The sequence below is a fragment of the Budorcas taxicolor genome, chromosome 13 (assembly GCF_023091745.1).
Source record: "Budorcas taxicolor isolate Tak-1 chromosome 13, Takin1.1, whole genome shotgun sequence".
NCBI lineage: Eukaryota > Metazoa > Chordata > Mammalia > Artiodactyla > Bovidae > Budorcas > Budorcas taxicolor.
The window spans coordinates 56404098-56506703 of record NC_068922.1 but is presented as its reverse complement, the minus strand read 5'-3'; the positions used below and the strand labels follow the sequence as shown (position 1 = coordinate 56506703).

The following is a 102606-nucleotide window of genomic DNA, read 5'->3' as shown; positions in this document are numbered from 1 at the left end:
AGAGTATTATTAATTTCATATTTGCAAACATTAGTAAAGCCTTTGTTGTGAGAGACAAAGGTTTAGATTGAGTGGAGCTCTAAGAGGATATTCATCCCAGCACAAAGGTAAAAGGTAATCTTGGCACAAAGAGGGGAAAGTAAGTTAAATAAGAATAAACATTCCCTGGAATAAATTTTTACTATCATTGCAAAAATGAGCCTGCCCTTCTGGTCCACTGAGTCCAGGAGCACAGTGCTTCCATCACACCGTTGGGATCTTGCAGAACCTGTGCCCAGATCCCAGCTCTGCAACACTCAGCAAGGTGTTTATTTCCTCTGCAGGAAGCTCTCCCATCTGCTCCCCACCTGACCCTGCCCCAGTCTCTCTCACACACACATACAACAATTGGAATCTCTAACTGAGAAAAAGGAGGGGAAGTGTATGTGTGAAGTACCAGCGAAGTGCCCAGTCCCTCATGTGGGTGTGGTTGCCAGGTAGCTGTGGAGCAGCTGAATGTCCTCTGTGACTTCTCACCACACAAGCTACCTCACTACTTCCCATGACCTTTCTTGTGCTGCTCTGTGGCTGCAGTGGGTCAGGAGCCCACTGCTCAACCCTTGTGGCAGCACTGTCTTAAGGGATTTGTGATCAATCCTAGATGCAAGCAAACATACTGTTAGTTTGTCAAACTGGAGTCTTTTTATAAGAAACCAGTGTATGGTACAAAAATTCTAGCTCTGCCTCTTCATGCTGTGTAACCTGTGAATCGCTTGACTTCGCTAAGCCTCAATTTCTGTGTCTATGGAATGATACCTAAATCTTTTCTAACTAGAAGCCAATCTCTTGATTTTATAAGCATTTATGTGTGTGTGTGTATATATATATTTTTTATATTTATGTATGTATATTTTATATGTAAGCTGTTATTTGTGGCCAGTCAACCCTCTAAATACTTAATTTCTATTTTAAACTACATAGTAGCAGCTTCCTATTTTATATTTTATTCAATTTAAAAAATTGGAACCAACCTATGTAAAAATAAGATTTCAATCTTCATCACATAGAAATATCCATATAATTGCTTTACTATGAAGCAAAAAATAAAAAAAGTTTCCTTATTTAGAAACCATTCTGGCCCCCAAAGCAAAAAGGATCACTGCTGAGAATATATCTAAACTGTAGCTATAATTAGAGACAATCTGATAGATGGGACACAAATTCAGGGTTTTTGCCCAACTAATAGATAAATAAAATTAAAGATTTATGATAAAGTACAAGATACCCAAAGCAGACTTTGGTTTGGTCTAGACTCAAGGGTTCCAAAATATAAAACTGGAAGACATTTTTGTTGTAATCAAAATATTTGCAAAGGTAAATAACTTCTACTACTGTATTTGTATTAATCATAAACTATTACCCTAAATTATATTTCCATATTTCATGTTCTTAGCAGTATTTTAGAGGTTGAGATAACCTAAAACTGTGAATCAAGTATATATGTTTACTCGGCACCTAAGTGTGTGTAATCCTGCACTAAGTATATGACATGGCATCTCCAGTCTCTCATCCTAGTTAGCTGGAGGAACAGAAATAAAAAGCAATTCATTTATCACATGATACTGGTGATATACATGCATATGGATATAAATTTAAATTTACATATATTGCGTAAATTTGAAGAGAAAGTTTATATACTTAGGAGCTGAAGACTTAGAAAAAACAATTCTTATTCAATAACAATTAGATACAGTATCTGAATTATCAGACTATTACTATTAAGTAAGTAAGTAAGTGAAGTCGCTCAGTCGTGTCCTACTCTTTGCGACCCCGTGGACTGTAGCCTACCAGGCTCCTCTGTCCATGGGATTTTCCAGGCAATAGTACTGGAGTGGATTGCCATTTCCTTCTCCAGCGGATATTCCCAACCCAGAGATAGAACCCGGGTCTCCGGCATTGTAGACAGACGCTTTACCATCTGAGCCACCAGGGAAGTCCTAACTATTACTATTAGTAGTCATTAATAAGGGGATGACCGAGGATGAGATGGCTGGATGGCATCACGGACTCGATGGAGGTGAGTCTGAGTGAACTCCGGGAGATGGTGATGGACAGGGAGGCCTGGCGTGCTGCGATTCATGGGGTCGCAGAGTCAGACACGACTGAGCGACTGAACTGAACTGAATAAGGTTCTTGTGCATTGACTTGACAATTTTATTTTAACAGAATAAAATGACTATTAATGTAACAATATTAAGTCATTAAAGAAATTATTTTTAAAGAGTTTAAAAAAATTTTTAAACTTAATTGGTAATTTTGTGACAAGAAACTGAATCACAGCCAGAAGCATTAAGTTTTAAGCCAATATGATAGGAAGAATAGTACATCCTATGACTTAGTAAAAAGTACATATAAAAAATTTTAAAGGGGCTGTGAAACGGTATTACATAATTTTGGACAACTGAAATGGATTTAAAAAACACCTGACATAGAGGGTCCACCTTGTGGAAACACAAGGTAATTACAAGTCTAAAGGGTATCCTATTGTATAGTCGAAGTGTGAAAGTCAGATTTTAGCTATATATCCACAGTTCAATAGCAAAGTCAAGTTCAGAAATGCAAAATTCTAATTATACTGTTAAAATTACTAGTTCAACATTATTCCAATATCTACCCATTTTTTTTTCAGAATTTTTTTTTTAGAGTTCTTAATGGGAAAGAAACATCTCATAAGATGCTCATAAACAACTGAAAATACAGAAAATCAACAGGTCCAACAGGAAGGACCTAAGAGCTTGCTCCAATTTTTACAATACTAAGGATCATTTCTTTTTTTTTTTTTAATGGCCACTCTTCACAACCTGTGGATATTACTCCCCTGACCTGGGATTGAAGGCCGGGCCCTCAGCGGTGAAAGCTTGGAGCCATAACCACTGGGCCTCCCGGGAAGCCCCAACAGTGCTTAGAATTCTATTTTAAGTGTTTGTTCATGGCGCTTATGATTCGCCCATGCTTACTGACATTTTAATCAATGGTAATGAACCTATACATAACTGTGACTTGGTTAGTTATTATGTGGTGGTTGATGGGATGGCTAAAGAACCACCTCTAGCAGCTGTAGAGAGCTTCACCCTAGGCCCTGAGGCCATAGAAAGCAGCATTCATCACCCTAGACCAATGTTTTAAGAAGGAATTAAATGCTAGATAAAAACCACACAGTCTACTGCCCACACTAGGATGTGCTGGGCATCTATGGTGTCAGGAACATATGGCTTTTAAGTCTCTGCAATAATGTCTATAGAACTTAGTATTAAGTTTCTGCCTGGCTGTACTAATGCTGCAAAATTTTTCTCTCTTCTATGTCCTTTCCAACGCCTTCTGGAACAATTTGACCACAGTGTGGTAAGCCTGCACCAACGTGCTGGTAAACTGTGATCCAGGTAAGACATAGAAGTCATTAGTTACAATGCTTATTTATTTTTTAATATGTCTGAAATGAGAAAATCAAGAAGTGTTAGCTATATTAACATAATCATTAATCTCTGCTAATGCAAAATTGCTTTAACTCACTATAGTAAATTAAGGAATAAATTTTGTAATAACAGAGACATCTGACCTTCAAATGTTTCTTCTAAATGAGGGGTCTTGCAAACTATAGCTCAGACCAGATCTGCATTTTTGTTTTTTTTTAATGGTCTGCAAAGTAAGAATGGTCCTTACATTTTAAAATAGTTACATTTGGCAAGTTTATACAAGTACATACATGATATCATTAAATTTACCTTTTGGCCCTTAAACTTTTTTTACTGTATAACCCCTTTAAAAGACAGTTTGCCTGCTGCTCTAAAATCTTTTTTTTTTTTTAAGAAAATAAATAATAGAAGATGCTGAGTTACACAGAACAGTTAAGTTTGTGTCTAAGCTTAAAAATTTTAACATCAAGTTTGTTACAAATTTCAAACTTATTATAAGCTCACACTGACAATAGTACTTTGACATGCATAAAATGCACATCAAGTTGGGCAAATAACAAAGGCTCTATTGATATCAAGGGCATATGTTTCATTAGTATGACCACTCTGTGTTCCAACTTCCTTTTATTTAAAACTGTTATCAAAGCTTAAACCAAAACTATGTTATCTACAGTTCAAGGCAGTACAACACACAGATCTCATTCAACAATCTGTACTCCTGAAGAAAAAAAATATTGAATTATTTCCCTCTAGATGGTGGCGCTAGTGGTAAAGAACCCACCTGCCAATGCAGGAGACTTAAGAGATGTTGGTTCAATCCCTGGGTCAGGAAGATCCCCTGGAAAAGGAAATGCAAATCCATTCCAGTATTCTTGCCTGGAGAATCTCATGGACAGAGGAGCCTGGTGGGCTACAGTCTATAGGGTTGCAAAGAGTTGGACAGGACTGAAGCGACTTAGCATCACATGGCAAATGTTGTTTTCGAGTATTTCTATTGGCCTTTGTGACCCAATGTATGTTTTTAAAAACAAAAACTAACCATTACAAGTTTAATATCTTCTTTGGTAATGCAGCCTGTGAATATCTGATTTGCCTACACAACTTGTCAAAGGTGCCAATAAAATAGAAATTCCTATGATTTTACATGACTTTAAAAAATACATAGATTCTATTTTTAAGTACAAGGAAACAGTTCATTCCTTAGAGCTGAGTACAGGCATGTCATATAATAGATGCTCATATGACTGGCTAATACTTTGTTATCAATTTTAATAGAAATATGAACACTATACAGGATTTGAGGAACTGAAAGTTTTAGAAAGCACACTTGCCCTCCAGGAACATACTACATCTGCTCACTCACTTATTCACTTTGTGCAAGCCTATGTCTCCAAGCACTGTTTTAGGGTCTAGAAATAAATATATAAAAGTTGGCTTTTAGGGCACAGGAAACCTCTGAAAAGGTTCTTTGTTGTTTTGCTGTTATTTTTAACATTCAGGTGAAATGCAGATAACATAAAACTGACCATATTGAATAATAAATGATATTCAACACACTTACAAATTCATACAGCCACCACTTCTGTCTGGTTCTAGAACATTTTCATCATACCTGAAGAAGATCCCATGCCTAATTTGCTGTTTCTATGAATTTATACATTCTGGATATTACAGTAAATTGAATCATGCAACATGTGACCTTTTGTGTCTATTTTCTTTCACTTAACATGTTTTTGAGATTCATCCACTGTCAGGTTAAACAATACTTCTTTCCCCTTATAGCTGAAAAATATTTCATTACATAGATATACTACATGCTTACTTATTTGATTGCCATTTGGGCTGTTTCCGCCTTTTGGCTATTGTGAATAGTGTGCTATTTTGAATATTCCTGTATCTATTTTCAGTTCTTTTGGGTATATAACTTAAAAGAGTGGAATTGCTGAGTCACATGGTAATTGTTTAAGGAACCACCAAACTGTTTTCCATGGAAGCTGCATTATTTTACATTTCCCTGCCCCGACCCTCTGCCAAAAATAAAACACCTGCCCATCCTTGCCAAACTTGCTTTCTGGTTTATGACTCTGTCATAGTGGGTATAAAGTTGGGATCTAACTATGGTTTTGATTTCCATTTCCCTAATGACGCTCAGTGTATGTTTGTGTGTTTGCTAGACATTTGTGTGTCTTCTCAGGAGAAATGGTGGTTCAAGCCCTTTGCTCATATTTTAATTAGGTTTTTTGGCATTTTGTTTTCAACCTATAAGAATTGTTTGTATAATCTGGCTACTAGACCCTAATGAGATGTGATTTGTAAATATTTTCTCCCATTCTGTAATTTTTTTTTCCTTTTATGAAAGTATTCTTTGCATGAAAATCCTTTAAAAAAAATTTCTTGAAGTCCAAATTGCTTTTTCCTGTTGTTGGTGTTTTTGGTGTCATATCTAAAAATCCATTGCCAAATCCTATGTCATGAATCTATTCTTACGTTTTTTTCCGATAGGTTTTGTATTGTTAGCTCTTACTTATAGGTTTTTGATCCATTTAACTTTTCTATATGGTGTAAGAGGGTCCGATTTTTGCATGTGGCTATCCGGTTCTCCCAAAACCAGTGGTTGAAGAGACTATTATTTTTCTATCAAATGGTCTAGGCACCCCTGATGAAACTCAACTGGACTAAAAATGAACAGGTTTATTGCTAGACTCTCAAATCTATTTCATTGGTCTGTATGTCTGTCCTTATGTAGGTACCACATTCTTTTAATTTAGCTTTGTAATAGTATGGAATGGGGAACTGTGAGTCCTCCAACTTTTTTTTTTTTTTTTCAAGATTATTTTGCTATGTTGGACCTCTTCCATTTCCATGTATTTTTCAGGAATGGACTTTTCATTTCTGCAGAAAGGACTTGGGACTTTGATAGGGACTGCATTAAATCCGTAGATTGTTGCTATTCAACAATATTAAGTCTTAGAATCAGAGGGGATGACCATGGGATGTCTTTCCACTTAGTGTTCTTTCAACAGTGTTTTGTAATTTTTATTTTTCAGATCTTTCAACTCTGCTTTTAGAAATTTTAGTCTCTATTACTTAGGCTAAGAAATGGCTTATCAATTTTCTTGATCTTTTCAAAGAATCAACTTTTGGTTTGATTTTCTGTTCTTTTAAAAAAAACTAAAATATCTATTGTTTCCTTCCTTCTGATAGTTTTGGGTATATTCACTCATTTTCTAGTTTTTTAAAGTTGGGTTATGACCTTGAGATCTTTCTTCACTTCTTAAATATATATACATATATAAAGGTAACATTATAAATTTCTGAGCACTGCTTGGAGTATGCTGCATTTTCATTTGCCTCGTGGTATTTTCTAATTTCTCTTGTGATTTCTTCTTTGACCCATTGGTTATTTAAGAATGTATTGTCACTGGAAAGTTACATACGTAAGTCATAAGCATAGTATGATTTATGAATTCAATTCAGTTCAGTCGCTCAGTCATGTCCAACTCTTTGCGACCCCATGAACTGCAGCATGCCAGGCCTCCCTGTCCATCACCAACACCCGGAGTTCACTCAGACTCACGTCCATCGAGTCAGTGATGCCATCCAGCCATCTCATCCTCTGTCGTCCCCCTTCTCCTCCTGCCCCCAATCCCTCCCAGCATTAGAGTCTTTTGCAATGAGTCAACTCTTCGGATGAGGTGGCCAAAGTACTGGAGTTTCAGCTTTAGCATCATTCCCTTTAAAGAAATCCCAGGGCAGATCTCCTTCAGAATGGACTGGCTGGATCTCCTTGCAGTCCAAGGGACTCTCAAGAGTCTTCTCCAACACCACAGTTCAAAAGCATCAATTCTTTGGCGCTCAGCTTTCTTCACAGTCCAACTCTCACATCCATACATGATCACTGGAAAAACCATAGCCTTGACTAGATGGACCTTTGTTGGCAAAGTAATATCTCTGCTTTTCAATATGCTGTCTAGGTTGGTCATATCTTTTCTTCCAAGGAGTAAGCGTCTTTTAATTTCATGGCTGCAATCACCATCTGCAGTGATTTTGGAGCCCAAAAAAATAAAGTCTGACACTGTTTCCACTGTTTCCCCATCTATTTCCCATGAAGTGATGGGACCAGATGCCATGATCTTCGGGTTTTCCGAATGTTGAACTTTAAGCCAACTTTTTCACTCTCCTCTTTCACTTTCATCAAGAGGCTTTTTAGTTCCTCTTCACTTTCTGCCATAAGGGTGGTGTCATCTGCATATCTGAGGTTATTGATATTTCTGCTGGCAATCTTGATTCCAGCTGTGCTTCTTCCAGCCCAGCGTTTCTCATGATGGACTCTGCATATAAGTTAAATAAGCAGGGTGACAATATACATCCTTGATGTACTCCTTTTCCTATTTGGAACCAGTCTTTTGTTCCATGTCCAGTTCTAACTGTTGCTCCCTGACCTGCATATAGGTTTCTCAAGAGTCAGGTCAGGTGGTCTGGTATTCCCATCTCTTTCAGAATTTTCCACAGTTTATTGTGATCCACACAGTCAAAGGCTTTGGCATAGTCAATAAAGCAGAAATAGATGTTTTTCTGGAACTCTCTTGCTTTCTCGATGATCCAGCAGATGTTGGCAATTTGATCTCTGGTTCCTCTGCCTTTTCTAAAACCAGCTTGAACATCTGGAAGTTCATAGTTTCACGTGAATTATGATTTATGAATTAGCAATATATTGGCTGCTAAGTAAATAGGCTGTAAATTACAAGGCAAGTATGAATGCTGGGAAGCTATTTAGGAGGCTGTTGAAATTGTCCATATGAGAAATGATGCTGAGACTGTCAAAGGTAGTGACAGTGGAAGTAACAAAGTATTTATATTTGTAGAACATCTTTTGGTAGTAAAATCTACAGGACTTGTTGATCAATTAACCGGCCAAACAAAAAGAGGCAATCAGGAATTACTTCTAGGTTTTGACTCGTCTAGTTAGGTGGATAAAAGTGACATTTACTGATATGGAATAACAGGTTTATCTTTTTTTTCCCCCTTTGTTGGTGAGCGAGAATGCCGAGAAAGCAAGAGTTGGAGAATTGAGATGTTTATTAAAACTGTCAGTAAAACAGTATATGATGTTTAGTTGCCCAGTCATGTCCAACTCTTTGAGACACTATGGACTGCAGCCCACCAGGCTCCTCTGTCTGTGGAATTTTTAGGCAAGAATACTGGAATGAGTTGCCATTTCCTCCTCCAGGGGATCTTCCTGACCCAGGGATTGAACTCACATCTCCTGCATTAGCAGGCAGATTCTTTACTGCTGAACCACCACGTAAGCCCTAAAGCAATGTATGTAACACACTAGTGTCCAAAGTAAAGCTCAGAATGTTTCTACATTTGGAAGTTATTAATATAGAAATGGTTATTATTTGGTACCAGATGAAAACACCTAAGGAGAAAGTTTATAGACTGAAGAAAAGTAATAATATGGAGCTCATTCCTAGTCTTAAGAGGTAAAAGGGAAGTTAGGAATAAGGTAAGAAAGAGTGGAAAATCTGTATCAGCCAAGGGTTTTTAACTACGGAATGGCACTGAGAAGCTAAGATGACAGGGGTAAGGTTTGGTAAAATTACTGGTGATTTTGATAAAAGCTGTTTCAGTGAAATTATAGAGATAGAAGCTGGACTTTATGAGGGGTGGTAAGGATCAAGTAAGAAGTATGAATTGAGATAGTAACTAGAGAAAACTCTCTTGCTATGCTCTGTGTAAAGCTAGGTTGAGAATTACATATGAAGGGCAGCAGTTAAAAAGGAACTTGATGTTAAAAGTCCTTTTTTTTTTTCTTTACTGTTTTTAAAAAATAAGCGTGGGCTATACACACCAATACTGCTAAGTCACTTCAGTCGTGTCTGACTCTGTGCGACCCCATAGACGGCAGCCCACCGGCTCCCCCGTCCCTGGGATTCTCCAAGCAAGAACACTAGAGTGAAAAATAAAAATAAAAAAAGAACACTGGAGTGGGCTGCCATTTCCTTCTCCTATGTATGAAAGTGAAAAGTGAAAGTGAAGTCACTCAGTCATGTCCAACTCTTGGCAACTCCATGGACTACAGCCTACCAGGCTCCTCTGTCCATGGGATTTTCCAGGCAAGAGTACTGGAGTGGGGTGCCACTGCCTTCTCCAATACACACCAACAGGAAGAAGTCAAAGACAACAGGATTCAGAGTATCTCCAGGGGATTAGACTGTCCTGAAATAATGAGGCTTATCTGCTGTTGAAAAGTGTGAGAAATCAGAAATGCCAGTATTGATGCAGGTAACATACTAGATTTTAGGGAGAAGAGATGAGAAAAGTATGAGGTAAGGCCATACCCTAAAAGGTAAAGAATTAAGGAAAAACGTACTGATATACAATAATGCTCTGGAAATGTGGTAAAGGCAATTAAATAGGGCAGGATAAGGATTGCTGAGGAATGGAATATAGCCATTTAAATATGTGGTCATAAATTTAAACCTTAATTATATTTGTTTTTCTCAAGTGATGTTCAAGTTGTGGAATGAGGGTATGAACTAGTGGATAAAAAGCTGAGGAAAGGTGAGAGGGTGAGAGTACTGTCTAGGACTAAGGACTCTAACATTGGTAAGGCAAGGAAGGAAGGACTAGAGGGTTCACAAACATAGCAAAGAGTAGTGGAGTAAACAGCCTGGGACTACTCTAGGAAGCAGGGTGGGATGCTTAACATCTGAAGTGAGATTCAGGGCACAACTACTAATAATGACAACGTCAAAGCTGAATGGTTTAAAGAGGTGGGAGAAAGCAAGCACCTGGGTTGGATTACACATGAAACACAGTATGGGAATCAGCATGGGTTTAGAGGTCTTGGAAGTCTGGCCAAGTGGGGGAGATAAAAAAGGATGTGTGTCATAATGGATTAATTTTGAAGTCTCATGGGGGAACACAAGAGTTACAACTCCTGAATTGTTTTTTTATTATAGCAGACTTGTCACTGTTTCCTGAAGTAGAATTTCTGCTCAGTTCAGTTCAGTCACTCAGTTGTGTCCGACTCTTTGCGACCCCATGAATCGCAGCACGCCAGGCCTCCCTGTCCATCACCAACTCCCGGAGTTCACTCAGATTCACGTCCATCGAGTCAGTGATGCCATCCAACCATCTCATCCTCTTTCATCCCCTTCTCCTGCCCCCAATCCCTCCCAGCATCAGCGTCTTTTCCAATGAGTCAACTCTTCGCATGAGGTGGCCAAAGTACTGGAGTTTCAGCTTCAGCATCATTCCTTCCAAGGAAATCCCAGGGCAGATCTCCTTCAGAATGGACTGGTTGGATCTCCTTGCAGTCCAAGGGACTCTCAAGAGTCTTCTCCAACACCACAGTTCAAAAGCATCAATTCTTCGGCACTCAGCCTTCTTCACAGTCCAACTCTCACATCCATACATGATTACTGGAAAAACCATAGCCTTGACTAGACGAATTTCTGATACGCTATCAATAAATCTTAGCTGATGCTAACAGTGGAATAAGGCTATGATGCGAACGTTTTTTTGCTTATTTAGACTAAGAAGCCACTTTTACCACTGTACTTAAATACTGGTAAAGTGAGATGGTGTGATGGTATACTTCAGATGTCTGAGTGGAGGATACTCAAACAAAATGATTTATAGAATAACTGTATAACATCCAAGTGACAGCATTTACTTCAACTTTATTACACAATTAAAGCAAACTAAATATGTATTCTTTTTCATATATTAATCTAGCAAAATATTACAGTGAACCCTCGGGCTTAAAAAGTACTTGTCAAAACAGCCTGCTTGAGTTAATAGTATGTCTACTTAGAATTAAAATGGTAACTCTGTTAGGCTATTTAGTGCATTCTAATACAATGGAGCCACAGCTGAATAAATACACTCTCCAACAGTATGCTGAAAGTACTGCTTTACACTCAGGTAAGCATTTTAAATCAGAGTTCGTCTCCTTCTATACATCACTAAATTTTATTATTTGAACCATGTTCTAAACTAGTAAATTTTAACAGTACTTTATATATTTAGTTCAAACTGTACATTTAAAATATATTTTATATGATAGATTTTAATAACTAGTTGTATAAGTATAGTTAACTTGGTAATATTTGTCTCATGTAAATATTACTATAAAAGTAAGCCAATTCTTCTACTGATTGGTTTCCCAAAGCTTTCTGAAAAAAGCATTGCACAGACAAAAGGCTTTACAGCTAAGTCATGTTATGGTGATTACAGGTTCTTTCTTATCCAGCAGAGGACAGACAGTTCTTTGAATTTAGAGGGTTCCACAGAGGTACTCTTGCTTGGGTAACATGTCTTTTCTTTATAGAGCTACTCTGATATTTCCTAAGCTAAACAGGAATAATTGGATAAAACTTGTTGAGAACAACTAGACATCAAATACTGTTTCTCTCATGAGCCATGAATAATGACCTCAGTCCTCTGCGTACAGTGAGAAGCTCCTCTTCTTGCTGTGGCCAAGAAAAAAAAATCACTTTGAACAGTGATTCACTGTAAAACTATCATCCTATCCAATCCCCTAAGGGCTGTTTCTAGGTATTTACAGAATTATATGCTTATTACTGATATTTTAGATATATATTTAGATGATCAACTGACAGATCACTTTTAAACCCCAAATCAATGAAAGATTTTACTTCCTTTAAATATTAAATCCAGTCTAGAAAAGAACTTCAACAAGGATCAGTCTAGTTAGTTAGCTTATGTGCTTCCAGCTAAACTGGTTTAGTAACAACTATCGTCTTAGCCTCTACTATCAGCATACTGAGGTTCTATTAAAATTTAATCAAAGTATATTAAAATATCCTATAGTATACACAGAAATGCCTCTATCTCTGAGGAAACGCCAAAGGCATGTTTCCCTGGACAGCACCTTTAAACACCTTCCCTGTTCCCCACCCTGGTGAGCTCTTCCCCCAGAATCCAGCTGCAAGTCTACTAGACCTCTGCAAAATCAGCTAATTTTATCCTCAAATCTACATAAATGAAAATTCTTTCTTGCTCTGCATGACACCCCTTCTCCTTCAGAAGACACAGTAAGACTGCTGTGGTGCACCTTGCTTAGATACATACAAAGAAATAATTATTCTAGCTTACTTTTAAATTGCTCTTTCTTTTAAGGAGATACTCATTATTTAAAATCACTCCTATTTTCTACTATAAATTTGCTCCCATTTTAAAGAACTAAAAGAACCCCAGTGGTTTCAATCCAAAAAGAAAGACCTGTGGAAGAATTTCTCATACACACATAAAAGCATGACTGATCATTCCATTTGAAAAACCCAAATGAGATACTGATTTACCATTTCCTTAAGAAGTCTGTCTTGCAGCATTTTCATGTTTTCTTTCATCAAACACATCTGTGAATAAATAATTTCTTCCATGAAATTTACTTAGTTTCACAGCAAAAAGTTGGACTAACCAATATTGAGGGATTACATACAAAAATATAGAATTTATACCTGAGATGTAACAATATTTTCTTCACAATCAGTGCTGTAGAAGACATTCTTGTCCAATGAAGCTTTTAAAAGGTGAAGTCTAAAATAATGAAAGTTACCTGTGCATTTACTTTGGTATTTTTAACAAATTGAATTACTATAATATAGTATATATAATTTTAATTTTTTGACCAGAAAGTCTTGTTATATATTCTAATAATTAAGAATGTCATACTGACCTCTGCTGTTCACGTTTTTGATAGGCACTGAACTGCTGAAATACCTTTTCCCGAAAGTCCTAAATTTAAAAGTACAAAACTAGCTATACTGTAGTTATGACTAAAAATTAAAACTAAACAGAACTAATTTAAAAAACAACCTGGCTATATGCTAATATTGTAGATGTCATATACTCTTTCAGATTAAAAAAAAACTGAAAGCAAACTCTTTCAGACTTTCTCCCTGTAAAAAGGTAGTCACAAACTTTATATATATGTATTTACTGAAGTACAGTTGATTTACAATGTTTCAGATATATATATATATATATAGCAAAGTGATTTAGTTACACATGAATACATGTAGTTTTTCAGATTCTTTTCCATTTTAAGTTATTTCAAGATATTGAATATACTTGGCTGTATAGGTCTTTGTTATTTTACCATTTTATATATAGTAGTATGTATGTTAATCCCTGTTGATCATAAACTTAAGTCTGTATCTTCAGTGTATGTACATGAAACTAACTAAAAATCTAGGATAAAACTAAATTATGTCCTAAAAAACAAAAACCTTTATGGGATAGTCTAAAAGTAGAAGGTTAATAGAAGTTTTCCTGAGTGGAGCTCTTTAAAAATGAGGTTTTACAATTATTTTTAAACTCTTATAAGCACAAACCACAAATTCCTTCTCCAAATCTTTTAAATACTGTGAATCTTTTTCAAAATTCTCCAGCTCCTCTATGATGATGAATTGGAACTTGTCAAGTTTTTTGATCCTATTAAACAAAGAAAATGAGATTTTTTAAAAAATGATAGCACTGAGAATACAAAGCACTTAGGATATTTCAGAAGGGATTTTTAGCACAGACCTGTACTCCTGAATCTTCTGGTTGATTGCTTTTATATGTTGTTGAATTGTTTTCCAAGTCTGTTTAGTAAAATAATCCATCATTTTGTGGCGGATCTGAAAAACACTCATTTTTTAACTTGAAAAATCTTTACAAAATAATCTAACCAAGACTATATTAAGACCAAAGCCTTTTCCATGAAATATAAATGACTAAGAACTTAGAACAGTGAAAAATTAAAAACTCAAGTGATTTAAACTGAAGTGTTAATGAGTAAGCTCAGTCCCACCAGGTAGGCTCTGACTGAGGGTTGGAATTGCTAGCTATTTTCATAAGTACGTCACATTTACCAAAATGCTCTTGATTATAATTCTTTTCAGGAACACAGCCCAGGAGTCACACTCAAAATTACTACCATTTTTCATAAAACATATCCACATCTAGTCACAGATATGCAGAATGTACGAATCAGGGCTTCTCTGTTTAGATGAGGGTGACCTTGGATAAATCAACTCAAAAGAAATCTACAGAATCTTAAATAATTTCAGAGTCTACCCATGAAGAAAAGAAAAAAGCAAAGAAAGAGAGCTGATAACCTGTGCAGGAAAATGTCTTAACAGGAGGGCAAAAAGAACTGTCTAAATACAGGCATGTGAGAAAAAGAGATGAGTGGAGAAAACAACAGTAATTTAGAATTACTGTATTTTAGGAAGTTTTTTTTGCAAATATCACCTCACTAGAACCACAATAACTAAGGAGCTTAAGTACAGAACTGGTGAAACAAAATGAAATGGGTTTCTGACTGAGGCTGTTCATCCTCTATATATTATATAGTACCCTCACAAGCAGTTACTGCTGTGAGATTTTAAAAAATGTATTAAAGACTAGGCACAAAAAGAAAATTGTTCAGAAAAAAGAAAAATCACAGAAGGCTCAAAATGTTAAACTGAAAAGGAAAATAGGACAAAGAGAACCCATAGGTAAAGAATATGGGTAATATAAAATTTTAGAAAAGAAACTTGGCTCATGAATCATTACAGCTTTTAACCAGTGCATGAGGAAAGCTGAGTTCATGAATGGGTGTTTTGTTGCCGAAGGGTTAACTGAACTGACAGACCAGTAGAAAGTGTGGCATATTATCATAATTTAAAGGATGACAACTCACATTAACTTTCCTCTGAAATTCTGTATTGAGCTGCTCGCACATCATCATCCCTACATCTGAAATTTCAGTTTCCCAGTTCTCCAAAGGAATAGAAAAGTCATTTGCTGATAACGGAGATATGCTTTCGGACACTAAGAAAATGAAGACAATCAGCTAAAATTAAGACATGCATTGTTAAAAATTTTACCTTCTTTGTCATGAGACTAAGAACAATGTCTTATTTTCAGATTCTATATGTAATCTAAGGATTACAAATCATAGGCATATTTTTCATTTAAAATACTCTGACTTATAAAAACCTTTCAGCATGGGAATTAAGGCAGAAACAGTTAACATTAAAATGGAACATATTTGGATTGATTTTTTAAAAAACTAGTTCTTTACTACTTGCACACTAATAACCCAACTATTTAGTGATATGCTAATCTATCAGTACGTTAATACTGTAGTAAAGCCTGTATATGGTAATTAGTGATGAGGAAGATTTATGAGTAAAATCATGCTTACCATAACAGTAAAATAAAGTGAACTTTGTGATAAAGCTTCCTCCTTCTTGGATTTACCCAAAGTTATCTTTACAAAGGAGTTTGTTTTATGAAAGAAGTCACTCAAAATTGAAGAAACCACTTTCCAAATTAATTGCATTTGACATAGGCATCTGATCTACCTACCTTTGTAGGTGTGATGATCTGCATCTTCGCTTTTACCGAGTTTTTTTGGAAGCGAGTTTGCTCTTTCTTCTTCCACTTCACCAGAATTATTTAGACTATCTTCTGTGTACATTCGTTTGCGACTAAGATGTTGTATACAGCCTTAGAAACAGTAAATAACAGTGCTACAATCTTAATTAAAAATACCTAATATATGATTGCTTTTATTTAAAAAAGCCCTTGTTTCCGCTTGTATAGTTTTAGACAACTGCATTAAATCCTATATAATTTTGACATTAAATTGAATAATGGTATAATTATAAAAACATAATTTCTTTAGGTGAAATTTCACAGTAGTATTTCAGTAATTAATGTTTTTTTTAAAAAGCAAGTCTTTGACCACAAACCTGACATATGTGTGGAGTCACTGGGCATGCCGTACCATGTTTTCTCTCTTTCTTCACTAGACGTGGATAATGGAGATGCTGAATGACTTTTCTAAGATAAGTATCAGAAATTGGAAAAACATTCTGTGTTACTCCTGGATTCACCTTTGACCATCTCTCTCAAGCTCTATAGACAATAAGTTGCAAATGCTATCAATTTGGTTTTTTCATCAGATTGTTTCTATCCCTTTTTCTCTCTCACACTGCTATGCATTTTCCTAAATTCTTATGTTAACCTCAATCTTAAATTACAGCAATAGTTTTGAGCTGCTTTTTTAAACTAATCCTATTTTTCAATTCTTCCTTATTAGGAGTTTGATTTCTTTGAGTCAGGAGGGAAGCCAAAGAAAAGTCTAAACTACTTCCTTCAAATTATATCTTTAAGCCACATGTTTGTCCTCTAACCTTATGTCTTACTGATTCAAATACAAATGTTAGCCAAATCAGTCTTTTTCCTGTTTTATGAAAATCTGTGTCCATATCCAGTTACCCTTCTATACTTAAGTTAATGACGTTTCTCTACTCAGTCTATAGATACCAACCTGTCCTACGTGGAGGTTGGTATAGCCCAAAACCCAGCCCACACCAAGCTATAATTCTGTCTTAACATTCTGTATTTTATAGGTTATTAAATATTAATATTTTTCTTGGTTGACTTTTATAGTGGAAAAACTCAACCAAATTCCTATATAATCATGAAACCACTAAGTCTTTTATAGATATGTAAGTCAGTGGTTTAAAGTGATAGCCTATTTAAGACTTTCTCATTGTAAGTATTTCAACTTTTTTTCTATGATCAAACCATCCTACATATTTTAAACATCACACTTTCAGATAACAACAGGTGAAAAATATTAAATTATTATAACTATTACTAAAGGCCTGTAATCTGATGCTTATTAAGAACTATTTTAGTTTAAGGAAAACTTACTGGCTGTACTACCATATGACTTTCATATTTGGAGGTTCAATTTCCATAAGTTTTTCCTGAAGTATAACTGTTTAAATCTGAATAGCTGTTGCAATTTGGGCTTCCCTGGCGGCTCAGATGGTAAAGAATCTGCCTGCAATGCAGGAGACCTGGGTTCGATCCCTGCTTTGGGAAGATCCCCTGGAGGAAGGCATGGTAACCCGCTACAGTCCATGGGGTTGAAAAGAGTCGAACAAGAGTGTGCAGCTAAGCACAGTGTAAGTACATTCTTCCCTCAGTAGCTGCGGGGGATAGGAGGGACTGGTTCCAGGCAAATACCAAAATCCACTGATGCTCATGTCCTACATATGAAGTACTGATTCACAGTTGGTTGAGTCCATGGTTGGCTGACAAAGATGTGGACCTATAGATATAGAGGGTCAACTGTACCACAACTGTATCACTTCTATTCTCAACAGTATTATATTTAACTGTGCTATGAATGAATGAGACAAACAGAAACCCAAAGGAAGTTAAAAAACTAAAGTAAGAAAAATACAAAGACATTAAACTAAAACTACTTAAATTCTGAGGGAATAACTAGTTCACTGCTAAAACTCGACACCCATTCATAAGTGAAATAAGGTATTTAAACAATTAGAACATTAATTTGATAACAAGTATCTATTAAAAATTATCAATAAGCATACATACTAGTATGATATCTATTTAACATTGCTCCACATGTCATAGTCACCTTGAAAATACCATGTATGTAAGGATTGGAAGAGAAAATGTGAAAATTACCATAAAAACAGTTTGATTACCTATTTTCAAAATTCAAGAGAATTTAAGCAGGTAATTATGATAGAATTTGCCAAGGACGTGGGAGATATAAAAATCAACAGTGTTTCTATACAAAAGCAAAAAGTTAAAAACGCAGAAAACAATTTAAGCTTTTTTCTTTAATACAGTAAGGTAAAAAGCCAATAAAGCACTGCAGAAGTACAACTTTCTTTGTGGAAAATTTTGCACAACTTTGTTGGAAATACGACCAAACTGTAGAGAGAAAAATGAACTATATGGATGAGAAATCTCAGTATTGGTAAAAAGCAATTCTTCCCTTAAACAAACTAATTCTAAACTATACAGGCCAAGTACAGGGCTTATAATTTGGAAGTATATTATAATTTGGAAGTATAATGAGAGGAGGGTCAAGATGGGGGTAGTGAAACCACTGTATGCATAAAACTATTAATATACAGACTGAAGTAATGCTGTGTTAGCATAGAGACAGAGAGGTACTATCCTATACTTTACTGGGCAAATAGCTGACCCATGAGCTTGCCAAGGCAGTGACCCAAGTGTCATCAGATATGATGGAGAAAGGAGCGATAATCCAATGTATGACATTGCACTAACTCACTATCCATATGCAAAAAGAGGAAGCCTAGAAAAACAGAAAACCTCAAATTTAGAATATTTGTAGAGAAAATATTTTTATGACAATAACTGAGGGAAGGATTTCTTGAACAAAAGATTGGTAGATTTCATATTTTAATTAAGTGAAAAGACAAAGCTACATTCTAGAAAAAGAATGTTTGCATTGGATATAACCAATAACTAATATCCAACATATAGTAAGAACTCCTCCAAATTTATAGGAAAAATCAAACAATACAGTTTTAAAAATTAAAAAAAATAGGCAATTTACAAAATGGCCAAAAAATATGAAAATACTCACTGATGCAGTTAATCTGAAAAATGCAGTTAATCTGAAAAATGCAAATTAAAGTCAGACACATTTAAAATTCATCAGATTGCCAAAAAAGAAAAAACTAAAAAACAGTAGAAAAATGGGCAATATCACATAGCACTGTTGGAGAGTGTAAGCTGGTACAACAAATTTACATAGCAAATTTCCAATACCTAATGAAGAGTCGGGCTTCCCCTGTGGCTCAGCTGGTAGAGAATCCGCCTGCAATGTGGGAGACCTGGATTCAATCCCTGGCTTGGGAAGCTCCCTTGGAGAAGGGAAAGCCTACCCACTCCAGTATTCTGGCCTAGAGAATTCCATGGACTCTATATAGTCCATGGGGTTGCAAAGAGTTGTACATGACTGAGAGACTTAGAATGAAGAGTCAATAGTAAATTGGAAAATCAGTGTCTCCTGTAAATGTCCAGCCAATAAACATGTAACAAAATTTCATCTAGCAAACAGCATCAAAGTAGGTGAGTGGGGATGACTTAGGTGCTGAGATTTGCAAGATGGGATACTAACAGGAGAAAGGATTCAGGGAAAGGAAGGATGATGAAGCAATACCAAGAAAGGATCATGGGATGACTGTCTAATCAATCACAAATGGTTTTAAAGTGTGGTCTGTAGAAATTAAGAGTCTTGCAAAGGTGCCTTTGGGGGATTATCAGAGAGGGAAGGTATGTAGGTCAGGGTTCAGATCTATCTGCTTTAAACAGTATAGCTGCATTTTTACATTTGGCACACTGAAAGTTTCATATAAAATTTTGTTTGAAAAATATGCTTTGTGAAAACTACTGGTTAAACAGGATAAAAGGGTCATAAAACACTGTAGGAGTAAAAACAGTTCACTAACAATGAAAATCAGAAAAAGAAATTAAGGAATCAATCTCATTCACCATTGCAACAAAAAGAATAAAATATCTAGGAATAAATCTACCTAAGGAGACAAAAGAATAGTATACAGAAAATTATAAGACACTGATGAAAGAAATCAAAGATGACATAAACAGATGGAGAGATATATTCCATGTTCCTGGGTAGGAAGAATCAATATTGTGAAAATGACTATACTACCAAATGCAATTTACAGATTCAATGCAATCACTATCAAATTACCAATGGCATATTTTACAGAACTAGAACAAAAAATTTCACAATTCATATGGAAACACAAAAGACCATGAATAGCCAAAGGGGTTGTAAGAAGAATGAAGCTAGAGGAATCAACCTTCCTGACTTCAGATTATACTACATAGCTACAGTCATCAAGACAGTATGGTACTGGCACAAAAACAGAAATATAAACCAATGGAACAAGATAGAAAGCCCAAAAATAAACCCACGCACATATGGGTACTTTATTTTTGACAAATGAGCCAAGAATATACAATGGGGCAAAGACAGCCTCTTCAGTAAGTGGTGCTGGGAAAACTGAACAGCTACATGTGAAAGAATGAAATCAGAACACTTCCTAACACCATACACAAAGACAAACTCAAAATGGATTAAAGACCTAAATGTAAGACCAGAAACTAAAACTCCTAAAGGAAAACCATAGGCAGAACACTCAATGACATAAAGCAATATCCTCTATGACCCACCTCCTAGAGTAATGGAAACAAAACCAAAAGTAAACAAGTGAACCTAATTAAAAGTTTTTGAACAGCAAAGCAAACTATAAACAAGGTGAAAAGACAACACTTAGAATGGGAGAAAATAATAGCAAATGAAACAACTGACAAAGGATTAATTTCCAAAATACACATGCAGCTCATGTAACTCAATACCAGAAAAGAAACCCAATTAGAAAGTGGAAAAAAGACCTAAACAGACATTTCTCCAAAGCAGACATACAGATGGCTAACAAACACATGAAGACACTCAACATCCCTCATTATTACAGAAATGCAAATCAAAACTACAATGAGATATCACCTCACACCAGTCAGAATGGCCACCAGAAAGGTTACGCACGAGAAATGCTGGCAAAGGTGTGGGAATGTAAATTGATACAGCTACTATGGAAGATGGTATGGAGACTCCTTAAAAAACTGGGAATAAAACCACCATATGACCCAGCAATCTTACTCCTAGGAATATACACTGAGGAAACCAAAACTGAAAAAGACATGTATCCCAATGTTCACTGCAGCACTATTTGCAATAGCTAGAACACGGAAGCAACCTAGATGTCCATCGACAGATAAATAGGCAAATTTTTGGTACATATACACAATGGAATATTACTCAGCCATAAAAAGGAACACATTTGAGTCAGTTCTAATGAGGTGGATGAACCTAGAGCCTAGAAATAAGTCAGAAAGAGAAAGATAAATATTGTATACTAATGCATATATATGGAATCTAGAAAGATGGTACTAAAGAATTTATTTTCAGGGCAGCAATGGAGACCCAAACAGAGAACAGACTTATGGACACAGGGAGAGGGGAGAAGAGGGTGAGATGTATGGAGAGAGTATCATGGAAACTTACATTACCATATGAAAAATAGATAGCTAATGCAAATTTGCTCTATGTCTCAGGAAACTCAACCAGGGGTTCTGTATCAACCTAGAGGGGTGGGATGAGGAAGGAGATGGGAGGGAGGTTCAAGAGGGAGGGGACATGTGTATACCTATGGCTGATTTATGTTGAGGTTTGATAGAAAACAAAATTCTATAAAGCAATTATCCTTTAGTTAAAAAATTAAAAAAAAAACCAGACACTTGACTTAAAATCATGGGACAGAAAGCTGGCTGGCTTTTTCAGAGATTTTAGATTGTGGCTATAGGTGTGCTGAACTTCCTTAATTCCATTTTTGTATACAGAGATTAGCACATATCAGGAAAATAATATATTTGAGTATTTACTATGTATCAGGTAATGCTTACATAATCAGTCTATTTACTTTTTCATAGCCCTGTTTTACAGATGAGAAAATTGAGGTGCAGAGGGATTCATTAGCTTATAAAATGTTTCACAGCTAGCTAACGGCGGACTCAGGATTTAATATAATTCTAATTCAGAACTTTCAGCTAGACTCAGTTATAATGAACTACATTATCTTGGCAATCAGTTCTGTAACTTTATTACTACTTCAAAATTCTCCAAATCAAGCCATCTATAAAACCTAAGCCAAAAAAAGGGCTGGAGGTGGTGCGGGGTACATTGTAAACTGACACTGAAGTACAAACAACTTAAAAAAGAATTCAAACTATGAACTACTACTTGTAGACATTATATATTTAGCTACCCTCACTTTGACCCGTATTTGATCCCTATATCTAATGTCTTTTTAAAAGACTTGAATATATGTACATATTTAATCAATAAGAAATGGTACAAATAACAATATCAGTGGCAGGATAATGAATTTTTCAATATACCATTAAGTTAATAGTCATACTATTTAAAACTAATAGGTAAAGTTCCTCTATAAATCTTTAAAGCAAATGCTATCTATGGTCATACTGTTTCAACTACATTCTTTGTCAATTTGTGATTTAGTTAAGTAAAAGTTTACAGATTTTGAGTTTTGGTAAAACCTGAAAGAAGTGCCTGTGCTGCAGGAAGAAGCCTATTCCAGTCTAGGAAATGCAGTTCTGACGTGTAGACAAACAAGTCATACCTCTTTGGAAGGGACTGTTTCTATTACAGAATTCTTATCAGTACTCCATAGTTCTCATATCACTGCACTGTCCTCCTGAATATATCAGTCTATCAGTTCACTGAGGCTATTTTACTTATTGGTAAGTTTGTCTCTCCCCAAGACCAAACTCAGAACCTTAAGTAGACAAGCACTGCGTATTTGATTAAGATTAGAGGAAAATGATTCACTTCCTTCAGGTATATCTGATAAAAAAATATATATATACACACATTTTTTTTTCTTACCAAGAAGAATGATTGTGCAACTGATGAACTTTCTTTTGTACACAATAAAGTTTTATCACTATTTTTGGGTGACTTTATTGGACCTCCAACTCCACTGTTTAACGATTCAGGTGATGAAGTTTTTGGATCAGGTGATACTGATTCTGCTATACAGTCACAATCCTGAGTAAAGTCTCCTTCTGTTATTTTCTCTACACCTATATTGCCTCACAAAATACAAACAAAAGAGATGACAGTTGACATCTTCAGAAATAGTATTAATTTCTAAAAATATAATAATTTGGTAAATTCCTAAATTTTAGCTATATTTAGAAAAGATAAACTTTTAATATATCAAGATAAAATTACATGTAAAATATTTTATAAGACTTTTAAAAATTATTGCTCAATTTAAAACATAATTGTAACAATAAGAACTTTCAAAACATTTTCAAACAAAAATATCTATAGTATGGGCTGTACTATAATGATCAACCTAATTATTATCTTGACTAGTCTAACACCATAGGCAGTACTGAGATATTAAAGTCACAGAATTTTATGGTTAGAAATGGCTTGGGAAATCATCTCATCTAAATCTTTTATATGTGGATGAGAAAATTCATGACTGAAGTAAGTCTTGGTGTAAAGAATTCTGAGAAAGATAGTTTTCAGATCAAATCAGGGCATGTGCAACTGTCTTCTGAATGTGTGCTTGTCTGAGATGACAGTGGTCCTGAGCATTATGAAAACATTTTAGAAAAGAACAAAATAACTACTTTAGAGGAAATGTACATTAACTGGTATAAACCTTCCATTTTAGCTAAAATGACACTTAGAAATGCTTTAAAATATCCATAAACCGAAAAGATATTAAAACTAGATACTTATTTTTATAGTTTCTATACTGAAAATAATATACCTATGTCAGAGCTCCAAAGAAAACTTTTTTCTTTGCCAGTTATTTTTAAATAAAAGCAAAGCCTCAATTGTTTATGAAGATAATCCACTGTGAGTCTACAGAATCAACATGATATTCCTTGGGGACTTTTGTCAATGAAATGTAAAAATGAGAAAACAGAAAGCCCCATCATTATTTCCATTTTATCTGGAAAAAGTATTTGGTCTTTAACTTTCTAACTTCAGTGTCACAGTAATATTGTTGCCAACTAGCCTTAGCAAGACCAAGTTACTTACTAGTTAACTAACATAAAAATGAAGTTTTGACTACTAAAAATCTTAAATATACCCCTCAAAATTAGTCTTCAAATTTGTTTTCACATAGAGATATAATATAGAAATGGCTTGGGAAATCATCTAAATATTCAACTAGAAGAAAAAAATGATACTGACATCTCATTACTTCTATAGATGATGGACTCCCAGATAAAGACATAGAAGATGGGTCAAGACTATTATCTCTTCCAGCATCTTTCAGGAGAGATGAGATTTTCCATTCTTTTGATACATCCTTTTGTGTTTTGGCAGTGAAGGAATTCTGCTGTTTCTTTGGCAGTTTCATGGTTTTGCTTCTGGAATGAATCTTCTCCTAAAAATATTGATAACTTTCAAATTATTCATGAATGATTTATACTTGGACACAAAAACAGTTTAAATTACATTGAAATATTTATAAAATGCCTTATTTCACTACATACAGGTATAACAGGGGCCTCAACATGAGTAGTGAAGACTTTCTAATATACTAGAAAGCATATGACAAATTCACAGGAGAGACTATAAGAGACCATAAATATCCTAACAGATACGCTAAAATAGTTCAAAGAAAATGATTTCCAGTTTAGGGAAATCAGAGTTCCCATATTTCACTTACAATTTTAGAATTCAAAATTGTTTACAATTGTTATCAATTTATGTTTTCTCACATAGGTTAAATCTTAAAAAGAAGCGAGAAGATAAATCTGACATTCTTACAAAAATACATAGTTAATATTTTAAAAGGGTCTTAGAAGCTACTAATTTGAATTGTATCTATTTACCTGTACTAGAACTTTTTCTTTAAATGAACATGAAAATTCTTGTTCACCCTCTGATTCTGAATTTGAGAGGTCTTTATAATTTTTTTTGGTTTTTGCTGCTCTTCGTGGAAGTCTGGTTCTCCCATATGCAACTGTCTCATCTACCTTTTTGGTAATGATTTTGTTGGATGTCTTTAGAAGAAAAATTCCTGAGTATATTAGATCAATATTTTGAGATACAAGCTATTTGCTATAAAATTGACACTATGACAAAATCTATATGAATATTTATAGGAATAAAAAGATTCTTGATTAATACTTTTAAAATGACTGGATTTTCTCTTTTCATTTAAAATATATTCTTTATCAACTTTTTATCTGAATAATTAAAGTTCTGTGAGGTCTGATATATATTATGTAACTTAAAAGAGAAAGGAAAAGCTGTCAAAAATATCTATAACCACAGAGTAAAACAGACTTAAAACAACATGATTCAAAAAGGCAGAAGAAAGTGTGCAAAGCTTGGAACAATTAAAGGAAACAAGGAACAGATACCAAGGATGTTCAAACACAGATTTCCTGGTTTTACCATTTTAGATCTTGGTTGTGCCCTTTCCAAAGATGGTCCTGCAATTCAAGAAAATAAGGTTAAATTTTTCAAATAGACAAGAATTGACATTAAAAATTGTTAGAATACGTCTGCAAATAAGTTAAAATCGTAAAAATAAGAATGTACCTTCAAATGCATTGAAAAATTTAAATATAATTTGGTACAATATGAATTACCAACTTCCCTTCTCCTTTATATTATGAATTTTTAAAGAAACAAAAGAATATGTAACATACCCTATAAAGTCAATACCCATGAATTTACTGTTCCATTTAGGAACTAGATTATGAATAATACTGAATCTACTTTGTGTACTACCTTATAAGACCCTGTATAGCCTATAGCCCTTCTGCCAAAAGGCCATCACTATCCTTAAATCTGTTTCTTAGTCACTTGACCTTACAGTTTTACTTCACAGATATATATCCCTAAACAATACAAAATAGTCATGTCATGTAATATAATATGATTTGCTTTATTTTTCACCCATCATTATGTTTCTAAGATTTACCCATATTACTGAGAATTGCCTCAGTCCCTATTCCCTTTTTTGATTTCTAGCACAAGTTCAACTTTCTAAATATTCACTGAAGCCTTAAGAATTGGGATAATCCAAGCCAAGGAAATAATGAAATTCTGGAAGAAAGGTCCTCCAATCCTGGCAACAAGCCAGCTTGTACATACTGGCTTGTCATTCAGGTACATAAACAAAACAACTCACTCAGAAGTGTTCAATTTTAAGAGTATTTACTGATTACAATATTCTAACCTTTAATAACTCCCCAAGATTTCTAGTCTATGTTATAAATATTTTTACTTACACATCTTCTGACAGACAATAGCTCCTGACTGTATTATCTTACCATGTTTCTCCTTGGCTTGTAACACACTGCTTCTTAGTCCACACACTGTGACTAGAGCCAGCAGCATTTTTCAATATTTTCCCACAACTCTGACCTACATTTCAACTACTCTGACACTGCACTTTCTGCGAACACTGTACTATTTCATACTGTCTCGTAAAGGTGATAATTTTATTGCTTCTCAACCTTATGAATATGATTGAACTTTCATCTCTTTTCTAAATTCAGCACATTTCTAAATATATGCCAAAGTTCATTCCTATTTCCTCTATTTTTACTTCTTTGTAAGCCATCATTCCCTCCCTCAACTCCCACAGGTCACTAACAATTATTTTTATCCTAAACTTAAAACTGATTCCCTTAAAATAAATATAAACTTAAAAGCTTAGTTATACTACCTTCTTTTAAAAATGGAATATATGAAGTCTTTGTGGTTTAGAAAATAGTGAAATAGATGTTAAGCTACGAAAATGGACATTATGTCTAGCCAAAAACGTATACCTCAAACACTTATTCAACTACTTCAAGAGATTCACTAAAAGAAATAGAAGATTTATGCCAGGAAAACATTTTGTGAAAGATTTAGACACAAAAATGTCTGCAATAAAATTATTTTCCTTTCAATAAATTTTTATTGCATCTCTATAAATTCCTAAAATGTATGTGTGTTGGATGTAGCCGGGGGTGGGGTGCTGTCCAAAGTTTGATTTTGTTTAGGGTGCTGGTCTCATGAATATTTAATACATTAAATAACTGAAGAACAGGCCATGAGTAGATGAACAATGAGAGTGTGTCATGAACCAAAGATTACAATAAGCCATATTTTGTGTCCCTAAGATCCCAATAAAAAGATTTAAATATAACCATAGTACCCCAAATCATAAAACAAGAAGAAAAATCGTTGTAGTGTTTTGGTATATCTCATTCATAAGGGTAGGCAATTATAAAAAGTGATTTCTTACTTGATTTCTTCCCATTTTTATGTTTTTTCACATTTTTATTTCTGCTGTAGTCCATCATCAGTGGTTTTGATTTTGGTTCTCTTAGCCAGCTAATATCAGTCTTGCTGTCATCACATCTATATTCTGTGTCACTATCGCTAAAGGGATTTTTCTTTTTACAATCTGATCTAATCTGTATTAAAAAAAAAACAATCCTTATAATAGATGAAGTAATCTGGCTTGTTATATGTCATACAAAGCACGTTAAGCAAAAAAACAAAACAAAACAAAAAAAACCTACCAATAAACTCAGAAAAACTAGTTCTTCATTATTTTAGCATGCTAAATAATCCATTTGGTATTAAGGACCTATCCAATACACTCTAAAATCTAGATCAGAGACTGACGTATTTTGCTGTCCATGCTGTTATTAATTAAAAGTTAAATCAAAACAGCTTACTTCCACAAAGACAAACAGAATTGTCATATTGTCTATTACTAATGATTACAAATAGCTCAGAGACCATAAGAAAAGATATAACAGGAACATGGATAATCTCTCCAAAGTAAAAAAAAAAAAAAGTGATCCTAATATTTTTGTGTTCCAGTTCTATGATAATCTTTGGCACTGAAAAATTATTAAAAACAAATACTGATTTAATAGATAATTAGGATATTAACTTACTCTTTTATCTTTTGCTTTGAGAGAAGGTTCAAGTTCATCATGATTCCTTAAAGCTACCCTTAAACAAAAATATGCATTAATTTTAATCTTAATTACTCGTTTTTTTAAGGTAGCATGTGAGTGGACAGTTATACCTCTTTTCTTAGAGTTTTCTGCCTTAACTCTTTCACTAACTCCCTATATAATTATGCCCAAGTCACTTACTCTCTGACCTCAGTTATTTACTAATTAGCAAGGTTAGATGAAAAGATTACTAAGTCCTTACAGCTTACAACTAATATTAAAAGTGTACAGACTCTGCACACTAATTTCAGAAGTAAATGCTAAAATAATAGAATCATAGTAGGACTAGTCAGGACAGTACCATGTTATTCACTCTTTTAATATATTAAAATGTCTCAGACAAACTGGAAGGAAATATTTAAGAAAAAGAACAATTGTGGAAACTGTATTTTAAACTGACCCATCTAATTATAATAAAAATACCTACAATGTTATTGAACTATCCACGCAGGCTTCTCTAGCTGTAGCTTGAAATTCTTGCATCTATATTGTGAATAAGCATTAAAATTTTTTTCTTAGTGTTAAAAGGTAAACAACAAAAGAAATTAACATAAAAATCTCATTTCTATCACTTCATATGAGACAAAATCTTACTAAAATATTTTTATATTTAAGAAGAAAGCTAATAATATAAATTATATTAAAAATAATAGTAGTAATTTTAAATCTTGCATCAGGAAGGAAAGTGACTTTCTTGTTGCCCCAATTACTCATTTCTACTTCAGTCCAAAAGGTTTGAAAGAAAATCAAAAATACTAGGTTGGTACCAAATAAATTTTAAAAAATTTAATAATATACTTTAAAGCAAATATATGTATAAGAGGATGGAAATCAGAAAACATACTCTAATAATTGTATGGTAAATATAAAATAAATACTGAATAAATACAAAATAACTTCTGATTTCTAGCTTACTCCAAGTTTAATAACAGGCTCATCAGCTCCACTCAAATTAAAATTGTAAACATCATCCCTGTAAAAATGAAGAGAAACATTAACTCCATTATACAATAAAATTTTTCTTCAAATGTGAAAACTTTTAAGATTTATGAAAAATTACTTACAATGGGCATTCTGAAGTAACATTAACAAAAGTAGTCTTCAGTTGTCTATAACTTTTTTTCTGAACCTTCTCCTAAATACAAAGAAATTAACACAAAACCATTCATACTTGCACCTTGCTTGTCAAACAGCATACACAACTAAACTTTCATGTATTATTCTAATGGTGTTTTCATCAAAATAAATTTTACATTTGTGATAGTTTCTTTAATTATCCACACTTTATATATATAATGATATATAAAAAGACAACCAACAAGCACCTGCTATATAGCAGACACAGGAACTATATTCAATATCCTGCAATAATCTATAATGGAGAACAATCTGAAAAAGAATATATATGTATGTGTGTGTGTGTGTGTGTGTGTATGCATACTACATGTAACTTTGCTGTATACCTAAAATTAACACCACGTCGTAAATTACCTATACTGCAATTACAAATGAATAAAGGGTAAAAAAGAATACCACCAACCTCAGAGTTTTACAAGAATAAAATAAATGTATATGAAAAAAAAGTTGAAGACTTAAGTACTAAGAACATAATAGAAAGTATTATAAATCAAACACAAAATTGATATTCTTATATCTTTAATATTTATTGACATTATTGTATATAGGTAAATGACCTCACTGGTATTCTGAATTCAGTAATTCTAGGATTACAAAACAAGCATGCTTCTACTCCCCTCCCACCACCACCCCACCCCCCGCCCTGAGAATCTCATTTGCTTTAACTGTTAAATAAAAAAACTTTGGGAGAGGCTAAAATTTATGCAGAATCTCAGGTGAATTAGTCAAAACTGTGTCAGCCAACTATTAATAGTATTGTTAGGGAAAAATGTATGTAAATTTACTCCTATAGCCTACTGCTCAAAGTATATTCAATATGATCAAAAAGTAAGCACAAAAGAAGTAAAATAAAATCTCAACATATTTAAGTAATTATGTTATTGACATAATTTAACTATATCACTAAATGATTGATTACTGATCAGAAATAAAGTCTAATTTAATATCTGGAAGTTGGAAATATTAAAACTAAAATACTCATTTTAGTTGTGATTCTTCAATTTTATTTATTTATTTTGGCTGTTTCATAATAATTTGCATTATTCCAAAAAGTTTATCCTTCAATACTTTACTCTTTTAATTACTTATCTAACTTAAACTTTCCAAAATGACTTTTACCAGTGTTTACATACATTTGCTCAATTCATCTTTTGCAGGTCAGTTTTTGCTAGGTATTACAGAAGATACAAAAATAAAGCAACTGTTTTAAAGAAGGTACAAATGTGAGCAAAGATCTTACTTATACAGGATACAAAAATGAGTCTAAACAGTTACATTCTAGAAGACAGAAGAGAGAAAGAAAAAACTGCCAACAGTGAATAAAATATCAAAAAAAGGGACAACAACACTGCTGCACAGATTCAGAATTCTCCCCCATTTGGATTTTGAGTCAGACTCTGAAGCAAGGTCTGCAAGGAGGAATAAAGTTCTGACGCTGAGAAAAGAGGTTAAAGAACCTGGTGACTCACTTCAAAGTTCTTTCCGAAGGGGGAAGAAAAAGAATAAACACAGGAAAGACACTTCAGGGAATCTTATTCTGTTTCAGCTAAACAAGACATGTCTAGGAAACTAATATTGTCGAGTAATTCAGACTTTTAAGAGGTCTAGGGGCCAGCTTAGGTCTCCACCTAATTCAACAAGCAACAGAGACCAAAGAAAGATTTTTGAATAAGAGAATGACATGACTGAAGCTGTGTGCTTTGGAAAGTAAAAAAGCTAGTACTGAGGGTAATGAATGGATTGGCACAGAGAAAATATTAGCGATAAAAAGAATTGCATAAAGCTGGGGATTCGAAATAAAAAAAACAAACTGGAGTTGGCATGGTCTGGAGAAGAAGATTCAAGAGGAAATTACAGAAGGAGAATCTCAAAACTTAAAATTAAGCGGAGATAACTGTGAGGAATAAATCAAAGATAACTGATATTTTAAACCTGGCTGAAGAGTAAATGCTTCTAACAAAAATATGGACTTCAGAATAATCTTATTGTCAGGAGAGATAGGATGAGCTAGGAAAAAAAAATGGTCTGAATCATGTACCAAAAAGTAAAAATATCACACATATATGTTAAAAGAAGCATTTTCTTTGAAAAGCGGAACAGAAGTTTAGGGGGCTATCTTGAATACTTGACACTAAACCTCTCAGTTGTTTAATCTGTCTTTCAATATGCTGAAAACATTAAATCTACATCCATCCTACAGTAAGGTACTTTACTGTAAAGTTAAATTATCATTGACTTTGACTATACGTTTGGTGTAATTAAATAAATGAAACTTACCTTACCGAGCTGTAGATCTGATTTGTTTGAAAAACCACTATAAAAAAGGTTTTGTCAGTTAAAAAGGCAATTAAAATGTCAGTAGAATGTATTTCATAAAAGCCATTTTATATAAGGTAAAACATATTTGGGTCACTAAGTCTATATTTAATATGCTACAAATAACTGAAATGTGACAGTACTAGTCTAATACCTTTGCAACTTCAGCCATACTTTACTAACAGTAACAATAATAGAATCTAAGCTGAATCACTCATGCAGCAGGAGGTGCCAGGCAATTTAAAATGAATGATTCTGCCATAAGACTAATTTTTTCCATGCCATATAAAGCCAAAATTAATTTAAACATGAACCAACCACCTGGAAGACTATAAAGAAATATTTTATAATAAAATAAAACTTTCAAAAAGACTGCAAACAAGGAATACATCATTTGCTATATAAAATAACTCATTTTAGCTCATTTAAGTTTGGTATTTTCTTCAGCAATATATTTAAATATATTTAGTTTTATTCATCACAGACTCAATAAATACAATTTCTAAAATGTCTATATCCTAAAGATTTCTGAAATGGTATGCTGCACCATTATTATATTCTTAAATGACTACTTCTAATTTTAGTTCCCTTTCTACATAATATAAGCAGATACTATTTATAAAAGTAAATAAGTACCTGTGTTTTCAAATGGAAAGTTACATTATCTGCAAGTATGTTTAAAACTAACCTTAAAACTATGTAAAATAATTTAGTTGTATGTGTCAGGAAAATATTCATTTCTAAAGTTTAAGAGCATACCTGTCAATCAAAGACTCCTTTGATTTTCTTGCAGACTGTATGCTGTCCTTTGGCTGGTATCGCTTATTAATTTGGTTTATCAAAGATTCTGCTGCATCAGTAAATCCTTTCCCTTTTGATTTTTCTCTCTGAAATAATTTATAAGTTACTTAAAAACTCTACCAGTTAACCTTCAAAGGAAAAAAAAAGGCTGAAAATAAAATTTAAGAAAAATCTGGTTCATTAAATAACTACAAAGAGGAATAAAAGGGGTCAGAAATTTATTGTTTTAAAAAAGAAATTATTTAATAAATTTTGGCTTTGTTAGGCACTAAAACAACCTAGGATACAGTCTTTTAACATATAGAACTGTGCAGAGTGCTTGGTAGCAGTTAAAAAAATGTTTCTATCCAGGCGGGGAAAACTGTAAAAAACTGAAAGAAACCAAGAGTTGGTTCTTTGAAATGATCAATAAAATTGATAATTGATAAGCCTCTGGCCAAATAAGGAAAAAAGAGAAAAAAGACAGAATTTACTAATATCAGAGATGAGAGGCAATCACATGGATAATAAATCACAAGGCTAATAAAAAAGTATTATGAACAACTCTATGTTAATGAATTTGATAACCCAAACTGACCAATTCCTTGAAAGATAAGCTTTACCAAAACTCACAGAGAGAAATAAATTACCTGAATAGGCCTAATCTATTAAAAAAAAGTGAATCAATAATTAATACCTGCCAAAATAGCAACAGGCCAATGGGTTCACCTTTGGGTTTTATTGAACACTTAAGGAAGAATCATAATTTTTCACAACCTTTCAGAAGGCAGAAGCAGAGGGAGTACTTCTAAGCTCCCTGTATGAAACCAATATACCCTAGTACCAAAATCAAAGAACTTACAAGAAAGGAAAACTACAGGCTAGCATCTTTTATAAACATAGGTACAAAAAGCCTCAACAAAAAGTTTAGCAAATTGAATCCAACAATGTAGAAAAAAAATTATGTACCACAACCAAGTGGACTTAATTTCAGGTATGTGATGTTGATTCAACATTTGAAAATCAACTAATATAAGCCATACTAAGTAAGAAACATAGTAAGATCATATCAATAGATGTACCAAAGCATTTGACAAAATCCAATATCCACTCACAATTCTCAGTAAACTAGGAATGGAGGGGAATGTCCTCAACTTGATAAAGAACATCTAAAAAAAATTATAGCTAGCATTACAACTTAAAGAAGAGAAACTAGATATTTTCCCACTGATAAGAGAAACAAGGAAAGATCTCTGCTGTCACCACTCCTATAAAACATCATTCTAGAAGTCTTACAAAATGCCCTAGGACAGGAAAAGGAAATATACTACACACATACTGGAAGACTTGGATTACTGTGATATTGAATGGTTTGCCTTGGAAATGAACAGAGATCATTCTGTCGTTTTTGAGATTGCATCCAAGTACTGCATTTCGGACTCTCTTGTTGACCATGATGGCTACTTCATTTCTTCTAAGGGATTCCTGCCCGCAGGAGTAGATATAATGGTCATCTGAGTTAAATTCACCCATTCCAGTCCATTTTAGTTCGCTGATTCCTAGAATGTTGATGTTCACTCTTGCCATCTCGTTTGACCACTTCCACTTTGCCTTGATTTACAGACCTGACATTCCAGGTTCCTATGCAATACTGCTCTTTATAGCATCAGACCTTGCTTCTATCACCAGTCACATCCACAACTGGGTATTGCTTTTGCTTTGGCTCCATCCCTTCATTCTTTCTGAAGTTATTTCTCGACTGATCTCCAGTAGCATATTGGGCACCTACTGACCTGGGGAGTTCCTCTTTCAGTATCCTATCATTTTTCCTTTTCATACTGTTCATGGGGTTCTCAAGGCAAGAATACGGAAGTGGTTTGCCATTCCCTTCTCCAGTGGACCACATTCTGTCAGACCTCTCCACCATGACCCACCTGTCTTGGGTGGCCCCACTGGCATGGCTTAGTTTCTTAGACAAGGCTGTGGTCCTAGTGTGATTAGATTGACTAGTTTTCTGTGAGGATGGTTTCAGTGTGTCTGCCCTCTGATGCCCTCTTGCAACACCTATCGTCTTACTTGGGTTTCTCTTACCTTGGACGTGGGCTATCTCTTCACGGCTGCTCCAGCAAAGGGCAGCTACTGCTCCTTATCTTGGACGAGGCTTATCTCCTCACCGCTGCCCTTCCTGACCTTGAACATGGAATAGCTCCTCTAGGCCCTCCTGCGCCCACACAGCCACCGCTCCTTGGATGTGGGGTAGCTCCTCCTGGCCGCCACCCCTGACCTCGGATGTGGGGTAGCTCCTCTTGGCCGTTCCTGTGCTGTTGCAGCCTGGCACTCTCGGCCGCTGCCCCTAACCTCAGCTGCCCCTGACCTCAGCTGCCCCTTGGGTATGGGGTCCTCCCAGCTTCTGCCCATCCTCTCGGCTATGTGTGCCGGTCGCAGCCACTCACGCTAATCCAAGTCTATGCCCCAACAAGTAATGCTGAAGAAGCTGAACGGTTCTCTGAAGACCTACAGGAACTTTTAGAACTAACACCCAAAAAAAGATGTCCTTTTCATTATAGGGGACTGGAATGCAAAAAGTAGGAAGTCAAGAAACACCTGGAGTAACAGGCAAATTTGGCCTTGGAATACAGAATGAAGCAGGGCAAAGACTAATAGAGTTTTGCCAAGAAAATGCACTGGTCATAGCAAACACCCTCTTCCAACAACACAAGAGAAGACTCTACACATGGACATCACCAGATGGTCAACACCGAAATCAGATTGATTATATTCTTTGCAGCCAAACATGGAGAAGCTCGATACAGTCAACAAAAACAAGACCAGGAGCTGATTGTGGCTCAGATCATGAACTCCTTATTGCCAAATTTCAGACTTAAATTGAAGAAAGTAGGAAAAACCGCTAGACCATTCAGGTATGACCTAAATTAAATCCCTTATGATTATACAGTGGAAGTGAGAAATAGATTTAAAGGACTAGATCTGAGAGATAGAGTGCCTGATGAACTATGGAATGAGGTTTGTGACACTGTACAGGAGACAGGGATCAAGACCATCCCCATGGAAAAGAAATGCAAAAAAGCAAAATGGCTGTCTGGGGAGGCCAAACAAATAGCTGTGAAAAGAAGAGAAGTGAAAAGCAAAGGAGAAAAGGAAAGATATAAGAATCTGAATGCAGAGTTCTAAAGAATAGCAAGAAGAGATAAGAAAGGCTTCCTCAGCTATCAATGCAAAGAAATAGAGGAAAACAACAAAATGGGAAAGGCTAGAGATCTCTTCAAGAAAATCAGAGATACAAAGGGAACATTTCATGCAAAGATGGGCTTGATAAAGGACAGAAATGGTATGGATGTAACAGAAGCAGGAGATAGTAAGAAGAGGTGGCAAGAATACACGGAAGCACTGTACAAAAAAGATCTTCACGACCCAGATAATCATGATGGTATAATCACTCACCTAGAGCCAGACATACTGGAATGTGAAGTCAAGTGGGCCTTAAAAAGCATCATTACAAACAAAGCTAGTGGAGGTGATGGAATTCCAGTTGAGCTATTTCAAATCCTGAAAGATGATGCTGTGAAAGTGCTGCACTCAATATGCCAGCAAACTTGGAAAACTCAGCAGTGGCCACAGGGCTGGAAAAGGTCAGTTTTCATTCTAATCCCAAAGAAAGCTCAAACTACCTTACAATTGCACTCATCTCACACGCTAGCAAAGTAATGTTCAAAACTCTACAAGCCAGGCTTCAACAGTATGTGAACCATGAACTTCCAGATGTTCAAGCTGGATTTAAAAAAGGCAGAGGAACAAGAGATCAAATTGCCAACATCTGTTTGATCATCAAAAAAGCAAAAGAGTTCCAGAAAAACATCTACTGCTTTATTGACTATGCCAAAGCCTTTGACTGTGTGGATCACAACAAACTGTGGAAAATTCTTTAAGAGATGGGAATACCAGACCACCTGACCTGCCTCTTGAGAAATCTGTATGCAGGTCAGCAAGCAACAGTTAGAACTGGACATGGAACAACGGACTGGTTCCAAATTGGGAAAGGAATACGTCAAGGCTGTATACTGTCACCCTGCTTATTTAAATTATATGCAGAGTACATCATGAGAAATGCTGGACTGGAAGAAACACAAGCTGGAATCAAGATTTCTGGGAGAAATATCAATAACCTCAGATATGCAGATGACACCACCCTTATGGCAGAAAGTGAAGATGAACTAAAGAGCCTGTTGATGAAAGTGAAAGAGGAGAGTGAAAAAGTTGTCTTAAAGCTCAACACTCAGAAAACGAAGATCATGGCATTCGGTCCCATCACTTCATGGGAAATAGACGGGGAAACAGTGAAAACAGTGACCAAATTTATTGTTTTGGCCTCCAACATCACTGCAGATGGTGACTGCAGCCATGAAACTGAAAGATGCTTGCTCCTTGAAAGAAAAGTTATGACCAACCTAGACAGCCTATTAAAGAGCAGAGACATTACCTTGCCCTCAAAGGTCTGCCTAGTCAAAGCTATAGTTTTTCCAGTAGTCACGTATGGATGTGAGAGTTGGACCATAAAGAAAGCTGAGCACTGAAGAACTGATGCTTTTGAATTGTGGTGTTGGATAAGACTCTTGAGAGTCCCTTGGACAGCAAGGAGATCCAACCAGTCAGTCCTAAAGGAAATCATCCCTGAATATTCATTGGAAGGACTGACACTGAAACTGGAACTGCAATACTTTGGCCACCCTGATGCTGGGAAAGATTTAAGGCAGGAAGAAAAGGGGACGACAGAGGATGAGATAGCATCACTCAGAGGTTGGATGGCATCAGTGACTTAATGGACATGGTTTGGGGTGGACTCCGGGAGTTGGTGATGGACAGGGAGACCTGGTGTGCTGCAATCCATGGGGTTGCAAAGAGGTGGACACAACTGAGTGACTGAACAAATATAGCATGACATAAAATATACTATTTTAATCACTTTTTAAGTTCATATGTTTTTATATATAGTAAATAATAAATTATTACTACCTCTTCTTGAGATTACCAGAATAAAGACAGGGTATACTCACCTTGATAAAAGTGTGGCAAAAACAAACCTCCCCTAAAAGAGTGTATTAAGAACTTTTACATAATTGGAGTCAATGTAGGAAATCTGTACTACTGAACTATAGATGTTTTATTTCTCTGGGCTTATCCAGTGGAAGACAGGATCAGACAGATGACTATCTTGGAGGACAGTGGCAGAAACTCTAGCATAGTAATAAAGAGAGTGCACTATGAAGGAGTGAAAAGAACTTCTGAAAACAAGTTGATTTTTAAAAAAATCAGAGCACAGCTTAGAAAAGATGATCAAGTTTTGGTGCTTCCAGGAAAAAATAATGACTAAATCGAAAAATTCTGTGGAGTGATTCTAAATTCCAATGAAAACAGTTTAAAATTGAAAGACAGATCAACACTCAGACAACAAAAACCTTACTTCCACTGTCTGAAGAAACTAAATAGCAGCTAAGACTAGGAAGAAGAACAGCATACTGATAAGAAAAAAATAATCGAAAGGATTTGGTTAAAAAAGAAGGCAGCTAAAATAGAAAACATGATTTGCAGGTTGAAAACAAAATAAAGAGTAGTCTGGTCAAGACAAATTAAATAATATCTAATTATATAAAACTGAAAAATTAGCTATTAAATATTTCACTTGTACACTAAAATGCTCCAATATATAAGCATTTTACATTGACTCTAGAATCTGGCTACCTAGTTATTAGTAATACTCTGGAAGATAAATGAAGGCCTATAGATCCTGTATCTTTTAAGGCACAGTGAAGAAACGGATTGTATTATTGCCAGTGGAAATGTATTCACATTAGAAAATTTTCTTTAATCTGCATCTTGATAGCAATGACCAAAGAAAAGATTTATGGTAACCACAACAAAAAGGAAACTTTAGTCTCAAAATATGGTGTATACTAGCTAAAACTGTTCTGGAGGTGTTCTACAGACAATGAATCTGAAGAAAAGGAGGCTCCGATGAAGACGAACAACATGTTTCCTCCACCCCATTTACATCCTTTCTTAAAAAGCCTTGTCAAACTTACAGGCAAAATCCAAGAAATGTTTCAGATGCTACTATGTGCAAAGCTGTGCTAGGCCATACAGGAAAACGAATGTTGAACAACACAGTCTCTATACTTTAGTAGGTTAAAACGGGGGAAAAAAACCACACAACCATTTACTGAAAAGGAAGATAAGCACATAAGAGAGCCATAGACAGTTCTATACCATATTCAAAAGAATCTGGGGGACAGAGTGGGGAGACCCAACAAGAGGAGACAAGGAACTTCAGGGCTCATACATGCTATACCTATTTACATGCCTGCTATGCACTAGTGGGCACACAAGTTCTATCACTATGGGACTGGGGAGAGGTCAGAAAAGAGTTCAGGAGCACTCATTCTCAGAGTCTAACCTTGAATTAAAGAACAGGGTATTACTTTCTTGGCTACCAGTGGGGAGAGGGAAGAGGAGAAGGGTAAAATAAGGGGTATGGGATTAAGAGATGCAAGCTACTAAGTATAAAATAGATGCACAACAAGGGTAAATCACATAGCACAGAGAAACACAGCTGTTGTTGTAATAACTTTAGAAAGAATATAAGCTATAAAAATATTGAATCATATTACACACCTGAAACTAATGTAATACTATATAAATCAACTACAGTTCAATTAAGAAAAGCACAGGGGAATTACAAACATTAAATTTGTAGCTGTTAATCAAGCTTCTTTCACTTTATGTTATTAAGGCGGCCTATTATAGGTATGCAGAAATAAAACACACTGAAAACTCACCGTGTTTTTTTGTTTCAGATCCCAGGAATTAAACTCAGACGTCAATCTTCTCCCTGATTTTCTATGACTTTTTGCATTTTTCTGAGGAGAAGGGCTTTGATCACAAGTATCAGTATTCACATCTTTTGACAACACGTATTTCTTCTTGTAGATCACAGATTCTTCAACTGTCTTATTTAGGAGAACTGATTTAAAAGTAGTTTCAGATTCAATACACCAATCACTCTGCTTGGCATTCTCAATACTTTTCTCCTCCGGGTGTGTAGAGTGACCTGGTTGCTGTCTGCTTCGGCGGCAGTCATCTGCTTCTGCTTTATCTGTTCTGTTATGCTGCATTATCTCCTTCCTATACTGTACCTTTCCTGCTTCCTCAGAATTATCATCAGATATTGAAGAGGATGATTTTTGTTTACTAAGTGTTTGGTTGATAACAATATCTAGTGGGAAAATGAGAAATTAATCCTTATTAAATTTATAAATTGATCATATATAAAATTTATTAAAACCAAAATATTTGTTAAGACATTTCAAGAAATGAGTATTTCCTTGAATAACTATTTTATATACAGCGAAAACTGTTTCACCTTGATTAAATGTGTCTCTTGATGAAGTACTTGCTCTTTGGTTATTACACAGCTTAATATTTGTTACAGGTGTCCAACATGCCCATTTGGAGTGCATTTTATCTCCACAGGTATTGTCTAAAACATCAGGTAACCTGAAAAATAATTCATTTGCTCATTATAAAACCTTAGCCTATCACTCTGGTATAAGGTCTTGACTTTTCCTTAGTCAATGTTTATTGATAGAAATTTGTTAAAGTATAGAAAAATTTTCAAAAGTCTTGATGAAAATTAATACTATATAATTTATTAAAGAATATTATTTTTAAAATTCCATTATTGCTTCTATTTTGTGATCTACCTAAATACATCTCAGGTATCTGACATATATCTTCATGGGTATTTAAACTTGGTTAAATTTCTTCTTATTCATGCTTTATTATTTTAAAGCTTTTATTCATTTTAAGTCTCTCAATTGGAAGAGTTATATCAGTTGATACAGAAAAAACATAGAAGCTATTCGCCACGGTACTATCATAATACTTGAAAGATGATTAGTTCTATAACCAATACTACATTCTAAGAACATAAAGGGCTTTTCCTTTAAATTTGTTTATCAGTTGCTAAGTCACGTCCGACTCTTTGCAACCCCATGGACTGCAGCATGCCAGTTTTCTCTGTCCTTCATTATCTCCCTGAGCTTGTTTAAACTCATGTCCATTGAGTTAGTGATGCCATTCAACCATCTCATCCTCTGTTGCCCCATTCTCCTCTTCCCCTCAATCTTTCTCAGAATCAGGGTCTTTTCCAATGAGTTAGCTCTTCGTGTCAGATGGCGAAAGTATCGGAGCTTCAGCTTCAGCATCAGTCCTTCCAAAGAGTACTCAGGGTTGATTTTCTTTAGGATTGACTCATTTGATCTCCTTGCTGTCCAAGGGACTCTCTAGAGTCTTCTCCAGCACCAGTTTGAAAACATCAACTCTTCGGTGTGCAGCCTTCTTTATGGTCCAACTCTCACATCCATATGTGACTACTGGAAAAACCACAGCTTTGATTATATGGATCTTTGTGGGCAAAGTGATGTCTCTGCTTTTTAATATGCTGTCTAAGTCTGTCATAGCTATTCTTTCAAGGCACAAGCGTCTTTTAATTTCATGGCTGTAGTTACCATCTGCATTGATTTTGGAGCCCAAGAAAACAAAATCTGACAGTTTGCACATTTTCCCCATCTATTTCCCATGAAGTGATAGGCCATGGTCTTTTAAATCTGTTATATGATCTTTTAAATGTTACAGTCATCTAAATAGAGAAACATTATAGGCTAAATGACTAGATGGATATTCTCATACTTACACAGGTTTATCTAGTCTTCCTGCTGCCTGTGAATCGAGAACAATTTCCTGGAGTTCACCTAAATGAAACAAAAATTATGGTATCCTCATTTTTTCATCCAGTTGGTAGGGTTAAATGAAAGCTAGTGTAGAATTTGATCAAAGTTCATATATTGGGATGGAGAGATTGATTGATCTCATTTTCCCGCTGCTGCTGCTGCTGCTGCTAAGTCACTTCAGTCGTGGCCGACTCCGTGTGACCCCATAGATGGCAGCCCACCAGGCTCGCCCATCCCTGGGATTCTCCAGGCAAGAACACTGGAGTGGGTTGCCATTTCCTTCTCCAATGCAGGAAAGTGAAAGTGAAAATGAAGTCGCTCAGTCTTGCCCGACCCTCAGCGACCCCATGGACTGTAGCCTACCAGGCTCCTCCGTCCATGGGATTTTCCAGGCAGGAGTACTGGAGTGGGGTGCCATTGCCTTCTCCCCATCTTCCCACTCCCAGACCCAAACTTCCTGGGAACAAAGGCTGTTATTATACTTCCCCATAATTTCTAAGTTCTCTGCATAGAGCTGAATGTATTCATTATAAATCTTTTTCAAATAAATGAAGCTCAGTGAAGTTAATGTATAGAAATATATATGTATGTGTATATATATGTGTGTGTGTATATATATATATATATATATATATATATATATATATATGAAAGAATGACAAAAATTGAACCAAAAAGTACTTACTAAAATTTTGGTTTGGGAATTCAGTGTCCTTATTTTCTGTCTTTTCTACAACTTTAGTAGTTTTGATAGGCTACAAACAGAAATTTTAATATAAATTTGAATTAAGGCATTATATGAAAATGACTTTTAAAAGTTGAGTATTAAAGTTTAAAACTTTAAAATTTTGCCTTATGATTAAAAGTTGAATAGTTGTTTCTTTCATAAAATTATGCCCATTCTAGAATACTCTCTTATCCTAAAACACAAGAAAGTACCTTTTATTGCAGATTAGGAGGCATTATAGCCTATAAATTTTCTGATCTCAGCCATAGCTAGAAAAATAATGTAATTTTTCTGAGAATTTCTGGAACCTCCATGCCATGTCATCTATTGCTCTTGATCTCATAGGCTGCATCTATTCTGTCTTTTCTCAATATACATATGAACTGGAGTGTCAAATGATCTTGTAAAGTTTTGGCCACTGCCCAGGTAACTTCTTGATGACAACAAGCTTCTTTCTTTCCACAGCCACATATACACACTTGTTCAGACAAAATAAAAATATGTCATCACTATCAGAAAAATATACTCCCTAGCTAAGATATTCTGCTTTATCCTATCTCCTCTAATCTAGCCAGTGGTTCTCCACACTGGGAGAAGAGCAGTATGAAACTGTACAAGTGCACAGGGTATGTTCTACCCTTATCTTTCCGCCACATAACCATTACTTTTTTTTTTACATCCACCATCTTTTTTTTCAACTGTAATACCAAGACTGCTAAACTTTACTTGAGGAAATTATACTTATTACTGAACTAATGCCATGGTAAGATTTATAGTCTTTAATGTGAACTGGGCCCTCAACACTGCCTACCACTTGTACTTATTCTTAGCCCTCTCCACTATCCCTCAGTGCTTATTCCAAATCTTCATGTGTCCCTGAGCCCTCTGCATCAAGAGAAGCTCAACATCCTCACCCTTCAGAGAAAACAAAAACTTTTGAGCTGTTCATCTATAAACTTATCTGTATCTCTTGATTACCTATTTCTCCAAGATACAACTTGCTCTTATCCATTCCCTGCTCTGTCCCATTTCTTCAACTACCTGGAAAGAATGTGCTCCTTGATATCCATCTGACTAATAACCTTTACTGACTCCAAAAATCAACTCACTCTCCATCTCCTAAAAGAACATCTCCTGATCTTTATCCTCCTCTCCAGCTCTGCGATTAGAGAGAGTTGTCTGCCCTCTGTGCTGTGCTAAGTCACTTTAGTCATGTCCAGCTGTTTGTGACCCCATGGACTGTAGCCTACCAGGCTCCTCTGTCCTTGAGATTCTTCAGGCAAGGATACTGGAGTGGGTTACCATGCCCTTCTCCAGGGGATCTTCCCAACCCAGGGATTGAACCCAGTCTCCTGCATTGCAGGCGGATGCTTTACCACTAATGCCACCTGGGAAGCCCATCTGCCTCTCCATTAGGCTTTAACTGCATCCTGTATGTATATCTGAGAACACATACAACAGAATACAAGAATGATGGCAAGTTCATTTCTCTTACTGAACATATAAACCAAGAGTTGAATAAGTATTTCTAAATTTTATTGTTAGCACAGTGAGTGATAAGACCTTACTTTTAAGGACAAAAAATGACATGTAAAAAAAATTTAAAAGCAATACTTTTTAAAAAAGTAAGACACTCACTGCTTAAGTAAGACCCAGTTTGCAAAAAAAGTTAGTTCAACAGTATTTCTACAATAGTGTGATTAAAAACTTAATATTTAAAAATGCTTTCAAAGTAAAGTTACTTTGTCTATATTATCTCCTCTCTTTTTTTCTTCAGATGGTCTAGATTTAAGTGATACAGCATAATCCACTCCTTGTTCCGATGTTTTAGAAACACTAGGTTTTTCTGTAGAACTCGTCATTTGCAGTGGTGGTTTAATTCTTCTTTTTCGTGGTGTTGCTAGAATGGAGGACAAAGGACTTATATTTGTTGGATTTTAAAACTGTATGTTGCTATCACTGAGATACTTTTTGCTGAAGAAAGTTAAAAAGGGGGGTCTTCTAGGATGGGTCCCAGGTTTCTGATTTAGATGAGTAACTCAATATGGATTCCATTTACCAAGGTAAGAAATGAAGAGAAACTGGCAGGGAGGGTGGAAAGATGAATTTATTTTGTACTTGTTAAGTCTGAGAAGTGTGTGAAACATTAATTTCCCACTAGGCAAGCAGATTTTGGGAATAGAAGGTCACTATTAAATTGTCATAAAGATTAAATAATGCTGTGTTTACAGCAACTAGTATATAGCATTATTTTTGAACTTTTATTTAGCTCTTAGTATGTACCAGGCACAGTCTAAATGTTGCACAATACTTGTTTAACAAATAATTATTTAATCCTTTAAACAATTTAATGAGGTTAGACACTTTAGTCCCATTTCATAGAAAGGAAACTGGTTCTAAACTTACCTATGGAGTACACACCTGGAAGTGGGGAAACAAGCCCAAGCAGCCTTATTAACATTTTATCCACTATGTTATGCTGAGTCCTGCTTAAATTATAATAAGCTCTTAATACCAGATATTAATATTTTGAAAAATATTTATATAGATACCCATTAAATCTTTCACACATTTGATATTTTTTGACAGAAGACATCTGTGGTTCGTATTCTATCAATTTTTCTATCACAAAATTATCCCCTAGGTAAATTAGGTCCAGAATATTCCTAAATTTTAAAAATGCCTGCTTTAAATAATACTTGTTAGAAATCTTTTAAGATTATAAAACTTACATGTATTGACTAAAAGTATTGGACTTCTCACAGTGTATCTATCTGCACCAGGAACAATCATTGATGCTTCAGACATTTTTCTTTTGCTAGGAGTAATTATCTTAAAACATGAGGAAAAAACCACAGTAAATACACATTCTCTCTTGAAATTAAATATCCTACAATTTTATTCATAACATTTTACCTTGACTACACACAAAAGATGTATTTTATAAATAATATGATATTCAAATATTTCTGCATTTAGTCTGATTTGAAGGATTTTATCCTAGTATTAATAGTCAAAATGAGGATATTGTTTTAAAGAATATCCAGACTTAAATACAGGAACTTTATATGTTTTAGCTAAAAATATTTTATTGATACTCAGTTTGCCTAGTTAACCACTGGCTCACGTCTCCTATTCTATTTTATAAGGATAATGTTTGGAACACACATTTAGGTAAACTTGTTTGTGAAAGCTTTCATAATGTTAAACATTCTTCAAAATTCTGTGAAGACTAAACTGACTTTAGAGTAAAAAGCAGTTAAAAAAACAGGAGTAAAAAAATAAATAAAATCGGAATTCAGAGTTTCAGAGGCACACAAGCTGCTGCTGCTGCTGCTAAGTCGCTTCAATCATGTCCGACTCTGTGCAACCCCACAGACGGCAGCCCATGAGGCTCCCCGGTCCCTGGGATTTTCCAGGCAAGAACACTGGAGTGGGTTGCCATTTCCTTCTCTAATGCATGAAAGTGAAGTTGCTCAGTCGTGTCTGACTCTTAGCGACACCATGGACTGCGGCCCACCAGGCTCCTCCGTCCATGGGATTTTCCAGGCAAGAGTGCTGGAGTCGGGTGCCATTGCCTTTTCCAGACACACAAACTAGTGTTCCAAAAAGGTTTGCATTTTCTAACTTTAGCCTAGAATGACTGATAAGAACAACTGAAGTAGATAAGCAGAGGTGGGACTACCAGGGACTGGCATTCCAGAGGATGCCATACAAAGGAGTACTGAAGACAAACTGGAAAGAAGCAGAAGACAGTTATTTTTAAAAAGGCATAGGAAAAAATACTGATGGAATTTTGAGTTAGGTATGTATATGGGGCATGGAGGAATGGTTTGGAAGGCTACGAGAAAAGTGAATGTTAAGACTGACCAGAAAATAAGCTACCAAACCAGCAGATTTGTCTTAAAGTAATTACAGTTCCTAGTGTTATATATAATGAATGGGATCCCAAAAGTTACTTTTTTATATAAATGCTTCAAAAGGCTAATCCTTATTGAAAACATAGCAGGTATTTAACAATAGTGCAATGTTTTTCAAACTTTAGTGTGCTTAAGATCTTTTCCAGACTTTGTGTTATGATTCAATAGGTTTAAGGTGGCGTGTCTAAGAATCTGTATTTTTAATAAGTACTCAAGTTATGATTCTGATAAAAGACCCCAAAAAAGGCTTTATAATCTAATCACCTGACGGAACTACAGTTGACAAAATGGTATTTTTAATTTAATGAAGGACACAGACAAAAGGGATAAATAGTGAGTAACAACGTATGGAGGAGCCTGTGAGAGTTACAGGCAAGATGAGAGATTAGTAAAAACAATTAATCAGTAAAAGCTCCATCAAGAAAGTAAAAATGAACAACGATTTACAAGTTTAAGTACTCTTTAGACAAGAAGAGGTGAAAACAGCATGAATGAAGGTACAGAGGCAAGAATGAGTGTGACAAAAAAGACAGAGTAAAGCAACTGACCATACTAAAGTGGAGGGTATTTTGAAAGAGTAAAATTAAATTACAGAAGGTCAAATTAAGTCAAAATTTAGATATAATGGGATAAACACAGAGATCACAAGGCTTTCTGAGCAGAATAATGCTACTAGGATATTGGTATGAGAAAAATCAGTTGTATACCTCACAGGGCAGCTCACAGGATGGACCAATAATGTCAAAGACACCACTAGGTACACTAAAATGAGTAACAGTGAAGAGAATGAGGAGGAAACCATGTGAGAAATATTATAAAAGAATATTCACTAGCACCTTGGTTCTAGGTATAGGGTGAGAGGAGGCTGGAATCAAGGACATCATCAGAAAAATTAATAGCAATCTTACTGAAGCATGGAGGCAGATGCAAATTTGAGGCAAAAGATAGAGTTTGAGGTTAGACTTTAGTTCCCTAAAGTCTGAGAAATGGTTCTATCAAACGTGGCCTAGAGATCCTTTATGGAGGAGGAGGAGGAAAAAGAACCTAATATTTTGCTTTTTCCTCATGCAAATAAATTGAACATTACATTATAAATTTGTATTCTAGATTAAAGCCAAGTGCAAAGATAGGACAGAAAGGATAAATGAAAAAAGTAGTACTTTCCTATATAACTCTAATTTGAAACTTACATGGATGTAGTATATTCTGTCCTAAAGCCCTAACCCTTTCATATAAACACCGTGTGCCGAAACACTATCTTTCGTTTGTATTTGTAAAAGGCAGGGGAAATATTCTAAAATGTTACTGACATTTGAATTCTAGATACATTTTTCTATAACAATGATTTGCCTATGCTGCTTTATAAATGATGGTTTTGACACCATATGTACCTCAGGCTGGCTATTTTTTCTATCCCCTTGATTACTGTTTTTGATATATTTTGGAGGTTTAGTAAATTCTTCTTGGAGGTTAGCTTTTTCTTTCCAACTAATATGTTCTTCTTCAACTGGTGAGATTTGACTTTCTGGGACTAGAATCTGTTGGAAAATAAGGAAAAATTGTTTAAAAGTGCAAACCATAGGAAGTCCTCAAAAATGACTAGATGTCTTCATAAAGCACTCATTCATCTCACACTCATAAAGGTTAGTTCTTTTTGTCTTATATCTATGTACTATTACAATTTTCAATCCTACAAAGTGACCCAACAAAAAGCATCCACTTTTTCAAATGTTAACAGACATAAAAGAGGCTTTGGCATTAGTGGCAGAACATATATTTCTGATTTTTAAAGTTACCAAGACTGGTATTAATGAATAACAATCTACCTTCTGTACTGAAATAAATTATTATTAATAACATGTTTACAAAGTCACATATACCTTGTTGGGGCACTGAGAGAATTTATTTATTCTCCAAAAGACAAACTTATAACTGTGCTATTATTATTTAGGGTTAAACTTAGACCAGTGATAGAAATCAAGTAAGTGAGACACATACCTGTGATCCACTTGCATCAAAAAGAATATGCACAGATGTTTTGGCAACAGATATACCTTGTTTTCTGGTAAATTCCTAAAATTAAATTAATTAAATGGGATGTCATTTTCTCCCAGTTCTTTCCATTTTTAATGCAATATTTCCTATACCTGCTTCTTTCCAAATCACCAAATTATCTTAAATCAATTTAAAATACATATAAATACTCTTCTCAGGACACTTCAAGACTCCCTAACTATAGTCTTAGCCTACAATTTTGGTAAAGGTTCCTCACAAGCATATTATCTGCTATTTTTCACCATAAATCTTTTCCATGTTATAGACTGAATGTGTTTCCTCACAACTCACACGTTGAAACCTAGTCCCCAAGAATGGTATTAGGAGGGCAGGCCTTTGGGTCATGCTTAGGTCATAAGGGCAGAACCTTTATGAATGGGATTACTGCCCTTATAAAAGAGACCTCAGAGAACTCCCTCACCATGTAAGGACACAGTGAAAAGACTGCCGTTGATAAACTAGAAAATGGACTCTCCCCATACACTGAATCTGCTGGCATGCTGATCTGACTTCTGGCCTCCAGAACTATGAGAAATAAATGTATTTAAGACACCAAACCACAGTATTTTTGTTACAGTAGCCTGAACAACGGAGAAGGCAATGGCACCCCACTCCAGTACTCTTGCCTTGAAAATCCCATGGATGGAGGAGCCTAGTAGGCTGCAGTCCATGGGGTCACGAAGAGTCGGACACAACTGAGTGACTTCACTTTCACTTTTCACTTTCCTGCATTGGAGAAGGAAATGGCAACCCACTCCAGTGTTCTTGCCTAGAGAATCCCAGGGACGGGGGAGCCTCATGGGCTGCCGTCTATGGGGTCGCACAGAGTCGGACACAACTGAAGCGACTTAGCAGCAGCAGCAGCAGCCTGAACAAACTAAGACAGGCATCACCCAAACTTGTCAACTGAACATATCCCTAAATATAACATGAATTGTTACCTTGAATCCTAAATAAATCCGACTCATTATGTTTTCCACAATCCTGGAAAACATCTTATCTAAATTTCATTAATTTCAAAGGCCATTTCAAGGTCCAACTCCATAGCCTTTCCTTCAGATCTGACTCTTAATAAGCATTCTCTTTCTTCAAATTCTATGCATCATTTTCTATACGCAGCTTACTTCTGAGACATATTCTGTAATTCTCACAATGTTTAGTATCTTAAAAACAACACGTCTCATTTCATTTTTTAAACACCTGGCAGGAATTCATCATTAAATGTTTTGAGTAGCTGCTGCTAATTTTGTCATCTGAGATTCATTCTAATAGATATCTGAAAGGGTACAGCTGATAATATGATGGTTATTCCACAACACAAATTTAAAGAACTAAAAATCTATGTTATTTAAGAATTGTAGAGGAAAAAAAAAAAAGTCACTGAAACTTACAGTCCCAAGTTCCCAGAATTATGAAAGTACTTAAAAGTTTAACTTACCTTATATTTATTTCCACCAAAAATTTTTTGTGCCACATTAGTGATTTCTAATGATGCATCGAAATACAAAAGCAATTCTTTCCCTTCTCTTTTACTAATTTTTACTGTATTTTTCAGAATTACAGTCAGTAGCTTCTTCGATTCTCTCACTGTACACAAATAAATCACACTGATTAGTTTATATTCATTTCTATGATACCACTCTATAGGTATATTATAAATAAGAAAAGCATGCAGCATACCAATTAAAATGAACTGAAACAAAATTAACTTTTAGGATTTAACAGTATTGAGTCAATTCTGGTACTAACTATTTATGGAAACAAAAATTGTCCACGAGTCTTTTATATATTCCTGTAAATTGAACAAAGGGTCTAACAACACCCTGTGGAGCTGCTACTTCACCATTCCCCTAGTCTGCAACTGTAGATATTCTTTTTCTCTAGAACCATTGCTTTCATTCCAATCCCAAAGAAGGGCAATGCCAAAGAATGTTCAAACTACCACACAATTGCACTCATTTCACATGCTAGCAAGGTAATGCTCAAAATCCTGCAAACTAGGCTTCAACAGTACGTGAACCGAGAACTTTCAGATGTCCAGCTGGATTTAGAAAAGGCAGAGGAACCAAAGATCAAATTGCCAACATCCTCTGGATCATAGGAGAAGCAAGAGAATTCCAGAAAAACATTTACTTCTGCTTCATTGACTATGCTATAACCTTTGACTGTGTGGATCACAACAAACTGTCGAAAATTCTTAAAGAGATGGGAATATCAGACCACCTTTATCTGCTTCCTGAGAAATCTGTATGCAGGTCAAGAAGCAACAGTTAGAACCAGACATGGAACTGACTGGTTCCAAATAGGAAAAGGAGTATGTCAAGGATGTACATTGTCACTCTGCTTATTTAACTTACATGCAGAGTATTATTATGCGAAGTGCTGGGCTGGATGAAGCACAAGCTGGAATCAAGATTGCTGGGAGAAATACCAATAACCTCAGATATGCAGATGACACCACCCTTATGACAGAAAGTGAAAAGGAGCTAAAGAAAGAGCCTTTTGATGAAGGTGAAAGCAGAGTGAAAAAGCTGGCTTAAAACTCATTCAAAAAACTAAGATCATGGCATCCAATCCCATCACTTCATGATAAACAGATGGGGAAACAACGGCAACAGTGACAAACTATTTTCTTGGGCTCCAAAATCACTGCTGACAGTGACTGCAGCCATGAAATTAAAAGATGCTTGCTCCTTGGGGAAAAATAAAAAATAAAAAAAAAACCATGACCAACCTAGACAGCATATTAAAAAGCAGAGACATCAGTTTGCCGACAAAGGTTTGTACAGTCAAAGCTATGGTTTTTCCAGTACTCATGTACAGATATAAGAGCTGGACCATAAAGAAGGCTGAGTACCTAAGAATTGATAATTTAGAACTGTAATGTTGGAGAAGACTCTTGAAAGTCCCTTGGACTGCAAGGAGATCCAACCAGTCAATCCTAAAGGAAATCAACCCTGAATATTCTTTGGAAGGACCAATGCTGAAGCTCCAATACCTTGGCCACCTGATGTAAAGAGCTAATTCATTGGCAAAGACCCTGATGCTGGGAAAGACTGAAGGCAGGAGAAGGGGGTGACAGAAGATGAGATGGTTGGATAGCATCACCGACTCAATGGACATGACTTTGAGTAAGCTGTGGGAGATGGTGAAGTACAGGGAAGCTTGGTGTGCTGCAGTCCATGGGGTCACAAAGAGTCAGATGTGACTGAGCAACTGAACTGAACTGAACTGACTGCTTGATATCCAGAATCCATCTGTGCCAGTTATGTAGAAACTCAGATCGTGCTTGTTCCATACAGGTAGACAACATCACCAATTTATTACAAATGACAGTTAAAAGATACAAATGAATAGTCAGATGAACAGAGAGAGTGCAAGGTCTTCAAGAGTCCTGAGCACAAGCCATACTTTCCTTGTATGTGTGCCACAAAGGGTTAGTTTAAGGATTGAAGCACGTATGTTGGTGTTTTGGTGCAATAGAGTCATGTCCGACTCTCTTGCAACCCTATGGATGGTAGCCCACCAGGCTCCTCTGTCCATGGGATTTCTTAGGCAAGAGGACTAGCATGAGTTGCCATTTCCTTCTCCAGGGGATCTTCCTGACATAGGGATCGAACCCGTGTCTCCTGCATTGGCAGGTGGATTCTTCACTGAGCCACCAGGGAAGCAGGAAACATCAGTCAGTTCAGTTCAGTTCAGTAGCTCAGTCGTGTCCGACTCTTTGCGACCCCATGAATCACAGCACGCCAGGCCTCCATGTCCATCACCAACTCCCAGAGTTCACTCATGTCCATCGAGTCAATGAGGCCATTCAGCCATCTCATCCTCTGTCGTCCCCTTCTCCTCCTGCCCCCAGTCCCTCCCACCATCAGAGTCTTTTCCAATGAGTCAACTCTTCCCATGAGGTGGCCAAAGTACCGGAGTTTCAGCCTCAGCATCATTCCCTCCAAAGAAATCCCAGGGCTGATCTCCTTCAGAATGGACTGGCTGGATCTCCTTGCAGTCCAAGGGACTCTCAAGAGTCTTCTCCAACACCACAGTTCAAAAGCATCAATTCTTTGGCGCTCAGCTTTCTTCACAGTCCAGGTCTCACATCCATACATGACCACTGGAAAAACCATAGCCTTGACTAGACAGACCTTTGTTGGCAAAGTAACGTCTCTGCTTTTCAATATGCTATCTAAGTTGGTCGTAACTTTCCCTCCAAGGAGTAAGCATCTTTTAATTTCATAGCTGCAATCACCATCTGCAGTGATTTTGGAGACCAAAAAAATAAAGTCGGACACTGTTTCCACTATTTCCCCATCTATTTCCCATGAAGTGATGGACCAGATGCCATGATCTTCGTTTTCTGAATGTTGAGCTTTAAGACAACTTTTTCACTCTCCTCTTTCACTTTTATCTTTTTAGTTCCTCTTCACTTTCTGCCATAACGGTGGTGTCATTTGCATATCTGAGGTTACTGATGTTTCTCCGGGCAATCTTGATTCCAGCTTGTGCTTCATCCAGCCCAGCATTTCTCATGATGTACTCTGCATAGAAGTTAAATAAGCAGGGTGACAATATACAGCCTTGACATACTCCTTTTCCTATTTGGAACCAGTCTGTTGTTCCATGTCCAGTTCTAACTGTTGCCTCCTGACCTGCATATAGGTTTCTCAAGAGGCAGGTCAGGTGGTCTGGTATTCCCATCTCTTTCAGAATTTTCCACAGTTTATTGTGATCCACACAGTCAAAGGCTTTGGCATAGTCAATAAAGCAGAAGGAGATGTATGGACAATGCTCCTCCGTCCATGAGATTTTCCAGGCAAGAGTACTGGAGTGGGTTGCCATTTCCTTCTCCAGAGGAGCTTCCCAACCCAGGGATCGAACCTGGGTCTCCCGCATTGAAGGCAGATGCTTTACCATCTGAGGAAACATGGACAAAAGCAAAAGTGATAAGTCACTGAGTCGTGTCCCACTCTTTGCGACCCCATGGACTGTAGCTTACCAGGCTCCTCTGTCCATGGAATTCTCTAGGCCAGAATATTGGAATGGGTAGCCATTCCCTTCTCCAGGGGATCTTGCTGACCCAAGGACCGAACCCAGGTTTCCTGGATTGCAGATAGATTTTTTACTGTCTGAGCTACCAGGGAAGTCCGTGGAAGTGCATATAATGATATTAATAAGAGTTAATTGTCATCTTGACATCTGAAATTTCAGTGGAAATGTTGGTGGAGTGGGATGTAAAACAGGATGTAGAAAAAAACAAATGAAAAGCAAGAGAAGGAAAGATTTAGTAAAAACTATTTTCTCAAAATTGGCTATGAATGGAAAAGTAATGAGACAGAAGATGACACAGGATTCAAGTAGACTTTTTTTTTAAAATACAAATTTATTTATTTTAATTGGAGGTTAATTACTTTATAATACTGTATTGGTTTTCAAGTAGACTTTTTAAGATACAGTGATGAACGTACCATAAAAAAATATGATGTTAAAACTGCAGAAGACATTATGTTAAGTGAAATAAGCCAGTCACAAAAAGACATACTGTATGATTCCACTTAAAATAGTCAATTTCATAAAAACAAAAAGTAGAATGGTGGTTACAGGGACTGAAATGGGAAAGGAGAACTGTTCAATGGCTATAGAGTTTCAACTGCTCAAGATAAGAAGAGTTCTGAAGATCTGTCTCACAATAATGTGAATGTACTTAACACTACTGAACTATATACACTTATAAATGCTTAAGATGGTAAACTTTATGTTGTGTGATTTTTACCACAATTAAAAAAATAAGAGAAACTGGCTGAGGATGTATATGGAAACTTTCTAAACTAGTTTGGAAAGTTTTTTGTAATCTAAAACTATTCTAAAACTAAGAATTTATATTTAAAAAAGACCTAAATCAAACTTTCAGAGATGAAAACTATAATGCCTTTTTATAAACATTATATAGAGTAGGATTAGACAGCTAGACACTGCAGAAAAATATTAATTAGCACAATAAAACACCACAAATTTTTCCTAAATGGAAAAGAGAGTGGAAATAAAAGCCTGGGGTTTGGAGGGAGAACCCAAACTATCAGTGAGCTGAGGGAGAACTTCATGTAGCTTAGTCTGTGTGTAGTTAGAACCTTCAAAGGAGAGGAGAAAAAGGAGCAGAAAAAAATAATGTGAAGAGCAATGGATAAAAACTTCAGAAGCAAGACAGCTCAATGAACTCAGAGAATGAACAATGTGAAGAAAATTACACTAAAACACTATAATCAGATGTTTATAACACTAATAAAGAGAAAATCTTAGAAGCAGCCAGGGGAAAAAAGACTTAACAAAAAAGAACAAACATGAGAACGACCGACCTCTCATCAGAAACAATGCAAGCCAGACACAGGAGAATAACATCTTTAAAGTAAACTGAAACAAAACAATAGGCAATCTAGAATTCTGTACAAGTATCAAAAATACTTCTCAGGACTTTCCTGGTGGTCCAGTGGTTAAGAATCTACCTGCAACTTCACAGGCGAACTCTATCAAACATTTAGAGAACAGCTAACATCTATCCTACTCAAACTGTCTGAAAAACTTCCAGAGGGAGGAAAGAAACTCCCAAATTCATTCTGTGAAGCTACCATCACCCTGATACCAAAACCAGATAAAATTATCACAAAAAATGCAAATTACAGGCCAATATCACTGATCAACACAGATGCAAAAATCCTCAAATTTCTACCAAACAGAATTCAACAACACATTAAATCCAATACACTGTGATCAAGCGGAGTTAATCCCAGGGATACAAGGATTCTTCAATAAACAAATCAATTAATGTGATATACCATATTAATAAATGGAAAGATAAAAATCACTATGATCATCTCAACAGAAGCACAGAAAGCTTCTGAGACCCATTTGTGATTAAAAAAAACAACTCTCCAGAAAATCAGCATAGAAGGAACCTACCTCAATATAATAAAGGCCATTTACAACCCATAGCAAACATTATTTTCAATGGTGAAAAACTGAAAGCATTTCCTCTAAGATCAGGAACAAGACAAGGGTGCCCAGTCCCACCACTATTATTCAATATAGCTTTGGAAGTCCCAGCCACAGCAATCAGAGAAGAAAAATAAATAGAAGGAATCTAGATTGGAAAAGAAGTAAAAGTCTGTTTATAGATGACGTACTATACAAAGAAAACCTTAAAAATGCCACCAAAAATTACTAGAGCTAATCAATGAGTTTAGTAAAGTTGCAAGATATAAAATAAATACATAGAAATCCCTTGCATCCCTATACACTAACAGTGAAAATCAGAGAAAGAAATTAAGGAAACAGACCCATTCACCATTGCAACAAATAATAAAATACCTAGGAATAAACCTACTTAAAGAGACAAAAGGCCTGTATACAGAAAACTATAAGACACCAAAGAAAGAAATCAAAGACAACACAGATGGAGAGATATACTATGTCCTTGGATTGGAAGAATCAATACTGTCAAAATGAATATACTATCCAAAGCAATCTACAGATTCAGTGCATTCCCTATCAAATTACCTATGGCATTTTTCACAGAACTAAAACAAAAAATCCACAATTTGTACTGAAATAAAAAAGACCCCAAAGAGACAGAGCTAGATTAATCAAAATCAACCTCCCTGACTTCACACTATACTACAAAGATACAGTCATCAAGACAATATGGTATTGGCACAAAAACAGAAATACAGACAAATGGAACAAGACAAAGCCCTGAAGTAAACTCATACACATATGGGCACCTCATTTTGACAAAGGAAGCAAGAATATACAATGGAGAAAGACAGTTTCTTCAATAAGCGGTGATGGGAAAACTGGACAGTTACATGTAAAAGAATGAAATTAGAACACTTTCTAGCATCATTGTTCTTGTTGTTTAGTTGCTAAGTCATGTCTGACTCTCTAGCGATTCCATGCGGGACTGCAGCCTACCAGGCTCCTCTGTCCATGGGATTTCACAAGTAAAATGGATTAAATGCAAATCCAGAAACTATTAAACTTTTAGAGGAAAACACAGGCAGTACAATCACTGACATAAATCGCAGCAAGTTTCTCTGACATCCCTCCTAGATTAATGGAAATAAAGCCAAAAATAAACAAATGGGACCTAATAAAATTTAAAAAGCTTTTGCACAGCAAAGGACACTATAAACAAAATGAAAAGACAACTCTCATATGGAGATAATAATTGCAAAAGCAGCAACTGACGAAGGATTAATCTCCAAAATATATAAGCAGCACATACAGCTCAATATCAGAAAAGCAAACAATCCAATCTAACAATGGGTAGAAGACTTAAACAGATATTTCTCCAAAGAATACACAGAGACAACCAATAAACACAGGAAAAGATGTTCAATATTGCTCATTATTAGAGAAATGCAAATCAAAACTACAATGAGGTTATCACCTCACACCAGTCAGGATGGCCATCATCAAAATTTTATAAACGATAAATGCTGGACTGTTGGTGGTGGGAATGTAAACTGATATAGCCATTACAGAGAACATTATGAGGATTCCTTAAATAACTAGAAATAAATCTACCATGAAAAAGTGAAAGTGTTAGTTGCTCACCCACGTCCAACTCTTTTCAACCCCACGGACTACAGCCTGCTAGGCTGCCTTGTCCACAGAATTCTCCAGGTAAGAATACTGGAGTGGGTAGTCATTCCCTTCTCCAGGGGATCTTCTTGACTTAGGGATCGAGCCTTGACTCCAGGTCTCCAGCACTGCAGGCAGATTCTTTACCATTTGAGCCACCTGGGAAGCCTGTATGATCCAGCAATCCCACTCCTGGGCATATACTCTCAGAAAAATCAGAATTCTGAGACACATGTACCTCAATGTTTACTGCAGCAAGGACATGGAAGCAACCTAGATGTCCATTGACAGATGATGGATAAAGAAGCTGTGGTTACATATATATAATGGAATATTACTCAGTCATAAAAAGGAATGAATTTGAGTCAGTTATAGTGAGGTGAATGAACCTAGAGTCTGTTATACAGAGTGAAGTCAGAAAGAGTCAAATATATATTGTATATTAATATATACCTATGGAATCTAGAATAAAAGGTACTGATGAACCTATCTTTATGGAAGGAATGGAGACAAAGATGGAGAGAATGGGCTTATGGACACAGCAGGGGAAGGTGAGAGTAGGATGAACTGAGAAAGTACCATTGACATATATACACTATTATGTGTAAAATAGTTAGTGGGAAGTTGCTATATAACACAGGGAGCCCAGCCTCGTGCTCTGTGATTACCTAGAGGGGTAGGATGGGGGGAGGGGAGGGAGGGTCAAGAATGAGGAAATATATGTAATTATGACTGATTCATGTTGTTTTATTTGGTAGAAACCAACACAACATTGTAATTATCCTTCAATTAAAAAAAATCTTAGAAAACAAAAAAGGACTTGCCTTTCAAACAGGGGACATAGGTTTGATTCCTGGTCTGGGAAGATTCCACATGCTATTGGGCAACTAAGCCTGTGTGCTGCAACTACTGAAGCCCTCATGGTCTAGAGCCCCTGTTATGCAAGAGAAGAAGCCACCGCAATGAGAAGCCCGCACACTGCAACTAGAGAAAGCCTGTATGCAGCAATGAAGACCCAGTGCAGCCAAAAATAATTAAAAAATTAATTACAAATAAAAGTTTAACCATGATAAATTGTAAAAATAAAATAAAAAATACTTTTTCAAAATATAAACAACAATTTTCTGACATTAAAAAAAGCTTATTTGCAGTACAAGAAATATTAGAGAAGTCACTCAGGCAGAAGGAAAATAATACCAGACAGAAATCTGCATATATTATAAATGAAAGCTGAACACTGGAAATGGTAAATATAATGCACTATTTAAACTATTTTAAAAATCTCAGGACTGGGAACTCATGTACACCCGTGGCTGATTCATGTCAATGTATGGCAAAACCAATACAGTATTGTAAAGCAAAATAAAATAAAAGTAAAAAAGTTAATTAGTTGCACAAAGAAAAATATTATTATACCATATTATGAGGTCTTTGACACATTCAAAAGCAAAAAGATTTTTAGTCCTATTGACAGTAGTGGCACAAAGGCCAGGGAAGCAAAAACAGAAGTTGACTGTTTTTATAAGAACCTACCAGGTTCCTAGGGGGTATAATATTACTTGAACATACACACTATTAAGTTAAATATGTATAAAATAAACCCTAGATCAGCCATTTAAAAAGTGAATATAAAGCCAACAAAAGAAATACAATGGAACCCCTGAAAATGAAGTAACACAAATGAAGAGAAGAAAAAGAAACATGGCAGATAGGATGGTACATAGAAAGAACAAAAGCTAGATAATAAATTTAAAGCAGATCAACAGTCACATTAAAAACCACAAAAGGCAGAAACTGTCAAATTACATTTAAAAGAACAATGCCCAGTATATGACACCTATAAGAAACCCTGTTTAAATATACAGGACATAAATTACTTAAAGATAAAGATATACCATACTATAATTAGCCAACAGAAACTTGGAGAGGGTATATTAGTATTACATAAAGTAGATGACAGAGCACAGAATATTCCCACAAGAAAAACAGTCATTTCATAATGATAAATTTATGAAAAGATGCTACCACTAAATGTTTATAAAACTAATAACAGAAATTCAAAATACCTGAAGTATAAAATAACAGAACCAAATGAATAGAAAAAAAATCACAACCATAGTGGTGACTTCAACACCTCTCTCTCAATAATTGATAGAACAGGTAGGTAGACAATGAGGGAGGGTGTATGACTTGAACAACAGATTAACCCCCACCCCTCCACCCAAGAACAACAGAAAACACATTCCTCTCAAGTGCATTCAAGTAAATCCATTTACTAAGACAGACCATATCTGGGTCATAACCTAATAGTCAACATATTGGAAAGGGTTTTCAAATCACACAAAGTATATTCTGATAACAATGAAATCAGGTTAGAAATCAGTAAAGTGCTTTTAAATAATCTGTGGGTCAAGGAAGAAACCAAAAGAGAAATTTAAAAAGAATCACATGAATGAAAATGGAAGCACAACATATTGCAATTTGTAGGATGCTGCTAAGGACATACTTAGAAGAATTTAAAGCACTAAAAGGCTGTTATTAGAAAAGAAAAAATGGTCTCAGATCAACGACTTCAGCTTCACTCCAAGACACTAAAAACAGGAAAGCAAACAAAGCAAGCAGAAGAGAAGAAACAATAGATATAAGAGCAGAGATCAATTAAACTGAAGATCAAAACACAAAAGTGAGAAAAATCAATGAAACCAAAGGCTAGTTATTTGAGAACATCAAAAAAATTGATATACCTCTCATAAGACTGATTAGGAAAAAAGATAAGCGACAACTTATCAGTATAAGCAGTGATGGGGGACCATCACACAGAATCTACAGACAGTAAAATGATAAAAAGGGACCATTATAAACCATTTTATGCCAAAAAAAATTGACAACACGGATGAAAACGATTTGAAAGACAGAAATACCAAAGTTTACTGAAGAAAAAAAATAGGTAACCTGAAAAACCCTTTATGTATTAAATAAATTGTAGTTAAGAGCCTTCACCAAAGAAAAGTAAAAGACAAGTCCAGATTGCTTCATTGGTAAATACTACCAAGTACTTAAGAAACAATACCAATTTTTCACATACTCTTAGGGGAAACTGAAGACCACACTTGCAAATTCATCCTATGAAGTTCAACAATGCCCTGATTTTGAAACTTAAAACTACAGACCTTCTAGGATACGAAATACCAAATTTCTAACTAGATGTGGCAAATGAATTCCAAAGTATCTAAAAGAATAACTACATCACAGAAGTGTAACTACTGTTACAATGTTACTTTTCCTGATATCAAACTACAAACCCAGTCACAATTCTAGCAAGTTTTCTGTAGCAATCGATAGGCCAATTTTAGAATTTACATGGAAATTCAAAAGGTCTAGAATTACCAAAACTGTCATCAAAAAAACCCCACAATATTAGAAGACTTACACACTACTGACTTTAAGACTCACTACAAATCTACAGTAGCTGAAACAATGTGGTACTGGCATAGGGACCAGATCAATGGAATGAACTACAACAGTAAGACCTACACTTAAATCAGTCATTTGATGTTCAACAAGGGAACCAAGAAATCCAGTGAGGAAAGGAAAATCTTTTCATGCATTAGTCCTGGAATAACTCTATATCCATATGGACCTAAACCCCTGTATCGAATCATAACCAAATATTAATGAGATGGATCAGAATTCTAAACATAAAACGTAAAACCATAAAGTTCTTATAGAAAAACAGAAGGAAATCTATGTCACTTGGTAGTAGGCAAAAACTTCTTAGGTCACACAAAGCAATAGCCATGTAACAAAAAATACTGATCATGTGGCCTTCAAATTTAACAACTTCTGCTCATTAAGAGAGACCACTGAGAAAATGAATAAGAAAGATAGACAGGGAGAGAATATTCATAAAGCTTATGTTTGTCAAAGGGTTCCTACCCAAGATACACAAGAACTCAAAAACCTAATAATAAAAAGATAGTCCAGTAAAGAAATGTAGTCTAGTAAAGAAGTGCACAAAATATTTAAACAGATAATTCACAAAGAAAATATATGAATGGACATTAAGCACATGAAAAAGTGCTCAACCTTCTTAAAAGTGGTTTTAGGAAAATACAAATAAGAACTATCATGAGATAGCACTACATGCCTACTGAAATAAATAATGTCTTGATATCTGAATTTGCAGTGGTGCCAGTCTGCCAAGGTAAATGATTTCTGTCCAGTACATACTGAGAAGAAAGTGACTGATCATAGGTTTTAGATTAGATAGGGAAGGAAATAAATACAAGATATTGGGGGTAACACAGGGTCAGGGAATTTGATGATAGTGAACCATCACATTTATGAATGTGAACATATGAAAATGTTGATCTGCTTTCATCAGTCTACTGAGTTTTTCCATAGAATATGCAACTTCTACTCCAACAGAAATGATAGAAAACAAGTTTAATACCTTCAATGCTGTATATCTGCACTTTTTCTTCAGGCACAGTGACTGCTTCCCACTGATGATCCTTAAATTTAAAAACACATTTTGATCATAAATAATTTAATCTTGCTTTGAAGCTCCTTTAAACACTATCTTCAAGTTATACAAATAATAAAGGTTATTTTTTTTTTTTTACTATCACTAAGTAACTGGTTGATATATCACATTTCTTGTTCCATCAATTGACTACATAATATACTTGTCACATTTAATCTATTTGCTCATTCTTAAAAGTGATAGTATTGGTTACTTTAATGGTTTTCTATTTTTAATAAAAAAAGAATGACTATCCATTCATATTAGACTATAACCTTTTTAAAAAAATATTACCAAATCCTGTCATCTCTTCCTTTGAAATGTTTTGTGAAATCATATTCATCCCCCAATTCCCACTCATTAATTGACTGTTCTTAGATTCAAACACTGAATGCATGTTAATAACCTAAAATGTTTTCCCCTTCCAAGTATTTTCACTGAAAATTTGTATAAATGAATAATGTGAATTCACACAAAAAAGTTATAGCAAAAATTAGAACCATTCCAAAAAGATGATATCCTAAAACCTTCCAGTAATCTTATGATAAAAATAGATCCAATTCATTTGCTATTTAAGGACTATGAAAATTCCACTAAATCCTCAGTCTCTTCACTAACTCCCTCCACTTAATTGCCTTAATTGAAACCAGTGTATATTCTGAGAGAACCAGTACCATTTAACTACAGCATTCTCCAGTCAAGGTGCTAATTCTCCCAGACCTTAAAACCTCAGGGTCAGGAGGAAAAGGTTGGTATCCTCCTTTTTCCTTTGAGCATCTTCCTATTTCTCTGTGTATCAGTCAGTCAGTCAGTCAGTTCAGTCGCTCAGTCGTGTCCAACTCTTTGTGACCCCATGAATCGCAGCACACCAGGCCTCCCTGTCCATCACCAACTCCCGGAGTTCACTCAGACTCACGTCCATCGAGTCAGTGATGCCATCCAGCCATCTCATCCTCTGTCGTCCCCTTCTCCTCCTGTCCCCAATCCCTCCCAGCATCAGAGTCTTTTCCAATGAGTCAACTCTCTGCATGAGGCAGATGATAATGAATAGGTGTTATCTCTGTGTATAACACCTACTCATTATCATCTGCTAACTTTAAAGTGACTCTTCCTCATATACATAGGTACTTGGTTCAAAGCTTTCCTTTTGGAAAAAAAAGTCTACATTATATAAATTTTCAAAAAGATTAAAAAAAAATAGAAATCATTATGAGTACAAAACAGGCCCTTACCCAGGTTCAACAGTTTACCAATATATTGTGCCCACCAATTTCATCTTCACCCCCTACTTTCCCTCCATTATGCTCTCTTCCTCTTGATCTCAACTTTTTTATTCATCGTTAGTCTAGCCATCAGTTTTAAAACACTCATCCTTAAAATAAAGTACCTAACAAAAACCCCTCCCTTGAATGTACATCTCACTTTAGCTTCTGCTGTGTTTTCTTCTTGTCTTTACTTCCTCTACAAATATTTCAACTTTCCAGGAATGCCGAAATCCTATGGCTTAAACAAAATGGCTCTTTCTTGGATGACCAGTTTTTATTTTATTTAACTGTGTTTTGACAGAGTTGATCATTTCCTCTCATAAAACACCCTTCCTCTGCCTTCTGTAACATGATACCCTTTTAATTTGATCTTTTCTGGCAGACTTGCCAAGTATCCTTCAGGCTAGTCTCTTCTGCCTATCCTGTATCCATCTGCCTATCCACATATCCATCTGCCTATCCACGTATCCATCTGCCTATCCACGTATCCATCTGCCTATCCATGTATACATTTCTTACATTTTGTCATCTAGACACTCACAGAATCCCATGATTTTATCTTCTGTATACAGAGAGCTTCTGAATTTCTACTTACAGCTCAGTTCTCCCATCTGAACTTCAGACCAATATATTCAACTATCTACAAGTTATCTTCAGCTGAATGCCCCACAAGCACCTCCAAATCAAAATATTCAAAGCTGAATCATCTTTCCTCTACAAAACTGATCCTCCTAAAACAGCATCCCCATCCATTCAGTTACCAAAGTTTTATTAATCCTTCCTCTTTTTACTACAAATTACCAAATCTGCTCAATTCTACCTCAAGTTTTTCTGAAACCCATCAATTTCCATCCATCCCCACCATCACTTTCCAAAACTGTGCCACCATGATTCCTCTCACCTGGATTACTGCATAAGTCTAACTGCTTCTGGTCTTGTCCCTTTTAAATCTCTTCTCCCCAGCCAGGAGAATCTTTTACATGAATGTGATGCTCAACGCCTAGTATATATCTGGCACATAGTAAGTTCTTATTAAATGTTTATTGAACTGATATTGTCTCCTACTTATAATCTTTTTTTGGCTCTACACTGCCTGCCTTCTTTACAATCTCCTTTGAATTCTATCACTAACACAGAGCATTTTTCAGTTGAGTGTTGTATTTACTCATTCTTAAATATGAGCCCTTGAACGGCTATAAATAAGAGAGGATGGGTCCCTGATTCAATAAATCTTACATTCTATGACGGGGTGGGTAGACAAAAAACAACAGATAAAAGGATTTTAAGTAGCAATAACTACTACAAAAGAAAAGGGAGGACAATGTGATATAATATGGCTGGATAGCTACTTCAGACTATCTAAATGGGATGCAAAGATCCTGAGGTTCCTAGGCAGCAAGTATAAAGACCTGAAAAGAGCATTATCTAGAGGAAAAAAAAAAAAAAAATGAATGGGGATTGAACACAGTGAGCATGGAGAAGAGTCTGAGATGCGAGGGCCCAGGTCATAAAGGCCCTCGAATACCATGTTAAAGAGACACAGGGAGGGTTTTAAGCGGCCACAATAGGGGAGAAGCTTTGAGGACAGTGAGAGAGAACATAGGGAGAATGCACTGCTGCCACAGAAATCCAGAGAGGAAAGGAGAGTCTAAATGTATCTGTGGGAAGAACTTTCTCCCAGCCTCTCTAAATCAGTGTCTGGATCACATGAGGCATTTAATACTTATAAACGCATTTTATACTATCCCTATCATGTATAATACTAAAATTACTTATTTTCTTCCCTGAATTATCCATTAGACCAAGCAAGTGAAGTCAGGAACCACTCCAATCCTATTCTATCCTCTTCTCTGAAAATGAAAGTCTACTTCCTAAAGAAAATCCAGTTAAAAATACTCCTATGAAGCCTGCAAATATAAATACACTAATGAAAACTGTCAGTGCCTCTGAGAAGTAATGCTAGGTTTTGGAACTCATTATTGAACATTTTAAGAAAGCACTCTAAAAAGAAATAAAGATATGTGGAATTCCTAAGAGGCATCTGGTTAATGTTTGTCTATAAAAAGTTTACCTGGACAAAAAGCATCATTATTACCAGCAATCACAATCAGATCAGTAAACTGGAAACCAAACTCTTACTCAGATCTCTGCTCTATAGCTTGAGCTAGAAGTACACCAATGTAGCAAATAGAAGTGGTGGCTATTTGGGAACAATGGGTCAAAAACTTTCCTCAGGTTAAAAAGGGGTCAATAGAAAACACAGGACCTGGTTGGAAAGTTTAAGCATAGCTACAATTTAGCACAGAAAAGAACTAAAATTCACTTCTAAATATGACCATAAAAATCAATTCTTCAATATTTTCAAATAGAAGATGCTATGAAAGAATAAAATAAGACCATTTGTCATTGTTTGTTAATGCTATTTTTAACTGTTTCTGTACTTGAGTAACTGTTGTCTTTTCTAGATTCAACTCACTTTGTTCATCTGAATGTTAAATTTGATTATTAACGTGTAATTTCTGAAAGGCTTATATTTAAAAACTAGTATTAAATTTTAGCTTTTTTCTGTTACTATAAAACATCAGAAATAATTTTTATTTCTAATTAGCTTGATAGGTTACCATGCTCATCAAAATTATTAGAGCTAACACTGAAATCTATTAAAAGCAAGAAAATATACAAAGAAATCTATATTTTAAAACGGAATTATTATATACATACATATACACACAACTCAAAATGATACAGAGGGAATAACACTTACATCATTGTCTCCAGCAATGTAGAATGATAGAGTCTGGCTCCCAAGATTAAAATCTATCCAAAACTCCTCAAGTTTTTCATCTGATGGTATTTGCAGCTAATAAAATAAACATATAAAACTGGAACATACTATGCTTTTAAAAGTGACAACAGAAAATTATGACATGCTATAATTATGCTATATATAAATATAAAATTATGACATATTCATGGTTGAGTTTTTTTCAAAAAAAGAAAAAAGTACAGCTGGAAGGTATAGAAAGATAAAGAGAAGGCAAGTATAACATTTAAATCAATTTAGAAACAACAAAAAAAAAGCTGCTTATTATTTTACACAGAAATTAGCCAGCTCCAGAAAATCACAAATACTCAACTACAAATAAAGGTTGAAGAAAATTTCACATTTGAATATATTCACGAATAATAAACAATAATGGGCTTGAAAAAGGAAATGTAAGATAATTTGAAGTACAGCTTTATATTTTACTTATCCTTGGCTACATGTCATTTCATAAAATATCACTTAGATCTAGAATATCAGACCAGCTGTTATTTGTGATCTAATTATGACTAATATTAAAGTTGTCAATTTATAACCTACAATTCAGTTGACCTCTACATCAAAAATCACCTAATAACTAAAAAAAAGTATTAAATTTTAAAATTTACCTCATATTTATCAAGAAATGCTGACAAACAAGGAAATGTAAAGACCCTGAAAGAAAAAGTAGTTTGAGTTAAAAAAAATTAATAAGCTTCCCCAGCATAATTTGACTTGCCATACAAATCACACCTAGGATCAAAAGGAAATTAGGTGGTAGTGACAATTTAAATAAACTCATTTCTTTCTTTATTACTCTTTAAAGTGAGAATTTAGTGGAAACGTGTTTCTGAAAGAAAGCATATTATTTTGAGGCTACTACTTAACCTACCATTTTGACTAAGGTTAACTGTACCAAATTACTTTTCATGTTATAACTGACTATGAGCAGAGATTCCCAATATAGCTTATAGTAATGTAATGGAAGTTCCTACAGGATTAGATAGGAAGAGTAGAAGTGAATAATACTGCTAATAAAAATGGCAGAATTCACTGAATACTTTCTTGGTCAATTACTATTGTAAGGACTTACATAGCTATCTCATTTAATCTTCACAACAAACATGGGATAGATATTATTGTGGGCTTCCTTGATGGCTCAGATGGTAAAGAATCTGCCTGCAATGCAGGAGATGTGGGTTTTATCCCTGGGTTGGGAAGATATTATTAGTATTCTTACTTTATAGCTATGGAAATAGAGGAAAGTGAGGTTAAACAACTTGTCCAACATTAGAACAGGAAGAGGGGAACCTATTATTCAAATTCAAATAGTATGACTCCTTGCACATAACCTTCACCGAATTGATTCATCCAGTGTGTCCTGAGCATGTATATGGTGCCAGGCACTGCACAACAAAAATATTTCCTATGTCATTGTCAAAAGTGATAAAAATTTGTATTACCTAGACCATTCTTGAAATTTAATAACCTCAGAAAGAACATCCTTACAGTGTTAATTACAAAAGAAAACGATTTATATTTGCTATACATTTTTATTGCAGTATATGGACAGAGGCAGCTCAAGTAATATTTGGACTTTTATTATTCCTTAAACACCAAATTTATGATGCATATCCAATTCTGAAATACAGTAAACCAATCTTCAGTTCAGTTCAGTTGCTCAGTCGTGTCCGATTCTTTGCGACCCCATGAATCACAGCACGCCAGGCCTCCCTGTCCATCACCAACTCCCCGAGTTCACTCAGATTCACGTCCATCGAGTCCGTGATGCCATCCAGCCATCTCATCCTCTGTCGTCCCCTTCTCCTCCTGCCCCCAATCCCTCCCAGCATCAGAGTCTTTTCCAATGAGTTAAGTGTTAGCATGAGGTGGCCTAATTCACATTAATTAAAAATGTATTTTTCCTCCAAAAAGTACAAAGTAAAATAAGACCAGTGGAGGATTATTTCAGACTAACATTGTGTGCTCCCCTCTTGAGCTCTACTTTTTATCATTAAATGGTTGTATTTTGCATTAAATTTACCTTCTCTTGTCTCCAAGCATGCCATTTACAAGGTTGAGAAATATCCTGCAATCCTAATTTTTGAAAAAAGAGAGAGCTTTTAAAAAACACAGCAATTAAAAAAACCTTGTTAATTTGTTATTTTATACTACTTACTGTTTCAAATTCAGAGTCTTTAATTCCTTTAAATGCATTAGCAATAAAATCCATTGAGAACCACTGACAAGCCAGTTCTCGTCTTTGTTTTTCTGTGGTCATTCTACATAAAGCTTCGACGATACCCGCTTGCAAGTCATAATCTTAAAAAAAAGTTAATTATTTGAAATTATGAAAATTAAAGTTTATGAAACTCTATATTTCATAAGGTGTTAGAACAAGCAAGAGAAATAAGGAACATAGTGCAATTAACTCATCTTTTGCCATTTTCTTCATATAGATTAGAAATATCCCACCATTACATGGCATGAACACAGCCCAAACAACAAGACAAGTTTGTCAACAGAAAAAAGGAATAAAACAAAAAAATTTAAGGACATTTAAAAGAAACTCTTAAATATGCAAAGATACTATCATTCCATTATTATTAGAGTTGTGAATTGCAAAATAACTGACAAGTCTATAAATCATAGGTAATCTTTGTTTTCCTTTTGTATATCATGATGTTTACAGTTATTTTAAAGTATTTGAAGCCACTGGTTTGTTCTATATGTAAATCACTACATCAAAATTTTCTCATATGAAACTTAGGAACGAAAATTTCAGTTCTTTTAATAAAGACATCATTTACAAACAAATCAATCCCAAGAATATTAAACCTAATTTCATAAAATATATTTGAGAAATTTCTTAGCAAAAGGAATTAAAATCTACTAGAAAATTAAGTTATTATTCATAAACCTACTATTAGGCACAAATTATATTTGACAACTCCTGTTATCATACTTCTTAGTTCCACAGATATTTATCCTTTATTTATTAAGGTAATTAAAAATTGCTTGATTATGCAGTTTATAATTTTTTCATATAATTTCACATTATATTATTATTTTGACTGATATATTCTATTAATAAATTTGGAATAACTTCAAATATGAACATTTTGAAAAAACATACCTCCAGCATCTAAAATCCTTTCTCCCATACTACTCCTGTGAATCAAAACAGCAGGTTATATAGTGGACAAGTATCAATTAAATAGAAAGTTCATGTTCAGGGTAAAAAACTTCACTAAAACTTATAATTCACTAGTAGTAGACTGTGGCAGAAAACATACCCATATACTATATTACAAACCTATAACAGTTGACCAATTTTAATTACTAATGCAACTTATGGTTGCCTTATTCGCCTTACAAACATCCTTTAAATTCTTGACTTAAACTACTAATTAAAGCAATATAGTACAAATTATTACATGAGAATTAACATTTGTTGGTTACAGAGTATTTTCCTGGCATCTTGAGGCATTCTGTCAAGCATCACATTCATTTTTTTTAGAGTCTAGAAAAGAAAAAAAGAGAATCCATTAACTTTATATATTCAATGAAACATTAATATGTTTTCAGAGATAAGTACATAAACTTAGAAGCCTATTTTTCTTAATCACAGCATTTTATGCAAGGAATGAAGGGTGGGGAAAGAATATAAAGCATAAAATAGTGAATACAAGAAAACATAAAACAAAGGATATCAAAAATAGAGTATACCACAATTCTTATGCTTAAAGCACTCATACTCTGCATTTGACATGTTCATTATTACTCTATCATAAGAACTAAGGAACCAAAAAACATCATATTAATATGTATTCTTATGACTATACACATGTACACATGTATTATCAATATATACTATAAATTATTTTTAGCATGTAAATACTGAGGAACTAATATCTAGATGGTACAGTTTATTTTCATATAAGCTATATTCATATACATAAATCCACATGGCTATAAACGTTCAATATATATTTACGTAATATATTCATGTCAGGCAATGAATTTCTCCTCCTGCAACCATAAGTTGTGTCCAACTCTTGTGCCCCATGGACTATAGCCTGTTAAGAATTCTCTCTCTGTGGTATTTTTCAGAGTGAGCTGCCATTTCCTTCTCCAAAGCAATGAATTAAGACCACAGAAATACACTACATAATAATTCAGTGCTGAGTTAATTATTCAATCTGATAAAACTGCTACCAAATTGACTCTACTTTCTAATTTTTAAAAGAATAAATAATGGCTTACCTCCTGCTGAATACAAATATTCACTCTTGAGTCAATAACCAGGGCACAAATTCGAGGCACGAAATTTTCGACTATTTGCCTTTTACCTGAATAAAAGTTAATTATTGAGAAATGCGTATTTTAAAGGACAACCTTTTCTTATATGAGTGAATGGAAAGGACATAGTAGTTCAGTTCAGAAGAAGGCCCGTGGACTGCCCTAGTCACCAGGAAGCATGAAATTCAATCCTGGTTCTGCCACTAATCAGCTGTGTAACTTTGAAAAAACACATGTATACCCATGGCTGATTCATGTCAACATATGGCAAAAACCACTACAGTACTGTAATTAGCCTCCAATTAAAATAAATTAAAAGAAAAAAGAAAAAAACATCATTCAACAGACGTGACTGATCCGAATTCTGGCAAGGGAATAACCCCAGATCCAGTTTCTCCTTTTTAGGCACTTAAAACAGTATTAGTGTTTTGGATAAATATAGTTCAAAACTGGAAACTTATTATTTTAAGGTTTTTATAAAAACTGGCCTCAATAATTTATAGTCATACCTTCAAAATTTCATAATGGTCATTAATACCTCCTCATGAAGGTCTAAATAACATTACCTGTTTCTAAATTTAACCCTAGTCTCTCAAAAGACAAGGCTTTACTAATACTAATTAAGAGGAATTTGCCCCATGCTAATTCACGACATAATTTTTAAGAAATAATTTTAAATGATGGCAACATAGAACAGAAAATGTACAATTTCACAGTGACTACATTAAAAGAAGAAAAAAAATCACTGAATTATCTGAAAAGATAAAATGATTTATTTTAAAAAACTAGTTGGATCACTTCATAATCATTGGTGCTTTAGGACTGTTTTCTCCCCTAAAAAGTGAAGAATTTAGATTAGATTGTTATGTTAAGTGCAAAAAACAAATGAAAATGTAGCATTAACTACTACTGAAATAAAGAGCAATCAATCTTTTAAAATGTTTTGGCTTTGAAGGCAGCAAACAGCTGTTCCTTCATTCATTAATATAAAGGATTCACCAGCCTCAATTACCAGTCCTAGGTAATTCTTCCCCAACCAACACGGAGGGAGATAAAATAACTTCAGTTTATTGTTAGGTACGAGGCACTACCAAACACAAGTTGAGATGATGAATTGTAACATGTTCTATATTCTCCTTGTCCTACTAAAAATTTCACTAGATCAAGGACAAACTATGGGCCCACAAACCAAATCCATCTCACTGTCCCTTTTTGTATGGCTGTATTCATCAGCAGGTACTCCATGGAAATATGCGAATGTATGATGTTTTACTGAATTAGTAGTCTCAGGTGAATTTCATTCATTCTCAGGAATTCAGCAATCATTAGCCACCTCTGAATGAATGGCTTTGGTAATTAGCTTGGGCTGCAGAGTTGATTAAGATTTCTTAATGAATTCAGCTCCCAAATCCAAGGAAAAACAGTGCTTATATGAGATACTTATACTTCAATAAAGTCATTTCAATGAAACAAAGGTCAACTGAATCACAACAGGCTTTCAAAAACTAAGACAAGAAATGACATCTCCATTTCCAACAGAAACATAGGTGATAAACTTTTTCCAAGCTCCAACTACAGACCCAGCAGCGTTTTGGGACACTGATATAAGTGTAAAGGAAATTTCCATATTTCAAAACTGATTTTAACTGTGCAACTGAGGAGCTTCCACCTAACCTTCAACTGAAAGTGATTAATCTGCAATGCAATGTCATTCTAAAAAGTAAACATTAAGAAAAAAGGGAGAGGGTGGGATGATTTGGGAGAATGGTATGGAAACATATATATCATATATGAAACGAATCACCAGTCCGGGTTCGATGCATGATACTGGATGCTTGGGGCTGGTGCACTGAGATGACCCAGAGGGATGGTACGATGAGGGAGGAGGGTGGGGGATTCAGGATGGGGAACACGTGTATACCTGTGGTGGATTCATGTTGATGTATGGTAAAACCAATACAATATTGTAAAGTAATTAACCTCCAATTAAAATAAATAAATTTATATTTAAAAAAAGAAAAAAGTAAGTCTTAGTTGCTCAGTTGTGTTTGACTCTTTGTGACCCCATGGACTGTAGCCCACCAGATTCCTCTGTTCACGGAATTCTCTAGGCAACAGTACTGGAATGGGTTGCCATTTCCTCCTCCAGGGGAGATCTTCTCGACCTAGGGCTTGAACCTGGGTCTCTCATATTGCAGGCAGATTCTTTACCAGATATCTGAACCACCTTGAGCATGACTTTTAATTAAGCACAGTCATCCCTTGGAAACCATTTATAGAATATTAGACTTTTTTCATGTATACACATATATATACACATAAAACACAAATATTAAGGAAAAAACCTAATTCTATAAATGTTGCCAAGTGATGACTATGCTCAATTAAAATACATGTTCACGAACTGATATCAGTATTTGGCATTATCTGCATGAGTGTGAAGAGACATTTTCTAATGTAATATACACAAAATCTCATTATAGACGAGTATGAACAAGTAAGACTTGCAATCAGTTTTTACAATAGCAAACACTAACTCTGAACCTTAATTAAGAGACACTATTACCTTCTCAGAAAAGAATGCTATTCTCCTTGTTAGTATTTTAAAATCATTATACTCTGAGTTGCATCAATAAAACATTTGTGGAAATGTGTTTTCTTTCTTGTTAAATAAGTGCCTGTGTAACAGTCTCAATTTCTTTCTTGGCCCACAAAGCCTAAAATATTTTCTAATTGTTTACAGAAAATATTTGTAGATCCCTGAATTAGGTAATGAATTACTAATGTTAGGATAACACAACAAGAGTTGGAAAATTATACCAGAATTTTAAGAGCAAATTATTGTTCCAATAGAAATAAAATGTTTATTATACCTTCATCATCGATGTCATGTATGACCTGAGAAGAAAATGAATAATATTTAAAACTTACTTATAATAAAAACCATTAAAAACAGTACTAAAATAAGTTACTTCTGAATTTACCATAAAATTATTTAACTTTTATTATTAACTAATTAATCAGGATAAATGCACTAACCAATCTGTTAGTGACTTTTGATCTCAGACCATATAGAACAATTTGTTCTTAAATGAACACATGCAAATTATTTAACTTTTATGTATTAACCAATTAATTAATCAGATAAATGCACTAACCAATCTGTTAATGACTTTTGATCTCAGGCCATATAGAACACAAATGTTTTTAAATGAACACATACATGCTTCATAACATCAGTGAATCAATATGGTTGTTACCATCAAAAGATCAAATATGTCTTCTATCATATTTATAACAGCTTCATCTTTTGAATTTCCCCGACTCAGAATAATCTCCTTGGATTTTTCAAACCAGGCAACCATGTAAAAAAAGGAAATGTATACATTAGTCACTTTGAATTCACTTAATAACTTTAAGAATATATTTATAGAAACAGTAAACCCAAAAACAAACATTACAAACAAAAATTCCAGTACCGTATCAAAATAAGTTTATGCTCTTAAACATCTTCACTGTTTCTGCTTTTTGCTAACTCACTATATGTTCCCCATTTTTTAGATGGGAATGAATGAAGTTCCAATTCCAAGGAGAAAGTCTTTATTACTCTCTTCAAATTCTTAGTTCATGAACATTCATACAATAGATAAAAAGTAAATTATCATTACACATTAGATCATTTTGTCATTGTTATTATTTGAAAAGTTTTGGCATTACTTTTTTATTATTGAACTCAGATGTTTGAGTACATGCTATGCCTTAGGGACTGTTCTTGTTGCTGGGAATATAACAAAGAATGAAAAAGACAAAAATCAATACTTTTTAAAATGGGAAATATAATAAACAATATAAAAAGAAAAATTAAAGTTAGACTAGGACTAAAATGAGCTAGAGAAAATAAAACAAGTTAAGGCTTTTTGGAGTTTTGGGACCTTACATTCACATGATCATCAAGGACCCTGTATACAGTTTCCTTGTGATCTTTAATTCTCTATATCACAGGTTATAAAAATATTTTATCTCATAGTTTTATATACATTTTCCAAATTTATTTTTTAAGAGTATGAGCCGCTTAATTAGAAAACACAGCTTTAAACATATTTCCCTCACATGAATATGTTACATATTCTATACTTATCTTTTGGACTAGTCCTTGTTTTATCATAGTTAGAAGTCCAGCTTGCCCCAATATACTGATATTTTTGCCACATCTTCCAAAAGAAACCAAAATGGTTGAAACCGTTTGGATATCTTTTTTATTAAGCTCCTAAAATGCAAATCATAGATTTAAACATTTGCAAATACAAAATAAAATGGAACTGGCATTATGCTAGGAATGTTATTAATATAATCCTCATAAATCCTGAGTGTTAGTCATTATCATAATCTCCATATCGCAAAGGACAAAAGTGTGGCTTTAAAAGGTGACTTCCTTACAGCCCCTCAGCCAGTGAACAACAAACTCAGCAAAAGAATGCAGAATTATATAATTTAAGAAACTTTATATTTATGAGGCAATGAACCAGTTACCTTCCATTCTAAAAAGCTCTATGTATTTAACTAAGGGATATAAGAAATCTTAATCTTAGATTTGTAACAATTATCAAATTCTGGTGGAGGTTGTCAATAATCACTTGCATAAAAGTATAAAAATACTTTACATATGACAAATCAAGTCCAAGATTTTAGATGATTTTTGTTTTTACTTGTTTTATTTTTACAAGCAACAAGCACTGTCCACACAACATGATTAATATGCTAATAGGTTTTCAAAAAGTAGATCACATTGTTTAAACCTCAAGTAAGTACCCTATTTTCCTCTGGTTTAAATAAAGTTAATAATGGTAACACTATGTAAACATGATTTTTGTATATACTGTTTACAAAACAACAGTCCAACATGTTACTTGGTACTCCTCAAACAAACACACACAAAAAAGGAAGTGGTGAAACAAGCAGTTATTTATACAAGTAAGCCTGCCAAAGCCTTTTTATTCATTTCTTCCAATGGAGAATCTCCTCCTAAAAAGCAGAGTGCTATCTAATAACCGTAACAATCATTCAATGAAAATGAGTATTTACCCTGCACATAAGGTCATCTAACTTGTGGAAAAACTGTTTGCTGCATTTAATCTTCACATCTTCACAAATATCAATTTGTAGAAGTGTTTTCAAAGGTTTAAAATCATTTTTCCTTAAAGCATCATCAATGCATTTTTCCAACTGCTGAAGAAATATAGAAAATACCACATATACTGAATTGAAACCAACATTAGTCACCTTATGGAATCAAGTAATTTAAGAACTGCTTTCACATTTGAAAATTCTCAAGAGCTTATAAAACAATTTATATAACTGTCCACTATTAAATTTGGAGTAACAAAATTAGAGATTAAGTTTCTTTGATAACAATATCTATATAGGAAAATATATTTTAATAATTTCTACTTCATATCTCTTATTGAAAAGTCATCATTAAGTTAAAAACAAAAACCTGTTAATGAAAGAAATAAAAATCAGCTTTATAGTAACTAATACTTAATACCATGGATAAAACCCTAACATATCTGTCAACTTCTTCATGAAGTTTAAATAATAGTAAAAAAAAAAAAATGCATAAAGAAGGTAAAAGCACTTCTTTAGGAGCTATACCAACCAAACTAACTTAAGCATTACATGCACACATAATTTATTATTATATTCTATATTTATAAGCTTTACAAACTCTGCCATTCCTGCTATAAAAGTACACCTCATTAACAAGGAATTTTCATACAGTAATATGATTGACCTAAATGTAAATACCTTACAATTTTAAACCTTGACATTAAAGTATCCAGGCATAAGTTATACATAAATCAATGTATAATTCACTTCTATGTAAAAGGTATATATAAATAATCTTTAATACTTTATATTCTTAAAGCTTCTAGAAACAAATCTATTGAAAAATAAAAGGATAATATTTTTATTTAAATTATTTAACTCTTGACCATTTCATAGGAACAAGTAAGTTTTGTCTTTTCTAAAACTATAGCATTTAATATCTATAGATAAACAAAAAGTGATTTTAGGAATTAAAATACTTCCTTTTAGCCTACACTACCTACCTGGAGATCTGGTCTTATTGGCATTTTGACTTAACTTTAGAACTTGAACAAAACACCTATAAAAGAAAACATATACTTACTGAATCTTGCAATCTATATGTTTACAGTTTAAACATCTTAAAACACATAAATAAGCACTGCTGCTTATACCAAAGGCAATAAATGTTGTCTCTTTAAGTTCCTCACTGTTTATGAAATTACTCATTTGACTCTGTCAAAGAAGTTTCTGGAGGAAGCCTCAAGATCATTGATTCAAGCCTTGTCTTTTGATAGATGACTTAAACAAATGTCGAAGTCCTGCCAAAAGGTCACAAAACTAGTCAGTGAAAGAATATAAATGTGGATCTCCCTCAAAGATTCCAACTTTGGGAACAGGAAGAAAAATAATCCTGAATTAATGTCTAAATGAAATTTAAGCTAGTAATACAATATTTAAGAAGGGAAGTATATGCAAATATATTGCCAAAGAACAGCATATACAAGAATATACAAATCTGCAATGAAAGGAGGAAAAGATAATCTAAGCACATTTTCCCTTCAAAGGAAAATGGAAACAGTAAGCAACACGCTTATAGGAAGCAACATGCTTACATTAAGCATCATCTTAACAAAAGCATCTAACATTTCCAAATTCAACTTGGAGGTTTGGAGGTTAGGAAAGGAAAAGAAATAAAAAAAATCTAGAAAAGATCTTTTCTAGACATCATGAATAGAACAACTTTAATCAGTACTATGAAGAGGTTTGTAATAGAATCACAAGAAATCCAATGTAGAGGGCAGTTAATTAATTAAACCATGAGGAATATAGTACTGTCTATCTTTAAACCACAAAAGACACTAGTCAGCCTACTTTCTAGCAGATACGCCAGGAAAGAAATTTAAGTGCCAATGAGAACATACATAATAGCCATACAAAAAGGGATGAGTGGAAAAAAAAAAAAATCTCCTGCATTTCCAAAGATTAGAGGGAAAAATTTTAAAACAAAAAAGAACAGTGGGATGGCAACAGTTGAATAATAGCTAAGAACATTCCCAAAACAAATGCAAACATCCACAAATTGTAAGATTCCATGGAATTCAAGATAAATAAGAAAAATTACGTCTAGACACATTGTAAGGACATTTCTGAATAAGAATAAAAAAGAAAATCTTAAGTCACTACAGCAAAAACAAAACACAATGCATGCAAAAGAATAAACATAACAGATTATGTTTTCACAATGCAACAAATTTAGAAATCAGCTGCAAAGGCAGCTTCAAACTTCCTATCTAAACTTAACCTAAACACATATATTTGAATAGTTCGTGGGATATTAAAAGACAGAAGTGACAAAATGTTTAAGTGACTAAGAAAACATTAACATACAAAAACCTAAAGGATACAAAGATTTATAGGATGTAACCAAATCAGTAAAGTGCAATTCATAGACTTGGATGAATTAATTAAAACGGGAAAGAACTAGCCAAAAGACAGACCCACAGGACCTCCAGACGGTAGTTATCAGAAAAGTACTTCAAAATAACCGTACTGTGTACACAATGATTATAGGCTGAGAATTGTGGCAAAGAACTGGAAATGGGTGGGAGATAAGGAAAGCCAAGGAAATCTTAACCAAAGAGCAAATAATTCTAGAAACAAAAACAGTCAATAGCAAGATTATTAAGAAAGAATAAAATGGATGGTTTTAATAGCAGATTAGACAGAGATGAAGTAAAAGTTTGAGAAATGAAGCGGTACCAGAAGAATATATCCAGAATGAAGTAGAGACAAAAATATGGCGGGGGCGGGGAAGTATCAGAAGTCAGATCAAGAACACATAAGTTATTAAGCCCCATGTATGTGTAACTATAAATCCAGGAAAGGAGATAGTGAATGTGACAGAATCAATACCTAGGATATGATGACCGACACACTCCCCAAACCAACAAAATGCATCAAACAATAGATTCAAAAAACCCCATGAATCCCAGCAAAGGAAAAAACAAAAACAAAAAACAAACCTGGGGTAACACAGAAAACTGCTGAAAAATCAAAGTTCAAAATAAAAAAACAAACTGCTGTCAGAGAGTAAAAAGGTTATTTTTAAGCAGCATCAATAAGACTAGTAGTTGATCAATAGAAACTATGAAAGCCAAGACTTAGAATAATAACTTCTTCAAAGTGCTCTAAGACTGGGCTTCAGCTTAGATAGATGGATCTAACAGATCTATATGGAATTCCTGTAGAACAGCAGGAGGACACACATTCGTCTCAAGCACACATAGGAGAGATCATATATTAGGTCATAAAACAAATTTTAATACATTTAAGAAGACTGAAATCATATCAAGCATCTTTTTGGACCACAAACTGAACAACCTAGAAAAAATGGAACCAATAAGAAATATATACAACCTGTCAAGACTGAGTTATGAAGGAACAAAATCTGAACAGATCAATTATTAGTAAAGAAACTGAATCAGTAATTGAAAACCTCCGAACAAGAGAGGTCCAGGGGGCTTCCTTGGTGACTCAGTGGTAAAGAATCCATTTGTCAAGGCAAGAGACCAGGGCTCCATCCCTAGCCTGGGAAGATCCCACATGCCACGGAGCAACAAAGCTCATGTGTCACAACTATGAAGCCTGAACTCTAGAGCCTGGGAACCACACTTATTGAGCCCTCACACTGCAACTACTGAACCTGTGTGCCCTAGAGCCCATGCTCAGCAATAAAAGACACTACCACAAGGAGAAGCCTGTGCACTGCAACTAGAGAGTAGCCCCCACTCACTGCAACTAGAGAAAAGCCCTCATAGCAAAGAAAACCCGGCACAGCCAAAAAAGAAAAAAAAAAAAAGAAAGGTCCAGGACTAGACCACTTTGCCAGTGAATTCTACCATCAAACTCTTCTAAAAAAAACACAGAAGAGAAAGGAACACTTACAAACTTATTTCATTAGCCAGGCTTATTCTAATACCAAAGCCAGACAAGAACACTATAAGGAAAGAAACTAAAAAGTTCTGAAAGAAAAACGGCAAGCTAGAATTCTATTAACAAAAGTACTATTTAAAAATAAATGGAAGAATCATCCTCTTTGCTATTAAAATATATTACAAAGTAACAATTACAAAAAAAAACCACACTAAACATAGGAAATAAACAAATGAATAAATAACCAAGAGAATCCAAATGCATATCCAAGCATATATTTGAACTTCATATATGAGTAAGAAGGTTTTGCTAATAATAAATGTAAATTAGTCAATAAATACCCCCAAATGCCAAATGACATTGGGAAAACTAACTCAAAATATAAAAAATAAAATTAGGCCCCTGCTTCCCCCATTCATCATTCACAAAATAAGCAATGAATTTACTAAAATGAAAATGTTTAAAAACCATTAGAAGGAAACTCAGGAGGATCTCTATGACTTTGAATGGTGAAAAAATTTGAAATAAAAAGCACAAAGCATAAAAAGTAATAGATTTGAACTTTTTGTATATCATTGTCTCTCTCTCTCACACACACACACACACACACACAAATTTCATTAAGGACTCTCTATTTAAGAGAGGATTAAGGATTCTTATTTACTCAGAATCCAGTACTCAGTACTGACCCAGCAAGTCCTATAACCATGAACACATTCACTCTCACAACTCATACCCTTTAAGCCCCCAAGAAACACTCCTCTTATCTATATCTTTAAAAGAAGGGGATAGGACTTCCCTGGTGGTTCAGGGTTATGAATCTGCCTGCCAATGCAGGGGATACAGGTTCAACCCCTAGTCTGGGAAGATTCCACATGCTGCAGGACAACTAAGCTCATGAGCCACAACCACTGAGTCCTCGTGCACCCTAGGGCCAGTGCTCTGCAACAGGAGAAGCCACTGCAATGAGGAGCCTGAGCACGGCAACTGGAGAAAGTCTACACAGCAACAGAAGACCTAGCGCAGACAAAAATAAACAAATATTATAAAAATTAAAGGAAGGGACTGCAGTTAATTACACTAGTCTGTTTATTCTGTATGTTCGAAATCTTACACAACAATAAGAAGTTTAAGGGACTTGGGGTGGGGGTGAGGGAGAAGCTGAAACAATGCAGAGAAGACTGCAGGTTGTGCTGATACTGACATTTTATTTTAGTCCCTGCTTCAGAAAGAAGATAAAACTTGAGCAGCCTAAGTGCTCAGGTAAGAGAAAAAGACATCAGTCAACTGTCAAATTATTTCTCTGGTAGAGCAAAACTAGTTGATTCTTGCATAAGGAAAAGCTGATTCCTAATAGTGCCAAACATCCATTTTCTTGCTTCTCTTTGTATTCTAACTCCTGGCTCTGGAAGTACTAGCAACTAAGTGCAGTGTTTGCAACAGGTGCACATGGTGCCAGAGAAACATTTTGTATTTCTAAGCAACCCATTATTGTTTGTTTCTACATAAATCTGGAAAACTGCATGGACATGATATGGACTATGCAGTTAGAGGGCAAACACAAGAATAGTGACTTTTTATAAAAATATTTAATAAGATTTATTAAAAATTTCAGTGCTATTGGAAGAAATGATAATTAATGTTCACTAATAATTTGTATTTACCTTAGTTTTAAGAAAATTTTAATATTGCACTATTTCTTACACTTACATCATGTTTTTGGTGAAAATATACTCAAATTAGCACGTTTTGAACAAAATTACATGTTGTTTTAATCCTTCAATCATACTGTCAATACAACACAGTAAAAATCTTGATTTATTGATTTTACTAAAATGAAAGTTTGTGAAATATATACTAATTCACGAATTATACAGGTCATTATACTTCTCCAAAAATTCAGTCCATCAAATATCCATGATAAATGCATTCAAGTATCTTTGACATTTTTGCCAACACTCAAAAATAAGAGCTTCATACACATTTTTCTGTTTTGTTGCAATGAAGGTATCTGTCTGAAACTAAAGACTAGAACATTTTATTTCACAATTTGAAAATGTAATTAAAAAGTTTAAATACTTAAAATATTTCAGGGGCTCTATTTGTACTTTTTCCCTACTGTCAGCAATTGTTGGGGCAGACCTGCCTATTATTTTACACTTTCCAGCATCACAACCACAACATTGTAAATTTGAATTTACATGTAATTTACAAAGTACTCTGAGACATGAAATACAACACGGAAGAATTACTTATGGCCATGAGGCACACAAAGCTAAAAAGATGGTTTAGTTCCTAGTCTACTTTTGTTCAAGAAACCACTCTAGGGGAAGGAAAATTAATTAGCATCTACACAGGAAGATTTTTTAAGTAAGGAAACTGAACTCAACAATCCAGTTAACTCCTCCCTTCCTTCCAAGGCTGAATGCAAATTGACTTTAACAGAGCCCCAAATTGGGTACTAGCCATTAAACCAGACAAACATTTGCAGCTGAGAGGAAAGGCTGAGTCTAGAGGGTAAAGCGATACACTTCTTTCTACCATCACGAGTAAACAATTTAAAATATCTTTAAATTGCTTTGAAGCTCTGTGCACTAGAACAAGGAACAACAAAACGATCTAGGAGACCTAGCACGGAATAATTTTTCAAGAGTCTGCGTGCGTGTGTGTGGGGGGGTCAACTAAGCAGATCTGGCGTTCCAGGCAAGCCTTACAGGATAAATGTGTATATGCAGGCCGATAAAAGGGTTAAGGTTTAAAAAAACACCCAACAACTTGTCAGAGGCACACATTTCCTCCCCAAAGCTGACTCAATGGAAACTACTAACAGTTTCGAACGTGAATCCGGACTCTTCCCAACACTACTCAAGTGTTAACACAAGCTATTTCACCAACAGCTGCAAAATGGCATCGCCCGTGAGCTCCAGACCCATTTCATTACCCTTCTGCTGGTACCGTGGACTTCAAGACCCCACCCCGGAAAGGAGGGGCCACGGAGAACATTCTTGCGAAGAATGGCTGCGGGACGGGGAGAGGGGAAACGTGTGTGCACCGCTGCCGCGAGCACACACACCCACAGCCACCCCTGAGCGCATTTACATCGTCCCAGAAGCTAAGCCGTCGGGGCTGGAGGGGACCAGAGTCTGGGCTTCCGCGCCGGTTCCGAAACTCTGACCCGCGTGTCCACTCTCGTCACCATCAATGTTCTGATTCTGATCAGTGCTCGCGTCCGCGGTCATCCGCGGGCCCGCGCGGCACCCCGCCCCTGAGCTCCATACCCGTCCAGGACACCAGCTACCCGAGCAAGACCAGCGCGGTCCAGGCCGCAGCCGGCCCCTCACGACCACACGCCGCGAGACTCGTTGGCGCGAGGCCCGCACCGCCCACCCGACACCCCGCCGGAGGCCGCCCCCACCCCCAGCCCTGGCTGTGCCACCGCGACCGTTTCTTCAACGGCTCCGCCTCAACGGTTAGGGGGCCGCTTGCTAGTTCCGCCGCCCCCGGAGGCCCAGCGGACGCCGCAACTCTCCCCTAACGCGCCCCACCGTCAAGGAAGCCCTCCCGGGCACCCAGCTCAATCTGTCGGCTGGAAGAGGCCTCCGGGAGGATCTCCTAGATCCGCTGCAGCCCGGCGTCGAGTCCCCGAACCTCCGTTGTCGCCTCTCCGCCTCAGGCGGCCAAGGGAGGGCGGGAAGCGCCCGTCCAATTGGCTTCGCGTGCGGTTCGGCACCACGTCCAATCAGCGCTGCCGCCGGACAGGTCCCGCCCCTCGCACCCGCGCAGGCACCTCCTAAGGCCGGAAAGAGAGGGCCGAGGTGGGCGCGGCTCGGGGCTTCAGGTAAGTGGGAGGCCGCGCGCGCGCAGGCCAGACCCCGACCCCTGACCCCGCTCGCCCAGCGGCCTCGCACGAGAGGAGGCGCCAGCGTCCTTCCTCTGCTCTCTCTTCACTCCCGCGGTGTGGACGCGCTGGAGGGGTCGACTGGGCCTGCCCTGCCCGCAGGACGTGAACCTGAAGGGCCAGAAGCGCTAGCGGCCCTAGGAGATCCCCGGGCTCCCCACAGCCACCCGGGAAGGCTGGACGGGACCGCAGAGACACTAGGACCCTAGACGAACCTGCGGGGACGCGTGGTTAGTTCCCTGAAAGAGGCCCACGTTGCGGGCCAGCAGAGGGCAGCAGAACCACTCCTGATCAGCCTCCGCTGACCACCGCGCTCCGCCCCGCTCCCCAGGCCACGCCCACCTCGCCCCGGCCCCGTCCCCAACTCAGGCCCTGCTCAGGTTTCCTAGAAGCAGGTTCTGCGAATGAGTGCTCTCACGAACTTGAATCCCAGACCCCTCGGGGACGGGGACAGAGCACTGAGGCCGTCTTGGCTTGGCACTGAGCGAATGAAGTGTTTCCCCAGGGATTTTAGAATGTTTCAATTTAAAGTACCAGTTTAAATGATAAAAGCAATGGATGATTGTGGTGTAAATTAGGGAATTCAAAATTACAGCAGACAAGCAGGTCAAAAATTAAAAACAATGACTCCTCACCTTGCCACTTTTTAGTAGAAGAAAAACGTTTAGAGCCCTTTTTATTGTTCAGAAAATCCAAGGATTATGTCGTAAACGTCACTACCACATGCAAGAAAATATTGATTTTATTTAATTTCATTTGACTTGTTTTTAAATAGGTCTTTAGATTATGTTAGATGGAAAACCTTATCAGTCATAATCCGAATGGACATTCAATTAAATTTAACAAACTCTTACTGGGAAGAGTCTTCTCACATGGTAGAGAGAAGGTGGGCTTTGCAGTGGGTTTGAATGCTAACCTTGCTACTTACCAGCGGTGGAGCTTTAGGTGAATTACTTAAATCTCTCTGAGCTTCATTCTTTTCAGCTGAGAAATGGGGCTATTATCTACCAGATAGATCCCGGAGTTGGTGATGGACAGGGAGGCCTGATTCATGGGGTCGGAAAGAGTCGGACACGACTCAGCGGCTGAGGTGAACTGATCTAACAGGTAGTGCAGTTTTCAAGATTAAGTGACATCAAATACTTACAGCACCTAGCATTGTAGGCCAGCAAATAAGAGAGAACATAAGTTGGTTTCCTTTCCCTGTGTTCAAAGCTCTGTAATTGAGTGACAGTCACCATGGTGTGTGTGTGGGGGGGGGGGTGTGTGTGTGAAGATACACAGTAGTTATTCCTACATGGGCTTCAATAAGCAATAAGATGAAGTATGTGTTTTCCTAGAGCTTTCTTCCTATGTAATACTGACCTGGCATAAAAGGATGCATCTCAGTTTCTCAAAGACACACACGACTGTGCTGCTGAAGCTCAGGTGCCATCATAAAATGCATTTATTTATATTGGCAAGATACTAAACATGACAGCATTCTAGGAAGGATAAGACATGTGAAATGTCTTAACACATTTCTAAAGCCTTGTTTCACACTAATCAGGCTACAAGAAAAACACACTTCAACCAACAACTTGTGCACATATACTTTAATAGTGAGGCTTAGGTGAAGTCATCTTAAATGGCTTGTATTAAAATATGTTTGCAGAGATAACCCAACAACTGCACAGGTCACAACAAAACTTGAATATCTAGGCTATGTCACTGTGTTTTCAGGCCTGCAAATCTTAAGCTGTCCCAAAGCTTCTTTATTAACTAGGCAGGTATATTTAAGCTTTAAAGTTTTTAAATGTTGATCTTTTTTCAAAGGCACAGGGAGGTTCTCTTAATATTGAAGATACAACATTTACTACATATTCTGTGACCAGATCTTTTTTGGCAAATGACCTTTACACAGATTATAAGATTCTCCACATGCCTTTACATAGCAATATATTTGTCAGCTCCTGCTCATATGTGAACACCCTGGACAACTGCTTTGCACACTGGGCTAGGATCCAGGGCATAGTGGCCAAGGCCCTCATGGGTTTACTGACCTAACTGGACAGTTTGTCAAACAGCAGGAAATGCGACCAGGCTTCTTTGCCTCTTGCATGTCAATGGAGTACACAGTGCTAACAGCCAGTGGTTGTTCAATTCAGTCACAATGTTTTAAATCAGAGTTCCATATTCTTAGACCAGAAGGTACCAAAGAAAGCCATCCTTGTTGCTGGAATTTTTAAAAACACTGAAGTTGCCATTATAAGAAAAGAAATTGGTTAAAAGGCAAAATGCATCCTTTGCATACTTATTTGACAAACGGTAACAAGCATTCAAATATTTAGAGTTAATTCACTGGTGACAGCTATCACAAGATTTATCACACTGGCTTCAGCTCTTGGAAACCAGCTTCCCAAGTTGGAGACCACGTCCACCTTAGCTGGGTTTTCACACCTCTGTGCTAGCACCTGCTGTCAGACCACCACTCAGCACCAAGAGAAATAGCCCCTCGCTGAGAGTTTTAAGTTGTGGCACTCTGCAGGAGACAATGGCCTTGACTTCTTGGTTGGAAAGTTAAAAAAAAAAGCATTTAACATTTAAAAATTGGAAAACAAGTCCAGACAAGGCTACAAAGTTATCTATCTGAAGGCACAAAGATTAAAGTTGGCAGGTAGTTGATAAAACCAGGCATATACAAATACAGCTTAAAACAACTAAAATGTATAAATATTTGTGTATTGTTCTCCCTCCAGTCTGGTTGTTGCTGAAAATACCTGCTAGTTCCACTTGATAATGTGACTTCTGAATGATGATTGCTGGAATCCTGGACACTTAAGACATCAAGAGAGTCACCATAATCGTCAAAAAGGTAATTGCAAAGGGCATTGTTGCCCAAATTCCACAGTTTCCTGAAAACTGAAATAACTTAAGGTGGAATTTCTTTAAATACTTAGGTAGCTCAAACCTAAACAGAGTGGCCTGATAAAGTGCAGATACACAATTATCAAACATGTAAAATAAAATACATAAAGTGCAAAGAAACACTGCAGAAGGGGCTGTTTTGCTAACTAAAAGTTCTGAATGTTTTCCTTCTTGGCAGTTGCTGATGGAGGAGACACACAGCCTAATGGGGCAGCCTGAACTCCCAGGAAGGATTGTATGATGATGGAAGAGGCATCAATTTCTTGCCTATTAATAGTTTCCCGGCTGTTAGAAGCCTACAGACATTGGCATGCAAATGTGACTTCAGGTTTTCCTTGTCCCAGGGCAGGAATGCTTCAAGGGACCATGATGGGGGTCACAGCACATACATTCTGTTTACAGTGGGCACAAACAGACAAGAATGACCTTTTTTTTTTTTAAGCTTATTGAATTAAGAATGTTCCCAAGAAGGCACCGGCTAAAGGTAAAAGGTTTCAACATCGCAGTGATGAGAAATAAGAGCTATATTCACAGAGACGCGATCAGGACACATGCAAAAGCCACAGGCTTTCCCAGTTGCAGGGCGCAGGCCTTTCCAAAACCACCTGCCTGGGCCTTCTTCATAGGGCCAACTCACTCGTGCATCTACTCACCCAGCACCCCACCCAGCACATGACAGCCCGGCCTTCTGGCATCGGAGGCCACGGTTTAGACCAACTGACCCAGACATTTCAAGTAAAAGACAGCATAGGCGGGCCACAGCGAGCACACCTTGCAGCTGCGGGAATCGAGGTCCGACAGCCCTGGCTTGGGGGTGGGGTGTGAGGCAGGGCCACCTCCCAGACGCACGAGCCCCGCCAGGAAGCTCAGATAAAGTGGATCCAGCTCTCCTCGCACTCCCCGCGCGGCATGTGCAGTGCGTGGTTGCGGCACGTGAGACTGTAGTCGCGGCCGTCGTTGTTGTCCCAGTGCTCGGCTCCGGCCACACGGTAGCGCAGCGCGAAGTGCACGCGGGAGCCGAGCTCCAGCAGGAAGGGCGGCACCGGGAAGCCGAAGGCGAAGACGTCCTCGGAGCCCCCGGAGCCTGCCGGCCCGCGCCACCGCGCTGCCACCTCGTGCGCGCTGCGCCAGTCCGAGAAGGTGTAGCGCACCGCCACCTGCTTCTCGAAGGCCACGTTGCGCACGCGCACCGTGCCGCTGATGCCCAGGTCCGAGCAGGTGACGCGCTCCAGGCACACGAGCTGGCGCCCCAGGCGCTCGCCAAAGTCCGGAGCCTCGACGGGCGGCGGGAAGTCGGGCACCAGGCACTGCAGAGTGAACTCCAGGTCCTGGCTGCTGCAGCACAGGTCCGAGTTGATGGCGAGTCGCGACAGCACGTGCAGCGGCACGGATGGGTCTTCGCCCGCATTGAACACCTTGACCTGCGCCAGCTCCAGGCCCAGCGCGTCAGCGAAGCGCACGCGGTGCTGCCGGCTGCAGCCGGGTCGGCACGCAGCACCCGGAGCGCCCGCGCCCTTCTGGCGGCGCTCGGGCGAGCTGGGCAGCGAGCGCGCCCGCCGCAGGATGATGGGCCGTAGGCTGGGGTCGCAGCCGGACGCCGCGGGCGGCGGCGGCGGCGCGCTGCCCGGACTCCCCGGGGGCCGGCAGGGCCGCGGCTCCCGGGCCGCGCCGCCGTCCAGGTCAGAGAGGCAGCTGAGGCTCCGCGGGGCGGGCTTCCGGAACCCAACGGTGGCGGGGAGGACCGCCGAGCCCGAGCCTCTGGACATGGCCCGGCCGACCGTCGAGAGATGGGGAGGCGGAACCGAAGGGCGGCCTCCCTCCCGACCCTGAGTCCGCTCCTTCGGTGTCCCGGGACGTGCTCAGCGACCCTGGGGAGGGTCCGCTGGAACCGCCGCCTGCAGAGGACGCGGTAGGCCGGCTGCGCGCTCCCCTCGTCCGCCACCTGGTCCCTCGAGTCCTCCCCCTGGTTTTCCGCTTTGGGCAGGGGGAAAAAAAAAAAGCTGGTTTCCAGGAAGAACGCTTCCTCGCGCGGACGCTCCTCGAGGCCGCAGCGGAGCGCGGGGTGGCGGCGGCCTTGGGCTTCCTCCGGGTGCGGGGAAGGCGGTGTCCGCCCAGCGGCCCCGCCCAGCGGCCCCTTCCCGGCCGCGCTTTACTCACCCGGCCGCGACTTGTCGGAGCAACTTCCCGGCGAGCCTCCGCCCCGCCCCTCGTGACGCGGCCGGCGCGGACTCCCGCGGCCCAGCGCAGCCGTCTGCCTCCCGCCCTGCCCCGCGTCACGTGTCCTCCGCGGCCGCGAAACAGGTCTGGTCAGTGTCTGTCTGCGTCCGGCCGGCCAGCGCGCCGATCGGTCCCAGATCGGCGTCTGCTCGCGCGGAGGACCCGGAGCATGCACGCTGCGGTCACCGGATTTCTGGGCTAACGCGGGCGGGGGAGGGGCGCACCACTCGGCCTGCTCAGGAGCCGGTCCCCGGCTCATTTTAAGCCTCGAGGGTAGCCAGCTCTCTGGACGTTTGCGCTGCAACACGGACCCTAGGCCAGACCGTGGGAGCCTGGCTGCGTAGACGAGAAGCGTCCTGTCCCCGCATCACCCACAATGCTTTGCTGCGGGGACCGCTGGCCTTGTCCCTGGGGGTTGGGGAGGAGGCGGCGCTGCTGCTACTGCTGTCTCCAGAGAGGCTCCAAACCGGAGAGGAAGATGGGAGAACAAGGGTTAAGACCCTGTGACAAAGGATAAGGCTGCCTTTAAGCAGTCTCTGGCTCTTGGGACACATTTTTGTAGGCAGAATCCAGACTTTTAGCTTTGTTCCCGAACCTTCAGGGAAACCAGAGCTTGCTTTCAGCATCCTTAGGGACCGTGCAGGCTGTCACCTCTTTGCTCTCAGTAACTTTGTCCAGAAAACAGCACAGCCCAGGGTGTAAAGCTTGCCAGGTGAAATGAAGTGGGGAAGATGGGAGTGCACTTTCTAGAGAGTTCTAGAGTGTTCCTGTACAATCTAGAGGGACAAGGCAGCAGGAAAACCAGACTAATGAAGGGGGTTGATGAAGAATGTTTTCTACATCTGAAACGAATCGAGCAGTTGATTATGGTCTCATTCATTGATTGTAAGGGCCCGCATGTGGTTTTCCTTCTCATCATATGTACACGGACCAAAATGGCATACGTGCTTATTTTGAAAAATAGCAGAGTTTTAGGAGGGAAATAAAAATGTATAATCCCAACTCTTCCATTTTTTCAGAGGCAGGGGATTTTATGGAAGAAAGAAGATTCACATTCAAATGGGGCACTTTTAGTAGACCACTCAAGAGGGGAGAAGCAGCCTTGGGTGGTACTAATCGACAAAATGTCACAGAGAGAGAACATTGCGTGATATGTATTACACTGATAAATTTTTCATGGACTGATGTGACAGTGAAGGCAGGAGGCCTGAAAGGGCCTTTCCAATAGAGTTCAAGCTCCATGAGAGTAGGATAGGTATCTAACCCTGCTGTTTTCTAGGCACTCTATTTGTCGAATGAATGAATGAATGAATGAATGGACACGGGAACTTTGGAGTAACAGCCAAACTTAATTAGCCCCACAGAAGTCCTCAAAAAATTATTTCCAAGGAGATTTTGTGTGTATGTGTGTGTGTGTATGGGGAGAGAGATGAAATCCATTTATAGTAGTGTGATCTTGTATCTAATACCCACTGTGAAAAACAAGCAAAATAGATTAAACCATAAATAGAAGGCAATATGCCCCCATTCAAACTTTTTATACAATTTGAATATTTATGAACAAAAAAGTGAAAAGCAACATGATAAGGGTGATAGGGTGTTTGCAGTTGGTACTTAGCGACACTGTTCTGTTGCTTCTAGTTCCAGTGGCAAGGCACCCTGCCCAAATATTAGAGGAGGAAAGAAGTCACTTCCCCTGCTGTCAGCATCTTCCAACAGATTGAGCAAGAATATTTCCAGCACTACAGAAAAGGTGATGTAAATTTAAGTAAAAATCTCATTTAGATTTGTTCTGGTTTTTCATGTTTCATGTGTGTGTGTCTTTAGGGTATTTATTAACTATATGTCTTTCTTTTTAGACAGTCTATCCAACCCTAAATGATGATCAGCCATGTGACTTTTTCAAGAAAGGGAATAGGGTGAATGAATCTTATCAGAAAACCAGGTAAATACTTTTTCATGTAATTACTTTATCTTGCAAGGGGAGCATGTTCTCCAGATTGATATGTGTGGCTGGGAGAAAAATATGTCTGTAGACAGAAGTATATACACCATATTTCTTGTCTGACAGAAATGGTTTTAAACATTACTAGTTGGTAAAAATTCTAGGTCATAATTCTTGCACTGTTAGCAGAATCCACAATTTTGGGTAATCATCTTTCTATGTTTCCTTTTCTATAAAAAGGATACTAGTAATAACTTTTATGGATGCACATAGACAGCTAGAGTAAAGGAAAGTTTTAGCAATGTCGGTTATGAGTTCTAAATCATGGCAATTACTTTATCCATTTCTTCATTTTTTTCAACATTTATTGAGCACATGTTATGCTGCTGGCAATGATTTAACCTCCTCCATGTTTATTAAGAGGTGGCACATTTTCAAGTAATCGCTTATTGTGGTAGAGACCTCCAGCAAATGAACCTCTGAGGTTTCCACGAAGCGTGTTTACCATCCCTTTTTTTTTTAAACCACACCAGACTGATGTTGCTGAGAAGTATTATTCATCTTGGTAAAGTACACTGTTGTTGGTAAATAAGTTGAAAAGAAAATATCTTCATCTCTGATATGAGATGCTGCCTCAGAAATAAATTAGAGGACGAGTCAGTTGCCGTGCTAGTAATGTGTTCAGTATTCATGAGATCTGCCTCCCCACCACTCAAGGGCAGTATTAACAAGGCCCTACTGCAGAGCATGGGGGAGCTGTGTTAAAAATTATCTTAGGATAAACCATAGTGGAAAAGAATATTTTAAAAAAAAAGAATGTATATGTATGTATAAGTGAATCACCTTGTTGTGCGCCAAAAACTAACGCAACAGTGAAAATCAACTATACTTCAATTTTTAAAAATGATAAAATTTTAAAGAAAAAAAGTAGCATTTAAGCCTTTTAAAAAATTTATATTGTGTTATAAGGCATTGTGTGATTTTATTCCTATCCCTCTAAACACTGTTTTCCCTAGTGTGTTTTCTATTTGAAGATATGCTGACACTTTGATAAGCTTTTGGCTTAAGGTGTAGGTTGTATATGCTACAGTTTTCCTTAGGATATTTGCTGGCTCAGAGTTACCACCAACCAGTGATTAAGTTCTGTAAAATGTGTATTTTACATCCAGTCAACATTTAATTTAAACTAGGTATATAAAAGAAAGGTGTGGATTTTATTTGTTTGTGTTATTAAACACTGCTCATCATTAACAACAGACTGAGTGTTCTACAAGAGATATTTTTCAAAGTACACACAATGGGTTTAAGATGGTAATATAAGTACTTTATGAAATGTTAGTGTTTTTCTTAGAAGCTAATATTTGATGCAAAATGAATCCATGCATTTACTTCTGGCACCTGCTTTATATTAATATTATTTCCTAAATAGAGTATCAAGTGGAAAACTGTCCTATAATTTGCAAGTTTAGAGGCCTCACATTTTCTAACCCGTTGTCATAGCTGAAGTGTACAACTAGAGGCTTCTTTTGATTACTTTCTTAAAATCATCAGAAGGCCAGTTTGTGTCACATGGACTAAGAATTGCAATTTTATTTCTCACAGCAATATGAATGCAGGCCCATCTCGGACTAAAGTACAACATCCCAAGAATTCCAGAAAAAGACAGAGTAAACCCCAAGTCCCCCACATTTCTTCCCAGCTGAAAAGCAGTCTCAGAGGTGTCCCCCAATTGACTGAGGATAAGCTGAAGGAAAGCATTTCCCCAGAAGGAAACCCCGAAAGGAGTCCCCTCGGCCCCAGATATCGGGGGCTCTCAGGGAACAAGCTGTTTCTGGACTTTCAGTCCATGAAAATCATCAAAGAAGATGCCGAGGAGGAGGACAGTGCCAGTGACCTCTCTGATTCAGAAAGGATTGCCATCCCCCCATCCCCCCTCACGCCTCCTGATCTTCACCTTCGAGCAGAAGAGATTGACCCGGTTCACTTCGATCTGCACCCAGGGCAGGGCCCCACCTGGCCTGAATACTGTTACCCCGACTTCCTCCCGCCCCCGTGCAACTCCTGGGACCTGCGGGACATAGCCATGCTCCTGCACTCTGAGCGCAGGACAGAGGCCGTGCCCAAAACTGGGGGACTCCTAGGCAAGTACGTCGACAGGCTTGTCCAGCTTGAGTGGCTGCAGATCCAGACCATCCAGTGCGAGAAAGGCAAGGTGGCCAAAGGGAGGCCTCCCACTGCCCCTGGAACCTCGGGGGCCCTGAAGAGCCCTGGGAGAAGCAAGCTGATGCCCAGCACTCTGTCCAGGCCTCAGCAGGAAGGGCCTCTGAAGTCGGGCCTTTCACGAAAGAAAGACACGCTCTGCAAGGAAGTCCATCCATTCTGTTACACTGGTGAGGCTTTCCCCAGACCTCTCGATGTGCTGAGCAGTAGCCGATTATGTTCTCAGAAGCAAACCCTGGAGGAGCAGAAAGAGAAGAAGAAAAAGAAATCCAACAAGAGCTCCAGGCTGCAGCCCTGCGACTTATCCGGTGGGGACAGTGGCCCCAAGATCGAGAGCAATGGGAACCTCCGTGCACCCCGGCCGCCAGCCATGATCCTGGATCCTGCGGACGGCTGCAGGGCCGCCCGGGCACCAGCACACACAGGTCTTAAGAAGAAGGGAAACGTGAGTAACTGTGCTCATGCCACGATATCCAGCGAGAAAAAGCTCAAAACGAATGGAGGAAAGCAAAATACATACAAATTCAAGAAATAACTGAGATGATGAGTTGCAAGAACCCGCAGATGACTCAGTATTAAAGCTCTTCCGAAAGTTCCCCTCCAGTGAATTGTAAGAGACTTCGGGTTTACTGACCTTGAAGGGGTGGACAGTTCTTTAGTCCACCCCCCCTCACCTCCACCCCTGCCACACAGGGTTGTTTTCAAACAAAGAAGTCTTTAGGTAATCATACTTTGTGTTGACAGTCTTAGGCAAACTTGAGGTAAACATCAGCCAAAGTCTATGCCACAGAAAAAAATAAAACCACTGCTCTCTAGCGGGACTTGAGTGAACTCCACTTCTGAAATCTCAGCCACAGCATATGTAAGCTAGTGGGTATGGCTTCAAACAGTAGAGAATCCTGAGTATCTGAGACAGGGCTCTCTGCGCCCTGGCCCTAAAGGATTCAAACAGAAGTTCTGGCTGTTTCACCCCAGGGGAAGCTTGGGCCCTTCCTCAACAGCATCTATTTTGAGCAAAGTCATTTATCACTAAGTTTCCTGCTCTTGGGAGAGAGTGGAATCTAGGGCTTCCACGCGCTTTCCGTAACATGGGTTTTGTTTTGTTTTTTAAGAAGGCCTTTTCGCGCTTTCCGTAACATGGGTTTTGTTTTGTTTTTTAAGAAGGCCTTTTAGAGGTAGTGTGAAGTCAATTTTTTGTATTCTGTCAGCATGCAGACTTCATCCCAGTGGAGGTTGGTGGGTCTCAGTGTGGTTGTTGGCAAGTGGTGGGAGGAAGAATGAAATGTTGATAACTGGAATTCCTGGCGGGTGGCGTCTCTGAAGAGATGCCACAGGTAAACCACTGTTTAGAGTTTGCAAAAGCAGGGCCTATAATCAGACAGATACACACGGAACCACTTTGAGTGGAACCCTTATTACATTCCTGATTTGGGACCTGGCCCCTCTCTGTTGTAAAATGATAATCTGTCTTCATTTGCAAGAGCAGGACTTTATAATCTTGCTTTATAATCTTGGGGGAGGGAGCATGACTAAAGTTACTGAATGAATGTCTTCACATCCTTACATGGCCCTGTGGCTTCCTGAGCTTCCTAAATGCTTCTTATTTAACTGCTGTTAAGTCACAAAGATAGAAGGCAGGAGGAGAAGGGGACAACAGAGAATGAGATGGTTGGATGGCATCACTGACTCGATGGACATGAGCTTGAGCAAGCTCCAGGAGTTGGTGATGGACTGGGAAGCCTGGCGTGCTGCAGTCCATGGGGTCAAAAAGAGTCGGACACGACTGAGCAACTGAACTGAACTGAAGTCACATCTACTTGTCCCTGTGGTTGTGTGAGGAGATTGCTCTTGATATTATTGTAAAAATCTTTAAAACCTTTGGTGGACAATTCTTGATGTACAGTATGTTTTAATGACTATAGCTGATTTTATCCCTTCAAACGATTCTTCTATTTTTCTTTATATATATGTTTCTGTTTTTCATCTTTGGGGCAAATGAAAAACTTGGCACATTTCATTTGAAAATATTTACCAACTGGCAGACTTTTCACCCAGCAATTCAGTGTCATCCAAGTCACTGTTTAAGTTACCATAAAGACAGGATGTATTTATACATAATTAAAATAATAGGCCAAAATTGAATATTAAGATGCCATATGAAAATCTGATCTTAATCGTATTAACAAAAATGTTGATGGTAGTCCTTTTCTTTTAAGACTTTATTTCCATATTCCCTCTTGTATTCTTTCTTCCTCACACTGCCCTACTGCAGAAAGCACTGGTTACGTTAAGATCTTAGGCCTTTTTATAAACGAACGAAAGATGTGTATCTGGCCAGCATCAGTTCCATGGTTCGCAATTATACTGTAACATTTGTACTCAGTATAAGTATGGTATTTTGAAAACGTAGTGTTATTCATAACTTTTCCTTCCTGTGGTTCCTGAGCAGTCCCCCACATGTCCTTCAACGGCCCTGCTTCTGTGAGCACTGATAAGTCCTGTCTACACCCCACTCATGATTTCTTTTTCTGCTAGATGTTCATTCAGCTCTGTATGAAGTTTCAGGGCCAGTCAATCTCTGTAAGCATGTTACACACACATGTATGATCCTGACATTAATCCTAATAGAAACCCAGGGTTTCTGCTGAGCTGCTGCCTCTCGCAGTAGCACATGTGTGCGGGAGATCTGGACGGTGACATGGTTCACCTGTCCTGGCCTTGTGTATGTCTGAGCTGATTAAGAAATGTTGAGGTAACACCTCGGATGTTACGTTTGTTCCTTGCTCTTTGACTTGGTTGCTTAATTCGGAAGCATATATAATGTCACATGTTAGGACAGTTTGAAAAGCCTGAAAAAGTGGCTTTGCTTGTTTACTTTTTTGCCTCTGGTTGGTAATTGTGGTTGGCTCTGACCTCCTAAGGAATATAGGTTCATTACAGAGCAGAAGCACACTTCTGTGATTTCTGATGCACACATCTTAATGCACTAAATGCTGCAAATAAAAATCGTTTTGCCACTTGAGCAGACCACATGACAGAGTTGAGTCATGAACTCATTCAGTCCATCAGATCGAAGCCATGGAATCTTGTGACGTGAGTCACTGTATTCCTTAGTAGTGCCTGTCATTTCTGTGCAGTTGTTTACATACATGTTGCATTTAAATCAATTAAAGTAACCAATAAAATGGTAGCAAAAAAAGAACTCCAAAGTTTAGAAAAAGTGCTAAGAACTGTTGCAGGTTTGGAATCAAGGGGAAAAGTTGTAAAAAACTACAAAAGTGAACTACAAAAACATATCAATATAAGCTACAATTGTTTGCTGCTGCTGCTGCTAAGTCGCTTCAGTCATGTCCGACTCTGTGCTACCCCATAGACGGCCTCCTACCAGGCTCCTCTGTCCCTGGGATTCTCCAGGCAAGAACACTGGAGTGGGTTGCTATGTCCTTCTCCAATGCATGAAAGTGAAAAGTGAAAGTGAAGTCGCTCAGTCATGTCCGACTCTTGGCAACCCCATGGACTGCAGCCCACCAGGCTCCTCCGTCCATGGGATTTTCCAGGCAAGAGTACTGGAGTGGGGTGCCATTGCCTTCTCCGTACAGTTGTTTAGGTTGGCACTATTTCTCTTTAATGACTATAAACTGACTGAAAGTTTGTAACTTAATTGGGATAGCATGGGGTTGGCAACCTATGACAAAAAAGATGGGGGGAGAGGGTATCACTGGTGTGTAGTGGTTCTTGGGCCTATTTGGTTAGTTTCCAGAGAGAAGAATTTCTACCGTTTATGTTTAAATATCACCCATTTCCTCTTTCCTTTGTGCTCATTTACAAGAGTAGTAAAAGAAAAATATAAATTTCTTGGTACTGTATTTCAAGGTAATAAAGAAGCAGTATTTATTATTTATTCATGAACATGTACAGAGCACCATTCAAAATGCAGCATATTTGTTATTTGCTATGTAATTATTGTATGCTTGGTTTTGTATATAATAAAACAATACACATAGGTTTTTGTGAATCTGGGCTTTTTCCTTCCTTGAGATCAACTGAACATCGGGAAAACACTATGTGGATTTTTCTGGTATGGTTTTGATTTGCTTTTTATGCAGTTCTAGTTTAGAGTTTGTCTTTGTTCTCCATGATTAGTTCAAAAATCTGCTGAGGGGGAAGTTCTGTCCCAATTACTTTCTTAATTCTGAGCAGCAGACATGACAACAGGCCTAGATGCATCTGAGGAAGATTCCTGGCTACACCTTTCCTGAGTCCCTCTTCTTATCCCCAAGGGTGGTTAGGGACATAGATGGAAATTCAATAAAATTAATATGTTAGAAATAAATTGCATTTTAATGTACATGTCCAGAAACGAGCCCTGTTCTTTCGAGGGAGTCCCCAGGTTAGGAAATAGCAATTGTGAGCAGCTACTGTTGTAAGCATTCTGAAAACCTTTCAGTTCCTCTTTCTAAATTCACTGTGACAATGAGGTGCCCTCTTTTGTGTCTGCCAAACAGTGGCAGTTTAAAAAGAATAATTTTGGGGGTGTTAAAAAACAAGTTCACTGAGTAAATTTAAATCCTGTTGGCTTTATCCTGTGATTAATGAATTGACAGCATCCAGCCTAGCAGACAGAAAGGAGCTGTGAGGGAGGGGCTGTACAAAATGGAACCTTTACAAGCAGAAGGGACCTGAAAAGAAAGTTATACCAGCAAGGAGAAGATTGGTTGTGGCAAGGTCACCTTCCTTCAGGGGCCAGGATGGCAAGGGGCCACCAGGCAGATGACTTGCCTGACTAGGCTATTCCTGATGGACTGGCTTACGGTTCCTCTTTAGGAGAGCCGAAATGGTAACTCTCAGTTGGCTGAAGTGGGGCTTAGCATAAGCGACTCATTTGGGGCCTGCTGTCTCGTTTTTAACAGGGGGTTTACAAATAGCTGTTTGATAGTTTGAACCTTGCTGGAGGTTTAACATCATTAGTTTGCACGTAAAATGGTAGATTATTTTTGGATGTGGCAATTTTCTTATCCACAAGGTGGCGACTAATCCTTTTCAGGCAGCATTGAATTGATTCTGTGATGCTTTCTGATCAAATGAAAGATTTTTATTGTGATCCAGAAGACAAGAAGAGGGAGGAGTAGTGTTCGATTTCAGAAACAAGAAGATTTTAAGCTTTTTTTCTTTCAAAGATTTGAGAACGCATTTGAGCAAAAATCAGTGTGTATTGGGCAGTACCAAAGGCTTAGAGGTTAGGAGCACTTCCCAGACAGGACCTGAAGGTAAGGAAAAGATGCAAAACAAGGAAACCATTTGATTGGCTGTGGCTTAAGTGGTTGCACCATTTGGGAAACCCTGACTGGCTGTTTATGATTGGGTTATTTTTCTTACTCTTGAGGCTTTTACAGGAAATACTCCACTTAGGGTTTGGTTTCATTGGTAGACAAGGAAAGGGTAAAAACCACCTCAGTCCAAAAGCCTCCTTGCATCATTACTTGGACATCATAAAACACTGTTTATAGAACAATGCTCAATGAAGGAACATAAATCATTCGTTTTATAAAAATCTTCATAGACACTCAAAAGATCCAATTCATACATCTCTGTCCTCAGCAATTTGATGTTTAAGAGATTAACTGAGATATTTCTGGAAAATATATTTGGAATTTAAAAAATGGGATAGCCAAATATATCATTGTCCCAGCTTGAGGGTATTTTAGAGAAAACTAATTCAGAAAACGAAGATCATGGCATCTGGTCCCATCACTTCATGGGAAATAGATGGGGAAACAGTGGAAACAGTGTCAGACTTAGTTTTTGGGGGCTCCAAAATCACTGCAGATGGTGACTGCAGCCATGAAATTAAAAGACGCTTACTCCTTGGAAGAAAAGTTATGACCAACCTAGATAGCATATTCAAAAGCAGAGACATTATCCTGCCAACAAAGGTCCGTTTAGTCAAGGCTATTGTTTTTCCAGTAGTCATGTATGGATGTGAGAGTTGGACTGTGAAGAAAGCTGAGCACTGAAGAATTTAAGCTTTTGAACTGTGGTGTTGGAGAAGACTCTTGAGAGTCCCTTGGACTGCAAGGAGATCCAACCAGTCCATTTTGAAGGAGATCAACCCTGGGATTTCTTTGGAGGGAATGATGCTAAAGCTGAAGCTCCAGTACTTTGGCCACCTCATGAGAAGAGTTGACTCATTGGAAAAGACTCTGATGCTGGGAGGGACTGGGGGCAGGAGGAGAAGGGGACGACAGAGGATGAGATGGCTGGATGGCATCACGGACTCGATGGACGTGAGTCTGAGTGAACTCCAGGAGATGGTGATGGACACGGAGGCCTGGCGTGGTGCGATTCATGGGGTCACAAAGAATCGGACACGACTGAGCGACTGAACTGAAGTGAACTGACTGAACAACTATACTCTCATTTTCTGTGCTTTTCCTGACAACCTCCTGTCACTCGCTCCCCCAAACCCAAACGTCCTTTTTCCTCTTGGGCTGGAGATGTTATTTCTAGCAGTTCGGTCTTTTCTGGCAGTTCTTCACTTTTCCTGAGTCTCTCCCATGTGTACAGGGGACACACAGGTTACTAAACTTCTGTTGATTTTTCTCTTGTTAATCTGTCTTTTATTACAGGGGATCTCAGCCAACACATTAAAAGGGCAGGGGAAACATGATCTTTCCTTTCCGATGAGGGTTAAGGTAAACGTTGACCTCCAGAATCAGAGGCTGCGTTTTAAGATCTCTGGAGGTTAAAGTCTGAGAAGTTCGCCTCTACATCACTTTAAGTCTATGAGGTTGAACTGGCTGCTCTCACAGCATTCCACCTGCCGGACCAGTCCCCTCTGTGCTCTGGCCACAAAGGCTTCTGCTTCTTTGCTTCTCTCTGCTTTCTCGAGGGTTTAAAGGCACCTAGCTGGCTCTTTACCTCCAGAATAGGTCTCTCGTCAGTCATCAAAACAGAAGGAAATTTTGCTGTTTGCAACCACATGGATGGACCTGAAGGGCATTGTGCTAAGGGAAATAAGTCAGATAGAGAAAGAGAAATACTGTATGATTTCAGTTATATGTGGAATCTAATATAACCAACTAGTGACTATAACAACAAAAAAAAAGAAGCAGAATCGCAGATACAGAGAGCAATCTAGTGCTTACCAGTGGGGAAAGGGGCAGTACAGGGGTGGAGGATTAAGAGGTACAAACTGTTATGTATCAAACAAGCTACAAGGATATATGTACAGCATACGGACTGCAGCCCACCAGGATCTGCTGCCCACAGCAGATCTGCTGCCTGGAATTTTCCAGGCAAGAATACTGGAGTGGGCTGCCATTATTTTCTCCAGGCCATCTTCTTGACCCAGGGATGGAGCCCAAGTCTCTTACGTCCCCTGCATTGTCAGGATTCTTTACCACTAGTGTTATCTGGGAAAGCATTTAGGGAATATAGCCAGTATTTTACAATAACTGCAAATGGAATAAAATCTTTAGAAACTGTGAATCATCTGTAACTTATTCGTATTGCACATCAATTATACTTCAATAAAAAATACAGTAGGGCACAAATCTGAAGCTTTATGGCTCTGATAACCTAGGCCACAGGTGAATATGAAGGAGTGGAGGTTTTTCAGAACATGTCCACCTTGAGTATATTTTTCTTACATCCACACTCTTCTGTTTTTAAACTTCAGGTGTGGAGAACTCACCTTGCCCTCAGCTGATTTTTTTTTTTCCCCACATACTTCATTCAATACTCCAGCCAAGTCTGGAAGGGTCATCACTGCTTTTGGAAGGGTCACCAAGGTTTTCCTCTAATCTCTCTAGAGATGTTCACCTCAATAAAGTAAAGGGAAAGAAAAGACTTGGCTTTTTTCCTGTGTTGTTCCAATTTTCTCAATACTGCAATGAAATGCATTTTGCTAATAGGTCTTCTGCAATATAAAGAAATGAGGGCTTCCCTGCTGGCTCAGATGGTAAAGAATCTGCCTGCAATGCAGGAGATCTGGGTTTGATCCCTGGGTGGGGAAGATCCCCTGGAGAAAAGAATGGCAACACTCCAGTATTCTTGCCTGGAGAATCCCATGGACAGAGGAGCCTGATGGGCTGCAGTTTGTGGGGTCACAAAGAGTCGGACACAACTAAGTGACTAACACACACACACAATGATTAAATGAATGATCCACCTAATTTGATTGAAATATATTCTAATTTAAAAAGAAGCATATATTTTTACCTCAAGAGGATGATTTTGATGTGGGAAGACAAAGTAAACAGCCTCAAATCTTTCTTTTTATCTCCCTTCTTCTTCTCCCCCAAAGCACAGAAAAATCCACATACATAAACAACTCAAGAAAGAGCTTGGTAACTCCACTATCAATATTATTAGTATTAGACTATACTTGCAAAAAGTGAAATACACTCCAATCTGTTGTATTTGGCAGCATTTCCCTCCCCTATTGCTCATCTACAATGATTAGTGGAACAAATAGGGATAAGAAATTAAAACCTCTCAAAGGAAATTTTCCAACCAGTTCTTGGGGGAGGACTTGGAGTACTGAAACATGAGGAACCACTTCTGATCAACCTGAGTGACTTGAGTCACTGAAAATAGATCCAGAAATACAAATGATGGGTTATTTTATTCTGATGTGAAATCTAACACGCATTAGGTGTGTTGGCTCATACTCGTGTTCGACACTGGGCTACAAGTAGATGCACAATATTGATGTTGGGGTAAAATGACACAATAACTTGGATTTGTTACTGCTGAAGTCAAAGTCACTTAATGATTTTCCTCCCAACACTGTATTATAAAAAAATCTTGAATGTACAGAAAAGTTGAAAGAACCGTGCTGGAAACACCCACAAGCTTAGTACCCAGGTCCCAGGTCCTGTCTGTTCATCCTTGGCCTGACCGTCCTCTTCTAGGAGCCTGGCTACCCCCAGTTTCTGTGTCTCTGGTCTCTCTCCGGAGCCTCCATATAGTTGCTGTTTTACATGTTGTTGAAAGGGGATCATTCCTCAAGATAGGGAATGATCTGGGCTTGTGTGAACCACCTCCTTTTTCTCTAAGCACAGCTTTTCCTTGGGTTGTTTTGTTCCTTGGAGGCTGTTCTCAGAAGTTAAGCTTTTTGCATCACTGTGAAGAAATGGACTATTCGCTCTTCTCTCCAGCTCCCACCAACACAGGAGGGCGTGGTCCCCCTCGGACACCTCCCCCCAACCTTCTTTGTCCAGGTGGTCACTGAGGTTGGCTCCCCTCTGTAGAGAGGGCATCTAAATGTCGCTGTGCCTGGGGGGTGTCCTCCACCTGCCCCCAGCAGCATCCCTCTGGGGAGGCGGGAAGAAGGCTGGTAACAGATCATTTCCTGTCTTCAGTGTAGACTTGACCCACAGGAGAAACTGTCTCCTCGCCATGCCAGATGGAGGAAGGGATGGGCAATTTTGTGATATCCTTCTCTGAGTCCTGCTATCCACCACAAGGCCCTCATCTCAGCTGGGCACAGGGCCACTGACCAAGCAGAAGTCGGAGTTGGGGAGGCGGGGACCCTCCTATGAGACCAGTCATTCTCAGGAAGCTCCGGTCACATTGACTGGAGAAATCCACACCCTCCCACCCCTCCATCCCTCCACCCCCCTCTACCCCAGACTCCCACCCCTCCTCACGGGCCCCTCCACTTTCTGAGGTGGAAAGAAAGTATCTCATGTGTCTGCAGCAGGGAGGGTGGGACCAGCCCTCAGTGCAATTGAGGCCCAAGGAGGCCAGCTGACTCCGCCACAGACTCCTGCCCGGTGGGCGGGGCTAGACCAAGAGACTGGGCTGCACTGCAGGCTGGGGGTGAGAAGGTTGGTCCTGCCATTCAAGGGACGCCAGAGGTGTCTGGTCCTGACTCTTGGTGTCTCTTTAGAATGTCATGAATTGACTGCTTCTTTACTTTCAGTGAAGGGCTCTATTCACGACTTTCTGGGCAAGTAGAAACCTCCCAGACAACAGGCTTTTCCTGAAAAGATGGAAAATGAACCTGATTCGGTTGTCTTGACTGACAACTCTGAAAATGCAACTCACTACATACCTGTGCCTGGCATTTTCAGGAACCTGAAGGACAAAGATAATTCAAGACAAAAGTAATCCTTGCTTAGAAGCAGTCATGATGCATTTATATTATTAAAAAATTTATATTATACTGAGAACTTGAAGTGGGTTGGGCTCCCCTCGATGCCCAAGGTGAGAATGTAGAGTAGAATGTAGAATGTAGGAAATTAATTCTCATCCTGACCTTCCTTTTAATTAAGTGACTTTGATCTCACCATCACTTTTTTCGTTTAGGCTTTCATTGAGCTGGGAGCTGCCACCTTGTGGCCATAAGGTATTACTGCACTTCTAAGAACACAGGAACACCGACGTCTCCTTCGGAATCCTGGATACACAGAACAGAAAGAGAAACGACATATTGAAGCTCGGACTCACCCAAGACATGAGGCAGGTGAAGCCTAGAGTCACCAGCTGAGTAAGTTACACAGCCTGAGAAGGACTGTCTTGTGGGAAACTGGCTTCTTGTTCAGTTTTAAATGTTTGAGAGTGTTGAAATTTTGGCTGTTTTTAATATATTCAGTTCAGCTCAGTTCAGTAGCTCAGTTGTGTCCGACTCTTTGCGACCCCATGAATCGCAGCACTCCAGGCCTCCCTGTCCATCATTAAAATACCAATTTTTTACAACTTAAAGCAAATGTAAAAGTGGAACCCTTTGCTCACATTCCCTGGCCCCTCTCTGGATTTCTGCAGGCCAACAGTTTATTTTTTCTTTTTAATTTTTATCTTTCAATTGGAGGAAAATTGCTTTACAAGGTTGTGTTGGTTTCTGCCTTTTTAAAAGTTTTTTTAATTGGAGGGAAATTGCTTTATACACTGTCTTTCTTGATCAACATTATCAGCCCCAGTATTAGGGGTGTACAACATGCATCTCTCACAAACATTCCACATGGCTTAGCTTACTTACCTGATCTGTAAGTTCTGAATTCATGACTCTAACAAGTTTTTCAACTGACTTCAGTTCAGTTGCTCAGTTGTGTCCGACTGTTTGCGACCCCATGAACTGCAGCACGCCAGGCCTCCCTGTCCATCACCAACTCCCGGAGTTTACCCAAACTCATGTCCATTGAGTCAGTGATGCCATCCAACCATGTCACCCTCTGTTGTTCCCTTCTCGT

General features: G+C 37.4%; 3 protein-coding genes across 3 annotated transcripts; 1 reads left to right on the top strand and 2 right to left on the bottom strand.

Annotated features, from left to right (window-relative positions):
* Nucleotides 1–11860: 11860 nt before the first annotated feature.
* On the bottom strand, nucleotides 11861–75337 carry SYCP2 (synaptonemal complex protein 2). The gene is made up of 42 exons (XM_052651142.1): nucleotides 75314–75337; nucleotides 74286–74429; nucleotides 73342–73470; nucleotides 72464–72568; nucleotides 72077–72101; nucleotides 69168–69253; nucleotides 68339–68424; nucleotides 68038–68072; nucleotides 67081–67223; nucleotides 66946–66998; nucleotides 65531–65576; nucleotides 64863–64958; nucleotides 60762–60822; nucleotides 49116–49264; nucleotides 47621–47695; nucleotides 47014–47160; nucleotides 44435–44534; nucleotides 43445–43602; nucleotides 41661–41730; nucleotides 40939–40996; nucleotides 39607–39740; nucleotides 39023–39459; nucleotides 32151–32278; nucleotides 31353–31389; nucleotides 29003–29073; nucleotides 28854–28911; nucleotides 28366–28421; nucleotides 27876–27933; nucleotides 27212–27383; nucleotides 25366–25403; nucleotides 24798–24968; nucleotides 24151–24346; nucleotides 22819–23015; nucleotides 16217–16307; nucleotides 15831–15971; nucleotides 15160–15290; nucleotides 14016–14110; nucleotides 13823–13922; nucleotides 13165–13223; nucleotides 12947–13025; nucleotides 12788–12844; nucleotides 11861–11935 (listed from the first exon to the last, which is right to left on the bottom strand). Exons 1-42 carry the CDS (start codon nucleotides 75335–75337, stop codon nucleotides 11861–11863), a joined length of 4371 nt encoding a protein of 1456 aa, XP_052507102.1.
* Nucleotides 75338–83586: 8249 nt separating this feature from the next.
* Nucleotides 83587–87162, bottom strand: PPP1R3D (protein phosphatase 1 regulatory subunit 3D). Its single transcript, XM_052650820.1, has one exon. The coding sequence runs from the start codon at nucleotides 86793–86795 to the stop codon at nucleotides 85896–85898; it is 900 nt and encodes a 299-aa protein (XP_052506780.1). The 5' UTR covers nucleotides 86796–87162; the 3' UTR covers nucleotides 83587–85895.
* Nucleotides 87163–88905: 1743 nt separating this feature from the next.
* On the top strand, nucleotides 88906–93214 carry FAM217B (family with sequence similarity 217 member B). Its single transcript, XM_052651162.1, has 3 exons — nucleotides 88906–88999; nucleotides 89106–89191; nucleotides 90794–93214. The coding sequence occupies exon 3, from the start codon at nucleotides 90798–90800 to the stop codon at nucleotides 91944–91946; it is 1149 nt and encodes a 382-aa protein (XP_052507122.1). The 5' UTR covers nucleotides 88906–88999; nucleotides 89106–89191; nucleotides 90794–90797; the 3' UTR covers nucleotides 91947–93214.
* The last annotated feature ends 9392 nt before the right edge of the window (nucleotides 93215–102606 follow it).

Excerpts from the sequence above, each read along its gene's own strand:
- SYCP2 (XM_052651142.1), bottom strand. The coding sequence starts at position 75,337 with ATGCCAATAAGACCAGATCTCCAG. Across the intron at positions 67,224-68,037 it reads AAGGATTTTAGATGCTGGAG|ATTATGACTTGCAAGCGGGT; the intron begins GTATGTTTTTTC and ends CTTTTTTTTAAG. Across the intron at positions 13,923-14,015 it reads CAGAAGATTCAGGAGTACAG|GATCAAAAAACTTGACAAGT; the intron begins GTCTGTGCTAAA and ends TTTGTTTAATAG.
- PPP1R3D (XM_052650820.1), bottom strand. The coding sequence starts at position 86,795 with ATGTCCAGAGGCTCGGGCTCGGCGGTCCTCCCCGCCACCGTTGGGTTC.
- FAM217B (XM_052651162.1), top strand. The coding sequence starts at position 90,798 with ATGAATGCAGGCCCATCTCGGACTAAAGTACAACATCCCAAGAATTCC.